Source organism: Pongo abelii, chromosome 5, assembly GCF_028885655.2.
Source record: "Pongo abelii isolate AG06213 chromosome 5, NHGRI_mPonAbe1-v2.0_pri, whole genome shotgun sequence".
NCBI lineage: Eukaryota > Metazoa > Chordata > Mammalia > Primates > Hominidae > Pongo > Pongo abelii.
Window position 1 is genome coordinate 128,684,990 of NC_071990.2, and position 144,179 is coordinate 128,829,168.

At 37.7% G+C, this 144,179-nt stretch overlaps 2 protein-coding genes, 1 long non-coding RNA gene and 2 pseudogenes across 9 annotated transcripts; 3 read left to right on the plus strand and 2 right to left on the minus strand.

Moving 5' to 3' along the window:
* The first annotated feature begins 14,382 nt into the window (after positions 1-14,382).
* On the plus strand, positions 14,383-35,998 carry RNF146 (ring finger protein 146). 5 transcript variants are annotated; one of them, XM_063724703.1, is made up of 4 exons: positions 14,383-14,620; positions 27,886-27,995; positions 29,926-30,034; positions 34,258-35,998. In XM_063724703.1, exons 3-4 carry the CDS (start codon positions 30,027-30,029, stop codon positions 35,327-35,329), a joined length of 1,080 nt encoding a protein of 359 aa, XP_063580773.1. In that variant the 5' UTR covers positions 14,383-14,620; positions 27,886-27,995; positions 29,926-30,026; the 3' UTR covers positions 35,330-35,998.
* Positions 35,999-36,331: 333 nt separating this feature from the next.
* On the minus strand, positions 36,332-95,207 carry ECHDC1 (ethylmalonyl-CoA decarboxylase 1). 3 transcript variants are annotated; one of them, NM_001133414.1, is given in 7 exon segments: positions 36,332-36,679; positions 36,862-37,894; positions 62,380-62,460; positions 64,016-64,068; positions 75,211-75,353; positions 79,007-79,228; positions 91,093-91,483. In NM_001133414.1, coding segments are annotated over 5 exon segments (906 nt in total). In that variant the 5' UTR covers positions 79,227-79,228; positions 91,093-91,483; the 3' UTR covers positions 36,332-36,679; positions 36,862-37,485.
* Positions 42,578-59,247, minus strand: LOC134761556 (uncharacterized). Its single transcript, XR_010140340.1, has 2 exons — positions 46,154-59,247; positions 42,578-45,425 (listed from the first exon to the last, which is right to left on the minus strand). It is a non-coding gene; the product is annotated as an uncharacterized LOC134761556 (long non-coding RNA).
* A 692-nt stretch (positions 95,208-95,899) lies between the features above and the next one.
* Positions 95,900-103,247, plus strand: LOC100452213 (14-3-3 protein zeta/delta-like; annotated as a pseudogene).
* Positions 103,248-106,528: 3,281 nt separating this feature from the next.
* On the plus strand, positions 106,529-107,696 carry LOC100935749 (large ribosomal subunit protein uL18-like; annotated as a pseudogene).
* Positions 107,697-144,179: the final 36,483 nt, after the last annotated feature.

A 144,179-nucleotide genomic window follows, 5' to 3' on the forward strand; every position in this document is an offset into this window, starting at 1 on the left:
AATTAATGTCCTAACTCAAAAGGAGAGAGTGGATTTGCCTTTCTTCCACCTTTTTGTTCAGGCCCACAACAGATTATATGATGCCCACCTGCATTGGTGAGGGTGATCTTCTTTATTCAATCTACTGATCCAAACGCTAATCTCTTCTGGAAACACCCTCACAGACACACTCAGAAATAATGTTATACCAGCTATGTGGTCATCCATTAGCCAGTAGAGTTGACATATTAAATTAACTTTCACACTAGGGAAGAGAAAAGGGGAAAACCAAATTTTAGTCAGTGAAATAGAAAATTCCTAGGTCCGGCAGGGTGCAGTGGCTAATGCCTGTAATCCCAGCACTTTGGGAGGCTGAGGCGGGTGAATCACGAGGTCAGGAGATCGAGACAATTCTGGCCAACATGGTGAAACCCTGTCACTACTAAAAACACAAAAATTAGCTGGATGTGGTGGCACAGGCCTGTAGTCCCAGCTACTCTGGAGGCAAAGTCAGGAGAATCACTTGAACCCGGAAGGCAGAGGTTGCAGTGAGCCGAGATTGTGCCACTGCACTCCAGCTTGGCAACAGAGCAAGACTCCGTCAAAAAAAAAAAAAAAAAATTTCCTAGATCCTTGGGCATGGGCCTCTCTGAAGTTAGAGAATAAAGTCATCAAAGTTGTGAATTTTAAGGAGCTTCATATTTCGAATACTATAGATGTTAAAAATTGCAGGGTGATCATAACTAAAACAGACCGGGACAGAAACTAGAGAGTACCAATACTACTTAAAAGCTTTTTTTTTTTTTTTTTTCTTGTTAAGAATCTGACTCTGTTGAGCAAGATGAAATCTACCTATTACTGGCCAGGCATGGTGGCTCACGCCTGTAATCCCAGAACTTTGGGAGGCTGAGTATGGTGGATCACCTGAGGTCAGGAGTTCAAGACCAGCCTGGCCAATATGGTAAAATCCCATCACTATTAAAAATACAAAAATTAGCCGGGTGTGGTGGCAGATGCCTGTAATCCCAGCTACTCGGGAGGCTGAGGCAGGAGAATCACTTGAACCCAGGAGGTGGAGGCTGCAGTGAGCCGAGATCACACCATTGCACTCCAACCTGGGTGACAGAGCGAGACTCCATCTCAAAAAAATAAAAACAGCAACAACAAAAGAAAAATCTACCTATTACTTCAAGAAAACTGATAATATTCAGTCTGCAGTAATTTGGAATAAAGCTTGACTCATCCAAAATTTGAGCATCTTAAAAAATAAGAAGATAGCAAAAGTTGCAGGTTACCCATATTTGTTATTTAATAATACATTATTCCCTTCCCTGCTACAGAGATGTGTGCAGTCCTATAATTGCATCAGGTCCAACATTTACTTGAGCCATGCATTTCAAAATGATAATTTCCGAGGGGTGGGGGAAGGAAATATTGCCCTAGAATAGCAATAGCACAAGTTAAATCTGAAAATCTCTAGCATGAGCCAAGATTACAACATCAAAGGTGATTATTTCCTTAATTCTGTCACAATAGCTAATATTGTCTAAAGAATAATAATGACAAAGTTTAAAGGTGGATTACCATGACAATTCTGTTTATGAGCATTCCATATTATGCAAAATAAAGTTTATTTTTAGGTTTTCATGACAGCAGAGAGACGTTAGTTACTCCTAAAGAATCTTCCCCAAACTGGAATTAACAGAATTAAAATTGAAACTTTCTATATTGAAGATGCATCCTAAACAATGTAATTACTAAGGTTTAAATCTTATTTATGAAATCTCATTTATGAAACTAACATGTATAACCTATATTACTGAAAATGTCAAGAAATTAGATAATGGATTTTACTCAAAAAAAAGAAGAAGAAAAAAAAGAAAGAAAAGAAAAAGGCCAGGCACGGTCACTTTGGGAGGCTGAGTCAGGTGGATCACCTGAGGCCAGGAGAGCGAGACTAGCCTGGCCAACATGGCAAAACACCGTCTCTAGTAAAAATACAAAAATTAGCCAGGTGTGGTTGTGGGCACCTGTAATCCAGCTACACAGGAGGCTGAGGAAGGAGAACCACTTGAACTTGGGAGGCAGAGGTTGCAGTGAACCAAGATTATGCCATTGCACTCCAGCCTAGACAACACAGCAAGACTGTCTCACAAAAAAAAAAAAAAAAAAAAAGATACGGATTTTAAATTTATATTTCTTGGGAAATTGTATTTCAGTTTAGAAAATAATTTATCGGTCCATTCCAAGATGGCTGAATAGAAACAGCACTGGTCTGCAGCTCCCACTATGATCAACGCAGAGGGCGGGTGATTTCTGCATTTTCAACTGAGGTACCTGGTTCATCTCACTGGGACAGGTTGGACAGTGGGTGCAGCCCATGGGGGGCGAGCCGAAGCAAGGCGGGGCATCACCTCACCTGGCAAGCGCAAGGGGTCGGGGGATTTCCCTTTCCTAGCCAAGGGAAGCCGTGACAGACTGTACGTGGAAAAACGGCCACTCCCACCCAAATACTGCACTTTTCCAACGGTCTTAGAAATGGCACACCAGGAGATTATATCCCATGCTTGGCTTGACAGGTCCCACACCCACGGAGCCTTGTTCACTGCTAGCTCAGTGGTCTGAGATCGACCTGCAAGGCAGCAGCCTGGCAGGAGGAGGGGCGTCCGCCATTGCTAAGGCTTGAGTAGGTAAACAAAGTGGCCAGGGAAGCTTGAACTGGGCTGAACTCACTGCAGCTCAGCGAGGCCTGCTGCCTCTGTAGACTCCAACTCTGGGGGCAGGGCATAGCTGAACAAAAGGCAGCAGAAACTTCTGTAGACTTAAAATTCCCTGTCTGACAGTTCTGAAGAGAGCAGTGTTTCTCCCAGCACAGTGTTTGAGCTCTGAGAATGGACACACTGACTCCTCAAGTGGGTCCTTGACCTTTGTGTAGACTAACTGGGAGACATCTCCCAGTAGAGGCTGACTGACACCTCACACAGGCAGGTGCCCCTCTGGGACAAAGCTTCCAGAGGAAGGATCAGGCAGCAATATTTGCTGTTCTGCAGCTTCCAGTGGTGATGCCCAGGCAAACAGCGTCCGAAGTGGACCTCCAGCAAACTCCATGAGACCTGCAGCTGAGAGACCTGACTATTAGAAGGAAAACTGACAAACAGAAAGGAATAGCATCAACATCAACAAAAAGAACATCCATACCAAAACCATCTGTAGGTCACCATCATCAAAGACCAAAGGTAGATAAAACCATAAAGATGGGGAGAAACCAGAGCAGAAAAGCTGAAAATTCTAAAAACCAGAGCTCCTCTTCTCCAAAAAATCACAGCTCTTTGCCAGCAATGGAACAAAGCTGGACTGAGAATGACTTTGATGAATTGACACAAGTAGGCTTCAGAAGGTCAGTAATAACAAACTTCTTGAAGCTAAAGGAGGATGTTCAAACCCATAGCAAGGAAGCTAAAAACGTTGAAAAAAGATAAGACAAATGGCTAACTAGAATAAACAGTATAGAGAAGACCTTAAATGACCTGATGGGGCTGAAAACCATGGCACGAGAACTATGTGATGCATGCACAAACTTCAATAGCCGATTCGATCAAGTGGAAGAAAGGGTATCACCAATTGAAGATCAAATGAATGAAATGAAGGGAGACGAGAAGTTTAGAGAAAAAAGAGTAAAAAGAAATGAACAAAGCCTCCAAGAAATATGGGACTATGTGAAAAGCCCAAATCTACACCTGACTGGTGTACCTGAAAGTGATGGGGAGAATGGAACCAAGTTGGAAAACAATCTTCAGGATATTATCCAGGAGAACTTCTCCAACCTAGCAAGACAGGCCAACATTCAAATTCAGGAAATACAGAGAACACCACAAAGACACTCCTCGAGAAGAGCAACTCCAAGACACATAATTGTTAGATTCACCAAGGTTAGAAATAAAGGGAAAAATGTTAAGGGCAGCCAGAGAGAAAGGTCGGGTTACCCACAAAGGGAAGCCCATCAGACTAACAGCGGATCTCTCAGCAGAAATTCTACAAGGCAGAAGAGAGTGGGAGCCAATATTCAACATTCTTAAAGAAAAGAATTTTCAACCCAGAATTTTGTATCCAGCCAAACTAAGCTTCATAAGTGAAGGAGAAATAAAATCCTTTACAGACAAACAAATGCTGAGAGATTTGGTCACCACCAGGCCTGCCTTACAAGAGCTCCTGAAGGAAGCACTAAACATGGAAAGGAACAGCTGGTACCAGCCACTGCAAAAAACATGCCAAATTGTAAACACCATCGAGGCTAGGAAGAAACTGCATCAACTAACGGGCAAAATAATCAGCTAACATCATAATGACGGATCAAATTCACACATAACAATATTAACCTTAAAGGTAAAAGGGCTAAATGCCCCAATTAAAAGACACAGACGGGCAAGTTGGATAAAGAGTCAAGACCCATTGGTTTGCTGTATTCAAGAGACCCATCTCACATGCAAAGACACACATAGGCTCAAAATAAAGGGATGGAGGAAGATCTACCAAGCAAATGGAAAGCAAAAAAAAAAGCAGGGGTTGCAATCCTACTCTCTGATAAAACAGACTCTAAACCAACAAAGATCAAAACAGACACAGAAGGCCATTACATAATGGTAAAGGGATCAATTAAACAAGAAGAGCTAACTATCTTAAATATATATGCATCCAATACAGGAGTACCCAGATTCATAAAGCAAGTCCTTAGAAACCGACAAAGAGACTTAGACTCCCAAACAATAATAATGGGAGACTTTAACACCCCACTGTTAATATTAGACAGATCAACGAGACCCAGGACTTGAACTCAGCTCTGCACCAAGTAGACCTAATAGACATCTACAGAACTCTCCATCCCAAATCAACAGAATACACCTTCTTCTCAGCACCACATTGCACTTATTCCAAAATTGGCCACATAGTTGGAAGTAAAGCACTCCTCAGCAAATGTAAAAGAACAGAAATCACAACAAACTATCTCTCAGACCACAGTGCAATCAAATTAGAACTCAGGATTAAGAAACTCACTCAAAACTGCACAACTATACGGAAACTGAACAATTTGCTCCTGAATGACTACTGGGTAAATAATGAAATGAAGGCAGAAATAAAGATGTTCTTTGAAACCAATGAGAACAAAGACACAACATACCAGAATCTCTGGGACACATTTAAAGCAGTGTGTAGAGGGAAATTTAAAGCACTAAATGCCCACAAAAGAAAGCAGGAAAGATCTAAAATCGATACCCTAACATCACAATTAAAAGAACTAGAGAAGCAAGAGCAAACAAATTCAAAAGCTAGCAGGAGTTAAGAAATAACTAAGATCAGAGCAGAACTGAAGGAGATAGAGACACAAAAAAAATCCTTCAAAAAATCAATGAATCCAGGAGCTGGTTTTTTGGAAAGATCAACAAAATGGATAGACCACTAGCAAGACTAATGAAGAAAAGAGAGAAGAATCAAATAGACACAATAAAAAATGATAAAGGGGATATCACCACCGATCCCACAAAAATACAAACTACCATCAGAGAATATTATAAACACCTCTACACAAATAAACTAGAAAATATAGAAGAAATGGATAAATTCCTGGACACATACACCCTCCCAAGACTAAACCAGGAAGATGCTGAATCTCTGAATAGACCAAAAACAGGCTCTGAAATTGAGGCAATAATTAATAGCCTACCAACCAAAAAAAGATCAGGACCAGATGGATTCACAGCTCAATTCCACCAGAACTACAAAAAGGAGCTGGTACCATTCCTTCTGAAATTATTCCAATGAATAGAAAAACAGGGACTCCTCCCTAACTCATTTTATGAGGCCAGCATCATCCTGATACCAAAGCCTGGCAGAGACACAACAAAAGAGCACTTTAGACCAATATCTCTGATGAACATCGATGCGAAATCCCCAATAAAATACTGGCAAACCAAATGCAGCAGCACGCCAAAAAGCTTATCCACCACAATCAAATGGGCTTCATCCCTGGGATGCAAGGCTGGTTCAACATACCCAAATCAATAAATGTAATGCCATCACATAAACAGAACCAATGACAAAAACCAGATGATTATCTCAATAGATGCAGAAAAAGCCTTTGACAAAATTCAACAGCCCTTCATGCTAAAAACTCTCAATAAACTAGGTATTGATGGAACGTATCTCAAAATAATAAGAGCTATTTATGACAAACCCACAGCCAATATCATACTGAATGGGCAAAAACTGGAAGCATTCCCTTTGAAAACTGGCACAAGACAGGCATCCCCTCTCTCACCACTCCTATTCAACACAGTGTTGAAAGTTCTGGCCAGGGCAATCAGGCAGGAGAAAGAAATAAAGGGTATTCAACTAGGAAAAGAGGAAGTCAAATTGTCCCTGTTTGCAGATGGCATGATCGTATATTTACAATACCCCATCGTCTCAGACCAAAATCTCCTTAAGCTGATAAGCAACTTCAGCAAAGTCTCAGGATACAAAATCAATGTGCAAAAATCACAAGCATTCCTATACACCAATAACAGACAGAAAGCCAAATCATGAGTGAACTTCCATTCACAATTGCTACAAAGAGAGTAAAATACCTACAAATCCAACTTACAAGGGAAATGAAGGACCTCTTCAAGGAGAACTACAGATCACTGCTCAATGAAATAAAAGAGGACACAAACAAATGGAAGAACATTCCATGCTCATGCATAGGAAGAATCAATATCATGAAAATGGCCATACTGCCCAAGGTAATTTATAGATTCAATGCCATCTCCATGAAGCTACCAATGACTTTCTTCACAGAATTGGAAAAAACTACTTTAAAATTCACATGGAACCAAAAAACAGCTGGCATTGCCAAGACAATCCTAAGCAAAAAGAACAAAGCTGGAGGCATCATGTACCTGACTTCAAACTATAGTACAAGGCTACAGTATATACAGTCTACAGAGATATAGACCATTGGAACAGAACAGAGGCCTCAGAAATAACACCACACATCTACAACCATCTGATCTTTGACAAACCTGACAAAAACAAGAAATGGGGAAAAGAGTCCCTATTTAATAAATAGTGTTGGGAAAACTGGCTAGACATATATAGAAAGCAAAAACTGGATTCCTTCCTTACATCTTATACAAAAAATTAATTCAAGATGGATTAAAGACTTAACTGTTAGGCCTAAAACCATAAAAACCTTAGAAGAAAACCTAGGCAATACCACTCAGGACACATGCATGGACAAGGACTTCATGACTAAAACACCAAAAGCAATGGCAACAAAAGCCAAAATAGACAAGTGGGATCTAATTAAAGAGCTTCTGCGCAGCAAAAGAAACTATCATCAGAGTGAACAGGCAACCTACAGAATGGGAGAAAATTTTTGCAATCTACCCATCTGACAAAGGGCTAATATCCAGAATCTATAAGGCACTTAAACAAATTTACAAGAAACAAACAACCCCATCAAAAAGTGGGCAAAGGATATGAACAGACACTTCTCAAAAGAAGGGATTTATTCAGCCAACAGACACATGAAAAAATGCTCATCATTGCTTGTCATCAGAGAAATGCAAATCAAAATCACAATGAGATACCATCTCACACCAGTTAGAATGGTGATCATTAAAAATTTAGGAAACAATAGATGCTGGAGAGGATGTGGAGAAATGGGAATGCTTTTACACTGTCAGTGGGGTGTAAACTAGTTCAACCATTGTGGAAGAGAGTGTGGCTATTCCTCAAGGATCTAGAACTAGAAATACCATTTGACCCAGCGATCCCATTACTGGGTGTATACCCAAAGGATGACAAATCATGCTACTATAAAGACATGCACATGTATGTTCACTGCAGCACTGTTCACAATAGCAAAGACTTGGAACCAACCCAAATGTCCATCAATGATAGTCTGGATTAAGAAAATGTGGCACACATACACCATGGAATACTGTGCAGCCCTAAAAAAGGATGAGTTCATGTCCTTTGCAGGGCCATGGATGAAGCTGGAAACCATCATTCTGAGCAAACTAGCACAAGGACAGAAAACCAAACACTGCATGCTCTCACTCATAGGTGAGAATTGAACAATGAGAACACTTGGACACAGGGCAGGGAACATCACACACTAGGCCCTGTTGTAGGGTGGTGGTTGGGGGAGGGATAGCATTAGGAGAAATACCTAATGTAAATGATGAGTTAATGGGTGCAGGAAACCAACATGGCACATGTATACCTATGTAACAAACCTTCACGTTGTACACATGCACCCTAGAACTTAAAGTATAAAAAAAAAATTGATATATAAAACAGAAAAAGAAAATAATTTATCAGTTTTTGCCAAAAGACAATAGAAGTTATGAAATTATAGGTATTTATTCTTACGCTTTCTAGTAGACTGAATGAGAGGCTCTGGCGGAACTAGCTTAGAATTTGAGACAGGTCAAATAATGTAATCGTAATAGCTAAGGTTTTTCAACCTTGGCCAAGTACTTTATCTTAAATTTCATTATCAAATCTCTGAATAGAGGTGATAATTTACCCATTTTATGGCTACATATTAAAAAATTGTCATTTGGATACAGTAAGTAGCATGCCTGAATTAGTTTATGGCGCTCCTGATCCTAGGACTCATCATGTCTTTACTGAACCTTTACTGATGCATGTCCATATTCCCCAGCCAGTCTCTCTCTCTTCACTGTGATTCTACTCTGGGCTACCTGTGAACACTGGTAACCTCAATGAGTTGCAGTTGTCACATAGTACAATGCTGAAAAAATATTCGTGGACCTGGAACATTATGGTGAAAAAAATGGTTTGTTAAGAGCTGAGAAAATAATAGGCAATCAACTATTCTAGTTCTTTCCATATTTCAGAATATCCATCACCTTGAGCAATATAATAAATCATTTTTCAAACTTTTTGAACCAGATATTTGATGCCCAGTCTCACAATGGCATTTCTATGTTCTGCTTTATATCTAACGGAGCTGGAAAAAGTTGTTTTTGAGAATCCTTTGACAGATGGTTTCTTGTTTAGTTTTGCCAACGGAAGGCAAACACATGGAAAAAGTAAGTGGAAAGGAGAAGGTGATTTCGTTCCTATTTGTTTCTGGTTCTGACATTGGAGTGGTAGGTGACTGCTTATGGCTGTGAGTTCCTGGACTTCTGCAGGCTCAGTGTGCATATGGGACCCTGACTTCCTATTATAGCAGTTCATAAAAAGTGCTCTAGCAGCCTCCAGGAGCTCCCAGAACACCCTTTGCTCCTCCAAACTTAGATGAGCTAGTGACTTTCTGCAGTTACTGATTTCAAGGTATCTTCATCTTTCTTTATTGGTTCCTCCAGTTTTCTAACACTTTCACCACCATTTCACTACATTAGAGTCTCTGTCTGAAATACTTAAGGTGGTTTTTGTTTTCCAGAGAGAATCTTGCTTGACAAACTTCTGTGAAAATACTTCAAACTTTTAGGTTATAATTATATTAAACTGATACAGTATGCATAAGCCTTCATAAATAAATCCTAAATATGGATGCTTATAAAACCATTTAATTTTGATTTCCCAAATCCTAACCATTTTGAGGAAAATGTGACATCGCAAAACATAGTTGCTGCCTTGATGACCATAAGCAATTTCCTTTATGTGATGGAGTACATTGTTTAAGGGACTGTTTTGTTAAAATAATAAGCTAGCTTAAAAAACCTCCACTGTTAAAATACAGCATTTATTCTTATCATTCAATACTATGGTCAATGAAAGGTTATGTCATTTAATGAAACAAGCATGGAGATATCAAAACTACTACTTTGGAGATATCAAAGCTACTACCATCAATATAAGACATCTAAAAATTAATAAATACACATTATATACATACAACCAGGTTAGGAAATAAATGCATGGTTGACTTTATAGTCAAACTATAAAGTTTAACTCAGTGACTCTTGGGGCTATTTTCTAGTCATACATTATCCTAATTCAGTTGTAATGGCTGTGGTCGACGTAGGAACTTTAAGAACCATTAGAAGAGAAAGCATTGATAATCACATTAGGTAAAAGAAAAACAAGCTAAACTGGCTAGTATACTATTATTTACAAAGGAGTTCTACTAGAAAATAATATACTGTTTGATTACTGTAAGTAGAACATCAAATGATAGGACAGAAACCAACCTATGTATCAGCTCTGGGAACAAAGTTTTTAATTAAAATAAAGTTTGCTTTCCAAAGCTTCCTCTTGGTTTGATTTCCATTGATCTGCTAGCTATAATGACTGGTACATTCCTGAATCTGGTTTGCTCTGTTTCCAGGCATATGAGAAAGTTGTGTCCACAGCTATCAGATGGTTGCTGGCATGTGAAAAGGGAAGAAATTTAACTTAGAGTTGGTAAGCAAAATAGCCCCATTGACAAGCATTCTTATTTGGTCTCAGGACTCTTTGACAGTGCTAAGTTATAGAAGACCCCAAAAAACTTTTATGAGCTAATCAATATTTACCAAATTAAAAGTTGAAACTGAGAATGGTTTACAATATATACTAATTCATTTAAAAATAAGACCCATTAAATATTAACATACTTTATTAAAAAAAAAACACTACATTTTCCAAAACAAAGCTAACCGAATGAAAGAAGGGTGCAGTTTTACTTTTTTTTTTTTTTTACATCGTTTTAATGACTGGTTTAATAGATATAGTCAAATTCTCATATCTGCTTCTATAATCAGTCTATTGCTATATCACATATCATGTAGCTTCTGGAAAACTCCACTGGACATTTGAGAGAGTGCAAGTAAACAAAGCAACTAGAATCTTAGTATTATTATAAGAACAATTTTCCTTCAGACACTCCACAAGAGTCACAGGACCCCTATGGGTCACTAGATAACACTTGGAACACCGCCACCCTAAACTAGCCGCATCAGTGGTTTCAACGTACATTCTATTGTAACACATCATTTTCTCATGCATTTTCATGGATGTCTTCAGATATTAAGTAAACAAAAAAATGCTTTGATCCTTAAGTAAAACAAATAACATCGGACAATTTTTGAGTGTTGGAAGGATAAATGGAGAAAAGTAGGCGTCTGGAGATGTGTGGTATTCAGGAAAGTATTTTGTAAGTTGTGGGAAACAGACAATAAGCTATAAGCAAACAGGCAACTGGGTAATTCCTAGCAGTCAGCTACAACTTCTTTACCTTTGATTCAATGAAGCAAAATGGAATCCCAGTGACAGTAACATTATTACAGAAATACATTGAAACTGTTAGGCTCTGATTTATTTAAGCAAATAATTTGAAGTTTTGGTACTTAAAATTACTGGAAACCAGCACTCTGACAATGTTGAGAGGTGCTGTCCTGTATTACTCAAAGATATAAACTTCTCACTATCTTTCTTTCAAGTGGCTGATGGAGGTAGGGTGTATAGTATTCCATGCATTCAATTCTGCTCTTCATATGCAACTACTGAAAAATGAGAAGTTCACTTTTATTCATATATATATATAAACGGGGATATATATATTCATATATACATATACAAATGGGGATATATATACACACTCACATACACAAATGTGGTTTTTTGGGTTTTTTTGAGACGGAGTCTCGCTCTGTAGCAGTGCAGGCTAGAGTGCAGTGACATGATCTCGGGCAACTTCCGCCTCCCAGGTTCAAGTGATTCTCCTGCCTCAGGCTCCCGAGTAGCTGGGACTACAGGCGCGTGCCACCATGCCCAGCTAATTTTTTTGTGTTTTTAGTAGAGACAGGGTTTCACTGTGTTAGCCACAGTGGTCTTGATCTCCTGACCTCGTGATCCGCCCACCTTGGCCTCCTAAAGTGCTGGGATTACAGGCATGAGCCACTGTGCCCGGCCATGTGTGTATTCATTCATTCATTTACTCATTCATGTAACACATATTTACAGAGAACCTCTTTAAATGTGTCAGGCACTATTCCTGGCAGTTGAGATACAAAATAGAACACACATTCCTGGCCTCCTGAGTCTTGCGTCCTAATGTGATGAGAAATATGATGAAGATTAGTAAGTAAATTATCCATTACATTGTGATAAGTATTAAAAAGTAAAGGAGGAAATATGAAATATTGGGAATGGGAAACATCATGATTTAAAATATGCTGACAAGTAGAGGGACTGACTGAAGGGTTGGACATCTGAGCACATATGGAAGGAGCATGATGGGGAAGAGTGTTCTAAGCAGAGGAAACCACAACTGCAAAGACTATGAGGTTGGCAGCTTGTGGAGAGCTTTCTGGGAATACAAAGCTGGGTAAACAGTCTGTGGGGTCAAAGAGGTAATGAGGGGAGGATTTTAAAGCCATCGTTAGGACTTTGGTTTTTACTTGTGTTGGGAAGCCATAGGAGACTTTGAGCAAAGGAGTGGTACGATCTCACTTCTTTATAAGTAGATTTATTTAGGATTCTGTATTAAGGATAGAGTCAAAAGACTAGTTCTTGGTCTATCGTAACACTATAATCCAAACAAGAGATGATGTAGATCGTAGCGGAGGTGGTAAGTAGTTGGATATACTTTGAAGGAAGAGCCAACAGATTATATGCCAAATGCATATGATGAGTTCATGTCCTTTGTAGGGACATGGATGAAATTGGAAATCATCATTCTCAGTAAACTATCGCAAGAACAAAAAACCAAACACCGCATATTCTCACTCATAGGTGGGAATTGAACAATGAGAACACATGGACACAGGAAGGGGAACATCACACTTCGGGGACTGTTGTGGGGTGGGGGGAGGGGGGAGGGATAGCATTGAGAGATATACCTAATGCTAGATGACGAGTTGGTGGGTGCAGCGCACTAGCATGGCACATGTATACATATGTAACTTACCTGCACATTGCGCACATGTACCATAAAACCTAAAGTATAATAATAATAATAATAATAATAAAAAAAAAAACGAAAAAGGAAGCTAACAAAAGGAGGAAGGTTTAGATGTATTGACTCAAATTGGATTTTTTTTGGTGTAGCCATCAAATAAATAAATGATCAGTCTTAAAAAAAAAAAAAAAAGACATAAAAGAGAGGAGTTAAAGATGGGTTTGAACAAGGAAAGAAGCAGCCATTTACTGAAATACAAAGACCTTGGGTATGAGTGAGAAGGGGCTGAACTAGCTGACATCTTACAGTCTGTGCCTGGATTCAAATCTCAGCTGTGTGTGTCTCTCTCTCTGCAAAATGGGAATAATAACAGTGCCTACCTCATAATTTATTATGAGAATTAAGTGGGTATATATGAATAAAGCACTTAGAGCAACACCTGGTACATTGTTAGTTAATATTAGCATTACCTCTTCAAGCTGGAATCTTCGAGTACATATCAAATTTTAGCTATTCTCTGTTCATGGGCTGTGTAGGATAGAGGGACAAAACTGAGTGGCTAATAAGAAGATAAAGATAGAAAACTAAGCTTAAAGTTAAAGGATATACACTTCAATATTTCTACATGTATAGAACAGTATTGCATACATGTGCAAGCATCACTGAACTAGATGCACCCTTCAAGAGACTGGGTTACATATTGATATATGTAAATGAGAACCCTGAAATAAACTGATTTCAGAGGAATAACAGAAAACATATACATTTCTATACCTATAAGGACATGGAAAAACTCCAATCCTGAATCAAACAGTTAATGAAATCCCAAAATGCAACACTAATGCAAATGAGAAGACACTGTCATAGACTGTTGAAATACATACTCTTCTAAAGATAAAAGGTCTGCTCTTCCACCCTCTTCATTTTCCTACAAATTAGGAAAATTTAATCAGTTCTGAAAAAGGAAATGTACATGCTAAAATGGTGAATTACTGCTAGAGTTCTGATGTTTAAAACCACAGGCTTGCGATCAAAATAACCTCTTTAGATTATCATGAAGATTAATTTCTTCAGTTTCTCAGGCACTACTCTGTTTTTTAAAAAAGGGGGATTTCAAAAGAAAAGGAATACACATTTTTTCCCCGATTAAATTGCTCAACCATTAAAAAAGTGAATAAATTTTAAAGTCCTACAGTACTCTCTCTCCTCCGTCCCCCCACCCCCCATTTTTTTTCTTGAAAGGGAACAAGCAGTACTTTTGCTAAGGGATCTTCAAGCCGAAACTCAGCTAGGCGCCCCAGGGCTTCCTCGGGATAGCAAAGCTGGATTTTTGAGCAGCACCACCTGCCGGACCTACACACGTTTTACTTCCTCCACCCCAAATCTCTTTCTGCTGGAACTGCATTCTTTCAGAGCCTCTGGGCCCTAATACAAAGCAAGCGCACACTCTAAAGAAGCCAGAAGAATCCAAGCAGCGAAGTCGCCGGTCCCCACAGGCAAGAGAGTACCGGCAGGCAGCGGCGCGAGACAGGGGCAGAACGAGGAGGCACCGGAGCGAGCTCGCGGCTGCGGCTGCGGATGCGGGTGCGCGGCGCGGCGCGGCGCGGCGCGGCGCGGCTTCCGCCCCGCGCGGCCCCTCCTCCGCGACGCGCCGGGTGGTCACGTGACGGCCGCGCGCGTTCCCGGCCGCTGCGGGCTCCGAGGCCAGAGAGAAAAGACTGCGAGGTGGCCGCAGCTGTGGCCGGAGAGGTGGGAGTCGGAGCGAGGCCCTCTCGGGGGAGCAGGGTGAACGCCGGCCACTCTAGGATCCTCACTCGGGGAGAGGAGGCATAGCTTGCGGTGTCACCTCCAGCCGCAACGTACTCCTGGTCGGCCTTGCGCTCGGGGCCTGAGAGGGGCGGCGGCGGGGTCAGGGGCCGGTACGTAGATGGACGCCCTTGGGCTGGCGCGGCCCCGGCTGTCCGCGCAGAGGCGGGATGGGACAGCTCAGCCCTTTCCGCCACCCCCGCCTTGGCTGCTGGGGCAGGCAAGACGACCGTGACAGCCCCTGCGCTGCCTGAGGGCGCCGCAGACCCTGCCCTGGGTGACGGCCGGAGCTGGTCTCGGTCCGGGTGCGAGGGGCGGAGCAGCGGCCATTACTGCGCAGCCTCTTCCGCCTGAGCCCGCTTCGCTGCCTCGGGTGGCAGGCGGGTCCCTCTCCTCCCCTCTGGGCCGTGGTTTCAGGCCTTTACCCGGGGACCTTCTGGCCTCGAGGTGTAGGGGCGGCGATGGTTTTTCGGCGGTAGCCTGCTCCCTGTTTGCCGTGTGGGGTCAGACAGTTTGGGCCTTGGGTCAGATCGAAGCCAGGGCGTACAGTCTGCATTTTTGCCTTTTCCCGGAGTGTCTCTGGCTGCTGCTTTCTCTTCTCTCTCTCTTCCTCCTTTTTTTCCTCCTGCTCAGTGTCTCGGTCTTGCCTAATACGAAGAGAGCAATCCCTGCACCTTGTCCTAGTGAAGCCCAGCGCTGCATATTCTTAGTTGTTTTTGAAGGCTGTTGAAGCATCGGAACAATTAAGAGATCTGAGAATATCCCTTGAGCCTCCAAACCCTCTGCGTCTTAAAAGCTGAGGCTGTTGCTTTGTTCTGATTGTTGGGTGGGGAGTTCTCTTCCTACTGTCCATCCCGTCTGAAGGAGTGTGGGTCTTCCATTGTTGTCGCTGTTTATTTTGCGAAGGCTTCTAAAGAATGTAAAATTGTTGTAAGAGTGTGGAGATGGAACCGTCCTCTCCACAGGTAAAACCTACAGGACTGTAAGTTTACACACAATTCCTGGCAACTAGAATCTTTTCTCGTTAATCATTTTGGTATACGTTTTAATTTCTTTTCTCTAAGTGCCATTTTAGTGAGCACTTATTTGTCAAGTTTTGAACATTTTGTTTAATATTTTTGTAATATCGAAACAGTGTAGAACTGAGGAGAGAAGAAAGCTCAAAGATGATAGGGAACGCTTTGTTCTTTGTATGATTGGCATTTCAGGTAGTGGGCACATCACCCCCACCCCGTGTGTGTACTTTTCAAATGGGATGTGAACGTATAATATTGGCATTCAATCTAGTATATAATTATAGAATTTGGAAGACTTAGGACATTTTAGTCAGTGAATCTATGTTTAGACTTTTAAAAGACATGGCACGTAAGGACACGTGGAGAAAATGTCCCACACAAATAACAGGATTTGTGATTTTGGCTTTGCTGTTTTATGACTAGAAAATATTGTTTGTATATAGTGTCTGGGTGCCCTGAAAACACATGAAAATAGGTCAAGTAAATCTCGTTTTAAAGAGAAAACCGGAAGAGTGAACACCACTCTAAAAATAGATTTTGGATGTGTTTGTTTTGGTGCCTTGTATATCTTAAAGTGGAGGATGTTGTTCAGCCCAATCTTTCATTTAGAATTTATGTCTTAAATGGGCCAGTGTATCATGTGGGCAGAATGGAAATACATTTAAATATTTTTTTTCTTCGCTGGTTGTTCAGAACTTGGTAGAATTATAATAATCAGGAAAACTTTCTCCAAATAGCTGGTCTTTTAGACAAGAGAAGAGAAAAGAAATAACTTTTTTTAAAAGGAGATGTCAACTTACAAAGTGTTTTGTTTCAGTCTCCACTAACTTAAATTGTCAGAGGAAAGGAACAGACTTTTTTTTTTTAAAGGATTAAATCTTTTGTTTTCACAATATCGATCTGTTTAAAGAATATTATTTTGTATGTTAACCATATACTACCAGGAAACATCTAACAGCACTGACAGTTGGGAATTCGAATGCGTATTTTTCTCCCGTGTTAGTAATAGAAGGTACTGAGCCTTTTCCATTCTCTTGGTTGCCTTGTGCCTGAGGAATCTGAATTTGTGAAACAACATCTTTGTGGATATAGAAACCAATTTATGTAACACTTGGCTACAACCACCTGTGCTTACTTACGGACTATCTTTAGTTTTCATGGCGTATTACCTTTTGGGTTAATTCAAATCCAAAATGTTGTTAACTGACTGCTAATTAAAGCATTTAGAACTTAGAATTACAGAATTATAGAGTAGGATGAGATAACAAAAGACTGGGGGCTATGACTTGACCAAGGTCACACAGATAATTTGCCAAAGAGCTTTCTTATTTATGAAATGGTTGCTGGCTAAGAAACATCTGTGTGTGATATGATTAAAAGACAATATTTGTTCACTTTTACATCTCATGTTTTGAAATAAAATGCAAAGCTCACTTTTTTGTTGTTTTGAGAAAAATTAAAGGGTTTAATGCGCTAGTATAAAGATTGTGAAGGCAGTTAAGTAGACTGCCACATAGTAACGTCTTAAAGGGAAGTGATTCTTTAAAGTATCAGACCCCATGTAGTTGACATGAGTTTTGTCTGAAGTTTCCAAGTATGACCTATGCTTTTTCTCAGCTAATTTTTAGCAGGAGATGATGAGGGCTAAAAATTGAGACATTAGGGCATTTAGTTACATATCTCAATTTGTGACTGGTTTATAAAAAATACTAAGATGTGTCTGCTAACTCACACCTGATTTATCTACTCCTTTTATGTATATATAATTTTTTTTGAGTTGTGTACCAAAAGTTGGAACATTTCAAGTATTTTTTCTTTCTGTCACTGAGTGATTTCATGTAGAACATTTACTGGTTTGTGTATTTTGAATAAATGGCAAAAATCTTATTAAACATTAGCTGTTAATAATTGGAAAAATACAGTAAGTCTTCAAATATTTATAATTGATATTTGTCTTTGTTTTTATATGTATTTATATTGATGTTATATGCTCATCTTTTTCTTTGATTAAAGATAATCGCTTGCTTGAATCTATTACCTGAAAAAAACTCTTGACTTTGATCTTGTGACTGACTTGAAAAGTGGGAGTATGAGTATTTTGAGTTGTTACAAATTATAAATGGTACAATATTACTTCATTTTTAGTTGTATTTGTTTTTCACTTATTTGAGTGGGTCAAGATTTAAATTCATTGATAATCCCTAAACCCCTTTGTATATTTTTAAGTTTTACCTGTCACTGTTTTTTTTCTCCAGAATTGTTAGGGGCAAAGTATCTAATTTGGTTTTAGACTTTTTCTTTTTTTTATGTTACCTTCTTAATACATCATCATATTAAGTTTGGTGTAAAATTTACAGGTCGTTCATTCCAGTAGGAATTATGTATGTTTGAGTTATTTATGTTTGGCAAATTAATTCTGGCCTGTAGTTGAAATTATACTGTTGTGTTTTACATCCCCCTATTGGTTAAAATAAAAGCATCCCTTCTCCTCCAACTTTAAAAAAATCTTTGGTTTCAAATAATGTGGGAGTTTTCTGAGGGCTTCTTCACATGACTGTTGTAAGTATTACATGTATGCCCTATTTTGTGCCCAGTTGAAATTATAGTTGACCATTGAACAAAGGTTTGAACTGTGTAGTTCCACTTATACTTTTTTTTTCTGCTCCTGCCACCCCTGAGAGAGGAAAACCAGTGCTTCTTTCTCCTTCTCCTGAAAAGGATGAAGACCTTTATGATGATCCATTTCTACTTAATGTAAACATATTTTTCTTCCTTATGATTTTTTTTTTTTTTTTTTGAGACAGAGTCTTGCTCTGTCATTAGGCTGGAGTGCAGTGGTGCGATCTTGGCTCACTGCAACCTCCACCTCCCAGATTCAAGAGATTCTCCTGCCTCAGCCTCCCAATTAGCTGGGACTACAGGTGTGCGCCACCATGCCCAGCTAATTTTTGTATTGTTAGTAGAGACGGGGTTTCACCATGTTGGCCAGGATGGTATTGATCTCTTGACCTCATGATTTGCCTGCCTCAGCTTCCCAAAGTGCTGAGATTACAGGCGTGTGCCACTGCACCTGGCCTCCTTATGATTTTTTAAATAACGTTTTCTTTTTTTTAGTTTATTGCAAGGAAACAATATATAATACAACATACAAAATATATATTAATCCACTGTTTATGTTATCAGTAAAGCTTCCAGCCTGTAGTAGGCTGTTAGTAGTTAAGTTTTTGGAAACTCAAAAGTTTACATGGAATTTTGACTGCACAGCGGGTAGACACTCTTAACTTTTCACATTGTTCAAGGGTCAACTGTATAAATTCTCAGAGTTAATAGGTGATGGGTCAGTTTGGCAAAATTGGGGCTACCTAAACCCGTTAACTTTGATTATAACAGAATATGCAGTTTTCTTTTTTAATCTGTCTTCGGCAAAAGTCTAGGTAAATTAACATTGAATTCATTGTCTCTATTAAACAATTCCTGTAGTGACTTGTCAGTTTTGTATTTAACAAGATTAATATGCGAGACATTCTAGACCAGCATTGCCCAGTAAAGTAGCCACTAGCCACATGGAGTTATTGAACACTTGACATGTATCCAGTCTGAATTAAGTTGTGCTGTAAGTGTAAAATACACACTGGATTTCAAAGAGTATGCATACGCTTACCCAAGAACATAAAATATTACATTAACAATTTATATTGAAACATCTTGAAGCGGTAATGTAGAAACGTTGGATTAAATAAAATATATTATTGAAATTAATTTTACCTGTTTCTTTCTATTATTATTTTTGTAGAAGTGGGGGTCTCACCATCTTGCCCAGGCTGGTCTATAACTCCTAGGCTCAAGCCATCCTCCTGTGTCACTACCCACAAAGTGCTGGGATTACAGATGTGAGGCACCATGCCCTGCCTCTTTTTATTATTAATGTGGCTAAGAGAAAATTTGAAAATGCATATGTGGCTTGCATCATATTTCTATTAGATAATACGTGACCTTTTCTGTGAGAGACAATACATTGTAGAAAGACTTTTTTAAAGGTATATTTGAGTTTGAATTGCATCTCCCAATATTGATGGCTTTGACTTTGGGTAAGTCATTTAACTTCCTGAGCTTAGGCTTCCTCATTTGTGAAATAGGTATAGTTGTATTTCACAGGGTTGTTTTGAGGATTCAGTGACATATGGATTTGGTAGTGTTTCACTAACTAATATGCGAATCACTTGGAGATCTGGTTCTGTAGGTCTAGGGTGGCACTTAGGATTTTCATTTGTGAAGAGCTCCCAGGTAGTGCTGATAGTACTAGCTGGGAATCCCAGTTTGTATAGCTAGGATCTAGAGCGTTATATTAGTTTTAATTCATTTTTCTTCCCCATTGTTTATCCAGTTAGTCTGCACTTTGAAAAAATTATTCATGAGGATATAGAAATTGAAAAAGTCACCAAAACATGCAAGATTTACTAAAATTATGTGAACTGTGGACTCTCAGGGCTACTGTAGGATTCCTGTTTACATCTGTTAAGTTTTTTGTCTGCTTTTATCTGGAGTCACTTTTGTTGGTTGCATAAGATTGCTAAATCTCAGCCAAGAAGAACCTGGTTATGTTGTTCTATACAAAGGTTTTTTTTGAAAGATAATGCATAATTAGAGGTGAAATAAAAGAATGCTCAAAGACAACAAGAGGGCAGTACAATTGACCCTTGAGCAACATGGGGTTAAAGGTGCCAACCCCTTGCACAATCAAAAATCTGAGTATAAGTTTTGACTTCCCCCAAATTTAACTACTAATAGCCTACTGTAAAGTTAGTTAACACGTTATGTTTGTTATATGCATTATATGCTATATTCTTACAATAAGCTAAAGGAAAATAAATTCCTAAGGAAGAAAAAATACATTTACAGTACTGCATTTACCGATACTGTGTTTATGTTACCAGTTTACAAGGTGTCTGTCTGAAATGATGGGTAACTGCAGCTGCAGACCCATCCAGGGTGCATACCAAGTAATTTAACTTCTTGTAATGACATGACTTTTCTTGGCTTCTTGGGAGCACTTCTAGTATCACTAGTGGCACTTCACATGGGTCCCATGGTGTTATTCAAGGTTTATGGTATTGTACTAAACATGATGAAAAATACACAAGAACAAGAGATTACGTTTTACTCCAATACATGCAGAGATTATTAGTGTCCACAGCATTTTAAGTGGAAATTCATAATAGCAACAGGAAATTATTATGTACTACAATTAATTTTATACAGCTATGATTCATACTGCATCTTTACATTTGTTTAAATGTCTTGTACCACCTCAAGTGGCACCATATGTGTCTGTGTTTGCTAAGTTTTGATACACTTTAACTTCTTATAATTTCTCTGTATTTTATAATACTAAATGATAAAATGGACTATATGTTTTATGCATTCATAATATACCTAATTTTTTCTTTTCCTTTTTTTGATGTTTCAAGACTACATGATTCATTTGCAAGTTTTTTCAAATTGTCACAAATCTCCAAAAAAATTTCCAACATATTTATTGAAAAAACTACGTATATAAGTCAACTTGTTCATTTCCAACCTGTGTTGTTGAAGGGTCAGCTGTATGAGGTTATTGTCAAAGATCTTTGAAGAAAGAAATGAAATCATCAATATTTTGAAAATTAGAGAAAGCCATTTCTAAGGAAGTCCTAGAAATGACTTCAGGCCAGAATTAGAAAAAAAAAAATTGAAGAAATAGGCTAAATAAATATGTCTTTGGCTGTGTTATTTTGAAAATGGCATTAATGTAAAGAAAGATACTGGAATGTGAGTTATGGTCACTGATACATTCTTTTGTTTACTGCTAAACATAACTGGACTAGAGGAGTGTAAAGAGGGCAAGGTGTTCTCTCTGTTGAAGGAGAAAGTTTATATTGATGGAAAGTCATTATTCATAGATACTTTGCTGTTATTTCAGTACTATTAAGTAAATAGTTCTCTGCTCCTGGGTTTGTATGTGTGTGTGTTTTCTTTATGAGGGGCTTTTTCAAATAATTTTGCTATTGATAAGTTACTTGAATTTAATCATTAGTCTTCAAATAAGGAAAGCAGAATGAGAGAATGCATCTCCTTGAATTAGATTTTTTTTTAGTACCTTTGTTCTAGTGGATATGTAGCAAAGCTTTCACTTTAATATTTGTGGCTATAGCTTTATTTCAGTGATGTGAAATAGTTTTATAGAAAAGATCACAGCTTATTTGGGTGTCCAAATATGGGTTCTTTAGAGGATTTTTTTGTACTTATTTTGAAGCTGCTTTGTTTCAGTTAACTTAGATTCCTTTAAGGATCAACTTTTGTTTCGGAGGTAAAATATTTATGGATAAGACCTAAGTAAAGTAAGTGAATAGAGAGGAATAAATTAGATTGGTTAGAGATAATGTATAAATGCATTCAGGAGATAAGGAGAATTAGAAACAAGGACATTTTTTGTGTATTTCATAGGAATAAAATGGTACCTTCTACACATCTCAATTATTAAAGTACAAATAGTGATTAAACGAAATTTTTAGAAGAAGTGTTTTAGTTGAATCTTCACAGTAGAGGTTTTAACAGTCAATTAGGTTCTGAGAAGGATGGATTGGTACATCTTAAAAGACTTGTAAGATAGCAAAGGATAGGCAGTGCTAATGACCAACAGCAACACTCAGCAAGACTTTGTGGACCAAAAACTTCAAGTTAGAATTGTGGTTAAAGGCTGGGCATGGTGGCCTTCACCTGTAATCCCAACACTTTGGGAGTCTGTGGTAGGAGCATCACATGAGGCCAGGAGTTTGAGGTTTAAGTTACCTGCAATCATACCACTGGACTCCCGCCTGGTTAACAGACCCTGTCTCTTAAAACAAAACAAAACAAAACAAAAGAATTGTGGGTAAAGAGCAAATTGACTTTTGAGTGATGGTCCGAAAACCTTTGTGATGGGTAAAAGGTAGAATGTCTGTGTAATTTTTCTGAACTGGAACACTTTTGTTGGGAGACCAAGGGCAAACTGGACAGATGCTGGGCTGACCTATGTGGTCATCCTAGTGAAGAATCAGAAGCTTTATTGGGGAAAGAGCTTTGTGAAGCTGTTTTGGCTGTTCAGAAACCCATCTTGGTTTATGCTTAGATTTTTATCTCCATTTTGGAGAATTCATTGCCAATGAACAATAGCTGGGTAAATGATTTGCTTGCCAAAAGATACAAAGATGGGTTGAATTTTATATTTGTAAATGTAGGAACTCATTTAGATTTTGTTATATAAAGCAAGGATTAGAACTTAGATATTTTTATGTATCTTACAGATTCCAGCTGGGTGCCTTGTTCACAATTAGAACTCAAGTGTTGTGTTATTTGAATAAATCTAATCCTTTGATATTCTGTTCCTCATAATAGTTACTTTTAGGAGTTGATTTTTCATTCATCCAAAAAATATCAGTTCAACAAAAATTGGTTGACAGTTTACTAGCTATTTAAAGATATAAAAAGCTCCCTATCTTCAGGGGATTCATGATTTCACAGAAGAGTCAGACTTCACAAATGAATGAAATTAGTGCATGTGATAAATTCAGTAATAGAAAAACATACAAAATATAGAGGAGAGAACAGTTAACTTTCTGGAGGTAGTCAGAGAAAATGGTAGAGATAACCATTTCTGTGTAATATATTAAAGAACAAATAGGCATTCATAAGCTGTAAAAGGGAATAGATTGTACCAGGCAGGAGGAAATACAGAGCTATAAAGGGAGGTTTGCAGGACTATAAGTAATTTGATAGAACTAGATTATTAATCTGTGGGTAGTGGTTGAAGATAAAAAAGACTAGAGACTAGTTATTTACAGTTTAGATCTTTAAAACCTTTTAATGTTGTCCTAAGGAGCTTTGTCTTTATTGTGTAGGCTGAGGAGCCAATATTGTGCTTCACATGTGGAAGAAACCTGGTCCATTTTGCCTTTTAAATATATCAATCAATCCTAGCTACTTGGGAGGCTGAGATGGGAGGATCGCTTGAGCCAAGCAGTTTGAAGTTGTAGTGAGCTATGATCATGCCACAGCATTCTAGCCTGGGAAACAGACTGTAGAGTGTGTGTGGTGTGTGTGTGTGAGAGAGAGAGAGAGAGAGAGAGAGAGAAAGAGAATCTCACTCAAAGGCTTAATAAATGAATTTGAGGGTGATACTGACACAAGATAATCAGGCTGAACAGTAGTCCAGGTGAGAGTTACTAGGGCACTAGCAGTGGGTAGAGAGTACAGGATAGATTCCAGAGGGATTAGGAATAAAAGTTCACAGAATTTATGGTGTGGTTGGTTGGGGGTAGGGGAGCAGGGGGCCGTGTGGTGAGAGAAAGGACTTTCTCTTTTTCTCCGTGAACACAAAGTAGTTAAGGCATGAAACCTGAGATGTCATATTGTAAGAATTATGCAGAAATGGGGGTTTGTAAAATGTGTGTATGTGAGATAAAGATATGAGGGGGCCAAGGGTTCTCTTAAGAAGTAAAAAAAGATTGGGTTCCAGAATGGGCAGGAAAGGAAATGAGATCAAGAACTGGATAAAGGAAAGGAGATGGTCAAGAGATGGTAGGTCCCCATGAAATTGAAGAGCAGGTGTGGGAATGAGTAGGCTGGAAGAACCAGAGCTTGTGATCTGAGAGTCGGATTAAGATTTCAGAGAGGCAGCAGTTTAGATGACAACTAGTTTCAAATGTGATTATAATATTTGGTTGCTGGAGAGTAGATTAATTTCTTCGAATTTAGGATTTAAGGAACTGAAAATTGAGGATGGTGTTTCTCAGATTGTATTTGAAGGACTAAGGCATGAGTAGCACCTGGGGTGAGATTCCTAGGTTTAAACCTATGTCTACTGGCCTAGAATTTCTAAGGAAAGGGGCTGAGAATATGTATTTCTAACAAGCAGTTTCAGTGATTCTGATGAATAGAAGTTGGGACAAGTTTAAGAACCTGTGCAATAGGTGTTGGATGGTTCATTTTCAAGGCTATTTAAATAGGCTCATAGTCATGTCAGGAGTTAGGATGAAGAGGATGATCAGTGGTGAAAAGATGACATTAATCCCTTACAGGTGGTGAGAGAGCAGTTTTAGGGGATTATGGGGTATGTTAAAGTCAGTGTGATAGAGACTTGAAAGAAAATGATGTTGGAGCAGTAAATTGTCTCCTCCTGTCCTATATATAGGGAGTGTATGAAAATGTGCAGTTTCTGTTTGGAGTAGGCTGCAGCAAGGAAACGAACATAGCCTTCTTTGATGCCATTGAAGTTGTAGGCTCCTTGAAGGTAGTGAAAGGGTTGAGAGGAAAGTCAAAATAGTGGAGTCCATTTTATCTAAAGTCAGAGTAAAACAAAAAGGTTACTTAGAAACCTTGTTTAGTCAGTATATTAGGCAGTGTTCTCTAGAGGGACAGAACTAATAGAATATATATATGAGTTTATTAAGTATTAGCTTACATGATCACAAAGTCCCACAACAGGCTGTCTGCAAGGAAAGCCAGTCCGAGTCCCAAAACTGAAGAACTTGGAGTCCGATGTTCGAGGGCAGGAAGCATCCAGTACAGGAGAAAGATGTAGGCTGGGAGGCTAGGCCCATCTCTCTTTTTCACATTTTTCTGCCCGCTTTATATTCGCTGGCAGCTGATTAGATTGTGCCCACCAGATTAAGGGTGAGTCTGCCTTTCCCAGCCCACTGACTCAAATGTTAATCTCTTGGCAACACCCTCACAGACACACCCAGGATCAATACTTTGTATCCTTCAATCCAATCAAGTTGACACTCAGTATTAACCATCACAGTCAGTTACTTTTGAAAGTTACCTGATTTTAAAACAAATTGTTTGTTCTGTTAAACTTTTGGTAGGATAAGTCAGCTTGTATTTAGAGGCCACATAATGGCATTAAGAATATGTTTCTTTAAACACTAGAATCTTAAGATACCGTAGGGAGATAGATGCCCATAGTATGAGAGCCACATGGAACTAAAAGAAGATTGAAGTGTCTTCTATCTTGTGTTTACTGTGAGATCTATCATTTCTTTAGTTATTATGTGTTCTTGATTATTCTGTGTAATATGATGTGCGTCCTGTAGTGGACATGGTGAAGTGGACATGGAAATATTAAATGAGAAGAAAGAAGATTAATGACTGAGATGGTACAGGTTTTTAAGAGTACAATTCCATGTAGTTAATTTCATTTACAATATTATGCAACCATCACCATTATAGATTTTCCACAACTTTTTTTTAGCATTACAAACAGAAGCTCTGTACCCATTAGGCAATAACTCCCCACTTTCCTTCCCTCAGTCTCTGGTAACCTCTGATACCTTCTGCTTCTATGAATTTGCCTCTTCTTGATATTTCATGTAAGTGGAATCATATAATACTTTTCTGTATCTGGCTTATTAGTATGTTTTCAAGGTGCATCTATATTGTAGCACATATTTCTTTTTATTACTGAATAATGTACTACTGTTGTATTTATAGACCACATTTTATTTATTCATTCATCTGTTGGTAGATACTTGAATTGTGTCCACCTTTTGCCCAATATTTCCGCAGTGAATATTGGCATACAAATATCTGAGAACCTCTTCAATTCTATTGCTATATCCCTGGGAGTGGCATTGCTGGGTTATATTGGTAATTATGTTTAGCTTTTTGAGGAAGCAACAAATTATTATTCACAGCAGCTACACCCTTTTACCTTCCTACCAGCAGTTTTCAAAGGTCCTATTTTTCTACATCCTCACCAACACTTAAAATTTTCCCTTTAAAAAAGTTGTAGCATCCTTATAGATGTATCATTGTGATTTTGATTTACATTTCCCTAATTACTAATAATGTTAAGGATCTTTTTATGTGTTTATTGGCCATTTGTATATCTTAAGTTCTTTACTAATTTTTTTGCTCACTTTTTAATTGGTTTGTCTTTGTTGTTGAGCTGTAGTTCTTTACATATTCTGGATATTAAACCTTTATCAGATACATGATTTGCCAAGATATTCTCCCATTCTGCAGTTTGTCTTTTTATTTTCTTAACAGTGTCTTTTGATGCACAAAAATTTTAAACTTATATAAAGCCCAATTTATTTCCTATGTTTCTCATGCTTTTGATGTCATATCTAGGAATCCATTGCAAATCTAAGGCCATGAAGATTTGCTCCTATGTTTTCTTTTAAGAGTTTTATGGTTTTATTTCTCATATTTAGGTTATTGATTCATTCTGAGTTAACTTTTATATATAGTATAAGGTAGAGGTTCAGCTTAATTATTTTGCATGTGGAAATCCAGTTGTCCCAACAACATTAGTTAGAGGCTCCTCTTTTCCCCCATTGAGTAGACTTGACACCCTTTTGGAAAATCAGTTGGCTATTGATGTATGAGTTTATTTCTGGACTTTCAATTCTATATCATTGGTGTATTTATCTATCCTATGCCAGCACCAGACTGTCTTGTTACCTTAGCTTTGTAATAAGTTTTGACATTGGATTTTTCAGGATTGTTTGAGTTACTTAGGGTCCTTTGCAATTCCATATGAATTTGAGGATTGCTTTTCCATTTCTGCAAAAAAGGTTGTTGGAATTGTGATAGGAATTATGTTGAATCTGTAGATCACTTTGGGTAGTATTGTCATTTTAATATGTTAAGTCTTCCAATCCATACATCACTTGTCTATTTACTTAGCTCTTCTTTAATTTCTTTCAGTAATGCTTTATAGTTTTCTGTGTACAAGTCTTTCACCTCCTGGGTTAAGTTGATTCCTGGCTATTTTATTCCCTTAGTTACTTTATGAATGAACTGTTTTCTTGATTTCTTTTTTGGATTGTTGTCTGCTGGTGTATCAGAACACAACTGATTTTTTTGTGTGTCAAACTTGTAACCTGCAACTTTGCTGAATTTGTTTATTAGCTTTCTTGGGGATTCTATGAGATCTATCTAGAGAGAATAGATATAGTTTTACTTCCTCCTTACCCGTCTGTATGCCTTTATCTCTTTTCCCTAATTTGCTCTACTAGAACTTACAGTCATGTTGAATAGCAGTGGTAAAAGCATGCATCTTGTCTTTAATTTTTCCCACTTTTAAGATAAAGTTTTCCACTGAATTTTGTGAAAGGATTATACATAATTAACTGATTCTCTTGATCTTAATTACTCTTTTTTCTTTTGCAGCACAAAGAATGAACCAGCAGTGGAAGAGAAAATACTGTGAGCTGGCTGACTGCTGGTGAAGAAAATGCTTTATTTTTGTGGCAGGCATCTGTGGGATCTGTAATAGAAATGTAAGTGTAGCATCATGTTTTTTTTCAGTGCTGCAGTAAATTAAATGGATTGGTTTAAAGTGTAGTAAATTGAGTATCTGTCATATTTAGTTTTAATTATATTAAATGAGCATTTTGTTTTGACTTATAGGTGCTTTATTAACAATTTATTTACATTAAGTTATCATTAATGTAGATTTTCAAGTCTCCTCAGAGGGAAAAATCTCTATAAGAAAAACTGAAGACACAGGAGTTTGCTCAAAGAATGCTAAAATACTGCAGAGATCTCCAGATCCTCTGGGTTCTACCTTCTTTTTACATAATAATTTTCTTAAATAACTAAGCTAGGCAAGTAGTACTAGCTTTTATAAATAAGACAGACTGCTAGGTTATGAAAACTCTGGTTCTAAAAACTTGTTTCATTAAATTAAAGGAATTTCTACATAATTGATTTTTTTAATGTAATACATCATTGCATTTTATTCATATCACTTCACTCTGATCCCCAGTTTTACTAGTTGTGCTTTCATCATTTATCTTTGTATGATATGCTTTAAAGTGTTACACACTACCTTGGATTTGTCCATATTTAACTTCACCATATTGATGAAACATTTCTCACTATGAATATATTTCTGTTTTCTAAATTAATATAAGCCCTATGCAACTTGATGTCATTCATGAAAAATGTAGTGAATATTTTATTGACTTTTAATTACCGTGTTTTTCTTACTAGACCAAGAGTGACCTTGGTAGATGCTATTTCACATTTTCCCAGTTTGATATAAAACTCTTGCTTTCTACTCTTCCAGTATGATACTGGTTACATGTAATGATACATGTTAACAATAATTATTAAAAGTATGACCATATTATTTTTATTCAGTATTGAAAATTTGATAATTGAAAAATGATACTAATAAGCATTTGTCTTTAAAAATATATATTTTATTTAATCCTGTCCATGTATCTATCTGTATACATTTTTAAAAATCTTAATAGGTCAGATAGTCTAGGTGCTGGTCATCAAGGAACTTACTATGATCCAGTAAATGAGACATGTATGTAATTAACAAACAGTGGAATAGATGCCATTTAAGGTAACAATAAGATGCTATTGAAACTGAACAGAGGAAGAGATTAATTTCATCTGAAGGGTTCAGAGTGAACAGAATAAGTTTCACCTTGCCTTTAAAGAATGAGTAGAATTTTAACAGTCAAAGAAAATTAGGAAATATTTTTCAAGACAAGGGAATGAGGAGGGAAACAGCTGCCTAATCATCAACACATTTTAGAGGAGTCAGGGAACAGTAACGTGGGAGGCAGGGTAGGAGAAAGAGACTTCAAAATAAGTGCAGGGAATGAACATTTATTTAGTACTTACTATATTATCAGATTTTACATTTATTTGCATACAATCAATCTTAATTTTGATACTTAGGGACAGAGTATATTGATCAGTCTTGGAGGAGTTAGGGGACAGTACTAACTAGATGTTGAGGGGTTAGCTTTGTAAACAAGTAGCAGTACCCCATATTGAGCCAGGAGGAATAATGATAAGACAGAGTAAAGGTAAAGATAGATTTTCAGGATTTATTTTTGACTTACCTAATTTCTCAGTGATACAGGTGTTAGTATATCGATAAATTAGGAGAGAGAAGTTTTATGATAGTCTCTGGGGAATAGGGAAAGAAAGATGTCTTGGCTGAGTAAAAGTTTACTGGGATTGATGGTGTTTAGGAAATCAAAATAGCTATTAAGTGTGTGGGGTTCACAACTTTTGCCCCACACAAAAGTGAATTGTATGGTGAAATTTTTGTCACTTAGAGTAACTTGCTTATTCTTTTTTGCGAATGTCTCCCTTGTTGGCTTTTGCGGTGGTGGTCTATCTTTATTCCCTGTTCTTCTCTGACCATTCCTTACACCCCTTCCTGGCTATTTTACCTCACAGATATTGGAGGAATTCAAGATTCTGTGGTTGGCCCTTTTGACTGCTCTCTCTACAGGTTTAATTTGGGCATTTACTCATTTTCATGGCTCCAAGGACCATGTATGTGTTGGTGAGTTACCAGACTTTTTTCAGCTCAGATTTATTCTTGGAGTATCAAACTAGTAAATTCAGCTGTCATCTACCTATCTCCACCTGGAGACCTTAATAAAATCATTATGTCTGAGACAGAACTCGCCTCAAATTCTGAATTTTGGTGAATGTGTCACCATCCATCAGTAACCAAATGCTTTCATTTCTTTTTCCTTAGCATTCTTATATTCTTTTGTTGGAAACTTACATCAGCACCCTCCCTCTAATTATCTTATACTTGCATTACTACCTGGATATTCTAGTTTCCCTTTCGCCATACCTCCTCCTGCATTACCAAACTTTCCTCCAACCTGCTGTTCAAATGGTCTGGAAGCTACTAAACTGGCTGTTATTTCCTGACGTAAAACCTTTCAATGAACTCCTCTTGTCTCATTAGTGGTTCATATGTGGACCAGCTTCATAGAAATCCTTAAGCCCCTTGAAATTATGTGTAGGATTGTTCCCTTTTTGTGTGTCTGTAATTGGATTCTGAATTCAGACTTTAAAAATCTGATTTTTAATATTAGGAGTTTTTATTGCTGGCTAAAAATTTCTTGAATACTACATATACTAAAGATCTTTTTTGCTTATAATAATTTTGCCTTTCATTCGACTAGTTGTCCAAGAAGTTTCAAGGAAATCTGAGTTCTTGGAGATTTCCACTAACTCTGCCCATACCCCTCTATATTTTGTCTTCTTGAGAAGAAGACTTAGTATTAATAGACTCTTATTAGTCTGGCAGAAATATTTCACATGGTTTATCTATTGGAAGAAGGGGATTTATACTTAAAAGTTGGAATATCACATGAAGAATTCAGTAAAAGCGTCTTTGAAAGTAAATGATGTATTATACTTATTAATAGAATTGGACTAACATCACTCCAAATTTCTGTGTATTAAATTCTTAGTAAACTGGAAATGAATTCCCTTTTTCAAAATGATTCAAAATTAGAATTTTCTGAGACGTTTATGAGATAGGGAATACCTCTTTTGATTAGCATTAATACTTGCTCTACACAAAGGGAGGGGAAAAGCTTTCTTATTTACATATTGGTATGATCATCTGCATGCATTTAGTCTCCCACCTGTTTTAAGATCATTGAAACTGCAAAACAGAGACTGTAGGGTAGATTAAAATGGTTTTTTAAAAAGCCTTGAAGTATGTCTTATAGGTAGACTAGCAGTTTGGGGTTACTTTGTGTCTGTCTTGTTACACGTTTTATCTGTATCTTACTTATTGCATGTGCCTCATTCAGAATTAAATAAGAAATACTACTGTTTTTCTGCTCATTTGTTAGTTGGTGATAGACTAACAGTATACTTGATGGGCTAAACAGAATCAGAATTTATAAATTACTATGGCAAATTGATAGTTAAGAGTGCTTCAGATGAAATAATGACCATTTAGCTGTCTGGTGTCCATTGTTTTCAGATTAACTTTGTCCAACTTTACTTCATTCTGATGATGGAACCAAAATACCTGCACAAACAGAATTGTTTTGCCTTTCCAATTATGTTGTTGTTATAATTCATGCCTTCTCCTGGGATGATTGTAATTGCTTTCTTAGTTTTGAAATTACGTGTTTCGGTTTATTCATAAATGCAACAGTAAGAGTCATGCAAAATATTGATCATATTAAGTAGGGTGGAGGATAATGTTTTCAGGTTGAAAACTTTTTTCTGTAGATAAACAAGCTGTATGTGATGGAAAACTGACTTCTTGGGCCAATTTACTTAAAGCAAATACAATAGGTTTGGAATTATGTATTTAAAAACATGTCATTGGTCCACGTGACATGTTGGGTATCTTGTTTACATTTTACCAGACTCTATTTTTATTTATGTTTTAAATTTATGAGCCTGTCCTTTGTTCATAAGGTACTTAGATGGTTTAAGATGTAGACTTATATAAAGATGTTGCTGTTGTTTTTTCAAAGTAATGATGGTCATCAGCCCATTTTTCTATTTAGTCTCATGAATAGAATCATGAGTAGAATCTTTCTTAAATTATTACTTGTAAATGGATCACTTTCTTGTTTTCTTTTTCTTAATTGGAGCTTTAAATAAATATGGAACTTGGAACAAAAAGATTTTCAGGAATTTTATGGAAACTAACTTTTTTGACCTAAATTGAAAGGGGTGAGAGTTTCTGAAAACCTAACAAAATGTGTGCACAGCCAATTCTTTTAGGGGAGGAAATAGGCAGGGAATGTTAATTGGCTATTTTAAAAACATATGCCTTCTTTTGTAACTTATTGTTGTTTCAAGTTACAAGATCTTTGAAGGCAAGTGTTTATCTCAAAATATTTGAAAGCTTTTATAGTGCTTAACATATTAAGACGTCCTATTAGGGTTTACTTAGAACAAGCTTATCCAACTTGTGGGCCACATGTGGCCCAGGATGGCTTTGAATGCAGCCTAACACAAATTCATAAGCTTTCTTAAAACATTATGTGATTTTTTTTTTTTTAGCTGATCAGCTATGATTAGTGTTAATGCATTTTATGTGTGGCCCAAGACAATTTTTTCTTCCAGTGTGGCCCAGGGAAACCAAAAGATTAGACACCCCTGACTTAGAACTTTCCATAGGTTAGGAAAAAGTTGTACTTTCTTGATGTCTATAACCTAGAATTTCTGGTAAAGGAATTGATTGGAAATGTTATTAAAAGTTGAAAATAATTTGGAAATTAAACATTTTAGTGATCAGTTCTTCCATTGAGACTGTGTTGCTTCCTTTACTAGATACGTGCCATCTTTTTAAAAACTTAATGTGTTGCTTCCTTTACTAGAAAATTGCCATCTTTTTGAGCCTTGTCTATTGAGGAACCAAGAACAGAAAAGGCAGTAAAAAGAAAAAAAAGAAAAAGGATTGTTTTAAGATTGAATGTGCTGTGATGATAGCCTAGGATTATTGTTTTTCAATTTTTGATGAGCGTAAGCATTCTTGTTGACTATATCTTTTGTAACTACTGACCCATTTAGAATGGCAGAATTAGCTGGCACAGAGATTGTCATTCATTTTAAGCTTCCAATCTCTGCCATCTTCATCTTCATTTCTCAGTCTTTTTTACTTATCAGTGGTTTGTTTACTCCATTATTTTCTCCCCTTTTAAAATGTCTTTTTTTTTTTTTTTTACCATGGGGAAAAAAATTAGATGTTTCCTTGGCAGGGCACAATAACACAATAAGGCTTTCATGACTTAGCTTTTGATGACCTTTACACGTTCATCTCCTGCTTTTCCATTGCTTGTATGACTATTTGACTCAGTGTCTTGCATATGCTTCTGCCTGGAATCTGCTCCACTGCCCAGCCCCTCTGAATGAACACTAAACTTTCTAACCTATGTCCATCCTCTCATCTCTCTCTTACTGTTATTTTAGTAAGTATGTTAACACATTTTGATTATGCAGGAATCAGGCCATATTGTAATTATCTGCATGTATGTTTCCTTATTTAACAGAGTAGTTGTGTGTCTTATTTATCTTTAGACCCATCAGTACTTAGTATTGTATCTGGAACATGGCAGGTGTTCAGTAAATGTTTATCTGAATCAATAAGGCAGAAATTATAAATTTTATGTCAGTGTTTAAGCTAGATACATCCAATTTGACAAATCTTTTTTCTTCCTCCTCTTCAGGGGATCTTCAATATTCATGTTATTTTCTCCTTTGGTCTTATATGATTGTTACCTTTATGAAGCTTTAGTGATTACAAAGCACTTTTTTTGTCCATTTTTACCTGAGCTTTGTAAACTCTGATTTGCAGGTAAGGAAATTTAGACTAACGGTTTAACTGAGTGCCTAAGAGCACATAATTAATAAAGGACTCTAAAACTCAGATTTTTAGATTTCTTGTCTAGCATTCATTTCACTGTATAATAGCTGCCATGATTCAAGGTATCCTTTTCCCTTCACTGGATGCAGCTTTTCATTATATAGTTCTTCAGTGTGTTTCTCCAGGGCTGATCTGTAAGTACACTGATGGAATTTTTATACATTCCCAAGGTATGTACAAGTAAATGCTTACAAAAAGTTTTCATCGGTTGGAGAGTTTTTCCTTTACTTTCATAGTGATATCCCCATTGTCTAGTATGTGGCTTGCATATAATGCGCGTCATAGGTGGTTAGTGTTTTCATAATTGTTAAATTAAGATATTGCAATAATTAAAACATGACTTTAATATTATACGTATTTTTTCTTAGGATGGCTGGCTGTGGTGAAATTGATCATTCAATAAACATGCTTCCTACAAACAGGAAAGCAAACGAGTCCTGTTCTAATACTGCACCTTCTTTAACCGTCCCTGAATGTGCCATTTGTCTGCAAACATGTGTTCATCCAGTCAGTCTGCCCTGTAAGCACGTTTTCTGCTATCTATGTGTAAAAGGAGCTTCATGGCTTGGAAAGCGGTGTGCTCTTTGTCGACAAGAAATTCCCGAGGATTTCCTTGACAAGCCAACCTTGTTGTCACCAGAAGAACTCAAGGCAGCAAGTAGAGGAAATGGTGAATATGCGTGGTATTATGAAGGAAGAAATGGGTGGTGGCAGTACGATGAGCGCACTAGTAGAGAGCTGGAAGATGCTTTTTCCAAAGGTAAAAAGAACACTGAAATGTTAATTGCTGGCTTTCTGTATGTCGCTGATCTTGAAAATATGGTTCAATATAGGAGAAATGAACATGGACGTCGCAGGAAGATTAAGCGAGATATAATAGATATACCAAAGAAGGGAGTAGCTGGACTTAGGCTAGACTGTGATGCTAATACCGTAAACCTAGCAAGAGAGAGCTCTGCTGACGGAGCGGACAGTGTATCAGCACAGAGTGGAGCTTCTGTTCAGCCCCTAGTGTCTTCTGTAAGGCCCCTAACGTCAGTAGATGGTCAGTTAACAAGCCCTGCAACACCATCCCCTGATGCAAGCACTTCTCTGGAAGACTCTTTTGCTCATTTTCAACTCAGTGGAGACAACACAGCTGAAAGGAGTCATAGGGGAGAAGGAGAAGAAGATCATGAATCACCATCTTCAGGCAGGGTACCAGCACCAGACACCTCCATTGAAGAAACTGAATCAGATGCCAGTAGTGATAGTGAGGATGTATCTGCAGTTGTTGCACAGCACTCCTTGACCCAACAGAGACTTTTGGTTTCTAATGCAAACCAGACAGTACCCGATCGATCAGATCGATCGGGAACTGATCGATCAGTAGCAGGGGGTGGAACAGTGAGTGTCAGATCTAGAAGGCCTGATGGACAATGCACAGTAACTGAAGTTTAAATAAAAATGTCTTCAGCTCCATGCTCAAGGTTGAAAGGGTTACCTGTAAATTTCTGCCCACATAACATTATACTCATCCCTAGTAGTGCATTTTGGGAGTTGGGGTGGGAAGGGGTATGGGAAGGATAGACTCATAATTAAAATGTCTAACATGTCTCTGTTGAGAAATTTATTTAATGTAAGGAACTTGGGTGTTAATAGTTGAGAGCTGTTTAGTAATAACCCAGTTTTCTTGAGGTCTGTTTACTTTATAGTTTTTAAAAACTTCTGTAGTTCTTTTGGCCAGTGTGTTTGTATTATCTGTGCATTAATGGTCCTCATCTGACTCCTGCATTGTGTCTTATTTTTCTGCATGGATTGGCATAAGACCATTACTAAAATTTGGCACCTGTGAGATGCTTGATATTATGAGCAGGAAACGTAATTTAATGTATGAATAGATGTGAATTTGGGATTTCAAAATAGATGAATAACAACTATTTTATAGTAAAGTTATTGAAATGGAAATGAAAACAGCCAGTAACTTATGTTTCAGAATGTTTGTAACACACTTCATGGCGTTCTCATAGGCTTTGCTGTCTAGTCTTATAGTTTGAGGTTTTTTTGGTCTGCATTTTTCTTTTTGATTACAAAATTTATAATTTAATAAATACTAGAGTTTATCAAAAACAATTTGTCTCTTGTTTGAGTGTGGAAAGGGTGTGGAAACATTTTGACATTTGTGATCAAAGGTCACTTAAAAAGTGGTGGTTTTAATTGGTTGTTTTCAGCTTAATCACCTGCTCAGAAAAGTTCGATTTTTTTCTTAGAGATTATTTAAACAGAATCTATAGGCAGTGTGTATATAATAAATATGTATGGAAATAAAACTAAAGCCTATGAGACTTAAATTCCTCAAATAGCATATACCATCAATATTTTATATTTTCCTTACTATATTCATTAGTAGTCTAACACTCTGGATTAAATGGCAGACTTAACAGTGTTAGCAGACATGAATTCACTTTACACAAAATCCACTTTTATTTGGTAGTTTTTACATCTATGGCCAAATAGTATTGGATTGACACAGTAATCTAGAGTTTACCTCTGAAAAAAAGTAACGTTGAGTCTAACCATATTTTCCTAACTCAACAGTAGGATCATGATGATAAGACAAATGCAAGTTATTTTTACCATGATTCTCAAATGTGAATTGAGTGTTACAGTAGCAAATACTTTTGACCTCTTATGATGAGTCAGAACTAGAACTTAATTCTTTGACTTTCACATTTTTTGAAAAGTGTATTGCTGGGATGATTATAAAAATTTCATGTTGTGCATTTTTATTACATTTACTTTTGAAAGATAGTTATAAAAGGTTAGTTGTTTTTCAGGAAAAAAAATCTGATGTAAAAATGCAAATTTATGTTGCAGGATGCTTCATGAGTCCCTTCGAGTGGTTAAAACTACATCAACAGTAGTTTATTACTAGTTGGAAATTCCAGGGCACACAAATGAATGTCCAATTGTAGAATCAGTTGACTTTCCATGTCATGGCTACCACTGTTTGGTAGATAATTTACAATAGAAAACTAATTATTGAAAAGATCAAATAAAGTTCCAAATTTGTAGTGGGTAGTGAGGTACATCTTTTTTTAAATGAAGGGCCATTTCCCATGAATTTTACTCCGGCTGTTTGGAGCAGAAGAAAATGATTGATCATAACCTTTCTTGTTTTCTTGTTCCCTGATACCTCCCCATTTTTGTTCTTTAGCAGCAACACTCATTCAGTTATTTTGGTAAATTATTTCCAGGTAAGACAGAACAAAAATTTTATGAAAAGTAACACCAGGAATAGGTTTTGTATAGAAGCTCTCCTTTTAAACACTGCTCTTTGGTTATAAGCTAAGAATTATTATTGGAATTGACAGCAATAATTTTTAAGCCAAAAGTGTATATTTTAGCTAAATGTTCCAGATTACGCAGTAAACACCCAAGTGAGTAATTGGCAAGAAATGAGGTGAATGAGTTCAGATATTCAAACGATTAAAAGTAAGTCTGCATATTAATAGTAGCCTTCAAAGTAATTCTGATGTTCATATTTAATATCATTTAACATTTATACATATTAGTCACTGGAGCTTTACTTGGAGTACATCCACACGAAAAACCAATTATTTATTAAATTTTCCTTTCTTAGCAATAGCCTCTAAATTTGCAGGCCCACCCCAAACTGTTCCTAAAAGATCTCTTTCGTTCTGTAATGCTTCCTCCAAATATAGCTCTCTGCCTGAACAAACAGATTTTTTCAAAGCTCTAATTACTTCCGGTGGCCCTTGGATGAATTGCTTTAGCCATTCTTGTGCCTCTTCTAGAGATTTAGTTTCATCTGAAGACTGCAAGACCTCTTCAACCATTCCTATGTTTAGAGCATTTTTTGAATCCAGTTTAAGGGCCCCACTCAACACTTTGAGAGCTTGTCTACTTCCAATTATTTCAACTAGCCGGGTGGTGCCACCCCAGCTTGGTATTATGCCCATCTCTTTGTGGACGAATCTGATCTTACTCTCTGGAGTCATTAACCTGTAAGAGAAAAAAGAAGAAAAGCTTAATTGTAACTCTCTCTGTATGCTCTAATCATAAAGTACTACCCATTCATGATCTGATGTGAACTCTCCATAGATCTTTATAGGTAGATATATTAAAAACAATGTTTGAAAAATATGGCTGTTTCATCTAGAATTTAATTTACTAATAGTATTTAAAACTTCCCTTTGAAAACAGTATCATTTTTTTGTTGTGCTTGTTTACCCTTTGCAAACAAGAACCTTCTGTTTCTAAAAGCCCAAAGTTGATCTTTCTTAAGTGAGTGGTGACCTAATGAGAGGATGTGCATCAAGTGAAAGTATGGGAGTAGGAAATGTTAGGTGCATACTAAGAAAAACAAACCAAAAAGCATAGTAAGTTAAGGTTCTCAAAAGTCCTTAGGGGGGAAAAATGCTTTTTAAATACAGCATCTATTCAGCCAGTATTTACTAAGAACTACCAGTGCCAGGTGGTGGTTTAGGTGCTGAGACTACAGGAATGACCAAAATAAAATCCTTGTGCTCAGGAGCTTGTTTTCAGTTTGGAGAGAAAGGCACTAAACCATATAAAGTCAGTGGCAATGAGTGCTTTATAGCAAAAAGAGAAAAAGAAAATGAGGCAGGAGACTAATGAATTGAGGATATGTGTGTTGGGGGTGTGCTATTTTGGATGAAGAAGGACACAATATTTGAGCAGCTACCTGAGGAAATGAGCAATGCAAAAATCTGGGAAAAGATGTTCCAGGAAGAAGGAATTTCAAGTGCAAAAGTCTTGAAGTAGAGAACTGCTTAGTATCTCTGGGGACGAGTACAGTGTAACTGGAACATGGAGGATAAAATGAGAAGCATACTTACAGGCCTTAGTAAGGAGTTCGGATTTTATTTATTTTTTAAGTGTAAAGTTATTTAGAGGAGGTCAACCAAAGCATTAGCATCTGATATTTTAGAAGGGCTGCTGTAGTTGCCATGTGCATGAAGAACTTATTTAGCATTTCAAAGCTCTTATACCAGTTTTTTAAGGAACTGGCAATACAGCTATTGCAGAGCTAGGATTTAAACCCAGGCAGGTTGGCTTCAGTTATCTTCATGGTACACATAATAGCTAGACAAGGTGGAAGCAGGGATACCAGTAAGAAAGTTATTGATAGTGGCTTGGATTAGACTGATAGCAGTGAGTTTCCCTAACAGGTTCATTTTCCCCAATCATGGGATTTTTATGAATAGGATGATTAATAAGAAAGTATAACAATAAAGGGGAGTTAACAAAGAAATTGGTGGGCATAGCAAACGGCCTCACATTTGCCAGTTCAACAGACTGAGTAAAGCTACACGATTTAGAAAATGCTGCCCGTGCGTTTTATTTTGACTGCATGCTTCAAGAAGCTTTCACTTTCAAATTACTCATTACAAAAAAGAAGACCTTAAGTTGGTTTGGCTTTCCAACGTGTTAAATACTCAAATGCAGGTGATTTGGTTCTATTAGCACTAAGAACAAAAAACTCAGTCTTTGACCTGAGAGAATTCTGACAAATGCCCACATATTAACTCACTGGGAAACTTTCTCTTCACAGTTGTGAATTTCTACAAAGGAAAATATGCCTCCATTATGAACAATTGCTTCTAGAGGCAAATAGCTATGAAAAATGATAGTTTTCAAGAAATAATTTTAAAATTGGGAGGAAAAAAGAACAAGTCTTATAAAAATCTGAATTTATCACAATATTGTAAGAGGAGTACTGCCTTGTTAAACAGAAAACAATATCAAAAGGAATAGAAATTACAGAAATAATGTCTAATATTGTTAGGAATATTGTCAATATTGAACCGAATCCTATAAAGCTTTTTACATAATACATTAAATATGTAATTGTTCTGAATTGAATCCTAGAATTGGTTCAGAGCTGTGCCTATAACGGAGTAAAGGACTATGCCAGGAATAAATTCATTTAGAATCAGCTGAACATAAAAACTGGTTAAAGTCCTAGATGTTGGAATAATGTAGATGAGCTTATGACAACAAAAGTTATTACCTATTTAAGCACATTCATATTTGGAATTATTTGCTTCTAAAGAAAAATCATCATCTCTATGGTGATTTTTTTCCATTTGCCTTATTTTATAAGGTAAAGTGTGTCTTTTGGAATCATATTTTACAACTCCAACAAATCTTGAGGTTATCCTTGTAAAAATACCTTTTGTGATCAAAATCTAACATCCATTCTTTGCAAATTGTATAACTCGGGTGTGCTTGTGTACTGATATGCATTAAATATATATTAAATAAATATCACCAAAAAAATAATTGGTGACAAAAGAACACAAGTAGTTTCCTCTAATAAACAGAGCATTCAGATGGTAACCTTTACAGGACTCTTAACCTAAAAATGAAAGTTTAAATATACAATTTAAAATGCTGAAAAACCTAATTTAAGAAGGACATTATATTAACTACAAGATATATCCCAAAATAGTTTCCTGATAGACCCTACAGGATTATACACTAATTCTTTCTAGAGTTTAGGTGCAGTTACCTGGTAATATAATTATTGCAAGGGATAATCTATGTAGAGTAATGGAAGACTTAGCTCTTATAATTTTGAAGACGTATGACAGACTCAATTTATAAAACCATATTAAACTTGCTTATTTTGACAAGTAAAAGAATGATAAGTCTTCTGACTGTTTAATAGCATAATCATTGGCAATGTTTAAAATTTCCTCTGACATCCTGGGGCAAAGGAGATGAGATTAATCAAATGTGGATATATTTCTTGTTACTACTGTCTGGATGAAACAATGTTATAAGAAAGACTACTCATAACTGGGGAAGGAGTTTCACCTTTGACAGGTGATACAAAGTCAAGTGTTGATGATACCATGAAGGACTGTTCAGTGAGTTACTACTTTTTGATGAGTTAACTCTTAAGTTTCAGGTCTTTGAACAAATGTATTCAAGAACATTTAAAAAGAAATTACCAAATTTTACTAAAATAGGAAGTTTTTAGTGGAAAAGTTGCAAAAAACAGCCTTTTTGTAATGTTGATTATTAAAGCAAGGTACTTCTAGTAAATTCTGTGAAGGATGGAAATATAAATAATTGAATTGGAAGAGTGTACAGCTTTGATGTGAAGTGCATACACTCAGAAGCCAGACTGCTGGGCTTGAAATCCTAGGATGGCCACTAGACTGGCTACATATCACACATTGTAAAATACAGCAAAGGCAAAAGAAACGTGGTACAAAGAGGAGAAGAAGATTCATCTCTAGATCTTAGGAAGTTACTTAACATCTCTGCGTCTCTTGATAGATACTTTGAACATACGTATTCCACAATTCTTTTATAGATAAGAGTGTGTCTGTATGTTTTAAAACATCTGTGTGAAATTGCCTCAAACACATCTACAAGAGAATACAGTATTACCTACTTTTATTTGGAAATATAAAAGTTGTATATATTTTGTAGTCTGATACATAATAAACTCTATGTATACTAGCTTTTAATACTATTAAGTTGGTGGTATTGATAGGTCCATAAAAATAACAGTAGTGTTTCTGCTAGTGAAGTAGTATAAAGTTGTCCCCTGGACTAAAATCACATAATCTCTAAAATATTCAGAGTAAAAGAGCTATACTCAACACTGTATAACCAGCAAATACTCTCCTTCTTCGATGTTGGTTTTATAAATGGAGAGCACAGAAATATTCAATTTTTATATTGCCAAATAAAGTTAGAAATAATGCTGTATTCTACTACAGATATGGTTGAAGCAGAAGATTGCAAGCTGATCTTTTTTAAAAAACAGGTAAGACAGTTAACCCTCTAAGATTTCTTAGAACTGTCCAATACAAGTAACAAGATAAATATCTTGAAATTTTAAAGAAAACCATTGATGTTACAAAATTAACATGATGTTATACATTTAAAGTTTGGAATCACTGATTTAAATATAAAGAAGCTTTAGTGTAAGGCCAGAAACTGCTAGTCCTTTTACACTGATTGCATAAAGGGCCAAAGACAACAAAGTAAACTTGCTCGCATGGGGAAATATAGCATAGAAAATTATAGAATTAGCAACAGCATCTCTGACCACAAACAATACTTTAAAATTATGCCTTGAACATAAACTTACTTGTTCACACATATATTTTCCTGGCACCTTCTCCCTTTTGTTTTCTACCATCTATAACATCACAAAACAAACTATGGAAAAGAGAAAGAACCCAAAAATTCTCCCTATAATCTCACCTTTCTGATTTCCAAGTCTCAGATGATTGGCTTCATGAGTTTCCATTCATTATATGCAAACAGACTGCTTGAGTAAGAAGGTATATAGTCGAATGTGTGAAAACTTTTATTTGTTGTGTGGTTGTGAGGGGGGAGCAGATATAAAAATGTTTTGTGATATTGAAGTCTGATTTTAACATTTAGTAATCCTGGCATGATCAGAGGTAGATTTTCTTGATGTCACAGCTCTAAAGTAAGAACTTCCAAGTAATGTGGTAACTACAAAACAAAGCAACATAGGCAGTGTGACTGCTTCCTGAGGTGGACATCTCGTATTCAGAGTAAAGTTACTTCCAAATAAAAAATGGGATTTGTTATTTTTGAATTGGGGTGGGGGTGAGATTGTGTGTGTGCATGCATTTATTTGTGTGTGTGCAAGTGTGTGTAATATTGTACTTTAATTATGAAGCCAGTATTTTTTTTTTTTTGAGACAGAGTCTCACTGTGTTGCCCAGGCTGGAGTGTAGTGGTACGATCTCGGCTCACCGCAACCTCTGCCTCCTGGGTTCAAGTGATTCTCCTGCCTCAGCCTCCCAAGTAGCTGGGATTACAGGTGCCCACCACCACGCCTGGCTAATTTTTGTATTTTTAGTATAGACGAGGTTTCACCATGTTGGCCAGGCTGGTCTCGAACTCCTTGCATCAGGTGATCCACCCACTTCGGCCTCCCAAAGTGCAAAAGGCTACCTTGTAAGTTCCCTTGGGATAAGAATGTTTACAGCTCCCTTTCTTTATAATATACTTTGAACTAATGGGTAGCAGCTGGAAATGCTAATACCTTGGCTGAGGGTTATTTATATTCATGAAAACAGCATTAGAGATTGAAAACAAATCAGATAGGTAGGCTCTAAATTGGATAGTTGAGAATTTTATTTCACTAGGGAGATAAAGGAATAAAAATGTGCTTTTCATTTGGTGTATAAAAGCTCAATACCCCAAACGAGAAATGGGAAAAGAAAATGCAGAGAATTCATACACATATAAATCAACCAACATATGAAAATTTATGCATCACCAAAAATCTCTAAAAAGGCAAATAAAATTTAAATATAATTTTTGATTATCAAAATTATAAAAGATATCTTAAAAGATTATACTCATTGTAAGAAAGGATGCTCTCAAATAGACACTTACTTTCTGCTGGTGGTAATATAAATTGGTAGAATCTTTCCTAGAAGATAACGTGGCTATTATCAAAAGCCTTGAACACTGCATATCCTTTCATTAAGTATTTGTGCTACTTACATGATTTATTTTCAGGAAATAATCTGAAATGTGGATAAAGCCTTTTGCATAAGGTAATTATCACAGCATTAATCATTTTAGAGAAAAATTGGAAAGAACAGACCAACAGAAAATCTCTCAACAGACCTAACTGCAAGTGGAAATCTAGTACATGATCAGGTGTCACCTCAAATCACTGGAACACAGAAGGCTTTCTAAAACAAATAGTGTTGGGACAAATTGCCATTTGGAAAAAAGATGAAATAAGATCCATTACTCACAGCATACATGAAAATAAGCTCAAAATGGATTAGATATATAAATGTAAAACACAAAACCATTCAAGTACTAGAAGAAACACACATGAACTTTTCTGTAACCTTGATATATGGAAAGGCTTTTAAACTACCACTCGAAATCCAGATGCAACTTTTAAAAAGATTGATAGATATGACTACTTTTGTGTGTGTGTGTCTGTTTTTTTTTTAGATGGAGTCTTACTCCATTGCCCAGGCTGGAGTGCAGTGGCACGATCCTGGCTCACTGCAACCTCCGCCTCCCAGGTTCAAGTGACTCTCCTGCCCCAGCCTCCAGAGTAGCTGCGACTACACGTGCGCCACCACACCCGGCTAAATTTTTTTATATTTTTAGTAGAGACAGGGTTTCACCATATTGGCCAGGCTGGTCTCAAACTCCTGATCTCGTGATCTCCCTGCCTCAGCCTCCCAAAGTGGACCATGTTTTTTTAAAAAGGCTTGCGTGGAAAAAAAGAATAAAAACAAAAAACAAGCAAAGTCAAAAAACAAGCTGAGCAAATATATGCAAAACATTTCACAGATAATGACATTATCCCTAATACTTGAAGAACTTTAAAAAATTGGAGGAAAAAACCAAATATCCTGTTGAGAAATAAGCAAAATATAAATAAATAATTCACCAAAAAAATTTTTTTAATGCTCCTTAAGACATATGAAACTATAATCAACTGCACTTTAATAGAAATGGGCTGTGCGCAGTGGCTCATGCCTGCAATCTCAGCACTTTGGGAGGCTGTGGATCACTTGAGCTCACAAGTTTGAGACCAGCTTGGGCAACATGACGAAACTCCGTCTTTACAAAAAATATAAAAATTAGCCAAGTGTGGTGGTGCACGCCTGTAGTCCCAGTTACTCCGGAGGCTGAGGTGAGAGGATGACTTGAGTCCTAGAGGCGGAAGTTGCAGTGAACAGTGATCGTACCACTATATACCCCAGCCTAGGTTAGACAGAGCAAGACCTTGCCTCAAAAAGAAAAAAAAGAAAAAAGAAAAGAAAGAAATGCATATTAAAACTATGCTGAAATATTGTTCCTTACCCATGAAATTGGCAAATTCAAAAGCTTAATAGTAGGCTCTGTTGACAAGGCTAAGTGAAATAGACTAGAGGAAATGCAAGACTTGTCTATCTCTTATGGAAGAAAATTTGGCAATAATAAATATTCATTAGCTCATTAATATTTATTTAACTTTTGGTTCAGCAATCCTATTTCTAGTGTTTATCCTTAAGATATGCCATTAGTATTACTAAAAAATATAGTTATTCACTACAACATTTTAACATATTCAAGACATAAAATAAGGCTGGAAATGGGAAAAAATTTAAACTGAATGCAAAAACTAAAGCAAGGTATTTTCAAATGAAATCACATTGAGGGAGAAGAAAAGGAAAAATCAAGCAGACAGCTAAGGCTAGTCCTTGGAGAAATAGCCTGAAAAATCACAGCTACAGGCACAAACAGAACAGCCTGGGGAAAAACTAAACTGCAACTACACTAATAAGAAAGCAAGGCCCAACAGAGAAGCCTTTTTTCCTTTGTGTGATTAGCGGGCTTCCAGGAAAAAGGTTCCTCCCCTTTTCAGGCATATACATGGTAGGCTCTGTGGGAACTTGCACAGGAATGGGGGTGGGCTTACCTGAAACAGATCTGCAGTTACACAAACAAGAGAAGCTTCACTTTGTGCTTACCCAAGACATACCCACAGCTGCAGAGATAAGGAGAATTACACAAATAGCTACAGAGATGAAGGGAGTTTCTTATAAAAGCTTTTGGATTCAACTGTAAAAACAGCAACCCACTTGGGCCCCCTCTCCACTACAAAGAGCTTTCTTCTTTCACTTATTAAACTTTGACTCCAACCTCCCCCTTGTGTCCACGCTCCTTAATTTTCTTGATTGTGAGACAAGGAACTCAGATAACACCTCAGACAACAAGACCATTCACCCAAGACCATTTCAACATCAAAGAAGGAAAAACAACAAAAACAACAGTGAACTAATGTAAGTAACTTTTGGACACAGTACAATACTTTATTTACCCTTAGTCTGGGTGAAAAAAATATATGATACACAAAGATAAAACACAATAGCAAAATGTTAAAAATTGTTGGACCTGAATGAATGGCACAGGGAAATTATTTGTATTACTCTCATGCCTTTTCTGCAAGTTTGTAATTATTTCAAAATTAAAAATCAAAAAATACAATTCCAGTTTCTCTCTCACACCAAATTCAATAGCAAAATATTAAATATTAGACATATAAAAATGTGTACATGCTTTTTTTTTTGCCAAAAGTTGATGCTAAAAGCCAAGCATCTGAGTTTGTCATTTTCTATTTTCTAAGGTAGTTTTGAGAGATTTTTCTCTATTTTTGCATGTTTTTAGAATAACTGGAATTAGAAAGTAGAATCAAGGAATGAGTGTTTTAAGTACCTCCTGAAGCACATTCTGGAATCTTGATCTTGAAACCAAGCTAACCATCCATACTACAGGTATAATTATGTTTAAAATAATGTCTGTATCAGAGAATCCTTTATAAATTAGGTATACAGTTATGCACTGAATAACAACATTTCAGCCAGCAGTGGACTGTATGACAATGGTCCCATAAGATTATAATGGGGCTGAAAAATTTCTATAGCCTGGTGACATCATTGCCATTGTAATGTCATAGAACAATGCTTTACTCACATTTTTGTGGTGATGCTGTTAAAAACAAACTTACTGCACTGCTACCTGTACAGAAGTATAGCACGTACAATTATGTACATTACATAATACTTGATAATAATAAATGACCATGTTAATGGTTTCGGGTATTTACTGTACCATACTTTTTCTTTTTTTGAGAAGGGGTCTCACTCTGTCCCCCAGACTGGAGTGCAGTGGTGCCATAATGGCTCAATGCAGCCTTGACCTCCTGGCCTCAAGCGATCCTCCTGCCTCATCCTCCCCCAGTAATGGGACTACAGGCGTGTGCCACCATGGCTGGCTATTTTTTTTATTTTTTGTGTCTCACTATGTTGCCCAGGCTGATCTCCAACTCCTGAGCTCAAGCAATCCTCCTGCCTTGGCCTTCCAAAATGCTGGGATTGCAGGCATAAGCCACCACACCTGACCTATACTTTTTATGTTATTTAAGAGTGTTATTTTACTTTTATATGTAGAAAATTAAATGTAAAATAGCCTCAGGCAGGTCCTTCAGGAGGAATTCCAGAAGACAGCATTATCATCATAGGAGATCAGAGCTCCATGCATGTTACTGCCCCTGAAGATGTTCCAGTGGGGTAAGATGTGGAAGGGTAGGACAATGATATATGTGGAAGGGTAGGACAATGATATGGATGATCCTGACTCTATGTAGGCCTAGACTAATGTGTGTGTTTGTCTTAGCTTTTAATAAAAACAAAACAAACAAAAAAAACAAACTTTTAAAAAAGATGAATACAATAAAAATAGAAAAAGCTTATAGAATAAGGATATAAAAAAAGAAAATACTTTTGTACAGCTGTAAAATGTGTTTGTGTTTTATATGAAGTGCTATTACAAAAGAATAAAAAAGTTTTTTAAAATTAAAAAGCTTATATAGTATACAAGTTACAGTTAATGCTGTCTTCTGGAATTTCTTCTGAAGGACCTGCCTGAGGCTGTTTACATTTAATTTTTTATATATAAAAGTAAAAGGAGTACATTCTAAGTGTACAGTAATGTCCTAGGCCTTCACAATCACTTGCCACTCACTCACTTACCCAGAGCGACTTTCAGTCCTGCAAGCTCCATTCACCATAAATACCCTATATGAGCGTTCAGTTTTTTATCTTTTATACGGTATTTTTACTGTACCTTTTCATTTAGACACACAAATACTTACCATTGTGTTACAACTGCCTATAGTATTCAATACAGTAACAGGCTTTACAGGTTTGTAGCCTAGGAGCAATAAGCTATACCATACAGCAGAGGTATGTAGTAAGCTGCGCCCTAGATGGTATCACTAGGTTTGTTTAACTACATACTATGATGTCTGCACAACAACAAAATCATCTAATGACACATTTGTCATAATGTGTTCCTATCATTAAGCAATACATGACTGTATGTGGGTACTATTACTGTTTTCTAAAAAGTATCTAAGCAAGCATTTAAAAAAATAAAAATACAGTTTACAAAATTAACTTAGAGTAACAAAATTATCACTTTTCACTGGCAATCAAATAGAAATATAAAAGTTAGCAACAAATCTGACAGTTAAATTCCCTATGCCAAGCCCATACGTGGTAGGTAGATTGGCCCTGAAGAGATAACCTAATCCCTGGCAACTGTGCATGTGTTACCATACATGGCAAAAGAGACTGCAGATGTAACTAAAGTTAAATCCTTAAAATAGGAAAATTATCCTGGATTATCTGAGTGGACCCAATCTAATCATGAGAACACTTAAAAGCAGAGAAATTTTTCTAGCTGTAGTCAGAGAAATGCAGCATAAGGATAAATAAGAGAGATTCAAAGTATGAGAGGAACTTGACTCACCACTGCTGGAGGAGCCACATGGAAAGCATGAGAAGGAATTCAGAAAGCCTCTAGGAGCAAAGACTCGTCCCCGATCTGGCAGCAAGGAAACAGGGACTTCAGTCCTTCAAGTGCGTGTAACCAAATTCTACCAGTTGGAACCTGAATGAGCCCGGGAGTGAATCCTCCCTTAGAGTCTTCAGAGCCCACTCTAACTGACACTTATATTTTGGTCTCATGAGACAAGGTTTAGAAAAACCAGCTGAGCCCAGCTGGACTTCAGACCTATACATCTGTGAGATAATAATGTGCTGTTTTAAGCCACAAAATTTGTGGTAGTTTGTTATAGCAGCAATAGAAAACTACTACATGTATTAGCATTTTCTTAATTTATATTTCATTCTAAATATCTTTAATTTGTCAAGGTGCATTAAAAAATGAGAGGCTATATTACTGCATATCTAGCTTTTCATTTCCTCACATTAATTTTGTCACTAAAATGGAAACATAATGCTTGACTAGATTCTGACCATTGAGAAATGCCAATTTTTAATTCATGTTAGTCTTTTGCTTTTAAAAATGTTTTTTAAAAGCCATTTTCTCTTGGAATATTTTACATGAAAAGTATGACTCAAGTGAGGGTCTATCTATGCAAAGTAGAACTGAGTGTTTCTGACATACGTATACATTACATCTATTACCAGCTGGTGCTCACAGGGTTTTGCAGGAAGGGGACAGTGTTAGAATGCTACATGAGTTCATTTCTTTTATATATTCATATTAAGTGTATCTCCATCTGCTGAAGTACTTCCATTGGCATGGATGAAAATGTCAGTTGAGTGAATTCCAGGCAATTCTCCAAGGTAAGAAAGTTAAACAAGCGAAAAGGGCCAACACAAATAAAGAAGGAACTTATCTTTTTAGCAAATGCTATGAAAGCTTTCGGTGTTTTTTTAGAACAAGCAGACATTCTTAGGAAATAATTAAAACAATCTGTCATAGAAAGTAACTGATGAGGTACTGATAAAATTAAGGGGAAAAAATCAGCTAGAGGAACTTGTACTGATTTATCACTTCCTGGAAACTGGGGCTAGTAATGTAATTCATTCAGTATGCAATCCTCTCTATTAGCCTCTAACATTTAAGAACTATAGTTGCTTTTGGTATGTGGGTTTTAAAAGGGCTGAGTAGCCTAGGACAGTGCTTGTCAAATTTCTCTGGTCAAGGATCAATTTCTTCTTCATTTTTAAAAAAAACTTTCTAATCGATTGCAGACCAATAATTTTGTAAACTATAACAAAAACCTATTACTAGAAAAATGAAACAAAAACCCAAGACACAAGGTTTGTGAATGGCTGTGCCTAGCACATGTGGGTGCTAAAATACGTTTAACAGACACCACTTTCAGAAAAGCTGGTTCAAAAATGAGTACGTTTTCATCAGAAGCTTTTCAACAAAAGCACCTGGTATATCCAGATACTGAGAGTAGGCAGTACCCTCAGACATCCTGTAACAAATAAAATTAAATATTTAATGAAGCTCTAGGATGCATTACATTTTCTTCAATTAGAGAATGATAGCTAGGCAATTTAGCAGTATTAAAGGATTAAATAATCTCTGATTATTTTTCCTGGTATTGTGCTTTTTTGTCCTAAACCCTAACTACACTTAAACATAGATGAGAAATCAATATGAAGATTGGTACAAAAGTCTAATAAAGGTGAACACCAGAATCTATGTTAGAGGGTTTTCACTTGTTCCAAATAACATCTAAAAAGTCTTAATTTTCATTTCCTTTTACATAGAGGATTTTTCAGTGTAATAATGCACACTTGCATGTAGCTTCTTTTTTTTTCTCTCTTTTTGAGACAGAGTCTCACTCTTGTTGCCTAGGTTGGAGTGCAGTGGCGCGATCTCAGCTCACTGCAACCTCCGCCTCCCGGGTTCAAGTGATTCTCCTGCCTCAGTCTCCTGAATAGCTGGAATTACAGGAGCCCACCACCATGCCCGGCTAATTTTTGTATTTTTAGTAGAGACAGGTTTTCACCAAGTTGGCCAGGCTGGTCTCGAACTCCTGACCTCAGGTGATCCACCCACCTTGATCTCCCGAAGTGCTGGGATTACAGGCCTGACCCACCGTGCCCAGCCTTAAAATTCTTTTAATTATATACTTAGACGTACATTTTATATTTATATATGTGTTGAAATTATATATTTCATAACTACCTGTATTTCAGTGTAAAATGAGGAATGCATTTAATACTTTCACACATAGAGCATTTCCTATTTAGTCTCATATCAAGCATAAAGCCAATGACTGCTTCCTCCTCACAGAATAAAATGTAATAACAGCAACATTCTAATGCAATCTGCACTGATGACAGCAGAGGGCATTGTCATATAAAATAACTTTTTTTATTGTGCATAAAAATTTTGTGCATTATTGAACACTAGTTTTCAAGAGGCTAGGATTTCTGTAAACTGTCTTATATACCAAAAAAACTGGAAAATCTCAATTTGTGTGAGCATGAAGTGACATATTTTAACTGATGAATTGAAACCTGAGTCATAAATTATAAAAAAGAAAAATATAAAATTTACTGTTTTTCATAAGTTAGCATACTGAAGCTTTTCTCATTCTATTTCTACTACTATATGATGCCATTTATATGAAGTCAAAAAATAAAAAATATATTTATTATAGAATATTTAGCTTATAAAACTATAAAGGAAAACAAGAAAGTAATTACCATAAAATTCAGGGTAAAAGCCAAGTTGTGAATACAACAGGAAAGTTCTTGAAGGAAATTCAAAGTGCTAATCCAGTGAACACATGAATAATAAGGAAGCGAAACAGCCTTATTGCCGATATGAAGAAAGTTTTAGTGGTCTGGATAGAAGACCAAACCAGCCACAGCATTTCCTTAAGCCAAAGGCTAATCCAGAACAAGGCTCTAACTCTCTTCAACACTACAAAGGCTGAGAGAGGTAAGGAAGCTGCAGAAGAAGTTTGACGCCAGCAGAGGTTGGTTTATGAGGTTTAAGGAAAGAAGTCATCTCCATAATATAAAGGTGCAAAGTGAAGCAGTAAGGGGTAATGCAGAAGCTGCAGCAAGTGATCCTGAAGATCTAGCTAGGGTTATTGATGAAGGTGGCTACACTAGATAACAGATTTTTACTGTAATATTAATGATCATTTGGCAGTATTCCCTGTGAGGCAGTGGTGACAGTGGCCATGGGGCGACACTCCTCTACCTTTGGAAAGGTCTACGTCTTGTGGTCTGAGTTACAGCTCAGGCAAGTCAGAACACCAGCTAGACTTCTAAAGTTTTTGACTCTAGTGTCAGGCTCCCAGACAGCACCTCTGGACTTGTCCAGAGTCTAGTGGAAATCACCACTCTGCAGGGAAGAACACAGGCCTGGCTGGCTTTGCCACTTGCTGATTGCAGAGTCCTAGTCCCTCAAGTGAACATAGGCGGTATACAGGGGGTGGTTATGGAAGGCCTTGGGCAAGACTCAGTGCTGTGCTAGCTTCAGATGTGACCCAGCACAGTCCTAGTGGCGGTGGCCATAGGGTTACTTGGTTCACTCCACCCTCAGCTCCACGGGACTCAGCAGAGAGAGAGAGAGAGAGAGAGAGATTTCATTTGTTTGGGAGAAAGTAAAGGAAGAGAACAAGAGTCTCTGCCTGGTAATCCAGAGAATTCTTCCGGATCTTCTCCAAGACCATCAAGGCAGTATCTCCACAAGTCTGCAAGAACCACAGCATTACGGGGCTTCGGGTGCCCTCTAAAGCAGATACAGCTTAGATCACAACACCTACGTCCTTCTGAATATCTAGAAAGCCTTCCCAAGAAGGACCACTACGAATAAGCTCAGACTGTGAAGATTATAATAAATACCTAATTCTTCAATGCCCAGATACCAAAGAACATCTACAAGTACCAAGGCCGCCTAGGAAAACATGTACCCACCAAATGAACTAAACAAGGCACCACAGACCAATACTGGAAAAAGAGATACGTGACTTTTCAGACAGAGAATTCAAAGTAGCTGTTTTGAGAAAACTCAAAGAAATTCAAGATAACACAGAGAAGGAATTCAGAATCCTATCAGATAAATTTAAGAACAAGATTGAAATAAAAAGAACCAAGCAGAAATTCTAGAGCTGAAAAATGCAACTGGCATACTATTGAAGAATGCATCAGAGTCTTTTTATGGCAGAACTGATCTAGCAGAAGAATTAGTGAGCTTGAAGACAGGCTATTTGAAAATATAGTCAGAGAAGACAAAAGAAGAAAGATAAAAAAGCATCCCTACAGGATATAGAAAATAGTCTCAAAAGGGCAAATCTAAGAGTTATTGGCCTTAAAGAAGAAGTAGAGCAAGAGACAGGGTTAGAAAGTTTATTCAAAGGAATAACAACAAAGAGCTTCTAACACCTAGAGATAGATATCAATATCCAAGTACAAGAAGGTTATAGAGCAGCAAAGCAGATTGAACCCAAACAAAAGTACCTCAAAGCATTTAATAAACTTCCAAAGGTCAAGGATAAAAACATGGTCTGTAATAAAGAAAGGATCCTAAAAGCAGCAAGAGAAAAGAAACAACACACAATTAAGCTCCAATATGTCTGGAAGAAGACTTTTCAGTGAAAACCTTACAGGCCAGGAGAGAATGGTACAACATATTGCAAGTGCTGAAGGAAAAATCATTTTATGCTAGAATAGTATATTCTGCAAAAATATCTTCAAACATGAAAGAGAAATAAAGACTTCCAGACAAACAAAACCTGAGGGATTTCATCAACACCAGACCTGTCCTACAAGAAATATTAAAGGGAGCACTCTAATCAGAAAGAAAATGATGTCAATGAGCAATAAGAAATCATCTGAAGGTAAAAAACTCACTGATAATAGTAAGCAGACAGAAAAACACAGAATATTAGAACACTGAAACTGTGTCTTAAGTAGAAAGACCAAATGATGAACCAATCAAAAATAATAACTACAACTTTTCATGACATAGACAGTATACAGCAAAAAATTAAAAAGCCAGAGGATAAAGTTAAGGCATAAAGTTTTTATTATTTTCTTTTTGCATGTTTGTTTGTTTATCCAAACAATGTTCAGTTGTTATCAGCTTAAAATAATGGGTGATAAGATAGTATTTGCAAGCCTAATAAGATGCAGTATTCGCAAGCCAAAAAACGTAAAAGATACACAAAACAATTAAAAGCAAGAAGCTAAATCAAATCACTGAGAACATCATCATCACAAAAAGGAAGAAGAAAAGAAAGAGAAGACCACAAAACAACCCAAAAAACAAATAAAATGGCAGGAGTAAGTCCTTACCTACCAATAATAATATTGAATGTACATGGACTAAACTCTCCAATCAAAAGACACAGACTGGTTGATGGATTAAAAAAAAAAAAAAGACCAAATGATCTGTTGCATACCAGAAACACATTTCACCTATAAAGACACACAAAGACTGAAAATAAAGGAATGGAAAAAGATATTCCATGCCAATGAAAACAAAAAGAAAACGTGAGTATCTATATTTATTTCAGACAAAATAGATTTCAAGACAAAAATTGTAAGAAGAGATGAAGAAAGTCACTATATAATGATAAATGGGTCAATTAAGCAAGAGGATATGACAATTTTTATGCCACCCATCACTGGAGCACCCAGATATATACAGGAAACATTATTAGAGCTAAAGTGAGAGATAGGCCCCAATACAATAATAGCTAGAGACTTCAACACCCCACGTTCAGCATTTGATACAGTTTGGATTTGTGTCCTCACCCAAATCTCATGTAGAATTGTAATCCCTAATGTTGTAGGAGGAGGTGATTAGATCATGGGGGCAGCCTTCCCCCTTGGTGTTCTTGTGATAGTGAATGAGTTCTCATGAGATCTTGTTTAAAAGTGTGTAGTACCCTCCCCCTTTTCTCTCTTTCTCCTGCTCCAGCCATGTAGGACGTGCCTGCTTCCCCTTCATCTTCTGCCATGATTGTACGTTTCCTGAGGATTCCCCAGCCATGCTTCCTGTACAGCCTGTGGGACTGTGAGCCAATTAAACCTCTCTTCTTTATAAATTACCCAGTCTCAGGTAGTTCTTTATAGCAATGCAAGAATGGACTAATACAGCACTGGACAGATCTTAGAGACAAAAAATCAACAAAGAAACATCAGACTTAATCTGCACTATAGAAACAAATGTACCTAATAGATATCTACGCAATATTTCATCCAAGAGCTGGAGAATACACATTCTTTTCCTCAGCACATGGATCATTTTTAAAAGTAGACCGTATGTTTGGTCAAAAAACAAATCTTAAAATATTCAAAAAATTAAAATAATAAACATCTTCTGTGATCACAATGGAAACTACAAATCAATAACAAGAGGAATTTTGGAAACTACACAAATACATGGAAATTAGACAATATGCTCCTGAATGGCCAATGGGTCAATTAAAAAATTAAGAAGGAAACTGAAAATTCTCTTAGAACAAATTATAATGAAGTACAACATACCAAAACCTATGGGATACAGCAAAAGCAGTACTAACAGGGAGTTTATAGCTATAAGTGCCTACATCAAAAAACAAGAAAAATTTTAAATAACCTAATAATGCATCTTAAAGAACTAGAAAAGCAAGAGCAAGCCAAACCCAAAATTAGTAGAAGAAAAGAAATACTAAAGATCAGAGCAGAAATAAATGAAATCTAAATTTAAAAAATATTGGCTGGGCATGGTGGCTCATGCCTGTAATCCCAACACTTTGGGAGACCAAGGCGGGCGGATCACGAGGTCAGAAGTTTGAGACCAGCCTGACCAACATGGTGAAAGCCCATTTCTACTAAAAATACAAAAATTAGCTGGGCATGGTGGCATGCACCTGTAATCCCAGCTACTCAGGAGGCTGAGGCAGGAGAAACACTTGAACCTAGGAGGTGGAGGAGGTTGCAGTGAGCTGAGATTACACCACTGCACTCCAGCCTGGGTGACAGAGTGAGACTCTGTCTCAAAAAAAAAAAAAAAAAAAAGACAAAATAATACAAAAGAGCAATGAAACAAAAAGTTGTTTTTTTTTTGAAAAGCTAAACAAAATTGACAAATCTTTAGCCAGACTAACAAAGAAAAAAAGAAGAGAAATTCCAAATAAATAAAACCAGACATGAAAAAGGAGACATTACAACTGATACTGCAGAAATTCAAGGATTATTAGTGGCTACGATGAGCAACTACATGTCAATAAATTGGGAAATCTAGAAGAAATAGACAAATTCCTAGACACATACAACCTACCAAGATTGAATAGGAAGAAATTCAAAACCTGAACAGACCAATAACTAGTAAGGAGATTGAAGATGTAATAAAAAGTCTCCCAGTAAAGAAAAGCCCAGGATGCAATGGCTTCATTGCTAAATTCTGCCAAACATTTAAAGAAGAACTAATCGCAATCCTACTCAAACTATTCTGATATTCTGAAAAATAGAGGAGGGGATACTTCCGAACTCATTCTCTGAGGCAAGTATTACCCTGATACCAAACCAGATAAAGACACATCAAAAAAAGAAAACTATACGCCAATATCTCCAATGAATATTGGTGCAAAAATCATCAACAAAATACTAGCAAACTGAATTCAACAATATATTAAAAAGATCATTCAACATGACCAAGTGAAATTTATCTCTGGGATGCAAGGATGGTTCAACATACACAAATCAGTCAATGTGAAACATCATACCAACAGAATGAAGGACAAAAGCTATATAATAATCTGGATTCATGCTGAAAAAGCATTTGATAAAATTCAATATCCCTTCATGATAAAAAAACTACCAAGAAACTAGGTATAGAAGGAACATACATCAACATAATAAAGGCTATATATGACAGACCTTCAGTTAGTATCATACTGAATGGGGAAAAGGTAAAAGCTTTCTCTCTAAGATCTACAACACAACAAGGATGCCTACGTTCACAACTGTTATTCAACATAGTACTGGAAGTCCTAGCTAGAGCAATCAGACAAGAAAAAGATATAAAGGGCATCCAAATTGGAAAGGAAGAAATCAAATTATCCTTGTTTGTAGATTATACAATCTATGTCTGGAAAAAGCCTAAAGTTGCAAAATAAAAAATCAACATACAAAAATCAGTAGCTTTTCTATATGTAAACAGTGAACAATTTGAAAAAGAAATCAAAACAGTAATCCCATTTACAATAGCCACCCATAAAATTAAATACCTAGGAATTAACCAAGGAAGTGAAACATGTCTATATAAAACACCAATGAAAGAAATTGAAGTGGACGTTAAAAATGAAAAGATATTCCATGTTCATGGATTGGAAGAATCAACATTGTTAAAATGTCCATTCTACCCAAAGCAATCTAGATATTCAGTGTAATTCCCATCAAAATACCAATGACATTCTTCACATAAATAGAAAAAAAGATCCTAAACTTTATATGTAACCACAAAAAACACAGAATAGCCAAAACTATCCTCAGCACAAAGAACAGCCCTGGAGGAATCACATTACCTGACTTCAAATTTTACCACAGAGCTACAAAAACCAAAATAGCATAAAAACAGACAACCAATGAAACAGAATAGAGAACGCAGAAACAAATCTACACATATACAGGCAACTCATTTTCAACAAAGGTACCAAGAACATACACTGGAGAAAACACAGTCTCTTCAATAAATGATGCTGGGAAAACTGGATATTTATATGCAGAAGAATGAAATTAGACCCCTATCTATCACCATATACAAAAATCAAATCAAAATAAAGACAAAAAAAAACCCAGAAAACAAACAACAAAACACACACACACACACACACACACACACACACACACACAGGAAAAAATAGATTAAAGACAAATTTAAGACCTCAAACTCTGGAACTACTACCAGAAAACACTGGGGAAAATCTTAGGGTCACTGTACTTGGCAAAAATTTATTGAGCAATATTCCACAAACCCTTTCTCACACTGCTATTAAGAACTACTTGACATTGGGTAATTTATGAAGAAAAGAGGTTTAGTTGACTCATAGTTCCACAGATTGTATGGGAAGCATGGCTGGGGAGGCCTCCAGAAACTTACAATCATGGCAGAAGGCGAAGTGGAAGCAGGCATATCTTCACATGACAGAGCAGGAGAGAAAGAGCGAAAGGAGAAGTGCTACACACTTTTAAACCACCAGTTCTTGTGAGAACTTACTCACTTATCATGAGAACAGCAAGGGGGAAGTCTGCCCCCATGATTCAATCACCTCCCACCAGATCCCTCCTCCAAAATTGAGGATTACAATTCAACATGAGATTTGGGTGGTGACACAGAGCCAAACCATATCAACAACTGAATTCATGGAGAGAGAGAGTAAAAAGATAATTACCAGAGTCTGGGAAAGGTAGTGTGGAGTTGGCAGGGAGATGAGGATAGTTAATTGGTACAAAAAAATAAAAGAATGAATAAGTTCTATTGGACAGAACAGGGTGACTATAGTCAATAATACAATAGTAACTTAATTATACATTTAAAAATAACTAAAAGAGTATAATTGGATTATTTGTAACACAAAGGGTAAATGCTTGAGGGGATGGAAACACCATTTTCCATAATGTGATTATTACATATTGCATGCCTGTAGCCAAACATCTCATATACCCCATAAATATATACATCTACTATATACTCATGAAAGTTAAAAATTAAAAAAAAGTTGTTTTCAACCCTCATGGTTGGCTTTCAACCCTCATGAAGATTTAAGGAGTTCAAGACTTCAATGGAGGAAGTAACTGCAGATGTGATGGAAGTAGCAAGACAAGTGGAATTAGAAGTAGAGCCTGAAGATGTAACCAAATTGCTATAATCTCATGATAAAACCTGACTAGATGAGGAGTGGCTTCTTATGGATGAATAAAATATGTGGTTTCTCAAGATGGAATTTAATTTTGGTGAAGATGCTGTGAACACTGTTGAAATGACAATAAAGGATTTAGAATATTACATAAATTTATATTTGATAAATCAATGGCAGAAAGAAGTTCTACTATGGGTAAAATGCTATCAAACGGCACTGCATGCTACACAGAAATCTTTTGTGAAACAGTCAATCGGTTAACAAACTTCATTGTTGTCCTAGTTTAAGAAATTGTCACATCCACCTCAATCATCAGGAAGCATCACTCTGATCAGTTAGCAGCCATCAAAATTAAGGCAAGATTCCTCACCAGATTACATCTTGGTGAAGGCTCAGATGATTGGTAGCATTTCTCAGCAATAAATTACCTTTTAATTAAGATAGATGCATTGTTTTTTCAAACATAATGCTATTGCATACTTAACAGACTACAGTATAGTGTACACATAACTTTTATACACACTGGGAAACCAAAAAGTTCGTGTGACTTGCTTTATTGTGATATTAACTTTATAGGGGTGGTCTGGAGGAAACCAAACCCGTGATATCTCTGAACTATGCCTGTATCAAGATGGCAGATTTAAACCCAATTATATCCATACAACACTATGTATATGGAACAAACACTCCAATTAAAAGGCAGAAACTGTCATTCTGAATAAAAAAGCAAAACCATAGTATATGTTGTCTACTAGAATCTACTTTGAACAAGGCAGCCAAGTTAAAAATGAAAGGACAGAAAAAGACACACCACAGAAATGTTAACCACAAGAAAACCAGGGGCCAGGCATGGTGGCTCACGCCTGTAATCCCAGCACTTTGGGAGGCAGAGGCAGGCCCTGGATCATGAGGTCAGGAGTTCGAGACCAACCTGGCCAACATGGTGAAACCCCATCTCTACTAAAAGTACAAAAATTAACCAGGCGTGGTGGCAGGTGCCTATAATCGCAGCTACTAGGAGGCTGAGGCAGGAGAATTGCTTGAACCCGGGAGGTGGAGGTTGCAGTGAGCTGAGATCATGCCACTGCACTCTAGCCTGAGCGACAGAGGCTCTGTCTCAAAAAAAAAAAAAAAAAAAAAAAAGAAAGAAAGAAAGAAAACTGGGATGGCTATATTTATATCAGAAAAAAAACAGATCTTCACTGAATCCTGGACCAGAAAAAAAAAAAAATTAGTATGATAAATGAAAAAAACTGAATGAGGTCTATAGATTAATTACAAGTATTGTATCAATGTTAATTTCCCAGTTGTGTAACTGCACTGTGGCTCTATATGATACTAACATTTGGGGAAACTGATTGAAAGGTATATGGGAGTTATATGTATGATTTTGTCAAGTTTTTCATAAGTGTATATAGTTAGTGCAAATGAGAAGTTGAAAACATTTTAAAAATTCAAATTTCTGCTCTTCCAAAGATACTACTAATAAAAAAACAACTCACAGGCTGGGAGAAAGTATTCTTTCTCCTAAGGCTGTGAATAATAGTATTTAGTATTTAGTATTACAGTAGAGATAGACATAGACACATGAGCATACTTCACCTCTGCTACTATAATTATTGCTATCCCAAGGAATTTTATACAGAATATATAAAAAACTCCCACAGTTCAATAATAATAAGACAAATCAATTTCTTTAAAGAGTCAAAGGATTTGAAACAACAAAGAAGAAGATATATCTAATGGCCAATAAACACAAGATCCTCAACACCAGTCACTGTGGAAATTCAAATCTGAAATCACAATGAGCTCTCACAATGGTTCCCACCCATCAAATGGCTAAATCTAAACAGCTTGACAGTACCACATGTTGGTATTCATGTAGTGCAGCTGGAACTTTCTTCCATTGCTCATGAGAATAAAAATTATACAACCCACCTAGAAAATTTAAGAAACCAATATATTTGCTGCTTAAGTTAAATATACACTTACCATATCACCCCAGCAATTCCACTCTTAGATTTTCACCCAAAAGATATGACAACATATGCCTACACAAATACTTATACATGAATGTTCACAACAGTTTTATTTATAATAGGCCAAAACCAGAAATAGCTCACGTGCCCATTAATGTATGACACTTACTGTGCTAAATAGGCATAGAAAGCAATACTACTAAGCAATAAGATGAACAAACCACTGAAAAATGCAAAAACACAGATAAATCTCAGAAACAAACTTGAATATCCACGCAATAAAATACTTTTCAACATTAAAAAGGAACAAAGTATTGACACATGGTACAACATGGATGACTCTCAGAATAATTACACTGAATTAAAGGCAGACATTAAAAACTACATACTCTATATATTTATGTAAAACTGTATTTATATAAAATTCTTTTTTAAAAATATACTTTAAAGTGAGAAAGTGATCAGTGTTTACCTTGAAATAGAGGTGGGAACTGACTGGGAAGAGGCATATGAAAACATATAGATAGGGGTGATAAAAATGTTCTCAGTCTTGATTGTGGAGGTGGCTACATGGGTGTATATATTCATCAAAATCCATTTACAGCATACAATTAAAATGGATTCATTTTATTGTATATAATTTGTAGCTCAACAAATTTAATTTTTCATTTTTTTTGAGACAGAGTCTCACTCTGTTGCCTAGGCTGGAGTGCAATGGTGTGATCTTGGCTCACTGTAACCTCCACCTCCCAGGTTCAAGAAATCCTTCCACCTTAGCCTCCCAAATTGTAGGACTACAGGCATGTGCCACCACACCTGGCTAATTTTTGTATTTTTAGTAGAGATAGAGTTTCACCATGTTGGCCAGGCTGGTCTCGAACTCCTGACCTCAGGTGATCCACCTGTTTCAGCCTCCCAAAATGCTGGGATAACAGGCATGAGACACCACGCCAGGCCTAAAAGTTTTTAAATGTACAACATGATGTTTTGAAATATGTAGAGCACTACATGCCAGCGCAGAATGACTTTCTCTTCAGTGTCTGAAACTGAGACAAAAAGTTTACTAGAAGTCTTCTCTTAATGTATACTCCAATATTTTTCTTAGCTAGGGTCAAGCATATAATGAATTTTTAAAAAAATGGCAAGGCCAGGGTTAGCCCAAAGACTGAAAAACATCCCAAATGAAAAGACAATGAGTTTCAAAGTATGCCAGAATGTTATCATATTGGCATTGGTAAGAGACAGTTGTATAAGGTAATCTTAAAACTCTAAGCCACAATATTATGTGAATATTGATGTAAACTTTAGGTTAAACATTATGCTAAAACCTATATTTTCACTATCTTATTTAAATCTATTTATAAATATTTAAGGCAGATACTTCCATTTTATAGATAAAGAAACTGAGATGAAGAGAGGTAAAATACTTGCTCAAAGTCAAATAGATAAAAGTGTCAAACTGGGATTCAGCCTAGGTCTACTAGACGTCAGTGCTCAGGCTCTTTACTGTTTTGTCATTTTACCTCTAATTGTGCTATATTTACCACCTTTTGCATTATAAAGAGGCTCCAGTATGTGAACCTGTACAGATAACTTACAGAGCATTGTATTCGTCTCCTTATAGCTAGCTGTGTTAGTAGGCCTTGGGAATGGTACTGAGAAAGCAGTTTAAACCATGTCTAAAGCATTAGATTTGACAAAATGTCATTTCTATATAATATAGCTATCAAATACTGAGAATAATTGTTGGGACTGAAGAGCTATTGGTCCCAAAGAACTTTCTCTATCTTTATTCCCTAATCTTCCTGAAAGTCCCACAAAGTTGCTATAAATCACAGCAAAAAGAAGACAAAGGGATCTCAGAAAATCTCTTTTTAAGGTGAGAAGACAGCTATAGCAGTCTCTCTTTCTGCATTCTATTTTTCTTTTTTAATGTTGCTTACCTTTGTTTGTATAATTCTTTTGGATTTTAAAGTTTCATATATTTCCTTAGCTTTCCTTCCAGGACTTTTGCTAATATGGATTTGCTCTATTCAAAATCTCAAAACCATGTGTTTTGTTAATTTTTTGAAAATGCATAGTAATGAAGTGATCATGAAATTTTATTAGATTAAAATTATCTACTTTAATGACTGACAAAAAGAAAACATTCAGAAAAGAAAATAGGTTTATCCTATTTAAGAATATATAAAATATTAAGGCAAAAACGAATTTGAGCAAGTTAATTATATTTGTGCAAGAAATTAATGAAATTTTCATCCTACCTGAAATCACATGCTGTAGTAAATTCTGCTCCTCCACCCAATGCCCAACCTTGAACCAGTGCAACACTTATTAAAGGAAGTCTGTATATTGAAGAAAAAACTGATGTTACTATTTTTAATTTCGATATTCATTTACAAATGTTATTTTTTAAAAAATCTTAAAATGCAGTGGAAACAAAATTATTGCACTGTCTTCATAAAAACAAACACACATCAAAGGATAGCAGAAGCTTGAACCTTTACATCATGAGAAGAAAACAGTGTAATACTAAACATACAATAGTTCACAATAAATGCCACATAAGTTCATCAAAATACCTCCCTGAATCATTATATATTTTTAAGCTATAGTCATATTGTAACTTACTCCCAAATAAATGGATGCTTTTGTCTAATTTACAGCTCCTGGAACTTCTCAGCAGCTGGCTCTTCAGAATAATTCCATGTGATATTATCTTTGTCCATTTTTATTGGTATCAGGTTAAAAGCTGGAAAATCAAGGCTATATCCAAAGGTTGGAAATGTGTTACAGAAGATAGAGCTCCAAAACTGTGTTATGAAGGTTCCTTCAAAAATCTACTCATTGATGCCTGAAATAATCCACAGACCAATCCTATATAAAGGCATGATTTTGCAGTAAAAATAAATCTTTTACCTTTCCTGTTTGCAAAGACCCACTTTGCAGGGGTGTGTGAATACAAGGCAAATCTAAAATGGTTTGCAAGTATGGAATTTTTGTAGGTTCTAACCTACAATGCAAAGGCGCAGGTCTAAAGTAATTGAAAATTTCCTAATATACACTGCTCCCATGTAGAAAGGATTATTTAAAAAAAAAATAACTTCAGATTTATCTAAGAAAAAGTCAAATGCAATAGGAAAAGGAGGTGAACAGGGGTTAAACAATGAAGATACTATTTTAGAATAGTAATGTTATGATTCTATTACTCTCTCTAGACTCTCAGATACAATGAGTACCAAAAATACCGTAGTGTCCGCTTAATAACCTTGCTTAAATAAGAATTTCCTTACTTTTCGTAATTTTAAATTTGTCTACATTTGGAATGTGAAAGCAGAAAGCTAATCAGCCAAAACATGTCACAGTTTGTAACCTCAAACATACATTGACAGGCCAAGAAGAATTTTTCCTCTTTGCTTCTTTATCTAGGTGCAAAGTCAATTCATATTCCTCAGAAAGCTGTAAAAACTTTCCAATCCATGGTTCTTTTTCTCATCTCCTCTGGATACAGACCACTTCACTACACATTCTACTAATCTGGAATATTAGGTAACCTTTATGTGTCATGTCTTGATCAGTGTCTTTATTATTCTGCTCTAATACCAGTATTTAACTTTCCCAGTATCTATTCCTAAATACAGCTAGTTATATAAACTCTTTAGGGGTTATGTCTTAAATTCTTTTTATCTTTCATTTCTCTTATTTTTAAAATACATATGTATATACTTCATTAACATGTAATTAAATGATTATCCTCTATGGCACAAAAAAATAGTGCATCATTAGAATAGATGTAATTTGAAAATTAGCTATTATTTCTTAACTAGTACAAATAATGGAATAGTAAAAAGCTATTTTTGGTCTTTTAGAAATCATATTTTAAAAAGAAGGATGCATTACCTCATAAATCTTGTTAAGGTGTTTTGCATGAACATGCATACGGCCATTCCATCCTTTAAATAAAAATAAGCAGAAACACAAAGGTATAATGCAAATATATTACATTAGATTTTTTTAATTAAGTTTTTAGAAAGTAATGAAGCCAAAAATATGTCTTTTTTAAACAATGATGTTTCCATTTAAAACTCTCTGATGTTGTCTGAAATGCAAATAATGCTGTATTTGACTCTGTTGATATCCTAGGGCTCCTTGAGCTCAGCTTTGCATGAGGTATTAGCAAAGATGTAGGGATAAGAGACAGATCACATACCCTAGATCACTATGGAGTTCTACTCACGGTAATGACAGGGGAAAGGCTTAAGATATACCCATCTGGTATCCTTAAGATGGTAAACATATAAAAGAAAAAGGGAAAGAAGGGAAAAGTTATGTTAAGCTTTGATTTTTAAAAAATTTCTAAGGCTTTATCTTGGTATTGCCACAACTTATAATTTTCATAAACAAATTTCCTAAGAGTAGTCCAAACTTATTGCCTTGTCTTTTTTTTAGCTCACATACTTTCTTCAATCCAGTGTAATCTGGCCCTCTGCTTTATCCCAAAATCTCTCCTCAAAAGCTTTTAATAATCTCCTACTTGTCAAATTAAATGACTTTTCCATATTCATCTTTTCCCTCTCCATAACACGTAGTACCTTTCTTTAATCAGTTTCTTCATTCTCATATTCGCTCTCACTTTCTAGCAACATTTTACACTCCGGGTTCTCTTATTTCTTTGTTTGTTCTTTTCCAGTCTTCTTCCTTGGCTCTTCTTATCCAGCTAATCCCCTAAATCCATGCAGTTTCAAAAATCCAATTCATTATTTTCTCTCTTCTTTATTTATAATTTCTTTTTTTGGAAGTCTCATCTACTTCCCTATAAAGTGCTAAAATCTACTAGACATTTTCACATTCTGATAGCACCTCAAACTCAGCACGGCAAAACCAACTGAAAGTAAAAGAACTGAGTTTGAATCCTAGTGCTGCCACTTAATAACATGAAATTGAGCAAGTCATGACTATGTAATTCAGTTTCCTCATTCATAAGAAATGAGAAATTTAAAAAAAAATTGTACTATTTGACTTAAAGCATGTTTAGAAAGATGAAAATATACCTAGAAACTCTATAAAAGACTGCATAAGAGTTCTGTGTTAGTGGAAAAAGTTAGTGTAAGAGTTCTGAGCTAGCAGCCAATAAGGCTCAGATTTTTGGTACTATGTTTGACTTTCCCATTTCACAATTCTCCCACACTCATTTAGTTACCAAGTACTTCCCCTCGGATCTTTCTTAGAAATATTTCAAATATCAATACCTTCTTTTATATTTTTGCTGCTGCTGCATTAGTTCATACCTGTGTTACTCAAGCCTTGATTAGTACAGTAAGATGGCTTTGCTTTCTCCCACCCAAGGACTAATCAGACCCAACACTGATTAACTTCCGAGACTGGCAAGATGGGGTGCATTCAGGGTGGTATGGCCGGAGACAACAGCTTTGCTTCCTAGCTGATTTCTGTATTTAATTTCTTTTTCCTCTTAAATATAATCTTCCATCCTGCCACCTGATAAACCTTCCTGTAGGATGATGATGTCTTATAGAATAGAACCTAAATTTCTTGGCAAGACCACTTGATCCCAAACTATCTTATCAACTTTATTGATTACCATATCCCTCATCCAAGCATCCTAATTTCACCACACAAACTATTTGCCATCCCTCTAACACCTTACACTTATTGCGGCTCCTGTGTCTTTGCTTTTATCATCCCTACTAATTGTAATAGGCTGTCCTTCTCTCTACCTATTTCAAGGAATGCCCAGATCATATAATATTTTTCCATCAAGATTTTCTAAATCTCACAATAACAATTTTCTCTTTTGTGTTTCCACAGTATTTTTATTTTTATGCCTTAATTATAGTACTTATAAATTGCGTTGTATGAATATGTGTTTAGATGCATTATCAGACACATCATCTCTAGAAGATGGGGACTAGAGAACATAAGAAGTTCTCAATAATTTTGCCAAAGATACAGAAATACAACTATCAAAGCACAAGTATTATACAAAGTGCTTCAACAAACTGAGAAGAGTGTCAAAGAAGAAATTATTCATTTCAGTTGGGATGGGGGTAGTTAGACAGGCTTTAGAGAGGAGAAGGGAAGGTGGCATTTGCTAGGTCTAGACAGTAAGTCCTTTGATGGTGATAGTATGCCTTCTCCCTCCTCAGACGCTAGTAAAATGTTTTGCACATAGTGTTTGTTGAACTTAAAAAAATTAGATGAATTGGAGAACTATGTTGATTTATAAAACAAATGCAGTCAAGAAAAAGTAAAAGCCAATGTGGAAGAAATTTCCTAATCCAGAGCTGTTATCAGGAAGATCAGTGTATCTCACAAAGTGATGAGAAAATTAACACAGGCACAAGGAGCTAAAAAGCTTTCAAAGTAAACTGGTTTATTCTCTGCTAAAAACCTTTTCAATAAAACCTGTTCTATTACCTATATCAAGTAATTTTAATATGCATATTTGCTCTTGCTACATTTAGATTACTTAAAATTCCAATGAAGTATCTAGAATTGGTAGAAATAAAGGTGAAGCAAATTATTAGCCTGTGTACTATTATAATTTTCATTGAAAAGACAAAAGGCACACTAAAAATGTCTATTAGAAGCAGTATGAAGTAAATGGTTAGGAGCAGTTTCTAAAGCCAATCTGCCTACGTTTGAATCTGGGCTCTAGCACTTTCTAATTAGTCTGACTTTGCCCAAGCTGCTTAACCTCTGTCCTACAGTCTCTTATCTGCAAATTACGCTAATAGTAGTACCTATTTTATTAAGGGAGCTAGTAATGATTAATTTATGGCACAAAATGAGATTAGAACAGTGTCTGACATATAGTAAGAGAATAAAAGTTATCTATCATTATTATTGATATTACTAACGATACTGGCAATAGATAATGAGTATGTTTTGGTTTTAAGTGTATCATAAAACACAAGTTTAAGTAGTACTGGCCAACATGCCCTAGAGACGAGAAAGATTTCATTAAATTTGTCCCCCAAAGTTATTAAGCCCACAATGGTTAAATGCTCTGTCCTCTCACTGGGTTGAAAAAAGCAAATAAGCCAGTAAGAGGTATCTGTGACAGAGTAAGCTGTGGGTGAGGAACCAGTAAAAAGCTAGACCTGCTCTAATGTATAAAAGTTGGAAGCTGAGAAGTACTAAAACAAGGTTTTCAAAGTTGCTGCGGACAGTGATATTTTCATGCTATCTGGATGATACTTGAGATCCGACCCTACTCCTCTAGCTCCTTCTCGTAAAACAAGGATAAAAAGAACAATGCTCAACCAAAATGCCAAAAGGAATGATTAACATCATATGTACTCTAAGCCATGTTTAGAGTGGAAAAATGCCCAGCCCGTAGAAGTATCTTATTTAGAAACAAAAATAAGCCTCTTTAAGTGCTTGTTGTATGGATTTATTAATTTCCTCAAAATACATGGAAGGGCTTAGAGAAAATTAAAATAGGTTTTTTTTTTTGCTAGAGTATTGCTCTGTCACCCAGGTTGAAGTGCAGTGGCGTGATCTTGGCTCACTGCACCCTCCGCCTCCTGGGTTCAAGTGATTCTCCTGCCTCAGCCTTCTGAGTAGCTGGGATTACTGGCACCTGCCACCATGGCCAAGTAATTTTTGTATTTTTAGTAGAAACGGGTTTCACCATGTTGGCCAGGCTGGTCTTGAACTCCTGACCTCAGGTGATCTGCCCACCTTGGCCTCCCAAAGTGCTGGCATTACAGATGTGAGCTACCGTGCTTGGCCACTTGTCTGTAAATTAATTAGGGTATGGTACAATAGCAGTAGCAAACACAAGGAAGTTAGACAAGAACTTTGGGGTCACTGTAGAAATATAAGCAACAGAGATCTAAGGAACAATAGATTGGGAGAAAAGTAACAAGGAAAGTTAAGGGACAAAGGAGGATATAATCTTCAAGGTAGATTAAGAACAGAAAGGTTTCTAAATGCCAGACTTTTCCTTGAGGCATTATACCCATCCATTGCAGACTAAGCAGGTTTTTATTTCTCCATATTCTGAAGCTTATAACTGCACTTTGATTACTTATTCCCTCTGAAAAGAAACTTATAGCGTACAGGACATCTGTGGCATCAAATCCAAGTCTTAATATTTAAATATTTTTTTTCTATTTTATTCCTTTGTCTTTCCCATACATAACTTTTCAGCAGGGTTAATCTTTGTGTTATCCTAGTGGATTCCTGGCCTCTACCATTTGAACCAAGAATTAACTGCCTAATAGGGACAGTTGGAGCTCTTTTCCTGCACAATAACCAAAGCATACCAAGACGCGATCAACTTCTTATGGGATCAGTTACACTTAAAAGAAAAAAAAGTGGAATAATAGATAACAAATATAATAAAATATTGATAGGGTTGATGCTCTTATGGGTACATGAGGGTTTCACTATATTAGTCTCTGCTTTTACCTGTATTTTGTAATTTACATTAATAAAAAGCTTTTTAAAACTGAAAAAATACAGTAGTAAAAACATCAAAATAATAATATTTTTATGATAAAAAAGCCATTTAATCACTTCCAAGCATTTTATTACTATTAGAAGGGAATATAATCTACTTGCTAAAATTGTCATATATTTCAGTTATCTCATCATCCTCAGAAAGCAAATTCACCAAATAAGTAGATGCTAGTGATGCATCTGTAACAACAAAGAGTATTTGGATAAAGAAGAGCCTCACTGACAGACAAACTGTTTACAACTTAAAGCCATGATAAGTTTCAGAATGTTTCAGCCATGAGGGGTAGATGCATTTATATGTTGCAACTGTAACTCATATATAATACATGTATAAGCCTCAAAAGTCCTGAGGCCATTTTAAATTTCAGCTTTACACAGATTTATAGTTCCTTCTCAAGTATATAGGAATATAGTTTATAAGAAACATGGAAATATCAGGAACTTTACATAAACTATTTCTAGTTCTTGTTAATTTTAAAATGATAATGTGATAAACACACCCCATACTTTATATGTATTATTACAATTCTTAAAATTATCCATAAATATTCAAAGTGCTTACTTTTATGTTGTATGTATATTTCTTATACTATGACTTCAGAGATTTCATAAAAGGATAATAAAGAATTCATCTACCCTATAAAATGCTTTAAATAGCTGGACGTTGGGCCGGGTGCAGTGGCTCACGCCTGTAATCCTAGCACTTTGGGAGGCTGAGGCAGGTAGATCACCTGAGGTCAGGAGTTCAAGACCAGCCTAGCCAAAATGGTGACACCTCATCTCTACTAAAAATACAAAAATTAGCCAGGTGTGGTGGCGGGTGTCTGTAATCCCAGCTACTTGGGAGGCTGAGGCAGGAAAATTGCTGGAACCCAGGAGGTGGAGGTTGCTGTGAGCCAAGATCACACCACTGTACTCCAGCCTGGGCAACAGAACCAGACTCCATCTCAAAATAAACAAACAAAAAAGTAGCTAGGCCTGGTGGTTCATGCCTGGCACTTTGGGAAGCCGAGGAGGGCAGATCATTTGAAGTCAGGAGTTTGAGACCAGCCTGTCCAACATGGTGAAACCCTGTCTCTACTAAAAATACAAAAATTAGCTGGGCATGGTGGCCCACACCTGTAATCCCAGCTACTTAGGAGGCTGAGGCAGGAGAATCACTTCAACCCGGGAGGCGGAGGTTGCAGTGAGCCGAGATCGCTGCCACTGCACTCCAGCCTGGGTGACAGAGCAAGACTCTGTCTCAATAAAATAAAACAAGATCAATGTTTTAAATAAAATAAGATTCTGATCTGAGTTCTAGGCATACTCATTGTAAAGCAGATTCACAATTCCACATTTCCTTGATGAGACTGACAGACGTATACAGCAAGAAGTGACGAACACTTGCAGTAATACTACTCCTCAGCTGTTAACCAAGATTTACTTCAGGCATTGAAAAGAGCAGATTACTTGGAGAATGTAGGTACTAGAAAGAATAAACTTTGCTAAGTGATTTCTTATTTGAAGCTGGAATAAAAACTCTCTCCATGTCTTCCTGCATGACTTATGCCAGACCAATGATGTATATATACTATATATATATATACAATGATGTATATATAAAACAATAAGCATGTTTCCACTTTCATCTTTAAATATATAGAAAAAGAATCGTGGTCACATGATCTAAAGAGACAGAAACAACCTTCTAACTAGAAGAAAATAAGAAAGTAAAATAACCACTCATCTTTTTAGAGATGTTTTCCTAACCAGCTTATATCAAACCCACAACAGTCTATTATATCATTCTGTATTTAACAGTGTCTTTCATGAACTAAGATGAACAGTGATACAACCATTTGAGAGACGAAAAATACATATATATATAGGTTGAGCTATGAAAATATGAAATCTAAACACTCCAAAATCTAAAATCTGAAATCTAAATGCTCCAAAATCTAAAACTTTTTGAGTGCTGACATGATACTGTAAGTGGCAAATTCCACACCTGACCTCATGTACACAAACTTTGTTTCACGTACAAAATTACTGAAAATACTGTATAAAATTACCTCCAGGCTGTGTGTTTAAGGTGTATATGAAATATAAGTGAACTTTTTGTTTAGAGTTGGGTTCCATTCCCAGGATATCTCATTTTTTATATATATGTATATATATATGTGTATATATATATGTATATATATGTGTATATATATATGTATATATATGTGTATATATGTATATATATATGTGTGTATATATGTATATATATGTGTATATATGTATATATGTGTATATATGTATATATGTGTATATATGTATATATATGTGTATATATATGTGTATATATGTGTATATATGTGTATATATGTGTATATATGTGTATATATACACACACATATACACACACATGTATATATACATATACACACACGTATATATACACATATACACACATGTATATATATACATACACACATATATATATACACACACATATATGTATATATACATACACACATATATGTATATATACACACACATACATGTATATATACATATACACACATACATGTGTATATATACATATACACACATATATGTATATATACACATACACACATGTATATATACATATACACACATATATATACATATACACACATATATGTGTATATATACATATACACACATATATGTGTATATATACATATACACACATATATGTATATATACATATACTGTGTGTATATATATACATATACACACATATGTATATATACATATACTGTGTGTATATATATACATATATATATATGCAAATATTCCAAAATCTGAAAAAATGTAAAATCTGAATTACTTCTAGTTCCAAGCATTTTGGATAAGGGATACTCAACCCATATAATCAAATGACTTGCAGGTGACATAGCTAATTATTAGATCTTGGGAGGAAAAATCCGTTTTTTCAAATTTCCAGCTTAGTGCTATAACCGTTCAGATACATCACAAATTTAAGTCTAGTGGGGTGCTATAAATTATGCATCATCTCATTAATGATAATGTTTATTAATCTCAAGATCTTTGAAATAAAAATAGTATCTACCTTTTTCAGATACAGCACTAGTAGGCACTTTGTATATATTATCTTGAATCCTCACAATAGCTCAGCGAAATATCCACTATACTCCTCATTTGTAGATTAGGAAAATAAGATTTAGAAAGATTAAGTGACTTGCCCAATCACTTAGCCAGAAAGTATTGAAACCAGCTTTCAAATCCAAGTTTATCAAAGCCAGTGTTCTGATTAACCAAAAGATTCTTCCTCACATGTGCAAATAATAATTATATACTACATACAGTGGTATGAGACTTGTGGAATATCATGAAAACTTTACTTTTTTCCCTTTCTAATTTCATTTCCTTCCTTTCTTTTCTTTTTTTTTTTCCTAGAAGATGTGGTAGAGGGGGAAGGGGCACTGAATTCATGAAAACAAGTTCCTTGGAGGATTGATAAAGGAAGATAATAGTATTTCTACTCTATCAGGGTAATTCAAAAGCATATTTTTAAAGTTGTTACTACTTCTTGAACTTTACTATGTGCCAGAACTAGGTGCTTTATATACATAGCTCATGTAAAACTTATCATGAGATGCTAAAAAGCTTCCACTTAAAGGAATTCAAATTCTTGCTGATTTTAATCATGACCACCTTTGTTCATTGCTAATCTTCCTGTCCTTCATTTTCTTTAGCCCTTCACACTACTGCACCCTAATCTTTAAAAAGCAAAACAAATAAACAATAACAAAAGTACTGACTTCATATGACTGATAAAGGAAAAGTGATGATATTGAATTTCATCTATCATCTTAATATTACTAATTTATATTACCTATTTAAAATGTTACAGTAGCTCTCTCTAGTTTACAAAGCACTTTAGAATACATTAGCTAACTCAATCCTCAAAAACACCTGTGAGATAGATTTTATATATCCCATGGAGCTAAGGCTAAGAGGAAATTGAGCAACTTTCTCATTTAGTTGAGTGGCAGACCTGTGTCTAAACCCAAGACTTCTCACTCTGCATTAAGAGCTTTTCTTTATCCTATTATAGTCACAGGTAGGCTCGACTAACCCAGGAATGTGCTATATCAATGTACTTGAAAAACAGAAACACCTAACACCTAGATCTTAGTTTCTAACACCATCCTCTACCATTTTCCATAACCAGGACTCCTTGAAGAAATCAACGATTATATAATTGGAGCAGGGAAAATACAAGATTAACTTGGAGTATCTTGTAATACTAGAAAGTAAGGGAGTACTCAAAAAACAAAAGGATAGGGGAGTGTCAAAGGAAGACAGGACTTTGGGTCTTTGGTCTTTGGGCTTCCAATGGCCAAAGCCGGAACAATTTGAGCAACAAAATGAATAACGCATATAAAATAAATATCCATGAGTGCATATTGATATAAATAACTGAATAAATAAGTATGTGAATAAATAAGAAGACCCAAATCTCCCTTACATAAGAATAATGGACATATATGTCCCCCCTCCAGGAGATGGAATTTATTTTCCCTTCTCCCTTGAGTGTAGACTAAACTTAGTGACTTGCTTCCAAGGAGTGGAGTATGGAAAGTAAATTTAAAATAGAGTAACCAGGCAAACACTATCTTCGCCAGGTGACCAAGGTTAACATCATTAGTGATAAGTCACCTTAACAGCATATTCCCTTGATGTGATGTGATGAAAATAGAAGCTTACCTCTGGTCTTTCTCTCAGAATCCCATAACCCCAGTCTAATATGAGAAAAACACCAGACAAACTCCATTTGAAGGATATTCTACAGAATATCTAACCAGCACTCTTCAAAACTGCCAAGGTCATGAAAAACAAGGTAAGTCTGAGAAACTATCATAGATAAGAGGAATCTGAAACACGACAGCTAAAGGTACTGTGGTATCCCAGATTTGATCTTGAAGCAGAAAAGGGATACCAGTAGAAAAAGTACTGAAATATGAATGAAGTGTGGAGTTTCTTTTTTCTTTTTAACACTTTGTTGAATTATGACTAACAGGTAAAAAGCTGTACATATTTAATGTATACAACTTGATGAGTTTGTGGATAAGTATACACCCATTAAACCATCACCACCGTCAAGGCCCTGACATATATACTACCTCCCAAAGTTTCCTCCCACCCCTTTTATTATTATTATTATTATTATTAACTTTGTGTGTATGTGTAACAAGAACACTCAAGACCAATCCCTGCCCATCCCCACCACCAAGCCCCTGATAATCACCATTCCAGTCTTGGCTTCTCTGAGTTTCACTCTTTTTTTGAGACAGGGTCTCACTCTGTCACCCAGGCTGGAGTGCAGTGACACCAATATGGCTCAATGAAGCCTTAAGCTCCTGGACTCAAGCAACCTTCCCGCCTCAGCCTCCCAAGTAGCTGGGACTACAGGCATGTGCCAGCAAACCTGGCTAATTTTTTAAATTTTTTGGTAGAGACAAGGACTGGCTATGTTGTCCAGGCTAGTGTTGAACTCCTGGCCTCAAGCAATCCTCCCATCTCAGCCTACCAATGCACTCATATTATAGGTGTGACCCACCATGCTAGACAGAGTTTCACTATTTTAGATTCCATATATAAATGAAATCATACAGTAGGGTTTCATTAATAGTAAAGTACCAATGTTGGTTGATATGGTTTGACTCTGTGTCCCCCAACCAAATCTCATGTCAAATTGTAATTCCCAGTGTTGAAGGATGAAGGAGGGGCCTGGTGGGAGGTGACTGGATCATGGGGGTGGATTTCCCCCTTGCTGTTCTTGTGATAGCGAATGAGTTCTCATGAGACCTTGTTGTTTAAAAGTGTGTGGCACTTCTCCCCGCCCTCCAGCTCCACCATGGTAAGATGTGCTTGCTTCATCTTTGCCTTCCACCATAATTGTAAGTTTCCTGAGGCCTCCCAGCCATGCTTCCTGTATAGCGTGCAGAACTGTAAGTCAATGAAATGTCTTCATAAACTACCCAGTCTCAGGTAGATCTTTAGAGCAGTGTGAGAACAGACTATTACATTGGTTCATTAGTAGCAATAAATCTATGTACCATAGGAATATAAGATGTTAATAAAAAGGGAAACTGGATGCAGGGTGTACAGGAACTCTGTATTCCATCTGCAACTTTCCTGTAAATTTAAAATTATTCTAAAATTAAAAATATTTTTAAAAAAAGAAATCAATACACCTTAAAAATAAAGAGACAAAGTGGGGCATTTGAGGGGGCTGGAGTAACATTAACAGCAAGAGAGAGAGAGAATCCCACCCTCCAAAATATCTAACACAACTGAGAGTGTTCTGCTAAACTAGAAATAATAGTAATTTCAAAGCTTTTAACAAGAGCCGTTTGCAGATATACTACTAGTAAAACCTCAGAATCATTTGCTTGTTATATTATTCCTCCTATAATTCTACCAAATACAAAAAAAACCAAAAAATCCCTATAATCCTTTGAAAGTTATTAAAGTCATCATAATAAACATTAGTAAAATATAAATGTATCTGCCATACATGTCTAATAAACATGTAGAATCTAATGCATAATTCATATAACACTTGCCTCTGGAGTTCCCAGGGATTTCACAGCATTCAGATCAGATCCTGAAGAGAAAGTATTTTTTGCCCCACGGACAATGAGGCCTTTCCCCTCTGTCCAATTTTCCAATTCAATTACTTTTTCCAGAAGTTGTAGCATCATAACACCTGCCAGAGATGGGAGTGGGAAATCACAAACATATGAAGGTGACTGGAAAAACAGAAATAATTTATAAATCATAAGGTGTCAAGCATACTCTTAGGTCCTATATTTTATAAATATTTACTGAATGTCTATCAAATGCCTACTGCACTGGCACTATGGAGTATACAGAAGAGGTATATATGGCAGGCCCTGCATTGTAAGTGTAAATTTATTATGTGTCTATCTCTCCATTTATCTTAAGAAATCACACAAATATATGATTATGGAGAAGAATAAGAATATACTATGCTGTCCTAAGAATAAGAAAACGATATGGTAATAAGAAAAAATTATTTCTTAGGGTAAAGATAAGACATAGACCTGACTTCTCAGCAATACATGTCTCAGTCAATAAAGCTTTATGGGTATAACATGACTATGAGATCTTATGATATATTGGACATATGGTATACAGAACAAAGCACAATTCCTATACTACTGACATCAGAATCAGTATAATAGGATGTTAGTTGAGGAAATGAGTAATAAATACCATCCTGTTCCATGGTTAACAAACAGTCCTCTGAGGGGCTTGAGGCATTTGATGGAAGTTCTTCACAGGCCTACCAATCATTGATTCTATGATTTATAGATTGTTACCTTGATATTACTCCAAAATTCTATTGGAGCTTCTTTATAATAGACAAATTTAACACAGAAACAGCTGGGACTGGCATTTTAAGATCTAATCAATAACTTTTAGATATGCTTATCTTTGGTGATCTTCCAAAAGTTCATAAAGTTCATGGTTTTCAACATGACTAGTTTTATTTTCCTCTGCCTAGTCAATGCTTTAGAAGCCAATGTATAAAGATCATAACAGAGGGTTAAAACTGGCAAAAAATTTGTACCACAAGGTTCCAAAAGATGGCCCCATTAAATTATGTACACTTCTTTGGAATATAAATCCCACAATGTCAAGAACTATTATTTTCTTTGCCATTTTCTGAAGTAACCAGGAGTGAGGTGGCTCCACAGTAAATGTTACATTAATGATACTAACTCACAAATGACTAATGCAGCTATCCTTTCTTATGGCTAATTATGACCTACAGTCATGCATCAACAATGTATCACATATACCATGGTGGTTCCAAGATTAAAATAGAGCTAAAAAATTCCTATCACCTAGTAACCATCATAGCCATTGTAATGTAGTACAATGCATTAGTCACATGTTTGTATTACAGTTGCCTATAGTATTCAGGAAGTAACACACTGAATAGGTTTGTAGCCTAGGAGCAGCAAGCTGTATCATATAGTATAGGTGTGTAATAGGTTATACTCTCTAGGTGTAAGTACACCCTACAATGTTCACACAATGACAGTCACCTAACATATTTCTTAGAATACATCCCCATCACAAAGCAACAAATGACTGCACTTAAAACTGTAACCCTTTCCAAGGATGTCCTAGATGCTTTAGAAATATTCTTTTGCTTTCAAGTGATTCATAGTCTAGTAAGGGAAAGAAAAAACCCACATTTTTAGTATAAGAATAAAGCTGTATAGGTTAATATGGGCCTTTAATCACTCATAATATTTAAGGTTCTAAAAAACAGGCGGGGTGCAGTGGTTCATGCCTGTAATCTCAGCACTTTGGGAGGCCGAGGCGGGCAGATCACGAGGTCAGGAGATCGAGACCATCCTGGCTAACATGGTGAAACCCTGTCTCTACTAAAAATATAAAAAAACTAGCCGGGTGTGGTGGCAGGCGCCTGTAGTCCCAGCTAGTCTGGAGGCTGAGGCAGGAGAATGGCGTGAACCCGGGAGGCAGAGCTTGCAGTGAGCTGAGATCGTGCCACTGCACTCCAGCCTAGGCGACACAGTGAGACTCCATCTCAAAAAAAGTAAAATAAATAAAATTAAAAAAAGAAAAAAAAATGCTGGCCTTTGTTTTAAAACCTTTCCTATGGTGCTGATTTTTTTTTTAAACCTTTCCTATGATGCTGAAATGCTGGCCACAAGAATAAGAAAAATCTATACCAGTAGTTACTGTTAAACTAATCTTTTCAACTTTGCAAAGTAAACCTCAAAAGATGGAAGAGACCTTAAAGAGTATCTAACTGAATGATTTTTAAACAAGGGCCTTGAGTGCTCATTCATCCTCTCCCAATCCAACTCCACCAAATACCATTACCCAAATCAAAGCATTAGTTTTATATATTATGCATCAAAATAATATTTGTTTCTAATTGAATAAAAAATTATTTGTAACTTTTCAGAAATAAATCATCACTATTGATCCAATTTAACCTTCTAGAGAAATTTTACCTCTCAATTTCTATTTTTCCTGGACTAATATTAAATTGGTTTTTATTCCCTAAATCAACTGAACATACAGAACTACAAAGTCTAATAAGGTAGTCACTAGTCACCTGTATGTATTGAGCACTTGATATGTGGCTAGTCCAAATTGAGATGTGACGTAAGTATAAAATAAATACCAGATTTCAGAGACTTAGTATGAAAATAAAAAGAAAAATACCTCATAATTGTTTATATTAGTGACATATTAAAAAATATTTTGGATATACTGAGTTATAAGTGAATTGTTAAAATTAATTTTACTTTTTAATTTTTTTAAACTATGGCTACTAGAATATTTCAAATTGTGCATGTGGCTCACCTTTGTTTCTTACATTATGTTTTCATTGGTCAGCACTGGTATAGAGAAATCTCTCTGAATTCTGGTAAGTGGAGAGAAAAGTCATCTTGGGTTTAAAGACTCACCACTGGTAATTTACAAAGAGTTTACAGACTACTGAATTATGTCTATAGTACGACTGTATATAAAGTAGATACATGAAAATTTTGTGAGAGTTTCTGAGCCCCAAATTTCAAATGCTACTAAAGATTATAATCATGAAGTGCATAACTGAAAAGGAGAGATTACTAAAATCAACTTGAAAATAGGAGTGGTGAGTATTCAACAAGGCTACTCATTAGCTCTTGCATAACATAGCGGTAGTATAGTTCAAATTTGAGCTTCAGCAAAAATTACAAAGTACCACATGTCCTGCATCTTCAGTTCTCTTAAATATAAAATTCTTATATGCTAAGAGTGTTGACTAGAAAATAGAAGGCATTCACCAGTATCTAAGAGTTAGGGAAGATTCCACAGCTGGACAAGTGCCGTGTTTCTTCTGTAACCATGGAATTAAAAGGTTAAAAACTAACAATGATTTTATTTCAATTCACAGAAAAAAATTAAGCTAAATAATTCTTTTCATTAACAGGCTTTTCTCTTTAGTTTCAGGAACTCTTTGAAACCTCTTTCTCCTTGTTTCCTAGTAGCATTAGCTGAAAACAAATGAAGTTATTAAACAGTTAATGAATTTCAGTGGAAAATATAATCAAGATTAATTTAGGTTTCCTTTTTATCAATATCTGTATTAATGAGTTTTCTGAAAACATTAAAATATCCATAATTATTAAAAGTTACTTAAAATGTTTCTGGTTCATATTACAGAGTTGTTGTTTTTGTTATTTTTCTCACGTTCTACCAAGAGTACCAGGACTTTAAAACATTCTGTCACCAGAGCAAGGATAAAAAAACTTGTGATAACAGTTTAGATTTAGTGTCATTCTTTAGGAATAAAAAGATCCCTAATACCTGAGAAGGCATTCATTTTACTTGGATTGTTCAGGGTAAGAATGCCAATGCCATTGTCTTCCTTCTGAAGGTCAATGGATCCACCAGGAAACTGCTGAAGTGTTTTTTTCACTTCTTCCTCATAAAATCCATGGGACGTACTATAAAGTGACAATCCTGTTTGATGTAGCAATTTTGTCCTTCCAGACAGAGAGGATGTCTTCAAAAGACTTTTCGCCATTTCTGAAAAACAGAAATAAGTATGCGGTAGTATAAATGAATAGGCACTCACTTTTCTAATATTATGTGTTAACAGTATGTAGTAATGGACCCTTCTGTTGAATTGGGAATACTTCCCCATGTCTTTTTTTTTTTTTTTTTTTTGAGACAATTTCACCCTGTTGCCCAGGCTGGAGTACAGTGAAGCTATCTCAGCTCACTGCAACCTCTGCCTCCCAGGTTCAAACGATTCTCCTATCTCAGCCTCCCAATTATCTGAGACTATAGGCACCCATGACCACGCCTGGCTAATTTTTGTATTTTTAGTAGAGGCAGGGTTTCACCATGTTGGCCAGGCTGGTTTCGAACTCTTGACCTCAAATGATCCACCCACCTCGGCCTCCCAAAGTGCTGGGATTATAGGCTTGAGCCGATCCGCCTGGCCACTTCCCCATTTCTAAAAGCACTCTTTCAGGAAATGATCAGTATGGAATTCCTTTCATTTTTCCCTCCTTCTCAAACCAAATAATTCACAAAGCATATCATTTCAGTATATATCACTGAGAGACAATGGCATAATTACAGTATATTTACTGTGCTCCAATACAATAGGAAAGCTTAGAAAAAATGCTGCTCTGTATTTTGCACCATCTCCTGCCTCCAGGTAGTCTTTTGCATCACATGCTTCTTCATTCTCCAACTCTTAACTTTTTTAAAATCTAAGAATAAATATAGTCCAAGTGTCCCCTTGGAAACAGCCTCTATGCAGAAGTGCTACAAGAGCAATCCCACTCTCTAACAGAAGTTTTATCCTTAGCATTATTCTTACCTTCTGCAAAGCTTTCAGGCAAAAAGCTGGAAAGGGTCCTAAGAAAAATGGGGAGGGAAATAGGAATGTGTGTGTGGTTTTTCTGTTCCCCAAGGTTCTGTCACTTTTCTCCTCTTAATTTTTACCTCCTGAGTAATCTCATCTCTGCCCATAAGCTTTTCTTGCCCTATGTAAACATTCTTGTTGATGTAAGACTATATTCAAAAAAGGATATAAAATATAAGTTACAGTTCAATGAATTTTCACAAGGTGAATACATTCTAGTAAATGGCACCCAAATCAAGAAACAGAACATAACCTGAAGCTCACAAGATCCTCTGTGTCACCTTTCAGTCAAAACCCCTCAAGTAAAAGTAACTTCTTGACTTCTAATACACGAGATTACTTTTGAACTTTATATAAATACTATATATTGTGTGTCTGGTTTCAATTTTATTAACATCCATTAGTGTTATGTGTAATCAGAGTCTAAATAGTCCATTATTCTCATTGCTGTATTCTATTTGTGAACCCAAAATACCTGAGACAGGTCTCAACCAATTCAGAATATTTACTTTGCCAAGGTTAGGAACGCACTCAAGACACAGACTCAGGAGGTTCTGACCACATGTGCCCAAGGTGGTAGGGGTATGACTTTACTTTTACACATTTTGGGGAGACATGGAACATCAATCAATATGTGTAAGATGTACACTGGTCTGACTGAGGTAAGGCAGGACAACTCTAAACTTCTGTGGGGGAGGGTGGTGGGGAGGCAGGAGGCGGATGTAGGGGAGTTCTTCCAGGTCATAGGTAGATAATAGACAAAAGGTTGCATTCTTTTGAGTACCTCATCAGCCTTCTACTGAATACACAATTTAGTCTGGCTCAGTGAATCTGCATTTTTACATAAACAATAGGGCAGAGGAAGTAATCAGATGTGCATTTGACTGAAGTTAGCAGAGGGATGACTTGCTTTTTGGGGGCAGGGGAGGGGTGTTTGAGACAGTCTCTCCTTTGTTGCCCAGGCTGTAATGCAGTGGCACCATCTCCACTCACTGAAACCTCAGCCTCCCAGGTTGAAGTGATTCTCGTGCCTAAGCCTCCCGAGTAGCTGGGACTATAGGTATCTGCCAACATGCCAAGCTAATTTTTCTATTTTAAGTAGAGACACAGTTTCGCCATTTTGGACAGGCTGATCTCGAGTTCCTGGCCTCAAGTGATCCGCCCACCTTGGCTTCCCAAAGTGCTGGGATTACAGGTGTGAGCCACCACGCCCAGCCCAGAGGGATGGCTTTCTGTCCAGCACCTATGAACATAAGCTATCGGTTTAAATGTCAGAGTGAAATTCAACAGAAGTTAGTTTTAGGGTAAAGATCTTAAGAATCACAAGGAATTTCCTTGTGGACAAACTGTGAAGGAGGTATGTATCTCTTTTATCTTTTCAACCATCTTATTTAGGAATAATATAGGAGTTAGGTTTGCCTGATGTGCTTCCCAGCTTGACTTTTCCCTTGGCTTAGTGATTTTGGGGTCCTGAGATCTATTTTCCTTTCACATATTATAATAAATATACCACAATTTATCTATTCTAATCTTAATAGACATTTGGATTATTTCTAGCTTTTGGCATGACTATAGAGTAGTTATGAACATTTTAGCATGTGTCTTTTGATCAATACGTACCCATTTCTGATGGGTATGTATCTAGGAATGAAATTGTTGGGTTGGTGTGCTGCGGTCCAGTCTACACTGATGATTAAACATTTATTTTGCAAGTTGGTTCTTTAAACTATCGGTAGCTTGAAACTGACCATGGTGGGACTACATGACATATCAATCATGCTCTCTTTCTCTGACACACACACACACACACACACACACAGTTTACCAGTATACCACCAGTTATGATGTATGCATTTGTTCAACCTTAGAATATACTGTCAGAGTTTTTTAAAATGGCTGTACAAATGTATATTTCCACAGGCAGTGAAAGCTCCAGTTGCTCCACAAGTATCACTTGTTGTTTTTTCCATTTTAGGCATTCTAGTGGATGGTATCTTACTGTGGTTTCATTTTGTGTTTCTATAATGTCTAACGAAGATAAATCCCATTTTCTTATGCTTATTGGTCATTTGCATATCATCTTTTGTGAAGTTCCTGTGCAAGCTTTTTGCCCATTATTTCTATTTATTTGCCTTTGTATTAATTTGTTAGAGATCTTTTATTCTTCTGCTCACAACTTTCCTAAAACCTACAAGACATGAATCTCACATTTCTATCTCTAATTCAGACCTTATGCCTGTACTCCTTAGTATTGCCTAACAGAAATGCAATCCCTTACCCCTCATTTCTAGATTTATCATAGGCTTCTCAAAATCAATATCTAATCCTGAACTCATACTTCACGTAAAACCCATTACTCCTTCTTAATTCTTTCCCTTAACTATTCATTGTGTCATCAACCCTGTAATCTATGCCAGAAAACCTCTACATCAACCCAGTCTCCTTCTCTACCACCATCTCTGGTATGCAACGGACCTCCAAAATGGTTTCTTCCTTCTTATCTTTCCCTCTTCTATTACTAATATAGTTCAAACTTCATTACATATAATCTGGATTAATATAACAGTCGTCAATTAGTTGCATACTATTCTTTAGAGTAATGTGGATATAATTATAATCCAATCAGGACATTTCAAATTTAAGGTTTCTCAGTAGCTGTCTACCAAAAGGATCAAGTCCAAAGCTCTTTTTAAATTCTTACCTAAATCCTGAATCTCTTCTTCTGATATCTCTACACAATCAATACAGAACACCAAATAACCAGAGTCCCACAAATTTACCATGCTATTTTATATTATTGTTTCTCCCCTATATTGTTCTTTCCTCCCTCATTAACCTGGTAAATCCCCAATCATTTTTAAAAACTGAATTTCTATATTTCCACCTAAAAGTGATTCCCTAAGTAAAGATAATCACTCCCTTTATTTATCCCAGCTCAGTATACTGCAATAATGTTCCATTTTAACACATTCCTCAAATCATTTCAATTTTTCATTTGTTTTTCTCAGTTGGAAGGACGCTTCCTGAGAGTATTCTGAGGTACATACTTCGTGTCACTAGTGGCTACAGTACTTAATACATAAAAGGTACTTACTTAATAGTTAATGAGGGAGAATGTAGGCAAGTAAAAAAAATAACTCATCAGGCAGCCAAAAGGAATGCCACAAACTTGTTTTATAGCTATAAAAATGTGTCTAATATGTGAGTCATAAAATGTTATCAGAAACTGACAGAGAACATGCCTCATAAAGGTTACAATACAATATCCGGTTTCCACTTTAAGTCACGTGGCCTTCAAGTGACATTTTTACCAAAGTGTTTCCAATGAATACTTACCTGAACACACAGTGGGATGTAATCCCCTCAAACAGATATATTTCAAAAACTTGAGAACAGTATTTCAAAACTTTACTAACTAAGGTGGCTTATAACTACAATATTGAAGATACCAAGACCTTTCTTAAATCTCCTCAAGGAGACTGAAGTGTAACTCAGATAAATTGTGACCTAATGCACTATATTTTAGAGTTTGACAAAAAAAGTAGCGAGGTGCTTGTCATCTTAAAAAATGATATCTAAGAATAAAAACTTGATGTTATTTTTCCAAGAAAAAAAAGATGTTCTAACTTGCCACCATAAATCTTTGATAGGACCTGCTTTTAACTGTCATAACTTTATTCTTTCCCTTAATTTCAAATCTGTTATCGTCTTTCTTTGTATCCTACCTCCTTCCCACCAAAAAAGTCACCAGTTGACAGCAGCTATGGTTACCGAATAAAGAATAATGAAAGCACTGAGTGACCTACTTAATGAATTGTGATTAATAAGGTTTGGGTCAATGTGATATAAAAAACTAATAAGCAACTAATAAGGAAAGTGGTCAAATGTTACAAGTTGCAAAATATCTAAATATTTAGTATTTTCAATACTTTAATGTCTTCATCTATTGGCAATTCCATACTCCTTTTCCAAAACTCATATAGTATAACTTATGCGACATCCTTCCATCCCATTACCTGTTCTGTCAAATTAGAAAATGATACAGTATTAACTGATTCTATGGTATTAACAGATTTTAAGGTATCTAAGGCCTCCTGAAGAACTAGAAAGCTAGAGGGAACAATGATCAAACATGATTTTGCAACATTCCAGGATATTTTCAGTTAACTCAAGGGACCCTGCAAGATTTTTTAAATAAACTTCAAAATAAAAGAATCTAATTAGAATATGGAAATGTTTAGTGACACAATAAAGGCAGAATGAAAGTTTATATCACAGATGTTCTCACCACCTAATTTAGTGCAATAATAGGTACTTTATCAGTACTACATAAAATTACTGGGCATGTAGAAGAATGAGAGGATATTGTGAAACTAAATAAAATTTTTAAATGCCAAAAATTACTGCCATATAGTTAAATAATAAATTATTTAATTTTAAACAAATGATTCATTTGAAATAATGTTCCTGCAAATATTATTTTCATTCACTGAATATTATTCCCCATATTTAACTTATCTCTTTCCCTTATATAGCTCCATTACCCAAAACTGCAGTCTGGTTCAAAGACCTATTTCCCTGCTTTCCCAGAGGGATGTAAAAGTTCTGTCTATGGAAACAAAGTATTTCTGAAATTATTACCATTAGTCATCTACCATTATTAGAAAATGAGCTATTCTGGTCAAATAAACTATCTCTTTAACTGGAAAGCAAAACTTTCCTGGGCAAGGACAAATTCTTTGGCTGAGTTTCAGGTCTATGGAAAATGGAAGCAGGGAAAAGTTTTACAAATAAAATGTTGTTACCAATTACAAAGGGTGAAGTGGTTATGAAAAAAATACCAAGGATTTTAGACACTTTCTAAGTTATCACTCAAATGTAAATATCAAGTTGCCTCAAAATCTCTTAGCTAGTGGACAAAACTTAAACTAAAAATTTCAGACTTTATTGAGAAATGCCAAGCAATGGGGCTTGAAACAAATTGGTTAACCACACTGAGGACTAAGCTCTGATTTTTTAATCTTGCCCAAATTCCCACCTAAGGGGTCTGGGGAGTCATGCGCCACAAACCATAAATTCTCATCAGATGGGTTTTATTTGACTCTATATATTGTGACTTACTTTTCAATCTGACTCTGGCATAACATTGTAAGACAAGAAGAAAATATTTAACACCTAAATATATTTCCTTGCCATACCCTGAAATTGCCCTGCAAAGTTTCTTGTGGGAAAAATCCACATTCTACAGAGCCTCCCCTTCCCCCTTTGTTTTCCTTCCTTTCTTTCCAGATCCAGGAGATAATCAACTAAGAGCCAAGCACCCTTCTAGGTCTGATAAGAAACATTTTACAACCTGCTCTCTCTGAAGTCAGCTGAGAGATTCCTCTGCACAAAAAAACTTGGTCTCCACAATCCTTTATCTTTAACCTGAACATTTCTTTCTACGGATCCCAAGTCTTTAGACAAACTCAACCAAATGTCAACCAGAAAGTTTAAATTTACCTATAGCCTGGAAGCACCCCCACTTTAAGTTGTCCCTCCTTTCTGAACCAAACCAATGTATTTCTTAAATGTATTTGATTGATGTTTCATGCTTTCCTAAAATATGTAAAACCAGGTTGTACCCCAGCCACCTTGGGCACATATTCTCAGGACCTGAGGGCTGTGTCACAGGCCATGGTCACTCATATTTGGCTCAGAATAAATCTCTTAAAATATTTTACAGAGTTTGACTGTTTGCATCAACAACACCTATATTCTCATGACAGGATGTATTTAAGTTTATGTTTATAATCTCCATTCATAATCATAACCCTCCCACACTCAACCACTATTCTTTCTGTTTCACCTCCCCTTTCACTACCCTTAGACCGAAGTTCAGTGGTCAAAGTCTGTGAGAAAAATAGGAAAATATACCAAAATATATCATTCAAAATGAATTCTGAAGCTTTCTTTACTTTTTTAAAGGCAAATTTTTAAAAACATAGTAACTGGATTAGTAATTAAGACAAATATTTTAAAACAGGATGGTATTCTTTATTGGATTATTTAAAGTAGATAAGTAGATATTTAGCTGCATTCTCAGAAATAAGAACAGTTATGTTTCTCGGCATATGGACCATTAAATTTACATTTATATGTAGACTTTTCTGGCCAAGAAATGGGATCCAAGTGTATAGACACATATGCATATGTTAAGAGCATTTGGTAAGAGGTAGTTCTGTAGCAATTCAATGGCTATTAATTGAATTCCCATTAGTGATCACCCCATTGTTAGCTACTTCAGAGAGAAACAAAGCATCTTTAAAAGTTTTCAGTTTTGTCAGAGAAACAAAATATGCACACATAAAGCAAAAATAACTCAAATATCTAATTGAAAATAGAGCAAAGTATGTCCTTTTATTGAGCTCTACTAGAGAGTTCCATTAAATTTAATGTATAATCTTAACTTCATAAAAGGATATCTTTTTTTTTCCACCAGTAAACCTTTATCATGTAGTATAAGGATTTTCTTTAGGTACAAATGGATCCAATAACATTAAATCAGTGCATGGAATTATGATGCTTTATTGCCCTTCAGTATTTCTAATTTTTAAAATTCTAAGCAGAAGTACAACCAAAATCAAGCAACATACCAGCTCTGCTAGAGAGTAAAGTAAATATCAAATGTATATACTCATATACACATATATAAAACCAGAATTATCCTACATATGTGTAACCAGAATTTTTATGGTTATGAAACAGTGCAATACTAGTGTTTCACAGCTATATATTACTTATATAACAAATGACTTTTGTTCACTGAGTTGAAATTTATGTTACATTGTATTTGGCCAGAAAGAAAAGAAACACAGATGTGATGAATGAAGAAAAATACCAGTTGAGTCACCTAACCAGTACTGAAAAAGTTAAGTTTCAAAATACAGGTTATGTTCTATTTCTTAACCTAGATAATGCATCCACAGTTATTTCTTTTGTTGTTGTTCTTTAAACTCATCTTATACATTTTACTCTTTATGTATGTGTCCTACATTTACTTCTCAGGAAACTTTTTCTTTTTAAATAGAAGAGTATCATTCCAAATATTGACAGATGTCCTGTCCAGGAATTTCTTCCAATCTCGTAAACTTCCAGTTGCAAAACTAGTTTCTTAAGAACTCTACTTTACATATTGCATCAGTAGCCACTAACAATAATTACAGCCTACAGATATCTGAAATTTCTTTGTTGACAAGTCTGGCAGCTAAGCAAAGGTCCTTATTAAAGGTAACGATATTTCTTAAAAAATCATGCACAACCAGAAAACATAACAGAAAGGTACATACGAGATAAGCTGTAGCATTTTAGGGGTGATCAGGACAGGGACTGCATCTTACTCACAGCTCTTAATGCAGAATTTTACATTAAATTTTTGTGGAACTAAATGACACATAATGTGGTTATTACTATATAGGTATTATGGTACCTAGTCATCATTTTCTAAACTAAAGATAATATCTATATTTACAAAATAAGAAAAAAAGAACTATTTCAGGCCAGGCGCGGTGGCTTATGCCTGTAATCCCAGCACTCTAGGAGACCAAAGTGGGCAGATTGCCTGAGGTCAGGAGTTCGAGACCAGCCTGGCCAACATGGCGAAACCCCGTCTCTACTAAAAATACAAAAATCAGCCAGGTGTAGTGGCACACACCTCTAATCCTAGTTACTCAGGAGGCTGAGGCAGGAGAATCGCTTGAACCCAGGAAACGGAAATTGCAGTGAGCCGAGGTCGCGCCACTGCACTCCAGCCACGGTGACAGAGTGAGAGACTCTGTCTCAAAAAAAAAAAAAAAAAACAAAAAGAAAGAAAGAAAAAGAAAAAAGAACTCTCACTGTTGGGGCTTTTAAAAAATGCAAACCCAGGGGGTGTGGCTACAAGTGAGGGTATCATAGTCAGCCAAATAAATAAATAATCTTTCACTGGCCTCTGGTCAGCTTGCCAAAGAGCCACACCTTCTCCATCACTCCTAGCTGAGGAATCTCTGCTCCTCTTCAGAACGGGAGGGCAAGAGCTCCTTGTCTGGTTTTATTCATATTTACAAAATGGGTTTATATGCAACATAATCTCTATTGGATCACTAATAAAAATATTGACACTTTTTAAGAAATGAGGTTAATAGACAATACAAAGTCATTCTACATGTCTACATATAATACATATCATATAAGGGTCTAGTTAGTAGTATTCTTCCTACTTTAACTATTTGAACAGATTTTCTCACAAGACTGTCAGGTGTGAGTTAAGGATAACCTGATGCATTTTCTATAACTTTCTCAGAATGAGAGGCAATTTACCCAGTAGGTATTGAGATAAGACTTGACTCACTGTGTCCTTCCCTTCTTCATTCTATTTACTGAGGATGAAAGGAACTTGCTTTCTCCCTCTCTCCCTTTCTCCCTCCTCTCTCCTCTGTGCAACCTAGGGCTGCCTTCAATTTGGGAAGTGTCCCATTCTAAGAAGGCCAAATAGCCTAGAGCTCAGGGTTCCTTAGGAATTCTTCTAGTCTAGGGAAAATAAGCTGTCAAGGTCATGTACCAGTTCAGCTAATAAACCTGGGAGGCCTACATATTCAGAGCCAAACATAGTATGCCTAGGGTCTTGCTGTTGCCTAGAATATGCCGTTAATCAGGTATGAAGATAAACTCAATGAAGCAGATCCATGTGGGGCAGAGGCCCCAATTTCCACCTTGATAACTTTAGAATAAAAGTGCTAAAGAAACTTGATAAGGACTTAGATGGTTGCTTTAAAAGTTTTTTTTTGTTTGTTTTTTGCCTGTCTTCCATAATCCTCTGTTTAGAGGAAGAAACAAGGAGTTAATCTAGAAAATGAGGAGGGACTTATAAAAGCATTAGCATTTTGTGGGAAAGTAGAATCAGTAAACAACATATCTTCTGCTCTCATTGTAAAGGGTCTCTCTGTTCTGTCTTGATACATTATCCCTCTCTCCAACATCAACACTAAAGCAATTAGTATGAATGCCATCAGATCTATATCCTTTTACCCTCAAATCTTTAAAACATTAAATATTTATGTAATAGTAGTATTTTGCCTCATTAGACATCTTTGATCTATCACTGAAATGCCAATTTTTCCAAGAAAATCTTATAATACTTCATGTATCCTCTCCCTATTAATTCCATATTTTCTCTCTTCTCTCATTCTATTCCCTCCCACTACGTCTCTCCTTTTCACTCCTCTTATATTCCTTGTCTGTGCCAGAAAAACCTGAGAACACTGCTTAAGCCTGCTAGATTCACTGACCCCAAGTTTAGAAATCCAATTCTAAAAATTATATAATAGCCTATTATGTACACTTTCGTCCCAGTTCTAAATTCAGAGACTATCTTAGACAAAAGCTCAGTGATGAGATGACAAGGTGTTAGTCATTATTAACCTACTATAGTATCGAATAGTATAAAGTGAACAAAGCTTAAGATTCAGGTTCTGTAGAAGTATGTAGTTAAACAATTGGTATTTTGGATTTCTTCCAGAATCACAGGAAGATGAAAAGGTTCTGAAGCATTTACAATTTTATAAGCTTTCTTCGGGGTAAAACTTATGTTTAAAACTTGCCATGCAGGATGTCTTGCAGCCCCACCATAAAGAAGATTCAGTGAAGCTGAACAAGCTCACTACCAAGCCACTGAAAAGAGGAAACAAAGCCCATCTGAGATCAAAGGTCGCACTTTCCATTTTTTTCGAAGTTCTGCAAAGGTGATCTGTTCCCCTTTAGTGCACAGGAAATAAGTGAGATGTTCTCTAAAAGCCTTTACCTGTTTCACCTTATATTGTAATCAGTAAATCCAGAAGACTAATGCAAACTCATACTTGAAAACAATTAGCCTAGAGCACGTAATGGAAATCAGAAGCATTTGATTTCAGACTGTCTGTATATCGCCTGTTTGTAAAAGTTCTGATTCGGTTGTAGGCTGTCATAACATAAACTACCTTTCAAGGTTCATTACATGCCACCCACAACTCTCTCCCTCACACAGCCAAAATGCACAACTTTCAGTTCCTGAAATCCTTTTGATTTTTTCGCCATGTCAAGCTTTCGCATATGCGATCTACCTGTTACATTTTTGTCTTTCTCAGAGTAACTTCAAATCATCTCCTCTAACATAGGACTACATAAAGTCCCCTTATTGTCTACTCTCACAACATCTGTATCTCTCATCACCACTCTCACTCACTCTTTGCTGTAATTGGTTTTTTAACCAGTTCTTCCCATTAGTCTTAGCTGCAAGAGGGCATTTGCAGTGCCTAAAGATAATTTTCTTAAGACTAAACAGGGGCTTAAGAATCTGGCCACAAATTAACTCTCCAACTACCCTGTTTATTATTCTCACAACTCACTCTGTTTCAACGCCATGCTTCTTCACAGGCTGGCTTCCCTTCCTGGAACGTTAATCATTGCAGGAATCCCAGCTGATTATACAGTCGCCTTTCAGGCCAGAACCCAATAAGAAATCAAGAAAGGATCACCCGTTCTATTACTGCGCTGCTCCCTCCCCTCGTAAATTTCACAAATATACTTCTCACCACAAGCTTGTCTCTTCCAAGAGAATGCTAGCTCTTCGAAAGAAGGAGCCCTTTGTTTTCCTTGCCCTTGTCCAGTTCCTCTGCATACTTCTAGTACCTAGAGCAACAACTGCTATACAGGAGGCGCCCAGATGTGGAACAGAGCAAAGAACAGAGTGTTGATTTAATGTTGCCTGAAGTCCTTAACAGCCCCTTCAACCTATAACTTAACTGTGGTTTTAATCCCCCACACCTGTAATCCCTGTATGTGTGCGCAGCGTTAAAAGGATTATTGTAGCTCAAAAATTCTCCAATGAAAGAACCTCTACCAGAATGGAGTTGCTCATATTTCGTTCTTGAAAAGTTGGCTGCACGATATAAGAAAGTTTTAGTTAAGCAAGACAATTTAATACATAAAAGACAATTATAGAGGTCACAGGGAACATTACCTAATTTAGCACAGGGCCTCGAATGTATTCCGAAATTAAATCAGCATGTAGAAAGCAAGCCTCCTCATGCTTTTGAAAGTGTAATCTCGCGACCTCGCGGCGCGCTCTGGGAAGACGGATTCATCTCTTCCTCTCCCTCGCCGTTTTTCCCCGTCCGGCGCACAGACGGCCCGTGGCGCTCGGCACCGCGTCTCCACGTCCAGCAGGGGGCAGGCCTGCGCGGCGCTTGCAAGGGACAAGCCGCGGAGCCGGCGAGGCTCGCTGTCTGGGACAGGTTTGGAGAAGCGAGCGCTACAGTCCACTCCACGGCGACATTTTAGGATTCTCCCACTGACAACACTAAACTGAAGCGCTAAGGCCAACCCTTACGACCACTTACCCTCGCAGGCCGCGGTGGTTACTTCCTTTTCCGCTCCCCTACACACGCTCTTCCGCTTTGCGTGCCTTTGTTTCCGCTCCCCCCGGGACCATCGTGCGCGCCTGTCCTCCGTTCTTGTAGGTCCTTTCGTCTTCTCCGCGTCGTCTCCTTTACTATTCCACGCTCCCCTTTCCTTTCTCCGGGAACTTTATTCCGTTCCCCTGCCGGTTCCCGTGACCCCGGAAATCCCGCCCCTGCCGCGAGGCGCCCGCCGCTTCGCGCTCCCTCGTGTCACGGGGGAGCCCGGGTGGGCGGTCTCCTATTCTTGGGTTTGAATTTTCACTTTTGCTGCACAGGGTTAGGGCTGGGAAAGGAGGCTGCCGAACCGTACTTGTTTTCGCTCCGATAAACGTGAGAAAAAGGGGAGGCGAGGAAGCCAGTGTAGGCAAATAGCGAGAGGGGATGGGACAGAAAGGTACCGAAGGTCGATCCTTTTTAGATATTTTATCCGAGTTATTGAGGTGAATGGGTATTTAGCCAGTTTTTTTGTTTGTTTTTATCCGAATATCCAGTGTGTGTCTTGAACGTGTGGGTGTGACGTGTTAATAAAGCTCAGCAAGCTTAAAATTCCGTGCCAATACATTTTGTATGCCGCAGACAGGAAGTGCTTTGGAAGATCCTTGAAAGGGGAGGTCATTTTACACCAATATTGAGATCATTTTGTCAGAGTCGTGGAACTAAAGGTAGACCTTAGGTAGTCGATGTCAAAGATAAGCGCAGCTGGACGTTAAAGCGGTGAAAACATTCAGTTAACTACTGACAGGAAAGAGCTGAGCTCTATTTCGATTTGTGCAGAGATCATCTGGGCATTTTTAAAGGGGCATTTTAAAAGGAGAAGGGGGATATGCGGGCGCTCAGTAGAGAAAGTGAACCTACAGAGTTGTTAGTGTAAATGTGATTAGGCCAGCTGTGTGTGCGCGCGCGTTTTAACAGTTACCGCAGGATTGTATCCTCCTACGGAGGATTTTATCCTTCTTGATTACATTTCAAAGGAATGGCTCTCCGGTCCTTGAGAGAGAACTTCTAAGGGGAAAGAAATAAGTCTTTACAATTGCAAGCCCTTTAGTAAATGTTCTAAGAAAGGGATGTCAAAGACCTATCATCAGTTTTGTGCTGGTTACATCACGTAGTTAAGCTTTCTGAGGCAGTCGTCCTGGGCACAGGGCCTTATGCTGCTAAAGCTGTGCTAGAGTTTGGTCAAGTCTCTGAACGCAGGGGTTTAGATGGGATGGTCATGTTCCTGGAGTTCTGCAGTGGTCATAGGTATGATTTGAATAAGTACAGGGAATATTCTAGTCGGAGAAACAGAATGTGCCAACGCGCCGAGCAGGAAGGATAGTTTTATGGTACGGAGATGTGTATGATAGGAAATAAGTGGGAGCCCAGTTTGGACTGATTGGAAGAAGTCATTATTAGAAGTACTGTATTTAATTCTAATTTGTTATAAAATGAGCAACTTAAGCCATTTCACTGAGACTCCAAGATCACCCCAATGCTAGGCTAATCTCCATGGCGCCTAGATCTATGCCCACTCCATTCCCCATATTGGTCCCCACAGTTTCAGCCACCAGGCTCCAACACCAGGTTGGTCCCTACAGCCCCAGTCTCCAGGTTGGCACCAGTGGATATAGGCTTTAGGTCCACTCACTGCTGGTCCCTACAGCCCCAGGTTCCAGTGAACCCAGGTTCCAGGCCTGCTCCAACAGACCCAAGGTCCAGGTCTACCCCCGTAGACCCTGGCACCAGAACTACCCCAGAGGGCCTAGCCTACAGGCTACCACCCATAAACCCAGCCTCCATGATGGCCTCTGAAGAATCAGGCTTTAGGTCTTCCCCAGCACCAGACTAGACTGCTAGACTGATGTTCCACTTTTGTCCCCATGGACCCAGGCACCAGGCCCATCTCAGTACTAGGCAGGCCCCTGTCCTGTGAACACAGGCTCCAGGCCAGACCCTGTGGACTTAGATGCCTAGCACACCCACCTACCTATCTGGTCACCAGCCCTGTCTATCTGAGGGCACCAGCAGCAAGGCCACCCATAAAGCCCACAGATGACCTACCCAGAGTCTTGATAGGGTGACTGTGAGCAGCATTCCCTGCTGAATCCAGTCTATAAAGACTGGAGTGAGTGCCTGCATTTCAATAATTGCAAGGAAGATGAATAATCAGGGAAACATGATACCACCAAAGGACCAAACACCAGTAAACAACCCTAAAGAAATGAAGATCTATGAACATCCTGAAAAAGAATTTTAAATAATTCTTAGAAAAGCTCAGTGACTGCCGGGCGTGGTGGCTCACACCTGTAATCCCAGCATTTTGGGAGGCCGAGGCAGGTGTATCACAAGGTCAGGAGGTCAACACCAGCCTGGCTAACACGGTGAAACCCTGTTTCTACTAAAAATACAAAAAAAAAAAAAAAAATTAGGCATGGTGGCACATGCCTGTAGTCCCAGCTACCTAGGAGGCTGAGGCAGGAGAATTGCTTGAACCCGGAAGGCAGAGGTTGCAGTGAGCTGAGATTGCACCACTGCACTCCAGCCTGGGCAACAGAGTGAGATTCTCAGGAAAAAAAAAGAAAAGAAAAGCTCAGTGACCTACAAGAGAGCTGAAATAGGCAGCTAAATAATATTAGGAAAACAGTAAACGAACAAAATTAGAACTTTGACAAAGAGATAGAAACCATAAAAAGAACTAGGAAAATTCCAAAGCTAAAAAACACAATGACTGAACTGAAGAATTCCACAGAGAGCTCCAACAACAAAATCAAGCAGAAGAAAGTATCCATGAACCTAAAAATAGATCATTTAAAATTGCCCAGTAAGAGGAGAAAAAAGAAAAGAAAAAGAATAAAAAAGAGTAAAGAATATCTAAGACTTCAGGGTCACCATCAAGTGAACTAATTAACGCATTATGGAAGCTCCAGAAGGGGCAGAGAAAGGGAAAGGGGCAGAAAAACACAATGACAGAAAGCTTTCCAAATCTGAAGAGGGAACTAAACAACCAGATCCATGAAAGCCAAAAAATCCTAAATAGATTAAATACAAAGAGATCTTCACCAAGACACACTGCAATTAAATTTTCTAAAGTCAAAGACAAAGAAATGCAAAAGCTGCAAGAGAAGAGCAACTTCTATAAGACAATTAACAGATTTCTCAGCAGAGACCTCGAAGGCCAAGAGAGAATGGCCTGCAAGGTGCTGAAAGAAATAAACTGCCAATGAGGACGACTATACCTGGCAAGGCTGTCCTTCAGAAATGAAGGACAAATAGGGAGTTTCCCAGATATAACAAAAGGTGTTCTTACCCCTAGACCTGCCTTACATGAAATGCTAAAGGGCGTTCTTCAGGTTGAAAGGGCACTAAAAAACAATATGAAAACACAGGAAAGTATAAAACTCAGTGTAAAAGTAAGAACATAGTTAAATTCAGAATACTCTAATTCTATAACAGTGATGCATAAGTCACTTTTAACCCTAGTGTAAAATTAAAAGAAAAGTAATTATAATAATTTGTTCATGGAAACACAATATATAAAAGTTGTAAATTGTGACACCAATAGCATAAGATGTAGGAGAAGTTAAAGTGTAGACTTTTGTATGCAGTAAAAGTTAAATTGTTCGAGCTTAAAATAGACTTATAACTATGATCTTTTGTGTAAGTCTCATGATAACTCCAAAGCAAAACACTGTAATAGATACACAAAATATGAAGAAAAAGAAAAGCACTCTACCAATATAAAAAAAATAAATTATATAGGAAGGGTCAGGTGCAGTGGCTTATGCCTGTAATCTCAGCACTTTGAGAGGCCGAGGCGGGTGGATCACCTGAGATCAGGAGTTTGAGACCAACCTGGCCCACATGGTGAAACCCCACCTTTACTAAAACTACAAAAATTAGCCAGGCATGGTGTCATGTGCTTGTAATCCTAGCTACTCAGGAGGCTGAGTCAGGAGAACTGCTTGAACCCAGGAGGTAGGGATTGCGGTGAGCCAATATCGCACCACTGCACTCCAGCCTGGGCAAAAGAGTGAGACTCCGTCCGCCTCCCCACCCCCCAGAAAAATCACATAGGAAGACGTCAAGAGAGGAAGAATGGAATAAATTACAAAACAGTCAAAAAGAAAATAGTAATTTCTTACCTATCAATAATTACTTTAAATGTAAATTAAATTCTCCAATCAAAAATAGAGTGGTTGAATGGATGCAAAAACAAAATTCAACTATATACTCTAAGAGTCTCATTTTAGCTTTAAGGACACACATAGTCTGAAAATAAAGAGATGAAAAAATATTCTGTGTAATCAGTAACCAAAAGAAAACAGGGATGCTAAACTTGTGTCAGACTGTGTGTGTGTGTGTGTATATATATATATATTTTTTTTTTTTTTTTTTTTTTTTTTGAGATGGAGTCTCACTTTGTCGCCCAGGCTGGAGTGCAATGGCGCAGTCTCGGCTCACTGCAAGCTCTGCCTCCCGGGTTCACACCATTCTACTGCCTCAGCCTCCTGAGTAGCTGGGTCTACAGGCGCCTGCCACCACGCCAGGCTAATTTTTTGTATTTTTAGTAGAGACGGGTTTTCATCGTGTTAACCAGGATGGTCTCAATCTCCTGACGTTGTGATCTGCCCGCCTTGGCCTCCCAAAGTGCTGGGATTACAGGCATGAGCCACTGCGCCGGCCTTTTTTTTTTTTTTTTGAGACAGAGTTTCACTCTTTTATCCAGGCTGGAGTGAAGTGGTGCAATCTTGGTTCACTGCAACCTCCACCCCCCAAATTCAAGTGATTCTCCTGCCTAAGCATTCCAAGTAGCTGGGATTACAGTTGTCTGCCACCACACCTAGCTAATTTTTGTATTTTTAGTAGATACGGGGTTTCGCCATGTTGGCCAGGCTGGTCTCAAACTCCTGACCTCAGGTGATCCACCCACCTCGGCCTCCCAAAGTGCTGGGATTACAGGCGTGAGCCCCGGTGCCCGGCCATGTCAAGTAACTTTTTCAAACACAGTGATATAAAACTAGAAATCAGTAACGAGGCAAACTGGAAAATTTGCAAATATATGAAACTTAAACAAGACGCTACTGATGGATTACAAAAGAAATTTTACAGTAGAAAAAAATAATATTGAGACAAAGGAAAATGAAAAAAAAATTTATGGGATACAACAAACATAGTTCTAAGAGGGGAGTTTATAGAGACAAATGAATGCCTATATTAAGAACAGAGGAAGATCTGGAACAACCTATCTTGACGCCACAGGGAACTAGAAAAAGAAGAAGCTAAGCCTAAAGTTACAGAAAAAAGGAAATAATAAAGATCAGAGCAGAAATAAAGGAAATGGAGATGATAAAAATAACAAAAAAAAATCAATTGGTTTTTTGAAAAGATAAACAAAAATTGACAAACCTTTAGCTAAACTATGAAAAAAATGAGAGAAGACTCAGAATTATAAATGAAAGAGAAAGCATTATAACGGATACAGAAATATAAAGGATCCTAAGAGACTATTATAAACAATTATACAACAATATATTGGGTAACCTAGAAGAAATAGATAAATTTCTAGAAATATACAATCCTCCAAGATTAAATCATGAAGAAAGAGAATATTTGAACAGAACAATAATGAGAGGTTAAATTTATAATCAAAAAGCTACCAACAAAGAAAAATCCGGGACAAGATGGCTTCAGTGATTCTGCCAAACACTTAAAGAAGAATTAATGCTAATTGCTCTTACTCTGTCAGAAAATTAAAGAGAAGACAAGACTTCCAAACTCATTTTATGAGGCCAGCATTACTTTGATAAAAAAGCCAGGGAAGGAAAAAAAGTATAAGCCAATATCCCTGATACTGTCTCAACAAATTAGGTATGGAAGGTGTCTTGGTTTGTTTTTTCTTGCTTATAACAGAAACTGAAACTGGGTAATTTATGAAGAAAAGAAATTTATTTCTCACAGTTATGGAGGCTGAGAAGTCCAAGGTCAGGGTGGTGTATCTGGTGAGTGCCTTCTTGCTGATAGGAAGTCTGTAGAGTCATTAACCAACACAGAACATCGCATGGTGAGGAGCTGAAGATGCTAGCTCAGGTCTGTCTTCCTTTTTTTCTGAAGCCACCAGTCTTACTCCCATGAAAATCCATTAACCCGTTAATTCATAAATGAATTAGTCTATTCATGAGGGCTCTGCCCCACCTCTCAGTACCGCCACAGTGAGGATTAAATTTCACCATGAGGGCCTGGGCACGGTGGCTCACGCCTGTAATCCCAGCACTTTGGGAGGCTGAGGCGGGTGGATCATGAAGTCAGGAGATCGAGACCTTCCTGGCTAGCACGGTGAAACCCCGTCTCTACTAAAAATACAAAAAATTAGCAAGGCATGGTCGCAGGCGCCTGTAGTCCCAGCTACTTGGGAGGCTGAGCCAGAAGAATGGTGTGAACCTAGGAGACGGAGTTTACAGTGAGCTGAGATCGCGCTGCTGCACTCCAACCTAGGTGACAGAGCGAGACTCCATCTCAAAATAAAATAAAATAAATGTCACCATGAGTTTTGGAGGGAAATATATTCAAAACATAGCAGAAGGAGTGTATCTCAACATAATAAAGACCACATGTGATGAGTTCACAGCTAATATGTCATATTAAATAGTGAAAAACTGATAGTTTTTCTTCTAAGATCAGGAACAAGATAAGGGTGTCCACTCTTGCCCCTTCTATTCAATAAAATACAGAAGTCCTAGCCACAGCAATTATGGGGGAAAAAAAGACAAGCAGATTGGAAAAGTAGAGAAATTGTCTGCTTGCAGATAACATAATCTTGTATATAGAAAACCTTAACAACTCCACCAAGTAACTCTTAGAACTAACACACAGATTCAATAAAGTTACAGAATAAAAATCAACATGCAAAAATCAGTTCCTTTTTTTTTTGAGACAGGGTCTCACTCTGTTGCCAGGCTGGAGTGCAGTGGTGCGATCTCAGCTCACTGCAATCTCCCTCCTGGGTTCAAGTGATTCTCCTGCCTCAGCCTCCTGAGTAGCTGGGACTACAGGTGTGTGCCACCATGCCCGGCTAATTTTTTGTATTTTTAGTAGAGACAAGGTTTCACTATGTTAGCCAGGACGGTCTCGATCTCCTGATCTCGTGATCCACCTGCCTCGGCCTCCCAAAGTGCTGGGATCATAGGCGTGAGCCACTGCGCCTGGCCAATCAGTTGCATTTTTATTCACTAACAATGAGCTATCAATAAAAAGAAATGAACAACACAATCCCATTTGCAATAGCATCAGAAAGAATAAAATACTTAGGAATAAGTTTAAGCAAGGAGATGAAATATCTGTACACTGAAAATGATAAAACATTGATGGATGCTGTTGAACAAGACACAAGTAAATGGAAACATTTCACTTTCATGGATTGGAGATATTAATATTGTTAAAATGTTCATACTACTCAGAGTAATCAGGAGATTCAGTACAATTCATATCAAAATTCCAATGGCATTTTTTCATAGAAATAGGAAAAGCAATCCTAAAATTTGTATAGAACCATGAAAGCCTCAAATAGCCTAAGCAATCATAGGCAAAAAGGAATAAAGCAAGAGGCATCACACTACTTTATTTCAAAATATACTACAAAGCTAACATAATCAAAACAGCATGGTGCTAATATAAAAATGCACATGTAAACCAGTACAACAGAATTGAGAGCCCAGAAATGAATCTACACATTTTTGGTCAATTGATCTTTGACAAAGATACCAGGAAGACACAATGGGAAAAGGGCACTCTCTTTAATAAATGGTGTTGGGACAATTAGATAATCACACACAGAAAATAAAATTGGACCCTTATCTCATACCATAACCAAAAATCAAATTACAATGGATTAAATACTTAAATGTAAGACATGAAACTGTAAAACTAAGAGAAAAAAACAGAAAAAGAAAAAAAGGCTTCTTGTTATGGGTCTGGGTTGTGGCTTTTAAAAAATATAACCCCAAAGGACAGGCAACAAAAGCAAAAGTAGACAAATGAGACTGCATCAAAATAAAAAGCATCTATCTGCACAACAAAGGCTCAATAGAGTGAATAGACCAGCTATGGAATGGGAGACAATATTTGCAAACCGTACTTCTTATAAGGAGTAAATATTCTAGTTTATAAGGAAATTGAGCCTCCCACTGCCACCACCACTGCCACCCAGAGACTGCTGAGCCCTTGTTGGTCTGCCATCACCACCCACTCCCGAAACAGAACATCCAGTCATGGATAAAAATGAGCTGGTTCAGAAGGCCGAACTGGCCCAGTAGGCTGAGAGATATGATGACATGGCAGCCTGCATGAAATCTGTAATTGAGCAAGGAGCTGAAATTATCCAATGAGGAGAGGAACCTTCTCTCAGTTGCTTCTAAAAATGTTGTAGGAGCCTATAGGTCATCTTGGAGGGTTGTCTCAAGTATTGAACAAAAGACGGAAGGTGCTGAGAAAAAATAGCAGATGGATCGAGAATACAGAGAGAAAATTCAGACAGAGCTAAGAGATATCTGCAATGATGTACTGTCTCTTTTGGAAAAGTTCTTGATCCCCAGTGCTTCACAAGCAGAGAGCAAAGTCTTCTATTTGAAAATGAAAGATTACTACTGTTACTTGGCTGAGGTTGTTGCTGGTGATGACAAGAAAGGGATTGTGGATCAGTCACAACAAGAATACCAAGAAGCTTTTGAAATCAGCAAAAAGGAAGTGCAACCAACACATCCTATCAGACTGGATCTGGCCCTTTACTTCTCTGAACTCCCCAGGGAAAGCCTGCCCTTGGCCAGGCCCAGTGGCTCACGCCTGTAATCCCAGCACTTTGGGAGGCCGAGGCAGGTGGATCATGAAGTCAGGAGTTCGAGACCAGCCTGGCCAACCTGGTGAAACCCCATCTCTACTAAAAATACAAAAATTAGTGGGGCATGGTGGTGGGCGCCTGTAATCCCAGCTACTCGGGAGACTGAGGCAGGAGACTTGTTTGAACCCGGGAGGTGGAGGTTGCAGTGAGCCAAGATCATGCCATTGTACTCCAGCATGGGTGACAGGGCAAGACTCCATCTGAAAGGAAGGAAGGAAGGGAGGGAGGGAGGCAAGCCTGTTCTCTTGCAAAGACAGCTTTTGATGAAGCCATTGCTGAACTTGATTTATTAAGTGAAGAGTCATACAAAGACAACGCGCTAATAATGCAATTACTGACAGACAACTTGACATTGTGGACATCGGATACCCAAGGAGACAAAGCTGAAGCAGGAGAAGGAGGTGAAAATTAACCGGCCTTCCAACTTCTATCTGCCTCATTTTAAAATTTACATAGTAGACCATTTGTCATCTATGCTGTCCCACAGATAGTTTTTTGTTTACGATTTATGAGAGGTTTATGTTACTTCTATTTGAATTTCTATATTTCCCATGTGTTTTTTATGTTTAATATTAGGGGAGTAGAGCCAGTTAACATTTAGGGAGTTATCTGTTTTCATCTCGAGGTGGCCACTATGGGGATGTGGAATTTTTATACAAGTTATAAATGTTTGGCATAGTACTTTTGGTACATTGTGGCTTCACAAGGGCCAGTGTTAAAACTGTTTCCATGTCTAAGCAGAGAAAACTGCATACATATTGGTTTGTCCTAGTGGGGAATAAAAGGGATCATTGGTTCCAGTTACAGGCGTAGTAACTGTGGGTACTTTAAGGTTTGGAGCACTTACAAGGCTGTGGTAGAAACAGATATCCTATGGATACCACGTGTTAAACCATGTATAGCTGTGGAATACTCAATCTCAATGTGCACACCTTTGACTACGGCTGCAGAAGTGTTCCTTTAGACAAAGTTGTGACCCATTTTACTCTGAATAAGGGCAGAAACGGTTCACATTTCATTATTTGTAAAGTTACCTGCTGTTAGCTTTCATCATTTTTATTACACTCATTTTATTTGTATTTAAATGTTTTAGGCAACCTAAGAACAAATGTAAAAGTAAAGATGCAGGAAAAATGAATTGCTTGGTGTTCATTACTACATGTATATCAAGCACAGCAGTAAAACAACAACAACAAAAAATACGTATTTAACTTTTTCTAGGTTTTTTTGCTTTTGTGGTTTTTCTTGATACTTGCCTAACATGCGTGTGCTGTAAAAATAGTTAACAGGGAAATAACTTGAGATGATGGCTAGCTTTGTTTAATGTCTTATGAAATTTTCAAGAACAGTCCAAGGATAATTGTTAAGAACATGTGTATTACATTCATGTCAGTGGAATAAAAGTTTTATGAATGCACTTTTCAACTACTTTCTCTACAGCTTTTCATGTAAATTAGTCTTTTGGTTCTGAAACTTCTCTAAAGGAAATTGTACATTTTTTGAAATTTATTCCTTATTCCCTCTTGGCAGCTAATGGGCCTGTGCCAAGTTTAAACACGAAGTTTATCATAATAACAACAATTGTACTAATATAACTACTGTTTCCAACCATGTCCCATTATCCCATCTCCTCCTCCCCACCCTGAAAAAAATGAGTTCCTGTTTTTACTGGGAGAGGGGGAGATTGATTGGGAAAAAAAGTAATATGTTCCGTTTAAATTTTGGTATATGGCATTTTCTAACTTAGGAAGCCACAATGTTCTTGGCCCGTCATGACATGGGGTAGCATTATCTATAAGTTTTGTGCTTCCAAATCACTTTTTGGTTTTTAAGAATTTCTTCATACTCTTAGAGCCTGCCTTCGATTTTGATCCTTTATTCTTTCTATTTGTCAGGTGGCACAAGATTACCTTCCTCTTTTAGCCTTCTGTCTTGTCACCAACCATTCCTAGTTGGTGGCTATGTACTTGGAAAAAGGCTGCATGATCTTTCTGGCTCCACTCAATGTCTAAGACACCCTGCTTCCTTTGCTTGCATCCCACAAACTATTTCCCTCATCCTATTTACTGCAGCAAATCTCTCCTTAGTTGATGAGATTGTATTTATCTCCCTTTAAAACCCTACGTATCCTGAATGGCCTGTCATTGTCTGTCTTTCAAATCCTTTCTCTTTCTCTTCCTCTATTCTCTAAATAATGATGGGGCTAAGTTATACCCAAAGACACTTTACAAAATATTTCCTCAGTACTTTGCAGAAAACACCAAACAAAAATGCCATTTTAAAAGAGGCGTATTTTTTCTACACCTCTTTAGAATGTAAGCTTTTCTACACCTTTTTAGAATGTAAGCTTCTCAAGAGCAGGGACAATGTTTTCTGTATGTTCTATTGTGCCTAGTACAGTGTAAATGCTTAATAAATATTGATGATGGGAGGCATTGAGTCTTGATGATATGGATGAGAAACTGAAATCCACCCCCCAAAAAATTCTAGTATATAAGGAAATCAAATAATAGCAGGAAAGCAAGTAATCTGATTTTAAAATGAGCTAAGGTCTTGAAAAGACTTTTCTCTAAAGAAAACATACAAATGGCCAACATGTATATGAAAAAATGCTCAACATTGCTAATCATTAGTGAAATGAAAATCAAAACCACCCCACAAAAGTATCTATCACCCCACACCTGTTAGAATGGCTATCATCAAAAACACAAAAAATAACAAGTGTTGGCAAAGATGTGGAGAAAAGGAAACTCTTATACACTGTTGGTGGGAATGTAAATTAGAACAGCCATATGAAAAACAATATATGGAAGTTCATGAAAAAATTAAAAATAGAATGATCATATGATCCAGCCTTTTTTTTTTTTTTTTTTTTGAGATGGAGTTTCGCTCTTGTTGCCCAGGCTGGAGTGCACTGGCATGATCTCGGCTCACTGCAGCCTCCGCCTTCCCAGGTTCAAGCAGTTCTCCTGCCTCAGCCTCCCGAGTAGCTGAAATTACAGGCATGCACCACCACGCCCGGCTAATTTTGTATTTTTAGTAGAGACGGGGGTTTCTCCATGTTGAGGCTGGTATCGAACTCCTGACCTCAGGTGATCCACCTGCCTCAGCCTCCCAAAGTGCTGGGATTACAGGTGTGAGCCACCACGCCCCGCCTGATCCAGCATTTTTACTTCTGAGTTTTAAAAACCTATAGTATATACACAAAATGAAATAAAATGTATTTTCTTTTTTTTTTTTTGACGGAGTCTCGCTCTTATCGTCCAGGCTGGAGTGCAGTGGCATGATCTCGGCTCACTGCAACCTCCGCTTCCTGGATTCAAGCAATTCTCTTGCCTCAGCTTCCCAAGTAGCTGGGACTACAGTTGCCCACCACCACACCCAGCTAATTTTTGTACTTTTAGTAGAGATGGGGGTTTGCCATGTTGTTCAGGCTGATCTCGAGCTCCTGACCTCTGGTGATCTGCCCACCTCGGCCTCCCAAAGTGCTGGGATTACAGGCGTGAGCCACCAGACCCGGCCTTATTTTCTTTATTCAAAGGAAATAGAATTGGTATGTCAAAGAGATATCTGCACCTTCATGTGCATTGTAACATCATTCACAGTAAGATATGGAATCAGCCTAAGTGTCCATTCAGGGATGAATGGATAAAGAAGACGTGGTATATATGTACAATAGAATAGTATTTAGGCTTAAATAATAAGAAAATCCTGTTATTTTCAACAACATGAGGGAACTTGGCAACATTATGCTAACTGAAATAATCCTGGCAGAGAAAGACAATACTGTATGATATTACTTATATGCAGAATCCAAAAAAGTTCAACTCATAGAAGCAGAGAGTAAAATAATAGTTACCAGGATCTACGGTGGGGATGAGGTGGAAGAAAATGTAGAGATGTTGGTCTAAAGGTACAATATTTCAATTAGGATGAATAAGTTACGGAGATCTATTGTACAGCATGGTGACCATAGTTAATAATGTATTGGATACTTGAAAATTGCTAAGAGAGTATATTTTAAATGCTGTCACCACAAAAAAAATGATAAATATATGCAGTGCTAAATATGTTGATTACTTTGGTTTAAACATTTCACAGTGTATAAATATATTAAAACACCACATTATACACCATAAATATGTACAATTTTTGTCAATTATAACTTAAGAAGCCAGAGAGAAAAAAAGACAATCTTTGAAATGAATGAAAACAAAAACCCAACACAACAAAAAAATTACGGGATATGGCTAAAACAATGGTTAAAGGGGGAATTTATAGCTGTCAATATCTATTAAAAAAAAGAAAAAATCTCCAATCAATAATAAGACCTCCAATTTAAAGACACTGAAAACAAAACAGTCAATTAAATCTAAAGCAAGCAGAAGGAAGGAAATAAGATTAGGATGTGATATGGGTTTGGGTCCATGTCCCCACCCAAATCTCATCTTCAATTGTAATCCCCACATGTCAAGAGAGGGACCTGGTGGGAGGTGATTGGATCATGGAGGTGGTTTCTCCCACGCTGTTCTTGTGATAGTTAGGGAGTTCTCACAAGATCTGATGGTTTTAAAAGTGGGAGTTTTTTCTGCACTCACCAGGTCTTTCCTGCCACCTTGTGAAGAAGACATCTGCTTCCCCTTCACCTTTCTCCATGATTGTAAGCTTCCTAAGGCCTCCAAAGCCATGCAGAACTGTGAGTCAATTAAACCTCTTTTTGTTTATAAATTACTCAGTCTCAAGTAAGTATCTTTATAGCAGTGTGAAAACTGACTACTACAGAGAATTGGTACTAGGAGTGCGGTAATGCTATAAAGATAACCTGAAAATGTTGAAGTGACTTTAGAACTGGGTAACAGGCAGAGGTTGGAATAGTTTGGAGGGCTCAGAAGAAGACAGAAAGATGTGGGAAAGTTTGGAACTTCTTAGAGACTTGTTAAATGGTTTTGACCAAAGTGCTGACACTGATATAGACAATGAAGTCCAGGCTGAGGTGGTTTTGTTACTGGAAAGGGGTCCTGATCCAGACCCCAAGAGAGGGTTCTTGGATCTCGTGCAAGAAAGAATTCAGGGTTATTCCACAGTGCAAAGTAAAAGCACGTTTATTAAGAAAGTAAAGCAGTGAAAGGACAGCTACTCCACAGACAGAGTAGGATGTTCCTCAAAGTAAGAGGAGGAATGCATCCACCCTAGGTACAATGCTTGTATATTTATAGGATAAAAATAGTGCTTGGGGAGATGTGCTCTGCTACAAGGGTTTGTGATAAAGGATTAATTTTCTTAATTACTATATTTTGCAAGAATCAATATTGTTATCTTTATAGCAAAATTGGGAATGTCCTTGTTCTCCAGATATCAGGATATCTGGACACTCCTAAGTCTGGGTCTGTTTCAGTAAACATCATAAATGTGTTCCCTTAGCCATAAACATCTAGAGGCTAGGACTGTCTAATTTTCTGGAAATGTAGCCCAGCAATTCTCAGCCTCATTTTCCTAGCCCTCACTCAAAATGGAGTCACTTTGCTCAAAAGCCTCTGACAGTTTTAGATGGAGATAAGGAACCTTTTGGGAAATGGAGTAAAGGTTACTTATGCTGTGCTTTAGCAAAGATACAGGCAGCATTTTGCCTGTGCCCTACAGAGCTGTGGAACTATGAACTTGAGAGAGATTATTTAGGGTATCTGGTGGAAGAAATTTCTAAGCAGCAAAGCATTTAAGAGGTGGCCTGGCTGATTCTGAAAGCATTCAGCTATATGCACTTACAAAGAGATGGTTCAAAGTTGGAACTTAGGCTGGGCTCAGCGGCTCACGCCTGTAATCCCAGCACTTCGGGAGGCCAAGGCAGGTGGATCACGAGGTCAGGAGATCGAGACCATCCTGGCTAACATGGTGAAACCCGTCTCTACTAAAAATACAAAAAATTAGCTGGGCGTGGTGGTAGGTGCCTGTAGTCCCAGCTACTCGGGAAGCTGAGGCAGGAGAATGGCATGAACCCGGGAGGCGGAGCTTGCCGTGAGCCGAGATTGTGCCACTGTACTCCAGCCTGGGCGACAGAGCCAGACTGTGTCTCAAAAAAAAAAAAAAAAAAAAAAAAAAGTTGGAACTTATGTTTAAAAGGGAAGCAGAGCTCTCTGTTCTGCAGGATGGGGTTTGTTAAAGTTGTTAACAATAAGGCCTACTTTAAGAGATACCAAGTGAAATTTAGAAGACGATGAGAGGGTAAAAATGATTACTATGCTCAGAAATGCTTGGTGATACAGGATAAAAATAAATACAACACACCCAAATACAGGATGATAGTTCATGTAACAAAAAGATGTATCATTTCTCAGATTGCTTATGTCCATATAGAGGGGGATATGATAGTCTACACAGCCTATGCACACAAACTGCCAAAATATGGTGTGAATGTTGGCCTGACAAATTATGCTGCAGCATATTGTACTGGCCTGCAGCTGGCCCGCAGGCTTCTCAATAGGTTTGATGTGGACAAGATCTATGAAGGCCAAGTGGAGGTGACTGGTGATGAATACAATGTGGAAAGCATTGATGGTCAGCCAGGTGCCTTTACCTGCTATTTGGATGCAAGCCTTGCCAGAACTACCACTGGCAATCAAGTTTTTGGTGCCCTGAAGGGAGCTGTGGATGGAGGCTTGTCTATCCCTCACAGTACCAAACGATTCCCTGGTTATGATTCTGAAAGCAAAGAATTTAATGGAGAAGTACACCAGAAGTACATCATGGGCCAGAAAGTTGCAGATTACATGCACTACTTAATGGAAGAAGATGAAGATCCTAACAAGAAACAGTTCTTTCAATACGTAAAGAACAGCATAACTCCAGACATGATGGAAATGTATAAGAAAGCTCATGCTGCTATATGAGAGAATCCAGTCTACAAAAAGAAGTCCAAGAAAGAAGTTAAAAAGAAGAGGTGGAACTTTCCCAAAATATCCCTTGCTCAGAAGAAAGATTGGGTAGCTCAACAGAGGGCAGGCTTCCTCAGAGCTCAGGAGCAGACTGCTGAGAGTTAAACCAATTTTCTATGAGGGTTTTTCAGATAAAGAGAATAAACTTATGGACAGAAAAAAAAGGGAAGCAGAGCATAAAAGTTTGGAAAGCTTGCAGCCTAACTATATGGTAGAAAAGAAAAAAACATTTTCTGGGAGGAATTTAAGCCAGCTGCAGAAATTTGTATAAGTAATGAGGAGCTGAATGTTAATAGCCAAGGATGCTATCCCCAAGCCTTGGTGGCTTCCATGTGGTGTTGGGCCTGCAGGTGCACAGAAGACAAGAGCTGAAGTTTGGGAGCCTCCACCTAGATTTCAGAGCATGTATGGAAACATCTGGATGTCCAGGCAGAAGTCTGCTGCAGGGTCAGAACCCTTATGGAGAATCTCTGCTAGAGCAGCGTGGAAGGGAAATGTGGGGTTGGAGCTCCCACACAGAGTCCCCATTGGGACACTGCCTAATGGAGCTGTGAGAAGAGGGCCACTGTCCTCCAGGCTACAGAAAGGTAGATCCACTGCCAGCTTGCACCATGCACCTGGAAAAGCTGCAGGCACTCAACACCAGCCTGTGAAAACAGCCACAGGGGCTGTAGCCTCAGAGTCACAGGGGCAGAGCTACCCAGGGCTGTGGGAGATCACCCCTTGCATCAGCATGCTTGGGATGTGAGAGATGGAGTCAAAAGAAATCATTTTGGAGCTTTAAGATTTAATGACTGCCCTGACAGGTTTTGGCCTTGCATGGGGCCTGTGGCCCCATTGTTTTAGCCAATTTCTCCCATTTGGAACAGGAACATTTACCCAATGCCTGTATCCCCATTGTATCTTGGAAGTAACTAACTTGCTTTTGATTTTACAGGCTGATTGGTGGAAGGGACTTGATTTGTCTCAGATGAGACTTTGGACTTGGACTTTTGGTTTAATACCATAATTAGTTAAGACTTTGGGGGACTGTTGGGAAGGCATGATTGTGATTCGAAATATGAGAATGACACGAAATTTGGGAGGGTCTGGGGGCAGAATGATATGGTTTGGCTCTGTGTCCCCACCCAAATGTCATCTCAAATTATAATCCCCATGTGTTGAGGGAGATACCTGATAGGAGGTGATTGGATCATGGAGGACAGTTTCCCCCATACTTTTATTGTGATAGTGACGGGGTCCTCATGAGAGCTGATGGTTTCAAAATGCCAGTTTTCTTTGCACTAATTTGAACTTACTTCAGTTGTCTAAAAGACACCCTAATTGTGAATCCTGTGGGATGCTCACTGTTGTCCCCATGTCCAGTAAGAGTCTCTACAGGGGGTTTTAGTTAGCCTAAGTTTAGCAAATGCCTAGTTGCTTTTCCCTTTTTAAATTCACACTTTCTATAGATAGCAAGGTGTTACAAAAATGGATTACAAACTACAAATGGCAGTTGGATGTTGAGCCTAAATTCCACAGAGAGTGAGAGTTATATGAGGGGGACTAACAAATAGTGACTGTAGAAAGGAGGAAGGGAAGGGTAAACTGCATTGCCCAAGGGGAGACTTCAGAGGCCCTGACTTGCTGGAGAACCTACCCAGAAGTGGAGACACCAAAAAATATTCAGGTGGCCACTTGCCTATCACTGTAGGTGCTGTTCATCAGGCCAGGACTCTGAGAACTCTCAATTTCTTTGACCAAGAAGGGCTTGAGCAAGGCAGTTATAGGACAGCACATAGGAAGGGGCTTGCAGCTGACTATTAAGAAAATAATACTTTAAACTTTAGGGCATAAAATGGCAAGACCAATAGTCCCCTAGGGAGAGGGGCTATAACCCACAATCCTAGAAGGAATGTCAATGCCGAAAACCCCAGAGCATCTGGTGGGGTGACCAAAAATACCTATGCTGAAAACCTGGAGTGTCCAAAGTTCAGCCAATGAGTGTTCTCTCACCAAATCCCAAAAACCTTGGGGCACCCCAGGGGTGGCCAAGAGTGAACCCCAGACCAAGTTGGGATCACAGAACAACTTGACTCTGGTGTTCTAGAGTCCACACAATGGGGGATCTCTCACAACCAAGCATCCTGCCTTGAACAATTGCCCAAGTACAGTTAACAGAAAGTCAAAAGCAAACATGACTGCAAACAAACAACTGCAATCAAAACATACATTTTTAGGACTGAAAATAAAACAAATGGTGGAGCAATAAAATGAAGTCAGAGGAAAAAACAAAAACAAAAACAAAAAACGGGAAAAGTGGTGACAAGGATATGCTTCAGAGCATCTAAACCGTAGGTAACTTTTAACTGACCACTTAGCCAAAGGCTTTTATTTCGTAGCTTACCTAACATTATGGTTGGGGAGGAGAAGAGAGGAGACATTCACCCATTGCACCAACTAATCTCCCATGCAGGACTTGGGTATAGGTCTCTCCAGGTTCCCCCGGCTTGGGTGGGCTCAGCTGCCATATTGTGAGAGGGGTAGCACAGGGACCTGTAATCCACTGACCTGCTGGTTGGAGCAGTGGGTCCCGCACGAGGCAGCAGCACCATGGCCACTTGCTCCTCCACTTTGCTCTGCTGCCTGCCAGGGAAAGATGATGGCTCTTAAAAGAGTCTTTGGTTAGTGTTATAGCTCTGTAGTGTTAGAAGCTATTTGTTGTTACAGCCTCAGTGTTACAGCTCTTGCAGCCTCGAGATCAGACTTTTTTGCTGTCTCTCTCCTAGTGGTATTGCAGATTGCCATCTTTCACTCTCACCAACTGCTGTCTCTTGTTATCTCACTGTCTCTCTGACTGCCATCTTTCATTGTCTCTCTCCAGTCGCTGCCTCTCTGTCTGTACTGTCTCACCATCCAGGTCTCACTGTCTCCACCAATCAATCACTGCCATCTCCACCAATCACTGCCGTCTCCACTGTCTTCCTCCCTTCGCTGGTCACCAGATGATGCAAGACAGGCAAGCCCAAAATTGAGTCTTAGCCCGGGAGGGTTCTTGGCTTAGCCCAGGAAATAATTCAAGGGTGAGCCAGTAGTATTAAACAGCAACTTTTATTGAAGTGGCAGCATACAGCAGCAGCAGAAGTACTGCTCCTTGCAGAGCAGGGCTACTCCATACTCCCACAATAACAGCTCAGAGGCAGTTTTGCAGTCATATTTATACCCACTGTTAATTATATGAAAATTAAGGGGTGGTTTATGCAGAAATTTATATGATGAGAGTGGTAACTTCTGGGTTGTCAGGTCATTGCTATGGAAAGGGATGTTAACTTGTTGCCATGGCAATGGTAAACTGACATGGCACATTAGTGGGCATGTCTTATGGGGAGGTGCTTCTGCCCCAGACCTGTTTTAGCTAGTACTCAATTTGGTCCAATGTCTGAGCCCTGTGTTGAGTCCTGCCTCCTAGCTCATTTTTAAGGTTCATCTATGCCATAGCATGTATCAGTACTTCATTCCTTCTAATTGGCAAATAATATCCCATTTGTGGCTAAATCATATTTTATTTATCCATTTATCAACTGATACATATTTGCATTGTTCCACTTTTTAGCTATTACAAATAAAATGATCCTATCAGCATTTGTGGATAAGTTTTTGTGTGGACATAAGCTTTCATATCTTTTGGGTACATACCTAAGAGTAGAATTGCTGAGTCATATGGTAACTCTATATTTAACCTTTTGAGGGACTACCAAACAGTTTTGCAAAGTGGCTGTACCATTTTACATTTCCACCAACAGTGTTTCAATTTGTCCACAACTTCTCCAACACTTGATATTTCAGTCTTTTTTACTATAGCCATGTTAAGGAGTGTGAAGAGGTATCTCATTGTGGTTTTCATTTGTGTTTTCTTTATAGTTAATTGATTTTGGCATCTTTTAGTGTATTTATTGGCCATTCATATATCTTATTTGGATAAATGTTTACTTACATCTTTTGCCTATCTTTTAAATTATGTAATTTATATTTTAATTATTGACTTGTGAAGGTTCTTTTTATATTCTAGATATGAATCTCTTCTCAGATATATGACTGGTAAATATTTTTTTCACATTACATGGTTGTCTTTTTACTTTCTTGCTGGTGTCTTTTGAAACACAAGTATTTTACATTATGATTAAGTCCAATTTATCTGTTTTTCTTTTGTTGCTTGAGCTTTTAGTGTCACATCTAAGAAACTGTTACCTACTACAAGGTCATGAAGATGTATTGTTATATTTTCTTCTAACAGTTTTATATCTTTAGCTCTTACATTTAGGACTTCGATTCATTTTGAGTACATGTTTCTATGTGGTATGATGTAGGGGCCCACGTTCACTCTTTTGCATGTAAATATCTCACCGTCCCAGAACCACTTTAAAAAAGTTTTTATTTTTAATAGACACATAATGATAGTACCTATTTATGTGGTAAAATGTGATGTTTTGATACCTGTATACGTTGTATAGTGATCAAATAAAGGTAATTAGCATGCTCATTACTTCAAATATTTATCATTTATTTTTGGTAGGAACATGCAAAATCCTCTTTTCTTGCTCTTTTGAGATATATAATACTTTTTTGTTGATTATAGTCACCCTACTGTGCTATAGGACACCAGAACTTTTTCTTCCTTTCTAATTGTAACTTAGTACTTGTTGACCATCCTCTCCCCTTTCCCCCTTACCTCTACTCTCCCCAGTTTCTGGTGACCATTGTTCTATTCACTACTTCTATGAGATTAACGTGTTTAGATTATGCATATGAGTAAGAACATGTGGTATTTGTCTTTCTGTGCCTGGCTTATTTCACTGAACATAATATCTCCAAGTTTATCCATGTTGTAACAAATGACAAGATTTCCTTCCTTTTTATGGCTGAATAGTATTCCATTACATTATATCACATTTTCTTTATCCATTCACCCATTGTTGGACACTTAGATTGATTCCATATCTTGGCTATTGTGAATAGCCAATTAATGCAATAAACATGAGAGTGCAGATGTTTCTTCGACATACTGATTTCATTTCCTTCAGATATATAGCCAATAGTGGGATTGTTGGATCATACGATAGTTCTATTTTTAATTTTTCAGGAACCTCCATACTGTTTCCCATAATGGCTATACTAATTTACATTCCCACCAACAGTGTGTTAAGGGTTCTCTTTTCTCCACATAATTGCTAACACTTGTTATCTGTTGTCTTTTTGATAACAGCCATTCTAACTGGAGTGAGGGGATGTCTCATTGTTTTGATTTGCATTTCTATGGTCATTAGTAACCAGGGTCATTATCCCTGATGATAAGTGATAGTTAGCATTTTTTAATATGTCTGTTGGTCATTTGTATGTCTTCTTTTGGAAAATGCCTGTTAAGGTCTTTCGGCCATTTTTTAAATGAGGTTGTTTATTTTTTGCTTGTTGATTTAAGGTCATTATATATTCTGAATAGTAATGCCTTGTCAATGTATAGTTTCAAATATTTTCTGCCATCCTGTAGGTTGCCTCTTCACTCTGCTGATTGTTTTCTTTGCTGTGCAGAAGCTTTTTAGTTTGGCGTATCTCATTTGTCTATGTTTGGTTTTGTTGCCTGTGTTTTGAGGTCTTATCAAAAAAATCCTTGCCTAGTCCAATGTCATGAAGCATTTTCTCTATGTTTTCTTCTGTAGTTTCATAGTCTTGGGTCTTATATTTAAGTTTTTAATTCATTTTGAGTTGATTTTTGTATGGTGAAAGATAGGGGTACAGTATTCTTCTGCATATGGATATCCAATTTCCTCAGCACCATTTATTAAAGAGATTGTCCTTTTCCTAATGTGTGTTCTTGGCACCTTTGTCCAAAATCAGTGGGCTGTAGATGTGTGGATTTATTTCTGGGCTCTGTATTCTGTTCCATTGTTTTTTTAATGCCTGTTTTTCTGCCAATACATGCTGTTTTGGTTACCGTAGGCTTGTAATATATTTTGAAGTTAGGCGGTATCATGCCTCCAGCTTTGCTGTTGTGGGGCTTTTTTTGCTCAAGATTAGTTTGGTTATTCAGAGTTTTTTGTCATTCTATATGAATTTCAGGATTGCTTTTCTATTTCTGTGAAGGATATCATTGGAAATTTGACAGATATTACAGTGAATCTCTACATACTTTGGTATAATATGGACATTTTAACAATATGAATTCTTCCAATCTATGAACATGGATATCTTTCTATTTATTTGTGTCCTCTTCAATTTCTTTCATCAGTATTCTATAGTTTTTACCTCTCTGGTTAACTTTATTCCTAGGTATCTTATAGATTTTTGTAGCTTATAAATGGAATTGTTTTATTTTATTTCTTTTTCAGATTGTTCACTATTAAGGTATAAAAATGCTATGATTTTTGCATATTTACTTTGTACCCTGCAACTTTAGTGAATTCACTTATTAGTTCTAACAGTTTTTGGTAGAGTCTTTTGGTTTATTTCTACATAAGATCATATTGTCTGCAAACAATTTGACTTCCTCCCTTCCAATTTGGAAGACTTTTTTTTTTCTTTTGTGTAATGTCTATGGCTATGACTTCCAATATTATGTTGAATAGAAGTGATGAAAGTGTGCGTTCTTGTCTTTTTCCAGATCTTAGAGAAAAAGCTTTTATCTTTTCTGTATTCAGTATGATGTTAGCTATGGGTTTGTCATATATGGCCTTTATTGCATTGAGCTATGAAACTTCTATACACATAATTTGTTGAGAGGTTATGTTTATCTTGAAGGATGTTGAAGTTTGTTTCTTTAGTCTCTATTTATTTTTGCTCCAATCTTTATTATTATCTTTTTCTTCTGCTTTTTTAGGTTTTAGCTTTTCTTGTTCCATCTGTGCAATGTTAGGTCATTTCTTTGAGATCGTTCTTCATTTTTGATGTAGGTGTTTATTGCTGTAAACTTCTATCTTAGAACTGCTTTTGCTGTACCCCATAGATTTTGGTATGTGTGTTGTGTTTCTATTTTTGTTTGTCTCGTAAAATTTTTTAATTTCACTTTTAATTTCTTCATTGACTCATTGATTATTCAGAGACACATTGTTTGATATCCATGTATTTGTAAAGTTTCCACAGTTCCTCCTATTATTGATTTCTAGTTTTATACTATTTTTACCAGAAAAGATACTCCATATGATCTATAGCTTCCTAAATTTGTTAAGACATGTTTTGTGGCCTAACATATGACCTACACTGGAGAATGTTCCATGTAAAGTTGAGAATAATGTATATGCCATGACTTTGGGGGTTAGGATTTCAACATATAAATCATGGGGAACATAAACATCAAGTCAATTGCAGTAGTATTTCCTTATAATCCTTTTTAGTTCTGTAATGTTGCTAGCAATATTATCTCTTTTATTCCTGCTGTGGTCTGAATGCTTGTGTCTTTCCAAAATTCATATGTTGAAAACCTGATCACTGACATAATAGTGTTAGGATGTAAGGCCTTAGGGAGATGATTAGAACATGAGGTCAGGATGGGTTTAGTGCCCTTATAAGAAAGGTTCCAGAGAGCTGGTTTCCCATTTTCAGCATATAAGGGCACAGCAAGAAAGTACTATCCATGAACCAGAAAATAGATCCTCACCAAACACTAAATCTGCCTGTCTTGATATTAGGTTTCCTTGTCTCCAAAACTGTGAGGAATACATTTCTGTTGTTTTTAAGATACGCAGTCTATGGTAGTTTTTTAGAGCAACCCAAACAAACTAAGACAGTTCTGAATTTTGATAACTTGAGTTTTCTCTCTTTTTCTTTTGGTCAGTTTAGATAAAGTTTTGTCAATTTTGTTGATCTTTTCAAAAAGCTACATTTGGGCTTCATTAATTTTCATTGTCTCTATTTTTAATCAATTTCTGATTCAATCATTTTTTATTTCTTCTGCTTGCTTTAAATTTATTCTTTTTTAATATCTGAAGGTGATTATGAATTTCAAATCTTTCTTAATTTTTAAATATAGATGTTTATAGGCATAAATTTGCCTCCAAACACTTCTTTACCTGCTCTCCATAAATTTTGATATTTTGTGTTTTCATTTTTATTCATTTCAAAGTGTTTTTGAATTTGCCTCATGATTTTTTTGACCAATTGATTATTTTGAAGTATGTGGTTTAATGTCTACTATTTGTGCATCCCTCAAATTTCTTGTTATTTATTTTCTCATTCTGTTATTGATTTCTTTATTCCAATGTGACCAGATAATAAACTTTGTATGATTTCAATTATTTTAAGTGTGTTGAGGCTTTTATTGTTGCCTACCATATAGTCTATCTTGGAGAATGTTTCATTTTCATTTGAGAATAATGTGTCTCATCTAGGTATAGAGTGTTCTATGGGTATCTATTAGGTATAATTGGTTTATAATGTTGGTCAAGTCTTCTGTTTCCTCGTTGATCATCCTCATAGTTGTTTCTGCATTGGTTGAAAGTGGACCTTGAAGTCTCTGAATATTGTTATTGAATATCTATTTCTTTATGTCTGTTTCTCCCTTCAATTTTGTTAACTTTTCTTCCTGTATATTGGGACTGTTTTTAGGTGAATATGTGGTTATAAATGTTATATCTTCCTAAGGACATCTTTTTATTATTAAAGATGTCCCTCTTTCTTTCTTGTAGCATTTTTTAAAGTTCTATATGTCTAATATTAATACAGACATTTCAGCAACCTTATGGTTGCTATTTGCATGATATATTGTTTCCATCCTTTTACTTTCAATCTATTTGTATCTATAAATCTAAGGTGTGTCAACTCTAGACAGCATGTAGTTGGTTCTTGTTTTTTCATCCAGTTTGATAATATCTGCCATTTTATTGAGGATTTTTTTTTTCTTTTTTAGACGGAGTCTTGCTTTGTCGCCCAGGTTGGAGTGCAGTGGTGCAATCTCAGCTCATTGCAACCTTCGCCTTCAGGTTCAAGCAATTCTCCTGCCTCAGCCTCCTGAGTAGCTGGAACTATAGGCACATGCCACCACGCCTGGCTAATTTTTGTATTTTTAGTAGAGATGGGGTTTCACCATGTTGGCCAGGATGGTCTCTATCTCCTGGCCTTGTGATCCACCCACCTCGGCCTCCCAAAGTCCTGGGATTACAGGCATGAGCCACCATGCCCAGCCTTATTGAGTTATTTAATTCACTTACATTTAGTGTTACTATTGGTAAAACAGATTTAATTCTTCCACTTTTTGTTTTCTATGTCTCATGTCTTTTAGTTCCTTTGTTGTTTACTTTTGTATTAATAAATATTGTCTAGTGTTATACTTTTTATTTCTTTAACAATTTTTTAAAGTTTTTTTGTTTTTTAGTGGTTGCTGTAAGACTTGTCACATGCATCTTATCAGAATCTACTACAGAGTTTTACTGACAATTCCAGTAAGATATGGAAATGTACCCCTGCATAGTTTTTCTTTTTCTGCCTTTTGCTGCAGTTATTATTACATATATTACATTTAAGCATGTTACAAATGCAGCAATACATTGTTATAAGTATTAATTTATATAATTGTATGTCTTTTAAAAAATCAGAGAGCAAAAGAGAGCAAATGCTTATAGTTTTTGTCGTATTAACCATCTTATTTAGCATTTCTTCTCTTTGTTTATCTTGTAGATTTGGGTTATCATCTGGTATCACATCCTTACTCCAGTACTGCTTTGCTCACACCCATATTCTTTGTAATATTATTGGTTTATATGTGTTATAGGCCTAACAATGAAATTATAAGCATACTGTTTTATTCATTTGTTTTGTAGATCAATTAAGAGAAGAATTAATATGCATTTATACTATCTTTACAACTACATAATTACCTTTAACCATGCTCTTTTTCTCTATTTTGCTTCCTTTTTTTTTCCTTTTCTTTTTTTTTAGATGGAGTCTTGCTGTGTCACCCAGGCTGAAGTCAGTGGCATGATCTTGGCTCACTGCAACCTCTGCCTCCCGGGTTCAAGCGATTATCCTGCCTCAGCCTCCTGAGTAGCTGGGACTACCGGCACGTGCCGTCATGCCCGGCTAAATTTTGTATTTTTAGTAGAGACAGGGTTTCACCATATTGACCAGGCTGGTCTCGAACTACCGACCTCGTGATCTGCCTGCCTCAGCCTTCCAAGTGCTGAGATTACAGGCTTGAGCTACTGTGCCTGGCCTCTATTTTGCTTCTTATAAAATATGGTTTGAGGCCACTTGCTTTCATCCTGAGGAAGTTCCCTTAGTGAACCCCCTTTGCAAAAATTATATCAGCGGCAAAATTAGACAGTGAAAAAGATCTGATCTAGCCCACCTGTCCTCTTCCCTTTCGCTTTCAAGCTGCCTCAATCATTCCTGGGCTTAGGCTGAGCTAACTTTGGAAGGTTGTTTGTTTTTTGTTTGTTTGTTTTGTTTTGTTTTTGAGACCATGCCCAGCTAATTTTCGTATTTTCAGTAGAGACGGGGTTTCACCATCTTGGCCAGGCTGGTCTTGAACTCCTAACCTCATGATCCACCCGCCTCGGCCTCCGAAAGTGCTAGGATTACAGCTGTGAGCCACCGTGCCTGGCCAGAAGATTGTTTAAATAACAGACCTTCCCCAAACTCATCTGCTTTTATAAAGTTAATGAAAGGCCATCAGGCTAGGGGGCAGAGAGGAGACTGATTCTGCTAAGGTGTAGACATAGATTGCCAACTATTCCTGCAGATAATACTACTATTGCAGATTGGCCTTTTGAGATATCTTTTCAGTTTTTTTTCACGTCTAACACTACCTGGACCCTCCAGCCCTGCTCCTGTGGCCCCACCCAGAAGTGATTCAGTACAAGAAGACAGTTTTGACCCCCTTTGATTTCATCTCCACCCCAACCAGTCAGCACCAAGCCTAGCGACCTCCATCCCTTCACCCAAACTGCCTATGCAAAACCCCTAATTTAGAAGCTTTAAAGGAGAATTATTGCAGTACTAACTCCATCTTCCGTGTGGTGTGGCTGGCCTCATGTCTAATTAAATTCTTTCTTTACTGCAATGCCATGGTCTTTCTTTGTGCAGGAGGCAGGAGGAACCCTTTGGGCAGTTACATTAGTATTTCTTATAAGATAGGATCACTAACAGTTCTGTCGGTTTTTGTTTGTCTGGGATTGTCCTTGTTTCATCTTCATTGTGCCGCTTTTAAGGTGTTCTTTTTGGGCCGGGCGCAGTGGCTTACACCTGTAATCCCAGCACTTTGGGAGGATGAGGTGGGTGGATCACAAGGTCAGGAGTTCAAGACCAGCCTGGCCAACATAGTGAAACCCCATCTCTACTGAAAATACAAAAAATTAGCTGGGCGTGGTGGTGGGCACCTGTAATCCCAGCTACTTGGGAGGCTGAGGCAGGAGAATCCCTTGAACCCGGCAGGCGGAGGTCGGAGTGAGCCAAGATTGCGCCATTGCACTCCAGCCCAGGTGACAGCGCAAGACTCCATCTCAAAAAATAAATAAATAAATAAATAAAATAAGTTCTTTTTGTTTTTGACTTTCAACCCTTTAACTATGATGTTTCTATGTATAGCGCTCTGCTTTTCCTACTTGGAGCTTGTTAACCCTCTTGGATATATATATTGTTTTTCCTCAAATTTGGGAAATTTTTAGTTATTATTTCTTTGAATAGTTTTTTTCTACTCTTCTGGTAATCCTATTATATGTATGTTGGTGAGTTTCTTAGTGTCACACATTCCTCTAGGACTCTTTTTATTTTTCTTTATTCTTTTTTTCTTTCTGCTTTTTGGATATTATTCTCTATTAGCCTGCCTTCATGCTTTATGTTTGCTCATTTCTTCTTCTGCCAGTTCAAATCTGTAGTTGAGTCCTATAGTGATTTTTAAATTTTGATTCCAGTCAGTACTTTCAACCTTTCAACTTCAGGATTTCTATTTCGTCTTTTTTTTTTTTTCTTGAAATGGAGTTTTGCTCTTGTTGCCCAGGCTGGAGTACAATGGTATGATCTCAGCTCACTGCAAACTCTGCCTCCCAGGTTCAAGCAATTCTTCTGCCCCAGCCTCCCAAGCAGCTGGGATTACAGGCATGCACCACCATGCCTGGCTAATTTTATATTTTTAGTAGAGACTGGGTTTCTCTGTGTTGGTCAGGCTGGTCTTGAACTCTTGACCTCAGGTGATCTGCCCACTTGGGCCTCCGAAAGTGCTGAGATTACAGGCGTGAGCCACTGTGCCTGGCCTGGTCCTTTTTTTTTTTTTTTTTTTTTTTTTAGATAATTTATTTTTAATATATTCTCTCTTTAATGAGATATTACCATTGTACATTTCTTTCTTTTTTTTTTTTTTTTTGAAACGGAGTCTCGCTCTGTCGCACAGGCTGGAGTGCAGTGGCACGATCTCGGCTCAAGCTCTGCCTCCTAGGTTCACGCCGTTCTCCTGCCTCAGCCCAAGTAACTGGGACTACAGGCACTCGCCACCAGGCCTGGCTAATTTTTTTTGTATTTTTAGTGGAGACAGGGTTTCACCGTGTTAGCCAGGATGGTCTCGATCTCCTGACCTCATGATCTGACTGCCTCGGCCTCCCAAAGTCCTGGGATTACAGGCGTGAGCCACCACGCCCGGCCCTGTGTGTGTCTGTCACACATTTTTGTTGCTTTTCATGTCTCTTTTTTTTCTTTCTGAGAACTAGACACTTAAATAATATATTGTAGCAATTGTGGATATAATTGTCCCTCATTTCATGGTGCTTGTTATTATTTGCCTGTTTTTTCGTTTAGCTTCTGATGGCACTATTTTAGTGGGAAGCCTTTGATGTTGCTCCTTAGAGGGCACAACCTTGGGCATGGGAACATTCAGCTGAGATGAGAGCAGCTTTAGCAGTGCTCTCTTTGACTCTTTCCTTCATCACACCCAGCTGTTAGCCTTCTTTAATTGCTGGCTGATTGCCTTTTTAAATTTAAGATGCCCTTGGGCTAATTTTTGTATTTTTAATAGAGACAGGGTTTTACCATGTTGGCCAGGCTGGTCTCGAACTCCTGATCTCAGGTGATCCGCCTGACTCGGCCTCCCAAAGTGCTGGGATTACAGGCCTGAGCCACAGTGCCCGACCTCCTTTACTTTCTTAATAAACTTGTTTTCACTTTACTCTATGGACTCACCCTGAATTCTTTCTTGAGTGATATCCAAGAACCCTCTCTTGGGGTCTGGATGAGGATGGCTTTCCTGTAGCAAAGGCAGTGTCGCAAAACAAGCTACTGCAATGGGCAAATGGAGCCTAATCCCATGGTGAAGCTCTGGAAAGCCATGGAACACATGTGTAAAAGACTGATTCTATTGAGGGCATGATGACAGCTGTGTTGTGACCCCACACAAGTGAGTCACTGCTTCAGGTATGTTCCTGGAGACCATCAATTTGTGGGTACTTCTGGCTTGCCATGTTCTCCAGCCAAGTCTGAGGGCAGCTCTCTGATGCAAATGCAGTAACTAGCTGTCAGAAAACCTGCTGGCTTGCACAGAAAGTATAGTTCTGGACACTGTTGACACTGGGGAATTTTTCAAACAAACCAGCCCATGTCCTCCTCTTCCCCTCACTCACTACCCTGAGTCCTGGTCACCATTATGTACGGCAGAACAAAGAAGAGGTGTAGGTAGACATATTTTCTTCATAAAGATGCCCCAATGATGAATAGCCTATGTTTATTGGTTATGACCATAGAAATGAAATGGAAAAGCTTCCAGTGGGCCCGAAAGAGGCCACAGTGGGACTGGGAGACTGGAGAGGAGAGAAAAATCCTTTCTAAGGATTCTTGGAGGAATATGGTCATGGGTCAGTGAGAAATGAATTAAAAGATTGTTGGAATGGAGGTAAAAATGGCAGAAATTCTTCTAGTCCAATCAGCACTATTTGTCTTGTGACATAAAGTAACATTAGGCATTCTAAGAAAAAGAAGTGAAGATTGTGAGTATGAGAATTAAGATGTATGAAGTGATTTTGTAAGTTGGTGTAAGGTTAAACAGTCTGGAGACTCAAAGGTGCTGGAATGGAGGGAAGCACTCCAATGTACAAGCATGGAATTAGGCCAAATAGGTAAGAGAAGCCACAAAGGGCCTAATATAAGAATAAGAATATAGAAGGGATAAGAGATCATCTGATGACAATGATAATGGCCATGAATGTGGGAGGAAAAAGAGCAGGAAGAAAGCACTAGACAGAGGTAAAGCCTTGAGATTTAATCTTCAAAGTGAAGCAATTCAGAGAAGACAGATGATTGAAGTGAATAGAGATAAAAGGTTTTGGAAATACAGAGATTGAGAAATTATGAGGTCAGGCTTTCCAATTATTAATTAATGTATTTATTTTTGAGACAGAATCTCGCTCTGTGGACCAGGCTGGAGTGCAGTGGCACGATCTCGGCTCACTGCAACCTCTGCCTCCCAGGTTCAAGTGATTCTGCTGCCTCAGCCTCCTGAGTAGCTGAGATTACAGGTGCCTGCCACCATGCCCAGCTAATTTTCGCATTTTTAGTAGAGACGGGGTTTTGCCATGTTGGCCAGGCTAGTCTCGAACTCCTGACCTCAGGTGATCCACCCGCCTCAGCCTCCCAAAGTGGTGGGATTACAGGCGTGAGCCACTGCACCCGGCCCATCCATCTTATTTAGTGTTATTCACAGCTTTAGTCTTTCTGACTCACAGAGAAGAACTTAACTAAATAAGTCCTTTTGTTTCAACCATTATTCTAAAATTTGCTTATCTGAATGATAACTATTAAAATCTTATAGTAAGCTCCTATTCATAAAGTTAAACTGGCAATTGATGAATTCATCAGAGTTGACTGCACAACTCATTCTATTTCCATGAATTATTTGTTCCACTGTGGAAACAATAGTTTTAATATCCAGTCTAAGGAGGTGTGTTAGGAAGGAGGTAATCTTTTATAATTGTAGCTCTCAGCAACTTAATTATTCAGAATTACCAGTTAAACAATCAATTAATGCACCGGGTGCAGTGGCTCACGCTTGTAATTCCAGCATTTTGGGAGGCCGAGGCAGGTGGATCACAAGGTCAGGAGATCGAGACCATCCTGGCTAACATGGTGAAACCTCGCCTCTACTGAAAAAAAAAAAAAAAAAAAAAAAATTAGCCAGCCATGGTAGCGGGTGCCTGTAGTCCCAGTTACTCTGGAGGCTGAGGCAGGGGAATGGCGTGAACCCAGGAGGCAGAGCTTGCAGTGAGCCGAGATCGCGCCACTGCACTCCAGCCTGGGTGACAGAGCAAGGATTAATGAAGTATATTCTGCATTTTAACAACTATTTTAGGAAGTTCTGCATCCCAGAAAACCATATTCTAGGCAGACTTAAAAATATAATAAAAGTATTTATTGAGCACCTACTATGTATCCAAGTAGTTAACATGTATTAATTCTAGTTGGTGGCAGTACAAAGTGGGCATTTGGTTTTCTGTGCAAATGTGACTTGAAGCCCTTACCCCCCAACCCTAGCCAACTTGACATCCCTGTGTCTCTGCTATATGGAAATCCCCCACTCCACCCCCCACCCCACCCCTCCCCCACCCCCCACCCCATCCCCCCACCCCATCCCCCCACCCCCTACCCCCCCACTACCCCACCCCCCCACTACCCCACCCCACCTCCCCTCGCCCCCCGTCAAAACGAACCTATCAGCTCTCTGTAAAACAGACCAATCGGCTCTCTGTAAAATGGACCAATCAGCAGGATGTGGGTGGGGCCAGATAAGAGAATAAAAGCAGGCTGCCCCAGTCAGCAATGGCAACCAGCTAGGGTCCCCTTCCACACTGTGGAAGCTTTGTTCTTTCGCTCTTTGCAATAAAGCTTGCTGCTGCTCACTCTTTGGATCCACACTGCCTTTATGAGCTGTAACACTCACGACGAAGGTCTGCAGCTTCACTCCTGCAGCCAGCGAGACCACGAACCCACCAGGAGGAACAAACAACTCCAGACGTGCCACCTTAAGAGCTGTAACACTCAAGGCGAAGGTCTGCAGCTTCACTCCTGAAGCCAGCGGACCACGAACCCAACAGAAGGAAGAAACTCCGAACACATCCGAACATCAGAAGGAACAAACTCCGGACACGCCGCCTTTAAGAACTGTAACACTCACTGCGAGGGTCCGTGGCTTCATTCTTGAAGTCAGTGAGACCAAGAACCCACCAATTCTGGACACATGGCTACAGTGGTTCAGTTTATACCATGAAAGATGAGGTCATTGAAAGGTTATAAAAAATAAACTATTTAATACTATATTTTGTTAAGTTGCCATTTTTTAAAAAAGTGTCTACTACATATTTATCATGGTATCACTCAACCAGATAGACATGAACAAATTTAAAGACAGATTCAAAGTAATATAACTACTGGCTTTGCTTTAACTTCCAAAGCAACCCTTTTTACCTTTAAGCCTTTCACAGGATGATTATGAAAATCAGTGGAAAAACGTATGTAAAAGCTCCTTGTGAGCCAGAAGCTTCTTTCCAGGTGCTATGAATACTCAACTCAATCACTGAGAGGTAAGAGGAGTCATGACCACACACACTGTCCATCAGAAATGGCGCCTCTTCTCCTTCAGGATTCAGTGTGGTTTAAACTATTTAACCTCTGTCTACCTCAATCTAATGACTACAGCGTATCTCTGTATTGCTTGGGCATTGAATTACTTCTAGAAAGAGGAAGAAAGATGTGTGACACGTTTGTGGTAGGGTAGTGGCAGTGGTGTACACAGAGTGGAAAAGGGAGAAGAGCAATAAGGCTTTATTTTTGCCTGGACAACATGGTGAAACCCCATCTCTACTAAAAATACAAAAATTAGCTGGGCGTGGTGGTGTGTGCCTGTAATCCCAGCTACTTGGGAGGCTGAAGCAGGAGAATCACTTGAACCTGGGAGGTGGAGATTGCAGTGAGCCGAGATCACACCACTGCACTCCAGCCTGAGCGACAGAGCGAGATTCCATCTCAAAAAAAAAAAAGTAAAATGCAACAATCCCTAGACAACAGTACTAGGGAGGCTGAGGCAGGAGAATCGCTTGAACCCGGGAGGCAGAGGTTGCAGTGAGCCGAGATCACGCCGTTGTGCTCCAGCCTGGGCAACAAAAGCGAAACTCTGTCTCAAAAATAAATAAATAAATAAATAAATAAATAAATAAATAAAGATCTTATTTTTAAGTCATAGCATATATTCCTCCCCTGACCCACTAGGTAGCAGGATGTCCCCTCCTCTAAACTCATGTAGCATTTTTTCCATCCTTCTTTTCAGGTGCATACAGTATTCTAATGGCTATTTCTCCTATTCAATCTGGGAATGTTGAGAGTCCAATAAATATTTGTCACATAAATGAAAAGGCTGTTCCAAAATTCAGCAGTTTCGGGACTAACCAACTGACACCCAGAGCCAAAGTAAATAGTGGGATATAATGGCCATTTAATGATTTCAAAAGCTCTCATTAAACATTTTGTCATTGTTGTTGCTTTTTCAGGCACCTTGTTAGATACAAAGCAACCAACAGGATTTACAATGTACAGTCCTTGCTTTTGAGGAATTACGAATTTAGTAAGGCAAGTAGATTTATAATAACACAATTATACCAAGGTAGGAAACCATGGAAGACTTAAAATTAGGGGAATCATGTGAACTGAGTCTTGAAAGATTAGCAGTATTTTTCTAGGCAAAAGAGTGAAGGGAGAGGCATTTCATATAGGGAACAGCCTGTGCAAATATATGGAAGTATGCAACAGCATGGTTCATTCAGAGAACTGAAAGTATAGCTGACTAGTGGAAGTGGGGGGAAAAACACAAACACCTCAAATGCCTACTAAGCTGCCTGCGTGTCTCCATTTTTCTTGATTATAATTATTGGGGATTTTAGAGTGTGGTAGATTAAATTATTGACCGCATTCTTTCTCTCTCCCTGTATCTGCTGCTTTACCCTTTGCCACTCTAAAGCAAAGTGTCTATCCCAGCGGCTTTACTTTGGTCAATGGGATGTGAGTAGATTTAAGGCATATCATATACTTGAAATGTATTTGAGGAGGAGGGCTTGCCCTCTTGTACCTCTGCTCTTCTGCTCCTCTTATGCAGAAAGCTTCCCTTGGTAGCTGCTGTTTCTTTTGCTGAGACCCCAGAGTGAACACAATGGAGGCCAGGCACTGTGGCTTTTGCCTGTAATCCCAGCACTTTGGAAGGCCGAGGCGGGCGGATCACTTGAGGTCAGGAGTGAGACCAGCCTGGCCAACCTGGTGAAACCGTCTCTACTAAACAAATATTAGCTGGCGTGGTGGCACTTGGCAGGGAGGCTGAGGCGGGAGACTCACTCGAACCCGGAAAGGTGAGGAGCAGTGAGCCAAGATGGCGCCACTGCACTCCAGCCTGGGTGACAGAATGAGACTCTGTCTCAAAAAAACAACAACAAAAAATTAACTTAAATCTAACCAAAGACCCAGAAAATAGAATTGAGGGACTAGAGGAGATAGTGATGGAAAATATTCTGGAACTATTTAAAAACAAATCCACAGATCCAAGAAGGAAAATACATTAAAAACATATTACAGATAAATCCATACATAGACAAAGAATTGTGAAACTATTTGATATTAAAGTAAAAACACAAACTCTTAAAATTAGTTGAAAAGGAAGGACAGAAACCTATATATGATCACAAAAGCTCAAATTAGACTAAATAAAACACTGAGGTGGTGTATTAGTCTATTATTGCATTGCTATAAAGGCATACCTGGGACTGGGTAATTTATAAAGAAAAGTTGAATTGGCTCACACTTCTGCAGGCTGTAGGAGCATGGCACCAACATCTACTTGGCTTCTGGTGAGGGCCTCAGGAAGTTTACAATCATGGTGGAAGGCAAAGGAGGAAGCTGGCATGTTACTTGGTGAGAGAGGTAGCAAGAGGGCAGGGGGAGTTCCAATACTCTTTTAAATAACCAGATCTCTTGTGAACTAACTGAACAAGAACTTACTTATCACCAAGGAGATGGAGCTAAGCCATTCATGAGGAATCCACCCCCATGATCCAGTTACCAGGCCCTGTCTCTATCATTGGGGATTATGTTTCAACATGAGATTTGGAGGGGACAAACGGCCAAACTCTATCAAGCATTTTCAAAGTCAGTACACAGGAGGCCTCAAACTCTCAGATGCCAATTCCAGAATCCCTTTGCCTCACCAGTATATATTTGGTTTTAGAGTCTTGAGAGCTGAATAAGGGCCAAGTTTGAACTGGAAAGCAACTATACATACCTTCTACTTTTTCAGCACAACAGCAGTACATAAATTGATGTTTTTTTACAGTGACCAGTCTCAAGGGAACAGATACATCATGCTAAAAACATCCCTAGCTCTGTAATCAGTACATGGAAACCCCTGCATGACCCTTCTGTATTTCTTAGCCAGTAAATTTCACCAGTCAGTGATTTCAAGGAGGGTCAAGCTTGCCTTTGTTATCCCTATGGAGAGAAGAATGGTTTACAGACTCGTTCTTTCCACTCCAAACTACAGAGCAATATCAACAACAATAGAACTATAGCAGATGTCTCAACAATGCAAGCTAGAAAATGGTGGAATAATATCTTCAAATTATTGAGAGAAAATAACCCTCATCTTAGAATCACATGCTCAGCAAAACCTTTTAAGGATGAGAGAAAAAAATATTTACGAATAAAAAACAGTTTACTTCCAATAGTGCAGCATAAAGCAGCATTTAAAGACATCCTTTAGAAGAAGTAAAATGATCTCAAATAGTCTGAGATAGGAAAAGAGTGCTGAACAAATAAAACAGTAGATTTTATTATGTAAAAATTATGGAAATCAATGTCACCTTTTCAAAAGGCAAAGAAAAGAAGAAAGTAGACAGAAAGTTACCATCCAGTAACCTTTGAAGAGAGGCACTAAAGAAAATCTACTTTAGTGTGTCTCTCTTCAAAAAAAATTATATGAAAATGTTCAGAAACACTTGATTCCAGGAAAGGAAAGCCTCAATTTCAGGGGTGGGGAATAGGCATTTTAAAGGAGCTTCAACAAGCTTAGTTAGATTGGAACATGGATTGCAGAGTATAGCAGAAATGGGTCCAGAGAGACATGTAGGGGACTTATGAGCTGTGCTGAGAAGTGTGGATTTCATGTTTTTATTATCTATCTATCTATCTATCTATCTATCTATCTATCTATCTATCTATCTAATCTATTTATTTTGGAGACAGAGTCTCACTCTGTCACCCAGGCTGGAGTGCAGTGGCACAACCTAGGCTCACTGCAACTTCCACCTCTTGGGTTCAAGCAATTCTCCTGCCTCAGCCTCCAGAGCAGCTGGGACTACAGGTGCCCACCGCCACGCCTGGCTAATTTTTTTGTATTTTAGTAGACACGGGGTTTCACCATGTTGCCCAGGCTGGTCTCAAACTGAGCTCAGGCAATCTGCCTGCCTCGGCCTCCCAAAGTGCTAGGATTAAAGGCATGAACCACTGCACCTGTCCTGATTTCATGTTTCTTATGTGCCATCACTGTTTCTAATGTTCCCTTCTATGATTATGCTTACACTAAATTCTGATCATTTACCTACGACCCTTCCTATTATAGTCTGACGCCCTCACTAGGGGTGTCTAATTTCCCTTTGTATTATAAAATACTGAGCAGTTTCTGGAACATAGTAGCTGCTAAAAGCATATTCATTAAATGACCATATTGTTAATGTCATGCCCCTTTACCTCCTCAGGTAGATTTACGTACTTTCGTGTTTGTGCTCTCATATAGCTTGTACTTACCTCTAATGTTACATGTACTTGTTAAGAAGTTTGTCTCTTTTAGACTATTAACCCTTAGAGATTAGGGTTAACCTTTTTTTTTCCAATTTCCATTACACAACACTTCATAGATATTAGTTTAGCAAATGAACATAAGTATGCATGCACTAGTAAATGAAACCAAACTCCAGAACAGGCTAAGGTATGTGATAGGCACTCTCGAAGGGGAGAATCAGTGGTGTGCTGCAGTTTCCTGATGCCAGCTCATGAGAGCCAATTAATAACTTCTCAGGAGTTTTGTGAGCCGGTTGACATCACACTGGCAACTGGAAATTGGCCATGATAGAAACAATATATACAAAAATGTACTGCTGCAATATATGTTGCTATTACACAACCAGGTTTTTTGTTTTTGTTTTTATTTTTTATTTTTGCTTTTCCTTCCCAGAAAGCCAGTTGTAAAACATTTACAAGCACCCTGTGATCAGAACCCTGTCCTTATGTCAGCTGTTTACACGTGTTATATCTTAGAAGGAAGAAAAAATTTGTGAACAGTCAAGGCTGGATTCAGCTGCTCCACAGCTGTTTTAATATTCACCAGATAACAACCAGATCATTCACCAGACAACAACCTTCCTCTTCTTCCAACCAAGTTCAGGATGTGAGGTTACAGATTTTAATGCCTTGCACACTGCATTAGCTACACTGGATACTTATAAACAGATGCCTGATTTTCCACTAACTGAGAGGTTCAGATGAGAGTGTTCTCCCCTCTTTCTCACACAGTAAAAATAACCAAAAAGAATTGTTTGTTGGGTCAGCTGTTTGTAGTTTCTTGCAAGTTATTTAATTTATTATATTTTTGTTATTCTGCACTTCATTTTCTTCATTTTTTATGTTTGAAAGTCAGTATCTGAGTAAAGTCATAATCTTACGCTCATAATATGGGTTCAGAATGAATTGTCTTTCAAAACAAAGGGATTAACTGAGCCTCAAGATTCAGTAGAAGAAGAAAATTATAAGGCAATATAAATGGAAGCCCTAAAATAAATAAAAAGAAAAGAGTATTAGTAGTTATATTGTAGCATTACAAAGTGAGCTTAGTCGATTTTGCCAAATGTACCATGGTATATATGACAAGGTGTCTACTTCATTGTTTCATTCAACAATATTGGTACACCTACTAAGTTCAAGGCCTGGGTGCATAGGATTCATGGAGCTTACTGTCTAGTGGGGATCTGACAGGGAAACAGATGCTGTGATGCAATGGTACATAATCACTGGTTCAAACTTGCACCACGAAACAGAGAAGACTAATCCTGCCATGCAACCTCCAAGGAAGGTACCTTTCTTTAACTTCAAGTCATCTCAATTGTAAGAGCATTCATTAAATTCTTTTGGTTTGGGGCACTGGAAGGCAATTCTGACTAGTCTAGATAAAACCCAAGAATTTGTTGGAAGACTATGGACACATCTCACAAAGTCAGAAGAAAAAATCAGAATTTAAGAAGGAATAAAAAAAAAAAAAAAAAAAAAGGAACAAGACAAAACCAGAAACCCAAGAGAAGAGCAAGACACTGAACATTTTTGTCTGGATTCTCCTTGTCACTTAAGGAACTCAGTTCAGCTAACTCTGAGGCTCCCTATCCCCTCTTCTGATTAACCAGTTTGGCTCTGGAATTCATCATTGGATCAAATGACTATGGTGATATCAATAAGGACTTTTCCTACAGACATGGCTCTTAGGTACCCTTACTTCCCAGTGTTGGGATTGGCTCCCAGGAAAAGGGTACTTGTGAGTCTGGTGACAAAGATTCCTTGCTTGGCCAAACTTTAGTCAGGCTCTGAAGCTTCTTCTAGGCCCATCTATGTACTGTCTTGTACAACCCACTTTTAGCAAAGGACACTAAGTCAGTTGAGGAAGTATCCCCCATTTTTTATCTGATCACTCTTGTTATCTAATTAGGTTTCTCATCTTTCACCATCCTCCAGACTTTGTCTGATCATTCTAGTCTGTTTTCAGCAAGAATCCTCTTAGATTCATTTAGTCAGAATCCACGTTACCCCTGATGTTTCCTCTCAGTAATTTTCTATCCACTGACCTCCACCCTGTTCCCTGGTCATAAGTTCCCCCTTGCCTATGCTATATTCAGAGTGGAACTCAATTTCTCTCCCTCACTGCAAAATCACATTGCAGTGGTCCTTGTACCTATTTTGATTGTTCTGAAGGAAGCCTTCTGCACCATGCTTTAACAAGTAGCATTGATAATTTGTTCTTTAACACTGGTAATCACCTCAGAAAATGCCAAAAATACTGAAGTTATGAAAGTGTATGTAGCAAAAAAGCTGATAATATAAGATAAGCAGATAAGAGGGGTGGAAGCAGCCAGGATAAAAGTAGAGGGCTCCATGGCCAGCACTCTCTCTCCTGATTCACCCAGAAGACTCTAGTAATTAGCCACAGTCAAGGGGTCTGTCACTCAGGCTTTACTTTCTGAAGCCACTTTTCTGTAGCAGGGAGCGGCACAAGCTTGTAGAGTCCATTCCACGCCTTTTCTTCAATAGTAGTTGAATTTTTTAGACTAACTCTACTCATTCCGTCAAGTCTTTTGTATACAATAGTATGCTTCACACTAAAAAACCCCCCACACACACCAAAAAAAAACAACTTGAAGAGAAGAAAGTAATAAAGACATCAATCTTTTGGAAATTAATAGTATTAAACCCAACAGATCCTGGGGTATGAACTCAGAATCTGTTATAAAGCTCTTAGCACTGTGCTATCACTCTGGCTAGTGCAGTGGGTCAGCTAGTGACCACTCACCTAATGCCCAATCCCCTTCTTCTGCGTTGTGCTAAGGGTCAGAAACATTCTCCAGATAACCTGCTGTAGTGTAAAGCTTTATCTCTCCTTCCTTTCGAACTCCTTGCCTCCTAATATTGCCTATATTCTTTCAATGGAAATTGGCTTCCGTTCTTATTTCTCCATTGAAACTGTCCTTGCTAAGTTTCCTTTGGGACTTCTTCTTCCATTGCTTGCCACTAAAAACAGTGTTCCCAAGACTCCATTTTCAGCCTCTTATTTTTAAATCAATTTCTTTATTTTGTTTTTTGCAGTGCAATTTAAAAAATTTATTTATTGATAAACAAAAATTATCATGTACAAGATGATGTTTTGAGATTTTTATACATTGTGGAATGGCTAAATCAAGCTAATTAACATATGCATTAACTCATATGTATATTTTGTGATAAGAGCACATAAAATCTACTCCCTTAGCAATTTTCAAGAATACAATATCTTGGCCTGGCGCAGTGTCTCACAGCTATAATCCCAGCACTTTGGGAGGCTAAGGTGGGTGGATAAAGAGGTCAGGAGATCGAGACCATCCTGGCTAACATGGTAAAACCTTGTCTCTATTAAAAAATACAAAAAATTAGTTGGGCATGGTGGCGGGTGCCTGTAGTCCCAGCTACTGAGGAGGCTGAGGCAGGAGAATGGCGTGAACCCGGGAGGCGAAGCTTGCAGTGAGCTGAGATCATGCCACTGCACTCCAGCCTGGGCAACAGAGTGAGACTCCATCTAAAAAAAAAAAAGAATACAATATCTTGTTATTAATATAGTCAGCATGTTGTACAATAGATCTCTTGAACTTATTCCTCCTAATTGAAATTTGGTATCCTTTGACCAACATCTCTCCACCCCTGCACCCCCAGCCTCTTGTAACCACCATTCCACTCTGCTTTTGCAAGTTCAACATTTTTAGATCCAATATATAAGTGAAATCATGCAGTACTTATCTTTCTGTGCCTGGCTTATTTCACTTAGCATAATGTCTTCCAGTTTTATCCAGTTTATAGTTTATTTGTATTTATGCTGGCTTGTTACAACGCCTTGTCCTTTAGGCACATGTTAGCTATGATTTGACCAAAGAAGTGTGAAATAATCATGTCTCCATGTATTTTATATTGCACATGCATATTTTGGGATTCATATAATTTTCTTTTTTATGCTCATTAAATGGATGTAAATATATTTAAAAAATGTAATGAGTCTAGTTAGAGCTCCTCCCTATTGTTTAGGAGGCAATCAGAAAATTTGGGGGTTTAATTATTGTGACGTTAGAGAGGGAGCTCTTGCTTCCTGAATTTACTTGAGTTTCCACACAAGCTGGGCCTGTCTTGCCCTCCAGCTTGCAAGAAGAAAAGTGGTAACAGCAGAAGGAGTTAATATAATAGTCTCTCTTTCTACTGCTATCACCACATACTGCCCAAATGGTCATGCTGATCTTTTCTTGTAGAGCCGGTTACATCAGTTTGGGCAAAAACAATATACCCTTCATAGTCTATCTTCTCCAGATCAAAGCTGGATTGAAGGCAAACTTGTATGAAAAACACATTGTAAGAAAAACTGCATACATAACTTTTTAAAGAGATTCTAACTTACTAAGATAATTAAGTAATTTTTTAAAAAGCTTGCTTTGCAGAACTCTTGGCCAGAAAACCAGACTAACAACAATTTTTTGAGGAATGCCTCTGAGAATTTTCCCAGTAAAGAGAATCTAGCTCACCTTCATTTTCCTTATTGTACAGCTGCACATCAATACTGTGGAAGTGTGAGAACCAATAGCTTCAGTTCTATTTGTGAACTGGTACAGGGTAGGTTCTTGACAGAAGGGTGACCCAATATTCTCTAGGCTCAACTTCTTGCACCTTGCTCTAAATCAGCTTGGGTAAAGCCTAGAAACAGTTACTATTCTACTTCATGTAGAAATAAACGAGGCAGAAGGAAGATTTAACAAAATCTAAGGCTATTACTAAGAAGAAGGAAGGAGGAGTAGATGGAAAACTAAGATTTACTGATGCTTTGTCTGGGCTCACTGTGCTATGAGCTATATATGTAATCACTTTAAATTTTCAAAAAGATATTTTTCCATTATAAGTATTTTCCTATTTTAAAGATGATAAATAAATTCATAGAAGTGAAGTCGTTATTCCTATTGCACAGAACTTGTAAGTAGCAAAATTAGGATCAAAGCTAGAGAAGTCTGATTTTGAAAATCATGCTCTTTCCACCATGTGCATTTCTTGTAAGGTTTCTGTCTTTGTTTTGGTTTTAGTTTTTTTCAAAAACTAAAACACTCACCATTAATCTTCAGGGTTTATTAATTACCAATTAACCAATATATTCCCATATAAGGCAAATGAAAATTAATAAAGTAATATTTATGAGTTGTATTCTGAAGTCGTTGGTGGCATGCATTATTAAAAAGGGGAGGAATGCTTGAACATATCATTTTTTAAAGGATGTTAAAGAAAGAGTGAAGTTAGTAAACTATATATATGGGAGAACCTATTCCTAACTTATGTAATATTTCCATTATTTAAAAATCTGTACTAACAAAACTTCCTCTAGAGTTTCATTTAACATATCAGATTTTTATATCCTATTCTCCTCCAGAACTAATACAATAAATGAACTCAAAATACTGTTTGTGAAATGAGGACAGAGACAAGCCAGAAATTGTCTTTGAATGAGGACACACAGTTTATAGGGCCAAGAAATCTCTGGACACTTTACTGTGACTGAATAAAGAACAGAGGCATGAACTATAGTGTGGGGTAGAGAGTATAACAAATTTTTGCAATGTTTCAGCTATTTCCATGGCTAAGAATATAATGTCTCAGAACCCCTCACATACAGAATAATTGGCAGAACAAGCGTGTGCTACATTGGAGCGACTGCATGCTAGCAGGCGAGATGGAAACTTCACAGCAATAGAGTAAGGGCAACGCAACTCAATCCACAGACAACCCATTCACCTTCCTGCCTCCCAAAGCTTATAATTTCCCATTAGTGGTTACCCTCTGACAAAGCCTGAGGCTACATCTGTGTCATGTCAAGAGTTGTCTCTGCGGATGTGTAACATTCCATCAAATATATAGCTGTCTTGCCTACATAATATCAAGCCAATAGGTATTTTTCCATTCATTTATCACATAAAGTTTTTGTTTCTCATTTGAATGCTTGACATCATTTAAATATAGTTCAGCACTTATTCAGAAATTTTAAAAACCTCCCTACAGTTCAGATTACCAGCATGGTATCACGGCCTTGCTATAAATAACGAGTGTATCAGTTACCTTGCTGCCTCCCTCACACAAGGCGGAAGACAAACTCCTACCCCTTCTCTCTGGAGGAGGCTCATGTTTTGGTATTTCCAGTTTATGGTTTATAAAAGACCTAATACACAATGTTATTCTATTTTTATATCTGCAAGAACTGAGAGTAGGAGACTCAGGAGCTATTTAGGATATTTCAGCTCTGCCTGCCACTTTGACTCAAAGACATTTGAAAGTCCCAGTCTTCTGCAGTGAAGCCTGGCATATTGAGATGGCTGCCCACTTAAGTAAGCTAGGTGGCTCACTAGGACAATGTGGCTTCTCTCACACAGTCACTTTGACTTATTTTGTCATTGTCAAGCTCAGAGACCTTTATTCATTATATAGACTAGTGATTTTAGTTGACAGATCATCTGTCATTTATCTTTATCATTATTAACATTAGAATCACAAAATTTTAGAGCTAGAAGGAAACTTCTGGGTCATCAGAGTTATTCTGCCTTATTTTAGATAGGAGGAAACAGATGCCAGGCTAGGTGTTGGTAGAGATACAGGTTCTCCCAGTAACCAATTGAAATTTATTTTTGCAAATCAGGCTGTATCAACCTCAGAGAGTCTAAACCTGGGTAAATGAGAGTTGCAGAGTTTTATACAGAACAAGTCCAGGCAATTCTTAGGTACATGATTCAGAGTATAGGCAAAGAGTGCTAAAAGATAGAGAAGGGTAGTCTGCATTACAACAATGCATAAAAACAAAAGATTATCACAGGCCAAAAGCCAGCTGAGTTGCTGCACAAGGGGTGTGTCCTCTTCGGGAGGAAGATCTTTCCTGCAGGACCTGGCTGGCTGATTTCACCTGGTAAAGCAAGACTCTCAGGTCTTCTTTCTGCCATTGACCTGAGTTGTTTCTAAATGTAAGAACTCTTCTTTGGACCTAGTGTATTTCTATTAAAAAATGATAATATGTGTATGTATATAGATATTCTATAGATTTCAAATGGGTGAAAGTTCTTACCTCCTATCTCTTAAAAATTCTTACCCGTCCTCCCATAAAGGTTAGTGGTTTAATTTCATTCTATTGCTATTCATCCATTTGTTTGCATTTTCTTCACTCTTTTTTTCATTTCACATTTCTTGAATATTTGCCTTATAAGATGCACATTTCATGTGCTGGATGAGATAGAAAGATGTGTAGAAGATATGCTCCCTGTTCTGAAGGATTTCACAGTTTAGTGTGTCAGACATACATGCAAATAAATTCCAATACCACAAGAATGACAGAGCCACTGATGGAGCATAGGACAGGATGCTACCTTCTTGGAGGAACTGAACATCAGAGATGAAACTTGAAGGATGAAAGAAGCTGGTCAGACATAAAGAATAAAGATTCTTCCTTGCAAGTAATGGCATGTATAAAGGCCATGTTTGGATAATAATAAGTGGGTTAATGTGGGCAGAATAAAGAGATGGGCCTAATAGCCTCATCATTAGAAGTTGTTTAACTAGTTTGAGTTTCTGGAAAAAGAAACTCTAAGACTTCTAGCTTAGGAAACAGTGTGAATAAATAGTGCATATAGTAGAAACATCTCTGAGCAAGCCCAAGGATATAGCATAGAGTTCAATTTGGGACATATGAGAATATAAAAACCATGAGGTCATCTGTAGAGGTCAATGATTGTTCTACTTTTTCTGTAAACATTTTTACCATCATTGGTAGCCTTCCTTTGCATTCTTAACAATCAGATTATAAAATAATAGATAAATACAGTGACAGATACTAACTTGTTAAAAAGATAATGGCCTTATTTCATCCTGAAACTGGAAAGCTGGACAGTACTAAGTTTAACTGCAGTACTTAGTTTGTTAAACCAGCAGCCTTACTTAGAAACATGGTCTAGCTTTCCAGTGTTGTTCATTTTTAAAGTAATTGAAACAATTACAGCACATAACTTTAAAATATTAGTTATTAAAATAATTGACATTAGAATAGATGCAGACAGATGGGGCCTGAACAAGGCTGAAAGAGACTAATGTTTAAAAAAATCAGATCATAAATAGAGGGAAATAAAGCCATTAATTGAAAAATAGTTTAATTACCTCAGTAAATTTGGTTTTTTGCTAATTTGATGCAATTGTCTATAAGACCATAGATGTATTACATAATCTATTATAAACTATCATGTAGTTTTGAAATAGAATAATACCATATATTTCTTATACTTTTTTTTCCTAATTTTTTTTTTTTTTTTTTTTTTTTTGAGACAGGGTCTAGCTCTGTTGCCTAGGCTGAAGTGTAGAGGTGCAATCATGGCTCACTGCAGGCTCAATTTCCCAAGCACAGACGATCCTCCCACCTCAGTCTCCCGAGTAGTGGGACCACAGGTGCATGCCACCATGCCTGGCCAATTTTTGGCATTTCTTTTTTATAGAGACAGGGTTTCGCTGTGTTGCCCAGGCTGGTCTTAAACTCCTGGATTCAAGTGAACCTCCCATCTGGACCTCTCAGAGTGCTAGAATTACAGGTGTGGACCACCATGCCCAGCCTCTTTTTTCTCAATATTTTTGTATTTTTAGTAGGGATTGGGTTTCACCATGTTGGCCAGGCTGTCTTGAACTCCTGACCTCAGGTAATCCACCCACCTTGGCCTCCCAAAGTGCTAGGATTACAGGCTTGAGCCACTGCGCCCAGGCAAAATGTTATTTTTTTAATCTGATATTTTCATCACATGATTTCTTTTGGCTTTCTCCTTCTCAAAATGAAATATTGTATATTTATTGATCAAAAATCTTTTTTTTTTTTTTGAGACCAAGTCTTGCTCTGTCACCCAGGCTGAAGTCAGTGATGCGATCTTGACTCACTGCAACCTCTGCCTCCCAGATTCAAGCAAATCTCCTGCCTCAGCCTCCTAAGTAGCTGGGATTACAGGTGCATGCCACCATGCCTGGCTAATTTTTGTATTTTTAGTGAAGATGGGGTTTCGCCATGTTGGCCAGGCTGGTCCTGAGCTGACTGCAGGTGATCTGCCCACCTTGGCCTCCCCAGGTGCTAGGATTACAGGCCTGAGCCACTGTGCCCAGCCAAAAATATCTTAGTTAGGTTACATTAGAATACAAAGATGGGTACATTTGGAAAAATTCATAGAACATGATTCTAAGGCAAGCTACTACACAATAAAATGAAATTGCAGTCTGACTAACATTCTTAGCAGGATTCTCCAAGATCTGGTCTCAGCACACCCATAAGCCCCCTTCATTAGCCCCTCTTCTTGATCAATTCCAGACACACTGATATGCCTTCAGTTCTTACAGCCTATCAAGCTTCTCACTAACATAGACCCTGGGTTTTACAATTGCTTTCCACGGAGGACTCTTTTCCCATCTCTTTGCTTAACTCCTACTTGTCCTCTACCTTTTAATTAAAGGACATTTTCTCAGGGAAGCCTTTCCTGGTGCCCTAAATTAGGTAAGGTTCTCTGTTAAATACTCTCAACATCCCATATTTTTCCTTCATAGCATTTAATTGACTATAATTAAATAATGATCTGTGTAATTGCCAGTTTAATATATGTCTTCCTGAAGGATCTGTAGACAATTTTGAGGACAGTCAGCATTTGTTAAATAGATAAATGAGAAACATGAAGGTGTTGTACCTGTGGAGACCCTTTCTTGCTCTAATTATTGTTTACTATAGGGACTTCTCATGTCCAGGAACAAATGACACTAGATATCCTCATGGTGGGATTTGGCAACAAAAGACTTCCCAGCAAAGAGTACAACCTCTTCAGTCTCCCTTGTTAAGGGCAAGTTAGAGGCTGGGAAAGAGATTGCTTTCTTGGTGTACCAGTGAAAATTCTCCTTTCACCTGTCCCTTCTCATGAGAAGACTAGCATGTCTCCTCCTCTGCCATCCTCTTTACTCTCAAGTCAGGCACTTGCTGAGTTGTAGGATCTACTGTTTCATCCTGTGCTTCTGGAGTGCAAAGAAATATCTTTAGGATAAGTTGTCTAGGATACATGCAAGAGGCAATCAAAAATCAAAAACTAGAATAAAAGTGTTTAAAAAGCAACAGTAATGAATGAGATTTTTTTGGTGAAAGAAGAGAGAGAACTGAAAGCTGTGGGCCACCTACATTTAAGGGGCCATCAGGGGAAGGTAAAAAGCACCCTGATGGGAGCAACCAAAGTTAGGGAAAGAAAATAGATTGCAGGGGATGGGGGCCAAGAAAAGAGAATCTTTCAGGACACAAAGTCAATGCCTTCAGTACTGCAGAAGAAGTTGAAAATGATTTTATAACTTTAAAAATTACTACAAGCAGGGAGATTTTAATAGCCTTAGGGTTATTATTTATTTATTTATTTTTAAAATTAATTTATTATTTATATCATATAAGAAATTTTAAATAAACTTAGAAAACAGTCCAGGTGCGGGGGCTCATGCCTGTAATCCCAGTACTTTGGGAGGCTAAGGCAGGCGGATCACCTGCAGTCAGCAATTCGAGACCAGCCTGGTCAACATAGTGAAATCCCATCTCTACTAAAAATACAAAAATTAACTGGGTGTGGTAGCAGACACCTGTAATCCCAGCTACTCAGGAGGCGGAGGCAGGAGAATCTCTTGAACCCAGGAGGTGGAAGTTGCAGCAAGCCAAGATCACGCCACTGCACTCCAGCCTGGGCATCCAAGTGAGACTCTTGTTTCATAAATAAATAAATATAAAAAACAAACTTAGAAAACAGAGGAAAGAAGAAGGAACATACCTCATCACATAAACGCACACACACCCACAGCAATTTGGTATAATAGCAATTTGGTATAATTATTTACATATTTTTATTTTTATTTATTTATTTTTTTGAGACGGAGTTTCGCTCTGTCACCCAGACTGGAGTGCTGTGGCGCGATCTCAGCTCACTGCAAGCTTCGCCTCCCATGTTCACACCATTCTCCTGCCTTAGCCTCTCAAGTAGCTGGGACTAAAGGCGTCCACCACCACGCCTGGCTAAATTTTTGTATTTTTAGTAGAGATGGGGTTTCACCGTGTTAGCCAGGATGGTCTCGATCTCCTGACCTTGTGATCTGCCCGCCTCAGCCTCCCAAAGTACTGGGATTACAGGCGTGAGCCACCACACCTGGCCAATTATTTACATATTTTTAATACATGTTTTTATTTTTTGTGTAATGAAAATCAATGACTGAATAATGAGGTATAGTTTCTTCAAATTAAAAATAATCTTTTATAGTTATAAAGTTATATCTCAGTCAGGTAGAAAATTCAGATACAAAATACTTTACTTTTGAATACAGATTCAAAATACTTTATTCAAAATGATGAAACCCTGACCTCCTTCTGGTGATATCCAGATGGCCTAATTGCTTCATCTTATACTTCTTTTGTTAGAGGTGTTGGAACCAAAGCAAATCCATCTTGACCTACTGGGCTACATTCCCAGGAGGTTAAGCCATTCTTAGTCACAAGATAAGATAGGAGGTTGTTGGTAGCAGAGCTGAGGCAGGGCTAGCTTGTCTGTCATAATGTAAAAGAGTCTTGGAACACGTCCAGGGTCCAGGGTCTAAACTCCCTCGTGGCCTTTGGAACACCAAGTTCTGTGCTAAAGGGTGGAAGGCTGCCCTGCTGCACCACAATCTAAGCCCAGGGCATAAAACCTCTCATGGCTTGGATGGAATCCAAGGCTCAGGGCATAAAACCCCTTGTGGCCACTGAAATGTGCACAGACTTGTTCATTCCTTGCTTTTTGCTCTCCCAGGCTCATAAACATGTTCTCTATTATCTCAGGTAGCAGAGCATATTACATATGCGTCGAAGAAAATACTAAACCGTCACAACAACGCTTGATGCACTGCTACCTTTTTACCCCCACGTCCTCACGTCCTCACCTGTTTACCCCCACATACTCCCATCCTCACCACCTGCTTCTTTGTTTGATCACCAATAAATAGTGTGGGCTTCTACAGCTCCAGGCCTTCGCAGCCTTTATACTAGTGTTGGCCCCCTGGACCAACTTTACACATTCTTAACTTGTCTTGTCTCATTCCTTTGCCTCCGCCGGTCTTCATAGCCCGCAAGGCCTGGTGTTGGGCCTGATCATCCCAATAGAGGTCAGCACAATATGCAGGTCAAAGACCTTGCTGATAAAACAGCATGTGGTAAAGAAGCTGACCACATCCAACCAATACCAAGACGGAGAAGAAGTGACTTCTGCTTATATTCACTGCTCATTATGTGCTAATTATAACGCATTAGCATGCTAAAAGACACTCCCACCAGCACCATTACAGCTTACAAATGCCATAGCAACGTCAGGAAGTTAACCTATATGGTCTAAAAGGGGAGGAACCCTTAGTTCCAGGAATTGCCCATCCCTTTCCCAGAAAACTCATGAATAATCCACCCTTTTTTTAGCATATAATCAAGAAGTAACAATAGGTATAGGCAGCTGAGGAGCTCATGCCACTGCTCTGCCTATGGAACAGCCATTCATTTATTCCTTTGCCTTCTTAAACAACTTGTTTTCCCTTTACTCTATGAGCATGCCCTGAATTCTTTCTTGTGCGAGGTCCAAGAACCCTCTCTTGAGGTCTGGATTGGGACCTCTTTCCGGTAACACTTTCACAAACAGTTTGTCTATTATCAAGTAACTTTATTTCCAAACATGATCTTGTAAGTGCTTATAGCATAGCTTTCCAAATTGCTCTGTTGGACTGGACAAAAACAAAGCCAAAACCAAAATAAACATTCTCCATATCCAAAAGTTACTAGCTCATGCAAATATCTCTTTTAAACATGTTTAATTAGATAAACTATTTTTATATTATATGATTTAAAAAGATGAGTTCAAAGGTTAAAAAAGTTTTGTCCTAATTTTTCACTGTGATCTAACTAGAAGAAAAAGGCCAATGAATATTGGTTGAATAAATAATAAAAAAACGCAAATAACATATTTCTGCATCTTTGCACTACTACAGAAAGAAGGGTAATGAACAGGCTAACTTTGACTGTTTTTTTGTTTGTTTTTTATTTTGTTTTCATTTTTTTTTGAGATGGGGTCTCGCTCTGTCTCCCAGACTGGAGTGCAGTGGCATGATCTCGGCTCACTGCAACCTCTACCTCCTTGGTTCAAGCAATTCCCCTGCCTCAGTCTCCCGAGTAGCTGGGATTACAGGTGGATGCCACCATGCCTGGCTAATTTTTTTGTATTTTTAGTAGAGAGAGTGTTTCACCATGTTGGCCAGACTAGTCTTGAACTCTTGACCTCAGGCAATCCACCTGCCTTGGCCTCCCAAAGTGCTGGGATTACAGGCATGAGCCACCGTGCCTGGCCTTTTTTTTTTTTTTTTTGAGATGGAGTTTCGCTTTTGTTGCCCAGGCTGGAGTGCAATGGCACGATCTCGACTGAATACAACCTCCACCTCCCGGGTTCAAGAGATTCTCCTGCCTCAGCCTCCTGAGTAGCTTGGATTATAGGTTCCCACCACCATGCCCAGCTAATTTTGTATTTTTAGAAGAGACAGGGTTTCTCCACGTTGGTCAGGCTGGTCTCGAACTCCCGACCTGAGATTATCCGCCTGCCTTTGCCTCCCAAAGTGCTGGGATTACAGGCATGAGCCACTGTGCCCAGCCTAACTTTGACTGTTATAGATAGTATAACACGAATTTAAACATATAAAATGTTTTAAGGAGGAAGACTGCCCTGCCTTTCTCTAAGTTCACATCAATTTGGGTCCTGATACCAATAATAATGTTTTTGTTACATTTAACCCCAATCGGGATGAGGTTCTAAAGGACTTCCAGATCTGATCCTTTTCCTCTCATTTTTATTTCTACCTGCCTAGAGCTACAAATCAAATTTAATAGCTCAGAAAGGGGAGTGTTGCATCCCACCTGTTAGAAGACCAATTATATTGTTTATTTGTTTCTCCCCACTTGGCCAAACAATATTCTCTTATAAAGTTGATTTTCTTTTTTTTTTTTCCTGTATCTGTTATATCTTTGGCTGCTTGGCCTCATGGCTTATTAATAGTTCTTGTCTTTCGCATCTCAGCTTTACATGTTTTTGGTCATCCTCTGTGAGGGTGTTTATGCATTCTACCATCAGCTTTCTCTCAAGCATCTCATTACTGCTTTCTTAAGGACAATGGAGGTCCTCTCACCTGTTTGTCTCTGTGGATGAGAACAACACCGTATCCTGGGTACAACCCTGGTGTTTAAACTCTTTATCAGGACATACCTCCCCCACAGAATGTGTGTGTTATGGGGTAAAACGGAAGAGGAGGGAGACAAAAAAAGCAAGAGGGTTTCCTGCCTTCTTTTCTCCTGTTACCATTTTCCTTTCACCCACTCAGTGTTACGCTTGCTCTACTCCAGGCCATGCTGAGAAGCATCTGCTAACCCTGACTCTCCCTGCTTCCCAGCCTGTTCCTTGAGAAGGGAAGACCCTGTACAGATGCCTCAACACCTTTCTTCAAACTCTCCTTCTAGCAGGAAGGAAATTTACTTTACCCGCCCCTGTGATCAACCCCCAACCCCTATCCTATGCCCAAACATCCTGAGTGTTCTAAATCCTTGGGTGATTTCCTCAGTCTAAATAATTCATATTAAAAAGACAAAGATTCAGAATTTTTAAGCCATACTTATCTGAATTTGTTACCTGTATTAGTTCATTCTTACATTGCTATAAATACCTGAGACTAGGTAATTTATAAAGAAAAGATGTTTAATTGGCTCACGGTTCTGCAGGCTGTACAAGAAGCATAGCAGCTTCTGCTTGGCTTCTGTGGAGGCCTCAGAAAACTTACAATCATGGCAGAAGGTGAGTGGGGAAGCAGGCACATCTTACATGGCTGGAGCAGGATGAAGAGAGAGAGCAGGGTGGTGCTACACACTTTTAAACAACCATCTCTCTCAGGAACTCTATCATGAGAACAGCACCAAGAGAATGGTGCTAAACCATTCAGGAAGGATCCACCTCAATGATCCAATCACATCTCACCCGGCCCCACCTCCAATATTGGGGATAGCAATTTGACATGAGATTTGGACAAGGACACAGATTTAAACCATCGCACTTCCTCTGCTTGGGTTGACCAGACAATAATTCATACTAGTAGTATGATTAAAGATATAGGCTCTGTCTGATAGAATATGAGCCATTTACAATTCCTCTTCAATTTCTTTCTTTCTTTCTTTTTTTTTTTTGAGATGGAGTCTGGCTCTGTTGCCCAGGCTAGAGTGTAGTGGCGTAATCTCGGCTCACTGCACCTCCGCCTCCTGGGTTCAAGTGATTCTCTTGCCTCAGCCTCCTGAGTAGCTGGGATACAGGCACCCGCCACCAAGCCCAGCTAATTTTTGTATTTTTAGTAGAGACAGGGTTTCACCATCTTGGCCAGGCCGGTCTTGAACTCCCTGCCTCGGCCTCCCGAAGTGCTGGGATTACAGGCATGAACCACTGCGTCCGGCCTCCTCTTCAGTTTCAAGATTGTTTCTGGGAGCTCTGATGTCCCTGATTTTATAATATACTCAAGGACTTCCATAAAACATGCAATATGGTTTTATGGGAAGTGATTTGAATGCTGCTGTCCATTACCTAATGTGACATTATTTTAGGAGGAAATTCTTTCCAGTATTCCAAGTTTCTGGAGGAAGATTTTTCTGGGTGTGATTTTCTGGGGTCTCTGAGATTGTGCCTGGTTCAAGGTGCTACATTCTCTTCCTGTTCACAGAGCCCATTTCAATTCAGAGTCCTCCCCACCTCTCAGCCTGCCCAGTCTAAAAATCTGCCTCATAGTGACTCTAAAGTAAAAGGGAGAAATCAGAAGACAGCATAGCCAATGGTGAACTTCAACTGAACCTAGGCCTATGCAGGTTCTTGAGCTACAGCCCTTGCCCCTGACATGTTCTAATGTCCAGTCAAAAAAAGGATGGAAAGAACAATGATTACAAGAAATGTTCTAT

Coding starts and splice junctions, on each gene's coding strand:
- ECHDC1 (XM_009242221.4), bottom strand. CDS start 79,226: ATGGCGAAAAGTCTTTTGAAGACATCCTCTCTGTCTGGAAGGACAAAA. Junction 62,461..64,015: donor ACCTTAACAAGATTTATGAG/GTAATGCATCCT, acceptor TTCAATATACAG/ACTTCCTTTAATAAGTGTTG. Junction 37,895..62,379: donor ACTACAGCATGTGATTTCAG/GTAGGATGAAAA, acceptor TTTCTCTTACAG/GTTAATGACTCCAGAGAGTA.